The 144,179-nt window shown below is 42.4% G+C and overlaps 2 protein-coding genes and 1 pseudogene across 6 annotated transcripts; 2 read left to right on the top strand and 1 right to left on the bottom strand.

Annotated features, from left to right (window-relative positions):
- Nucleotides 1–13,094: 13,094 nt before the first annotated feature.
- LOC308437632 (small ribosomal subunit protein uS2-like) lies at nucleotides 13,095–13,981 on the top strand (annotated as a pseudogene). Its single transcript has one exon. The product of its transcript is annotated as a small ribosomal subunit protein uS2-like (transcript).
- Nucleotides 13,982–54,331: 40,350 nt separating this feature from the next.
- On the top strand, nucleotides 54,332–109,555 carry NSMAF (neutral sphingomyelinase activation associated factor). Its single transcript, XM_080938502.1, has 31 exons — nucleotides 54,332–54,582; nucleotides 66,249–66,338; nucleotides 69,941–70,019; nucleotides 70,122–70,189; nucleotides 70,269–70,305; nucleotides 74,348–74,398; nucleotides 75,890–75,961; nucleotides 77,232–77,279; nucleotides 77,373–77,425; nucleotides 80,085–80,214; nucleotides 81,886–81,957; nucleotides 82,263–82,371; nucleotides 83,569–83,745; nucleotides 86,517–86,596; nucleotides 87,436–87,526; nucleotides 87,640–87,703; nucleotides 88,260–88,311; nucleotides 88,403–88,523; nucleotides 88,919–89,050; nucleotides 89,499–89,541; nucleotides 89,996–90,159; nucleotides 91,530–91,638; nucleotides 92,927–92,985; nucleotides 96,438–96,505; nucleotides 97,223–97,290; nucleotides 97,675–97,798; nucleotides 99,485–99,568; nucleotides 107,429–107,579; nucleotides 107,926–108,028; nucleotides 108,139–108,248; nucleotides 108,933–109,555. Exons 1-31 carry the CDS (start codon nucleotides 54,524–54,526, stop codon nucleotides 109,025–109,027), a joined length of 2,763 nt encoding a protein of 920 aa, XP_080794628.1. The 5' UTR covers nucleotides 54,332–54,523; the 3' UTR covers nucleotides 109,028–109,555.
- Nucleotides 109,556–110,165: 610 nt separating this feature from the next.
- On the bottom strand, nucleotides 110,166–135,372 carry SDCBP (syndecan binding protein). Of its 4 annotated transcripts, XM_080938516.1 has the most exons (10): nucleotides 135,310–135,329; nucleotides 128,794–128,846; nucleotides 124,187–124,252; nucleotides 122,235–122,319; nucleotides 119,386–119,495; nucleotides 117,469–117,630; nucleotides 115,971–116,146; nucleotides 113,225–113,396; nucleotides 112,111–112,202; nucleotides 110,166–111,323 (listed from the first exon to the last, which is right to left on the bottom strand). In XM_080938516.1, exons 3-10 carry the CDS (start codon nucleotides 124,235–124,237, stop codon nucleotides 111,269–111,271), a joined length of 903 nt encoding a protein of 300 aa, XP_080794642.1. In that variant the 5' UTR covers nucleotides 124,238–124,252; nucleotides 128,794–128,846; nucleotides 135,310–135,329; the 3' UTR covers nucleotides 110,166–111,268. The 4 variants fall into 4 exon arrangements, with proteins under 4 accessions (XP_080794642.1, XP_080794640.1, XP_080794643.1 ...); XM_080938514.1 differs by lacking the exon at nucleotides 128,794–128,846 and having other exon boundaries at nucleotides 135,310–135,372; XM_080938517.1 differs by lacking the exon at nucleotides 128,794–128,846 and having other exon boundaries at nucleotides 117,469–117,627; nucleotides 135,310–135,372.
- Nucleotides 135,373–144,179: the final 8,807 nt, after the last annotated feature.

The raw sequence follows: 144,179 nt of genomic DNA, 5'->3' as shown, positions 1-144,179 counted from the left end.
CCTGGTGAGCATCCAGTACTGATGGTGTCACAGAAGCCTGAGACCATGAGCAAGTGGAAATGTGTGGACAGAGGGGTGTACTGTGGGGCACGCTACAGCTTCCACAGTAAGACCCTCTCATGCACAGTCCTCTATGTGCTACAAGAACAAAAGTTCCCTTACTTCTAAACTTACTGGAGAATTTTCTGAATAGCTTTTCACTAGAGATGGTGGCTGTTTGGTTTAGTTTTGAGGCACCTCATCAGATTAAGAAAGTCCCTTGCTAGGTGTTTCTTGGGAGTGTTTTTAAAATTATTGAGATGGTGAACATCTCATGTACAGTGCTGTTGGTGTATCTACCCTACTTCTCCCTTCCATTAATATAATTTTCAAAATAGTTGACATTCTAATGGGGAACCAACTTTACATTCCCAAAAGGAACTTCAGCCTGATATGATATAGTGTGGCTGTCACAAAGGGATATATGGGGATTCCATTTTCTTTTCTCAAACGTCTGCAGATATATGGAGCGATGTAGATACACTTCCTGATACTGTTTTTATGAGTTTAGATAACAAAGCTAAGTGGGAATACCAAGTGAGGCTTTCACACCTACAGCTGTCATAAATATGTGCAAACTTCCCAATATATACGTTTTAGTTGACCTGACCTCGCTAGAAGAATGAAAGATGCAGAGATTTTTCAGAAGAAAGCACAGGAAAAGAAGTCTTACAAAGATGTTACAACTTGAATTAAATTTATTCTGGAAGAGAAAAACTACAGGATGAGATGATTTCTATGGCAAATTCTAGCAAACATGTACGTGATCAATTATTCTAATCTGATACAAAAAAAAAAAAAAAAAAAAAAAAAACTGGAGAAGCCATGATTTCTGCCTAAGAAGATTTTTCCATTTCTCCCTTTACTTTAAAAAGCATGCATTTGGGATTCTATGGGATGAGTTGTCTCCTCCAAGATGTGTTGATTTATTTAACTATTGATTGGTATAAAATACCAACCTGAAAAGATAAAGTAAAATAATAACCAAATAAAGTGCCAATCTGCTGCACTCTGATTTCCTGAGGTGAGTTGGCACGCCTAAAGCTGTACATCAGTTGAGGTGGTGACAGAAAGGCGTGCATACTATGAGACAGGGTTAGTGGGGACAATCCTAAGGTTGCATGTTTGGAATTCCTAAGTAAAGCACTCATCTTATTTTTTTTAATTTGAGATTATAATATAATCAACATTTGCCTCTTATCTTTCTTCCCTCCAGATCCTTCCATATACACCTCCCCCATTTTCCTTCAAATTCGTGGCCTCCTCTTTCACTAACTGTTAATATATGCATATGTATGTCTAAGTACATACTCATTTCTATGTACAACCTCCTCAGCCTGTGTAATGTTACTGGTATGTATGTCTTCAGAGCTGACCTGAACAACCACTTAGGTGCTTTACCTGAGGAAGTCCGCCTTCTTTGGAAGGCTGAGGGCCATGGGCTTCCCCCCCACCCCCACTCACTTTTGTATGCCCATTGCTGTGAGCAAAACACATCCAAGTAAACACCTGATGGAAGGAAAGATTTCTTTTTGGCTCATGGTTTCTTAGGGATCACCCTATGGTCATATTGTCACTTGGTCCCATGATCTTAGGCAGGACATGGCTGTAGGCATGAATTGCTGAAGAGCATATTTAATTCATGGTAGACAGGACAGAGTGGGAAGGAAACAGTCAGGTGACAAGGACAAGATATCCTCCAGATACCTGCAACTCACTTCCTCTGACCAAGCCCTACCTCTTAAAGTGCCCAGAACCTCCAAACCCAGCATCGCCATCTGCAGATGAAGCGTGTGATGCCTAAACCCATGTTTTAGAAGGAAGATTTCAAGCAGAACAGTAGCAAAGACTTGATGATTGAACAAAGGTACACATGCTAGTATGTTTTACATAATTTAAGTAAAATGTGGAAGATTACAATAATCATAGCAGTAAAATTTAAGGGAGAATTTACATGAGTTCAAATTTAATTAATTTCCTCAAAGACAGGATAATGATCAAACTAATTGAAAGTTACTTTTATTATTATTATTATTAAATTATTTTATTTATTTACATTCCAAATGTTGTTCCCCTTCCTGGTCCCTCCTCCCAGAGTTCTTCACCCTACACCCCCTCCCCTTTGCCTCTAAAAGGGTGCGCACATGCACGCACACACACACACAAACACACACACAGCATCTCCCTTCCCTAGAGCATCAAGTCTCTACAGGAATAGGCACATCCTCACCCACTGAGGTCAGACAGGGCAGTCCTCTGCTACATATGTGCCAGGAGATTCAGACCAGCCCATGTATTCTCTCTGGTTGGTGGCTTAGTCTCTGAGAGCTCACAGAGGTCTAGGTGAGTTGGTCTTCCTATGGAGTTGCCATCTCCATCAGCTTCCTCAATCCTTCCCCTAACTCATCCATAGAGGTCCCCGACCTCCGTCCAATGGTTGGCTACAAGCACCTGCATCGGTCTCAGTCAGGTGCTGGTAGAGCCTCTCAGAGGACAGCCATGCTAGGCTCCTGTCTGCAAGCACAACATGGCATCAGTAGTAGTGTCAGAGTTCGGTGCCTGCACATGGGATAGATTCCATGTTGGGCCAGTCACCGGATGGCCTTTCCTTCAGTCTCATCTCCATTTTGTCCCTGCATTTCTTTTAAACAGAAACAATTCTGGGTCAAAATTTTGAAGGTGGGTGGGTGGCTCCATCCCCCCCACTGGGGCCTCTGTCTATCTATTCGAGGTGGTCTCCATCTCACTTTTTAAAGGAACTAATCCAATCCACAAGGGTTCCACCTCCTAAAGATCTCTCCACTCTCAAATCACATCAAATTTTGGAAAAGACACAAATATATGTGAAGTGAATATATAAACAGAAAAAAAATGAGTGATCTTTGATTTACATGAATTATAGACACTACATGTTTTCCTGTGATTGGAACAAGCAGTTTAAAAACCCAATAATATGAAATCACAGTAACAAAATGGTATATTAGATGAATCTGTCCTATAAGCATCTAAATTTTAACATGTGTTCCCCATAGATGTAGTTTATTTTTACTGACAGAGCAACAGTGAACAGTGTTTTTTCTTGAATTTGTAGACTTAATGGTGTGTTTGACTGAACTAACCACATTCCTTCCTCTAACAATCCTCCCAACATCATCACTTAGGAAGGAGAGGAGCCAAGTGCTTACACTCCATGAAATTAGCAAGATTTCAGCAGCTCATTCCAGGAATGACTTTCTTTTAAAAAAAAAAAGTTATTTATTTATAATGTTATGTATATGAGAATACACTGTACCCGTCTTCAGACACACCAGAAGAGGGCGTCAAATCCTATTACAAATGGTTATGAGCCAACATGTGGGAATTGAACTCAGGACCTCTGGAAGACCAGCCAGTGCTCTTAACCACTGAGCCATCTCTCCAGCCCCAGAGATGGAAGAAAACTGTGAGACTGTGAGATAAACTATTGCAATCCAACGCTGTGGTTTTCATAAATGTCCATTTAAGCTTAATGAACTTTGATATTATGGACCTTTTTAGTCACAACCTCCATCCACTTTCTGAGATGTACATTTTCCAACCAAATATGGAGGGTATATACAATAGATATAGACCTTCGTAATTAGGGTTTCGTTGCTATGATGAGACACCATGATCATTGCAACTCTGACAAATGAAGATGTAATTGGAGCTGGCTTACAGTTTCACAGGTTTAGTCTATTTATTGTCATGATGGAAATCATACAGGCAGAAATGTTGCTATAGAAAGGGCTGAGAGTTCTACATCTTGATCTGAAGGCAGCAGAAGTAGACAGTGTACCACAATGGGTATAGCTTGAGCATTGGAGACCTCAAATCCTGCCCCTATAGTAACACATTTCCTCCAACAAGGCCGCACCCACTCCAGCAAGGCCACACCTACTTCAACAAGACCACACCTCCTAATAGTGCCACTTTCCTTTTGGCCAAGCATTCAAACACAAAAGTCTATGCGGGAGAGCATTCTTATTCAACCCACCATATAGACCCTAGATGTCTCTTACTGAAACTGTTATTTATGAAATTTTTTACATAAAATTTCTTTGAAATTTTTTTTTAAAAACAAAGATTTAGCCACATTGTTTATTATTTTTGTGGTGTAAGTTAAGTGATACAAATAATTTTTAAAATATTTTTGAGACATGAATAGACCAGTGAGTGAATTAATTATAGACACATAGAAATGAGATATCTAAATGTTCTTAGTGCCCCAAACACAGTCAACTATTTAGATATTTGTTCATAGGACAGTATCTCACCATATTTCTCAGGCTATCACATATTTGAAACACTCCTCCCCAGGTCTCCTCAATGTTTAGACTGCAGGCACACACCACCAGTCCCAAGAACAGCCACCTGTATTCAGCAGTTACCCTTGTGTGTGTAGTCTTTATATTTGTGGTTTTTAAATCACGTACATTTATCATAAACATCCAAAATAAATAAATATTAAATTGTAAAAAATGTGCAGTAACTAAGATATAGTTTATAATATATCATAAGCAACAACTAATCTGTTTCATCTCCTATAAATTTCTCTGTTCTGGACACTCCATGTAAATGAAATTATAAAATATGTGGGACTTGGTGAGGGACTTCATTTATCTTTCAAGGTTAATGCATACTGTAACCTATACACACTATAATACATACACACTGTAATGCATATACACTATAATACATACATATTGTAATGAATATATACTCTGTAATGCATACACACTGTAATGCATGTATACTCTGTAATGCATACACACTGTAATGATACACACTGTAATGCATACACACTATAATATATACATACTGTAATGCATACACACTGTAATACATACACACTGTAATGCATACACACTATAATGCATATTCTAATGCATACATACTATAATATATACATATATACTGTAAGGCACATATACTGTAATGCACACACTGTAATACACACAATATGTATAAGAACTTTATTCCACTTTACAGTGAAATAACACTTCAGAATAAGCACATGCCACACTGTTTTATCCATCCTGTCATTGTATTCATCAACCTTCTCCCCTCAGGGCCCAGGAAGCTGTGTGAAAGAGAAGGTGGAAAGGTTGTAAGAGCCAGAGGGGACAGAGGAATCCCAGGAAACGGTGTCTTTCAGACACAACAGGACAGATGTACATAGTAACTCACACTGTCAGCACGCACAGGACCTCTACAAGTTCAAGCCAAATACTGTCCCAGTGCTGAGGGGAAGATGGAGCCAGGCTCTCGTCCCTAACCAAGCATTATCTCCACTTGTTTTTGTTTCAAGTTGTCAGTGGTGGCTTTTGTTTAGATTGGTTTGGTTTAGTTTTGTTTTTTGATATGGGATTTCTTTGTACAACTGTCCTGGATGTCCTGCAACTTGCGCTGTAGACCAGACTAGCTTTGAACTCACGGAGATCTGCCTATCTCTGCCTCCCAAGTGCTGGGATTAAGGGTGTGTGCAACCATACCTGGCCCAAAGCTAACTCCAACTGACATCTGCTTGCAAAAAAAGTTAATTTTCAAATGCAGTTTTACCGGTTATATTAAACACACTTGAGGGTAGTTGGCCCCATGCACATCTGGTCAACACAAAAAAAAACAAAAAACAAAAAACAAAACAAAAAAAAACCAAAAAAAACTCAGGGGTATTTTTACAAACTTTTGATCTCATTTTCTGGGGGAATTTTTTTTGTCTTACTGGTCTTTTGCTTGAATATTACAGTTTCTCGTTTCATGTTTTTATGGGGTTTGTGGCTTTGTTTGTTTAATTTGCTTTGTTTTATTTGGTTTTGTATTTTTTCAATTCTGAATTGTCTGTTGCTTTTCTGTGAGAAAGGTCATGGAGTTGGGAGAGGCAGTCTTGGAGGAGTTGTGGGAGGAAAAATCATGATCAAAATACATTATATAAAATATTTTTTTCAGTTAAAAAAGAGATCTTTCCTGTTAAAAATCTAAGAAATTTATGTTACCTTATTCGTTCAGATCTTGTCTTCTTATATTTTTGTGAGACGCACATATAAGGGTGGCTTTGAAGAAAATAGAAACATGGTTTAAATGTAAAGATCAAGCTAGAAAAATGGAGTTCATTTATAATCACTGGTGTGTTAGAATGGTGGTTCGTATCCGAACAGATCACACCAGGCCAGCACAATTCCATGGGAGAGGTTTATTGAGGGAGAAGAGGGAAAAAGAAAAAGATGAAGGGGGGCGACAAAAAGGGAGCAGAAGGAGGAGGAGAAAAAGGAAGAAGAAGAGGAGGAGGAGGAGGAAGAAGAGGAGGAAGAGGAAGAGGAAGAAGAGGAGGAGGAAGAAGAGGAGGAGGAAAGGGGATGACAGGGGAGGCTGTGCCTTTTATTTGGGCTGTGAAGTAATCACACATACACTACTGTGCACACAAGGAATGGCGGGCAGGCAAAGGCAGGTGAACACTGAGTAGGTACCAGGATTGCCATGGCAACAGACTCCCTGTAGCCTATGGGTAACATCATCACTGGATTCAGAGGCTTGCTTCCGATGCCAACAATCACAGCACTCAGGAGACTGAGGCAGGAGGTTTGCACGTCTGAGGTCAGGATGAGACAGACAAGAAAACCCTGACTTACAATAAAAACGTGTCCAACACAGAATAAAGGAGGCTGGATTCTCTGGCTCTGGCATTATACATGAGCAACAGTCAAGGCAGGAAAACAACATCATATGCTTGTCTGCTAATCGCACAGAGTATACCGGTAGCTGTGAGACCTCTCATGACAAAGCCCTCTCGTCCCGCCATTGAGCTTACTCCAATCCTATGCCTCTGTGTGCGGATGTTGCCTGGGTGTCAGGGTCTTCATTTTTTAAATTGCCTGTATTATACCTTGAAGTATTTCTCCCATTTTTATTTCTTTTATTATTTTATGTCATTTCATTTTTTGCCTAGTGCGTTTGTAATTTAACGTCTTGCTTTTAATGTCTTTGACTATTTTTTCAGTTGATTTATATAGAGAGAGTGAGTGAGAGAACTCAGCCAACTTTTTAATCTTTTCCATATGGAGACCGAGTTCTCCATAACATTTGTTGAAAATCCTATTCTTCTTCCAATGCATATTTTGGTGCCTTTGTGTCAAATGTGTGAGTTATGGTGGATGTGATTCTGGATCTCGGTTTGGTACACCGACCTTTATGCCAAAATTTAAGAACAAGTAAAAAAAGAAAAAAAAAAAAACTGCAAAAAGTTAGAGGAATACCTGTAATATATTCATCTGGCAAAAGGTTAATATAAAACATCTATGAAATATTTTAAAACTTTAGAATCTTAATAGCAAACAAAATAAATTATCCAATTAAAAAGGTAACTTACATAAGTACCAGTTGATCAAGGGAAGAAATTCAACCAGCAAAGTATTATATAAAAAAAAAAATTTCAGTATCTGTCTTAGAATATGGTTTCAGGTTGGTAAGAGACACTGGGGATATTGGATGAGGCACGCCCTCAGGTGTGGCCGTAATGATGATTTTAGAGAGGATAAACCTGAAGTGTAAGACACTCCCTGTAACAATACATTTTAAACACAAATCTCATCAGCAAATTCCTGCTACCCTTCCCAAAGGTTTATGTTCCTGAAGGAAAGACACACACACACACACACACACACAGAAACACAAAGCCTTTATATTTTGATATGCCTTAGCTCAATAGCTGGGCCACTTCCTAACTAACCTCCATGCAGTTAATCCACCTCCCACCAATAATCCAGAATTATTACTTATTAAAATCTATATTCTACCTTGGCTGGACCCAGAGGGCTGCCCAACTGGGCCACCCTCCTCCTCTCTTCAACCTCTTGTATTTTGTTGGTGATGCTTGCATCTATAACTCCTGATCTCTTTCCTAGGTTTACCACCTTGAGGGTTGCCTCCCTTTGTGATTTCTTTACTATTTGTATTTCTAGTTTTAAATCTTGGATAGTTTTGTTCAATTCCTTCACCTTTTTTTACTGTGTTTTACTGTATTTTTTAAGGGGTGTATGGATTTCCTCTTTAAGGGCTTCTATCTATTTACCTGAGTTATCCTAGATTTGTTTAAAGGAGTTATTTATGTCATCCTTAAGGTCCTCTATCATCTTTATGAGATAAGATTTTAAGTCAAAACCTTGCTTTTCAGGTGTGTTAGAGTATCCAGGGCTCACTGTAATGGGAGATCTAGATTCTGATGGTGCCAAGGTGCATTCTCTTCTGCTGCATGTGATCTTTGCACTTGCCTCTGGCCATCTGGTTATCTTAGGTGTTAACTGGCCTTGCTGTCTCTGACCGGATCCGTTTCTCCTACATAAGCCTGTGAGCCTCGCTGATAGACCTCAAGCTATCTCTGGGTATGGGAGTGCCAGCTCTGACCCAAGCTGAGTTGTGGGCTGGAAGGAAGATGTGTCTCCAGCAGGAAAGAGTGGAGAGAGAGCCTGTGTCTGCTGGGCCCCATGGGTGTATCTCACCTGTGAGCTTCGTTGTGTCAAACCTCCTGAGAGTCAATCTGTCTCTTAGGCAAGAACTTTATAAAGGAGGATGGGGGTGAAATGTTATGTTTATAGTGGTATATTTAAGTGTACGTTTGTGATGGGTAATTTAAACTGCTGGCTTGATCAGATTAACAAATACATGGGAAACTGAAGAATCTCTACTTTAGGTGTGTCTGTGACCATATCTCCAGAAAGGATTGACTAAGGTTCAAGGCATGCCCTTACTGAGTTTACACCATTGGTCTGGAGCCTTGGTCTGAATAAAAAGGGTAGTCAGAGACAGTAGCTTAGCCCCAGCACTCACCCCTCTCCATTTCCTGATGAAGGACAGTGTGTGGCCAGCTGCCTCAGCTCCTCTGTAGTGTTCTATATCCTCGTAAGTAGCAAGGCATTATAAAGTTTTCTCTGTTGCTACTCATAACAGTCATAACAACAACAACAACAAAAACCTAGTACAATACCACTAGCTACTGCAGGATACAAATCAGAGCCACAAAGTCATACTTAATGGTGAGGTTTTGGCTACTGATGGTCCACAGACTCTCCAGTGAATAAGAGAAATGAAAGAAGAAACACATGGGGTGGAAGCATCTCTCTCTCTCTCTCTATCTCTCTCTCTCTCTCTCTCTCTCTCTCTCTCTCTCTCTCTCTCTCTCTCTCTCTTGTGTGTGTGTGTGTGTGTGTGTGTGTGTCCCCTCATTTATCTTTTTTTTTTTTTTTTTTTTGGTTTTTTCTCTCTTTCTTTCTTGTATTTGAGATCAAGTATATGACCTTATGTCTGCTTGGCAAGTGCTCTATCATAGAGCTACAGCCCCAAATTCCTGTCACCTACTTAGTCAGGGTTTCTGTTCCTGCACAAAATATCAAGACCAAGAAGCAAGTTGGGGAGGAAAGGGTTTATTCAGCTTACACTTCCACACTGCTGTTCATCACCAGAGGAAGTCAGGACTGGAACTCAAACAGGTCAGGAAGCAGGAGCTGATGCAGAGGCCATGGAGGGATGTCACTTACTGGCTTGCTTCCCCTGGCTTGCTCAGCCTGCTTTCTTATAGAACCCAGGTCTACCAGCCCAGGGATGGCACCACCCACAATGGGCTGGGCCAGGGATGGCTCCACCCACAATGGGCGGGGCCCTCCCTCCTTGATCACTACTTGAGAAAATGCCTTACAGCTGGATCTCATGGAGGCATTTCCTCAACTGAGGCTCCTTTCTCTGTGATAACGCCAGCTTGTGTCAAGTTGACAAAAGAACAGTCAGTACACCTACTGTCAGAATAACAGAATATCACTTCTGCCATTGTTATTAGTCTGCTAAACCAGGTGTAGCTTTATAAGTTCAGGAACAAGCAGGGCTCTGAACACATAAGATTTACTATAGCAATTGTGGTGAACAGAACAGGATTCCTCCAAGATACCAGATCCTCATTTCTTAAACCTTCAAATGTTTCCATATGTGACAAGGTCTTTGCACATATGATTGAGTGAAGACACATTTGGGCTGATGATGTTTCTTACTGTATCACAAATGTCCCTGTTACCAGCACTCCAGAGGCATACTTCAGACATGGAATACAAGCTAATTTGACTATAGAGAACAAAGAACTTGGGGATAGAACTATGAACCAATAGAATCTAGCAAGCATTAGAAGTGGGAAGTAGCAATATACAGATAGTCCCTGATTTTTGCCTAGTAATTCTGACTTCATTCAGAATTCTGGCCTCCAGAATCCTGAGGGAATGTGTTTCAGGTATTTGAATCATGGGGTTTGTAGTGTTTCATTATCACAGCTGCAGGCAAGTAAAATAACTATCCTAAAGGCTGGCTATATCTTCTCCTTAGAGAAACTTTAAGCAACTACTGTGAAATTTCATTCCAGTCTCCAGCGTTATGCTCTGGCTGGGTCATTAGTCCCAAGCTATAGCTTGCATATGTTTTTCAGCTATTAGAGATTAAAAACTGCTTGTCAAACATGAAATGAATACTCTAGATGCCAAGCAATAAATTTAACAGCCAGCTGAATATATTTAATTTAGCCTAGCCCTCACTAATGTGGAGAAAAACATTATAGTCTTAGTTCATGAGTGACAGGACACAATCCATTCTGTGCATAGCTTTCCTTAAGAGTGGCGTGTCATAGGCTGTTTGATATATACCAAATAGCTGGCTAGGAATAAACCCGAGATGAGCAGTGTTCCCGTCCTCTCTGACAGGGTAGTGTCATTTGGGGGTCATTTTTTCTAAACGCACTGTAGTTTTTCTCTGAAGCACTTGTGTATACTGGCATTTCTCCTGGTAGTGACTTGTTATCTTTTCCAGTCTTCTACTATACTTGTTTTTTTTTTTTTTCCATTTTCTAAATGAACTAATAAGCCCATGTATTTAGGATGTATTGCTCATATATTCCTTATAGACTTTTATTTACTCTGTAAGATTATTTACATCCATTTTATTTCTGTGTACAATTTTTACCTATCTACACTCATTCATATCAACATTTTCTCCATTGTGAATTAAGTCTGCACTATAATCTCAAAAACACATTTGCAATATTAACTCACTCATACACTTCTTAAGAAATGTCTGATGTCTGGATCCAATAGGAATTTGCCTAATCTACCCCCAGATGCTATGGTGGCCTTCTTCTACAGAGCTTCTTGGGGTTTCTGTTGCTGTGAAGAGACACCATGACCACAGCAACTCTATTACAGAGAGAAGCATTTAATTGGAGCTGGCTTACAGTTTCAGAGGTTTAGAGCATTATCATTACACTAGGAATCATGGTGTCATGCAGGCAGCCATGGTGATAGAGAAGAAGCAAGAGAGTTCTGCATCTGATTGACAGGCAGCAGGAAAAGAATGTGAGCCCCTGGGCCTGAAGCTTCTGAAACCTCAAACCCACCCCCTTGTGACACACTTCCTTCAACAAGACCACACCAACTACAAGGTCACACGTCTTCTTAGTGCCACTCCCTGACTATATTAGCTAAAATAACTAGCCTGGTAGTGCAGCTATTCATGAGGTAATATAAACAATTATAGTATGAAAACTTGTAAGAAAGCATACCTATTTACTTTCTACATAATAAAATATAATAAGATAAAATGAAAACCATCATATCAAAGTTAGACAAGACAAGCCAACAGAAAAATAAAAGAGCCCCAAGAGAAGGCACAAGAAGCAGAGACACACTTGGTCTCACATTCAGGAATCCCATCAAAGTACTAACTGAAAACTATAATATATACACAGAGGACCTGGTGCAGATCCTTGTAGGCTTCATGATTGTTGCTGCCGTCTCTGAATTTATACAAGATTTGCTCAGTTGTTTTAGAGGGTTTTGTTCCCCTGGTGTTCTAGGTACCCTCTGTTTTCTTAACTGCTTCACCTCCTCTTCTGTGGAATTCCTTGAGTTCAATAACGTGCCAATCTATGGGTATAGCAGAGTATAATTACAAGTCATTTTATTGGTCTTTTTTTTTTTAGACTAGTAGTATTTGGCTTTACACTTAGTCTTTGGGCTATCTAGACTAGTTCTTGGTCGCTCAAGCAGTGTCAGGTATGGGTTCCATTTCACGGAGTGAGACTTTAGTCAAATTAGATGTTGGTTGGTTAGTCCCACAAGCTTTGTGCCGCCTTAACATATTTCACAGGCAGAAAAAATTATAGATCAAAGGTTTTGTGGTTGGGTTGGTATTTACATGTGTCTCTGATACCCTGCAGGGTACCTTTCTCTGTCAAAGACACTGGATCATGAGCTTAAGGCTCTATGTTTTAGCAACTCCTTGTTCAGTGGGTTGGATAGGTGTTCCTGTCACTTTGTAGAAAGCTACTTACAATCTTGGTGCTTAAGGACTGTTTAAGGACTTTCATGGGACGCTTTTGGCCAACAACTCACCAGTCCTAATACTGGAAATAGCATTTAATGACAAGACATGGCCAGTTCTGTTTCTGTTTCCCACATTATTTGGAGACTTCATTAGAATCACCTTTATGGTTTTCAGGAAGTTTCTACTGCACTAGGTTTTCGTAGTGCTCCTTAAATGACCTGTCTCATCCCCTCATTCCCTTCTTCAATCCCCCTTCTACCTCAAACTACGTCTTTCATACTCTCCCCTTAAATTCTATTCTTTTTGAAAAATCAGTTCTTACTGCCATAAATACCACAGACCAGAAAACCTTGAAAAAGCAGAAATTAATTTCCCTTTCTGTAGTCTAGCACTGTAAGATTAAGATGCTGTGTTTTGGCTGATTTTGTGTCAACTTGATTTAAACTAGAGTCATCAGAGAGGAAGGGTCCCCAATTCAGAAAATGCCCTCATGAGATCCAGTAGTAAGGCATTTTCTCAACCAGGAATCAATGAGGGAAGGACTCAGCCCACTTTGGATGGTGCCATCCCTGGACCGGTGGTCCTGGCTTCTATAAGAAAGCAGACTGAGGCTTTCCGCGCTACCCGGGGAAGGGTCCATACGGCGTTGTTCTTGGTTTCCATCATAACTTAAAAGGGAAACTTACACAATGTCCGGAGCCCTTGACGTCCTGCAGATGAAGGACGTCCTGCAGATGTCCTCAAATTCCTTGCTGCAGGAACCCACTTAGGTGGCACCAAACTTGACTTTCAGGTGGAGCAGTACATCTACAAAAGGAAAAGTGATGGTATCTACATCATAAATCTGAAGAGGACCCGGGAGAAGCTGTTGCTTGCAGCTCGCGCTATTGTTGCTATTGAGAACCCCGCCGATGTCAGCGTCATCTCCTCCAGGAACACTGGCCATCGAGATGTGCTGAAGTTTGCTGCTGCCACAAGAGCCACTCCAATTGCTGGCCGCTTCACACCTGGGACCTCCACTAACCAGATCCAAGCAGCCTTCAGGGAGCCACGGCTTCTAGTGGTGACGGATCCCAGGGCTGACCACCAGCCCCTCACAGAGGCCTCTTATGTCAACCTGCCCACCATTGCTCTGTGTAACAGACTCTCCCCTGCGCTCTGTGGACATTGCCATCCCGTGCAACAAGGGAGCTCACTCAGTGGGTCTCATGTGGTGGATGCTGGCCAGGAAGTACTCCGCATGTGAGGTACTATTTTCCGTGAGCACCCATGGGAGGTTATGCCTGATCTTTACTTCTACAGAGATCCAGAGGAGACTGAGAAGGAGAAACAGGCTGCTGCTGAGAAGGCTCTGACCAAGGAGGAATTCCAGGGTGAATGGACTGCACCAGCTCCTGAGTTCACTGCTGCTCAGCCTGAGGTGGCTGACTGGTCTGAGGGTGTGCAGGTGCCCTCTGTGCCCAACCAGCAGTTCCCCACAGAAGACTGAAGTGCGCAGCCAGCCACTGAGGACTGGTCAGCAGCTCCTACAGCGCAGGCCACTGAATGGGTTGGAGCCACCACTGAGTGGTCCTGAGCTGCTCAACAGACACCTGAGGAAAGGGGGAAAAGGTGGAAGGAAAATAAAGTTTCTAATTTAAAAAAAAAAAAAAAAAAAAAAAGACAGAAAGAAAGAAAAAAGAAAGCGGACTGAGCTATCCAGGAAATTAACCCCTTCATGGCCTCTGCATCATCTCCTGCCTTGTGGATTCTGCCCTGATTGAGTTCCTGTCCTGGCTTCCTTCAATAATAAACACAATATGGATGTATAAGCTAAATAAACTCTTTTCTCTCCGACCTGCTGTTTTGGTGATGGTGTTTCATTGCAACAATATAAGTTCTGACTAAGACACACTGTCAAGTCTGATTTAGCTTGAGTGCTCTTTGCTTGGCCTGAACTGTACCTGGGTATGTTTCTGTGCGCACAGACCTTATAAGAATGCCAGTCCTGTTGGATGAGAATCTCATACTATCTCTTCACTCCTTTTTAGAGTTTTCACCTATATTTGTTTAGGGATATTTAAGGTTTATCCATAACACAGCATAGTCTGGCGTAGTGATATAGTATTCTAAAAAATATCTCATAATCTTTTTACCACTCTAGAGGAGGTGGGACCTGGGGAAAATGGAGCCTATAAATGAGCAATAGAGACTTTATTGACGATGTAAAATGCCAACTACATTCAGAAGCATCAGACAATTAATACTGTGAAGGTTAAGAAAAATCACGTGAATTTGGTATTCAATCATAAGAACAAGTCATACATGGAAAACATACATGTACACACACACACACACACACGCACGCACGCACATTTCTCCATAGAGACACACGAATAACAATAGCTAAAGTAAACTCACTTCTATCTGATACACCTGGAACGAGTAGGAAAACATATTACAAGAACAGTTCTGTGTTCTGATGAAACTGAGGTCACAAGACTCCTGTTTTCTTCTCACAAGCACTCAGAAATCTCCTCACAAAACTCTATTCTTGGACCATGGTCCAACCATAATCTAAGACCTTTTGCTGAACCTCACAACTGGGGGTAATAATATACTTCCAAGTTAATTTAAACTTAACACTGCTCTCCTGCCTTGTACTCAACCTGTTTATTTAACTAGCTGTTGTTTGAATAAGAAGGACTCTCACAGGCTCTTATATTTGGATGTTTGGTCCCCAGTTGGTGGAAATTACTTTAGGAAGGATTGGGGGGTATGGTATTATTGGAGGAGGTGTTCTATTGTGGTTTTGAGGTTTCAAAAGCCCTCTTCAGACTGAGTCTCTAGCTCTGCCTCTGGTTTATGAATCAGATATCAGCTCTTAGCTCCTACTCCAGCACCCTGGCTGCTTGCCTGATGCCATATTTCCCCATTATGATGGTCATGAACGCTCTTTAAACTGTAATCAAGCCTCCAATTAAATACTTTCTTTTATAAGTTCCTTTGGCCATGGTGTAGTATCTTAGCAATAGAACAGGAACTAAGACATCTCTGCCTTTAAAAGAACAATGTGAAAATCAAACTGACTCACACTGGATATGCCACCTAATTAACTTTTATAACCTAAGCTAACAGACAGCTGTGATCACAAATTGTGCATTCTTCTATGTCTCGTGTTTTATGATAATTATTTGCTTAAAACAGCAAATATAGATCTTACAAAGAAATACCTACATAAATATTAAATATAAACAAGGATGTTAGTTGATAAAAAAATGTTTGTAATACTACTTGTTATCTGGGTCAGTTTCGATCAGAGACTTAATCCCTTGTAGAACTATGTTAAAGAGTTCTGTAAAGTAACCCGGTATCTTCCTCATTCAATGCTTTCTTTACTGTTCAATAAAAGTCAGAGAAAAGCCTTTTGTTGAGACCAGACATAGGAAGGTAGACACAGGAACAGGCAGACACACAGGGACAACCTTTAGCAACATTTATGATGTAAAAATGAAAGTGTGATTTACAAAAGAAGGGAAAGAAAAGACCCCTGTGGTTTGATTGTGTTCTCCAAACAGAAGCACACACTGAAAACCTAATCCTGGGGTGGGGTGGGGGGTACTAAAGAGAGGCTGCCAGCCCTGAGATTGGTAATTAATGCTGCTCTTTGAGGAACTGAATAAAATGGCTCTCTCTCTCTCTCTCTCTCTCTCCCTCCCTCCTTCCCTCTCCCTCCCTTCACTCTTCCTCACGTCTTGCCCCTTCCTCCTTTGCTCCCTCCTTCTTTCCTCCTAAATTCACTTCCACTTTGCTGTTCTACCAAGACATGAGCCATGTAAGAAAGACTCTCACCATGCATGACTTTTCACACTGTTGAATGGCCAAGCCTCTAAAAACAATGAACTAATGAATTTCTGTTCTTTACAAATTTTTAAGTCCCAGGTATTCTCCACACACATTATTTAGAAAAAAAAAAAAAATGTTTTTGCTTTCATCAGTTGGCCTAAAACAAGGTCTCACTATGTAGGTCAGGCTGGCCTTGAACTGACTTAAGTCTACATACTTCTGCCTCCCAATGTCATGATGTCCACCACGGACAAAGGCTTAAGTAAAAGAAAGTCTTTGTTCGCCCAACAGTAACTACACTGGGTGTTCAGGATCCCATTGTAGCTAGAACCTTTCTCAGAGTGAGGTTTTTAAACACCCAAACACACAGCCTAGGTTGACGCTCTTCAGTTAGCAAGAACAGTTAGCCAGAAGCAAAACTACAGAAGCCAAAAAGTATGCTTAGTACACTAAGAGACATTCCCAGAACTAGGATTTTGATGGATTATATCTTTGGGGTTTTGTTGTTGTTGTTTGTTTGTTTGGTTTTGATTTTCTTTTGTTTTTGGTTTTGGTTTTTTGTTTGTTTGTTTGGTTGGTTGGTTGGTTGGTTGGTTGGTTGGTTGGTTAGGGGACAGGTTATGTTACCTCCCTGGTGAATTGTATGGCCTGGATGATACTTCCATCCTGGAGTCAGTTATTCTAAGGTATAGAACCTATTAAAACCTAGGGCCTATTATACCAAGTTCTAGAATTACAGACCTGTGTCAGCATGTCAGGCTTCTGCTCATACTTATGGACTAAAGATATACTAGTTATAGGGACCATATTTCATAGAATCTCTTGCTTGTGCTGAACTTTGAGGTCAGACCCTGTCCTGTGTCTATAACAAAATGTTTGAGGATAGACATTGCAAGGGGTTGGTCTGGTGCTGCAATGTATTCAAATGCTAAATATCATACCCCAAGACCTGGCTGCCTAAAGGTGAGTGGATTCTCAGGTACACCCACTTTGGCTGTGTTAACCTTGCCCCCAAGTTAACCCTGATTAGTTTAAGAAAGATGTCTACTAAGCAAGAATTCCTGGGCTTGGGGTCTCAGGCAGGAGCCAGGAGAAGAGCAAGAAAGCTGACATGGGATAGGTAGATCTTAAGCACATGGCCATGGGGGTTGACCTGATGGAGTACGAGTGACCCAGGCAGAATATGACAAACTGTATCTCAGGGATCACCACAGGTAAGTAGACAAAATAGCGTAGAGGGTTAATATCTGCCCAGCTCTAATGCTGTCGCGCGCCCCACGTCCCGCCGGCAGGAACGACGTGTGACAACAGGATTCTTCTGTGAACAACCTTTATTGTGCAGTACTCTGAGCAGGGGACCACATGGAAGAAAAATGCACTGCTTATATATGCCCAGGAGACTCGTGTTGCTACCTGATTGGTGCGCCCTCCAGTAGCTCATTAGCATGCCCTGAGATCAGGCTGTGACGTTCGTGGTACATGCACACTATGTCTCTCGGGCTGGGCAACAGCTCTGTTTGCTGAATCATCGGCAGGAAGCCGGCGCCATCTTTGGGTGCGGCACAAACGGCTCTCAACATAATGCTTTTAAGCTTATTATAAATCTAACAGTCTCTATGTCTTTTATTCAGGAACTAAATGATCTGAAGTGGGGTAGAAATCCCAAATAGACGTTTAAAGGCAATAAGGGGGTATAACAACCCTCAACATAATACTAAGCAAAGCAAAGCATGATATCTAGAAGCAAAAGAGGATATTTATTTAGTTCACAGTCCAACATTAGTCAGCAACACTAACTGGACTTCTGGTAGTAGTTTCTGGTGGATGTCACCTCTGAAGCACAAATAAGAGAGACACAGTAAGGGGTCGACTTACTGTAATGGTTTACTCTGTAGAGAGCTACAAGACCAAAGTTAATGACTTGTTCTTAGAACAGTACCCCTAAAACCTAATTACTTTCCACTAACCCTCTTACAGTTACCATCACTTTGTACATCACCATACTGGGACCAAGAGTCCAAGAAGAGGTCTTTGTCCAAAGCACACTGTGAGGTGCCATAGTATGTTTATTAAGATCTAAATTCATTTTTCACCATTCTAGGATATGGGGTGTGGGGGGGGGCTCAATATCAAAGTACCAGGAGAATGTGGTAAGGTACTCCTCACCTCCTCATGAGCTATGCTCTTACCTGGCCTTGGGGCCTGAGTGGTCCCTCAAACCTTTCATAGGACAGTGTGAATTATTTCTGAAGGGCTTTGTCCTCAAGACCTAGATACCTCCCAGAATTGTCTCTGTGAGAGGGTCAAACAACTGAATCTGGAGAGACCATAAATTTTCAGACTACAGTGAAGTATTGAAATTCTACTTTACAGTTTGAATACATTAACAAAATGAAAGATGCGGCAGAATATTTACATACAAAGGTGCAGTGTAAATGGCACAGCCACCAAATTGTATACTTCAAAATTGTTAAGATGGTACATTTTTTTGGTATTGGCTTTGCTACCATTAGATAGATGATAGATAGATAGATAGATAGATAGATAGATAGATAGATAGAAGAGAGATAGATAATAGGCAGGTAGATGATAGATTATAGTTAGATAGATAATAGGTAAATAGATAACAGATATTTACATGATAGATATAGATGATAAATAATAGGTATGTAGATGATATAAAGGTAGGTAATAGATAGATGACAGATAGATAGATGACAGATAGATGATTGATAGAAAGATGATAGATAGATGACTGATAGATAAATAGGTAGATAAATTGATAGATGATTGATAGATAGATGATGATAGATAGATAGATGATAGATAGATACATAGATAGATAGAAACATAAATAGATGATAAATAAATAGGTGATAGATAGATAGATAGATAGATGATAGGTAGATAGATAGATAGATAGATAGATAGATTATATTCTACATCCATACACAAAGTTCTTCCTTCTAACATTTTGTCAGTAAGTACTACAAAATCTAGGAAGGAACTACTGATGTTCCTGAAAGTCACAATGTCCCTGTTTTCGAGAGCAGCCTACTATGAGCAAAACTACAACACCGAACCAACATCTCTCATCCACTTTACCTTGAATTAAAACTAGCCAAACATATCCGCAATACAAATACAAAGCTCGTCTTTCAGGCCCTCCGTAGCAGAGGCGTGAGGTCCTTTCAAGCGACATTTGAGTGACGGTCTTCGCTGTGAAGCGGAACACTATTTCGCTTCACTCTGTCGAGGCCTTGTATTGTTTTGCTTTGATGTCCAGGTCTCAGGCATCACTAGAGATGAAAAGGATGCTGCAGATGGATGTGTCATTATAGCTTTGTACCACCAGATGGAGCTCGTAAGCACACCACAGGGAATGATCAGCCCTGCTGGCAAGAGTGGAGAAAAGGATATATTGCCTACAGATGGAGAGTTTAAACCACATTAAAACTTAATAAAGAATTGCAGAGTGGCTTGGGGAATTCTAACACTAAAAAAAAATCTCCCAAACACAAAACAAATGCCTAAGGCATTCTGTGAGTGCTGTGTGTGTTTTTGCTTTTTTTTTCCTTTTTAAGAGAAAAAGTACACAGGAAATATTGATTCAATTAATTAAGCTAAACAAGTCATGAGATTTTCAATAGAATAAATTTACGTGGAGTTTCTCAGCCCTTCCATCTGCCCAAGTTCTCCCAATGGCATAGTCCTTTCGTGAGTACCAGTGTCTCCCTTCTGATCAAGCTCTGATGCCCCAAACCCTTTAAGACTTGCATTTCCCATTCAAGACTTTATTTTCCCCTAAGATTCTTGGTGCTTGTAACTAATGCTCCATTTCTGCTCCAGTGCGTAATGTCCATTATCAGCAAGATTTAGCTTAAAATGGTGAAATCCTTTAATATACATCATGATCTAACAGGAACGCTACGCGTTGAGGATTAAACTGATAATAGTTTCCAGCTACGGGCAGGGGGCCAGCTGTCTCAAGCTCCCTTTATAGCCAACAGAATATTGTACGGAGGACTCTGCCAGCACCAATTCAAATAACAAAATAACGGCCAAAACCATAAAAACAATAGTAAAGTCTGACCTAGGGCTGTTCCCATCACCACCACAAAGTAGCACAAACTCAGAGACTCAAACCACAGCAACATATTTTCACCAAATTCCAGAGTTAGAACCCAGATCCAGATTCAGCAGGCTATTTCTTCCGAGAGCTGACCTGAAATTGTAAATGGCTGTCTTCTTCCCGCTTTGTCTTTCTCTGCGCATGTGCTCTTATCACCCCGTCTTAGAAGAACACAGGTTATATGGGTGTAGGGTGTAACTAAATGGCCTCGTTTTATTAATCAATTCCCTATAGGCCCGTGATCAAATATGGTCACATTTTGTGATGCTGTGAGTGTCAGCTTCAAAATATGCATTACCAGGGGAGCAGGTAAATATGCATTATCTTTACACTCCCCTCCTTCCCAGCACAGTTCTGCGGGGCCAGAAAATGTCTAGGAGGCCGCTGGTATAGCCCAAGAAGGGGAGCATCACAGTGCCTGACTGCTCACTGAAGAGGGAAGAAGGTTAAGGAAGGAAGGAAGGAAGGAAGGAAGGAAGGAAGGAAGGAAGGAAGGAAGGAAGGAGGAAGGAAGGAAGGAAGGAGGAAGGAAGGAAGGAAGGAAGGAAGGAGGAAGGAAGGAAGGAAGGAGGAAGGAAGGAAGGAAGGAGGAAGGAAGGAAGGAAGGAGGAAGGAAGGAAGGAAGAAGGAAGGAAGGAAGGAAGGAAGGAAGGAAGGAAAGAAAGAAGGAAAGAAAGAAGGAAAGAAAGAAGGAAGGAAGGAAGGAAGGAAGGAAAGAAGGAAGGAAAGAAGGAAGGAAGGAAGGAAGGAAGGAAAAGGAGCAAGTGACTACACAAACTAAAATTAAGAACAAAATGAGAAACATTTTCTGATAATGAAGAGACTAAAAATAAAATAAAATCTATGTAAGAAGTGAAATAAAAATAAGTGTACTTAAAAAACAAAACAAAACACTATGCTAATGAGCCAAATACTGTTAATGTAGGGAGAGAGAAAGAGACACAAGGGAAATTTAAAAAAAAAAAAAATGGTAAAGCAAAAATGTTGCTCAATATATATGCAAAGTCAGTTGATTGCATGAAGAATAACAACGATTTAAATTTACACTTAAATATTACTGACATTTACATTAAAATACTACTGAAACCCTAGAAAAGGGAAGAGATCCCACGGAAAAGAAAATGAGGTGTTGGACGGTTTATTTCTGGTCCTTGAAAACTGAAAACTGCTAGTCATATGCCCAGAACTTAGGGGAAGGGGGTTGACCGGTGCGGACTTTGTCTTTCCTGATGTTTATGCTGTTGTTGGAAGTAGGTGGTCCAAGTGAAGCCAGAGCTGCCTTCACCTTGGGTAGTGAATAGGGACATCTGCTGGTCACACTTATCATTGCAGTCCCCGCCTTCTGGTCGGCTAGTGTTTCCCGGAGTGCTTTGTGGTTGTGAGGAGCCCTACAGAGCTGAGATCTGCACTTCCAAAACCTCGGGAGTACTAATCATCCTGCTAGAAGAACGCTGCCCTGGGAGTTCCGGAGTTGTCAGATGGTAGCACATGAACCCAGCAGTTGAACATCACATCTGCCAGCCTCAACCTCAGAGCTGTTATTGGGGACATAGAGGTCACTGAACTCACAGAGAAGGGTTAAGGAAAATCAAGAATACTAAACAAACAGGACCCTTTTCTTAATGGAGGAGATATAAACTACCTGGTTTCCTGCCGAGAAAGCTGGGAGTGGATTTTATTAATGACCTGGTGGTATTTTCGGCTTACCTGTGACAATAGAGGCACACCTCACCCAAATTCCCCAAAATGATCATCCCAGTCTCTCTCCTCCCAGGGGTCCCATCTTTAGGGTGGATGTCACAAGTACTTTATGGCCTGCCGATCGGTCTCTATGTAATGGATCAGAGACTGCACTGGATTCTAGACCTTTTAGCTATAGACCCCACCCTCGTGGTCACGTGTACTTTGTGCACGTGGAATTGGACCGAACGTTGCCTGAAAAGCCTCTCCCCAAATTGTACTGTTTTAACTATGCTGACCACGAACTTCCTGGCATTAGACTCCCAGGAGACTGATCCAGGTTGACGAAGTCAGTCTGCACCATATTTTTATTCTTATCTCTTCCTGGGGTTCGAGTCTCTGCCTGTATACATGCAGGGACCCCCCTCAAGCGGCCACACTGCATCTCTGCGGCTAAGAGCAGAGCTAGCCTGAGCCAGCCTTTGCCATTTACACCATTCACCTTCTCAGAGCCTACCCTCCCCCTTCTGCAACTGCCTGGCTGGACCTTCCCTCTCACATGGGGGCTCCAGCTGACCACATTGGGGCTCCCCATCCCTAGCGTGTTCTCTGATCTCCGCCCTCTGGAATAGCTCATCTTTTAGCAAGAGTCTCTCTGAAGACTGTGTTCATCGCAGAAGGTAACTCATCCTACCCGACCGTTCGTCATTCTTTCAGGGATGCTTGTCTGCCTTCAGCTACCTTGCCTGCCCATGAAGGTTGTCCAGAGAGTAGGAATACACAGCTTTCACCCTGACTACGTTCCCACAGTGCTCTCTGCCCTCCTAGGTGCCTCCATCTCTGCTTCCTCCTCCCTTTGGTCTTGAGAGACCAAAATCTTTTGGGTTCAGACTCCATCTTAGGGAAACTGAGCTAAGGCTGACCTTAACTAACAGGCCGGTACCTAGCACCAAGTTCCAGGTTATTCCCCCAACAAATCTGCATCCCCAGCTTACAAGCCCGCCCACTTCACTTCCTAACAACCACCAATCAGGAGAAAGTAGAAGTTAGGTTTATGGTTTGGTTCCCAGCACCAGCCAATTATGTTAAAGGCTACAACGGTCCCACAATCAGACGTGTACCAGGCTAGCTACCCGTTTCTTGCCTCTATAAATGCTCGACTGAAAGTAGGTTCAGAGGTCCATCTTCTTGCTGTGTGAGGATTAGTGGGAAGCCCAAGCTGGAGCTTGAATAAAGAGACCCTGATGTGAGTGTATCAGAATCAGCTCCTTTTAGGGTGTTCTTAAGGTGTTCTTTTAGGGTCGGTGAATGTTTCCTGGCACAGCGGTCTCTACGTCGTTCAAGATCCTCTCACTTAAGACATGGTGGATTCAAAGGCTCTTCCCTTTTTCACGGTGGAATACAGCGCATTCTTTGTCTTTTCACCTCATATGGTTTACTCGGGAAATGATACATTTTAGAATTATAACGTCCTGGCGTGTTACTCTTTGGACTAGATCCTGTAGGAATAGCCAACGAGAAACATGATGGAAAATTCAGGCCTCAGAACTCGTACAGCGCCTTGTGTGACCGCACGTGGACTGCCCATCTGAGGAGTTATTTTGCATTGAAAATATGTGATACTTTAAGAAAGCATTCAAAATACATACTGATGGAAACTGTGTGTGTGGACTCGCTAGTATATGTTTTTTTATTACAGTTTTGTTCCTTTGTCTAAGTGTTACGCCCACATGCACATTTGTTCAATATGTGGAGATTAAATGCCAGGTTCTGCATTTGATGGAGAACATGCAGATTGTCCCATTTGAGTGACCCCCCCCACTTGTACATTATAAATCAATTAATTTTCCTACGCATTGTGTGATTTCATTTTTTTTCTTAGAACTAAATGATATTTGACTTCACATAGGTATCAGCTTTTCATTACCCATCCATCTGTTGACAGACAGGTACTTGGATTTCATTTCCTTGCTACAGTGAACATCAGTATCTGTGAGAATACAAAGATCTCCATGATGCATCGTGGAGTTATACTAGTCAGAGCTCCCTAAAAACCAGACCCACTAATAAATACTAAAAGGAGACCTATTAGACTGACTTACAGGATGCGGTCTGGGTAGCCCAACAATGGCTAGCTCACAAAGAAACTAGCTCAAAATCCAGTAGTTACTCAGTCCATAAGGCAGGGGACTCAGCAGGCCTGGGGCATTGCTGGAGAGCTTCTAGTCTTCTGTCTAATTTAGAATCCTGCAGAAGTTATCTTAAACACCAACCTCAGCAACAGGGTAGATGAACTTGTCAGACAGAGTGAGGGCAAGCAGGCAAAAAGCTAAAGCCTTCTCCTGTGTCCTTTTATCGGTGATATTGCCAGTTGATTCCAAATGCCATCAAGTGGATAACCAAGACTGAGCATCACAGAAGTTACCTAAGTATACCCAGCCCAAGAAAGAAAGAACTGCCACCTCACCAGAACAATATCTTCAACATTCACATATATCATGACTTGGTAGAAATCTCCCCTTATCTGGGGTTTCTTTTTTTTTTTTTTTTTTTATAGTGCTACCGAAAATCTAGAATAGTTCGATTAACTCTATTAAGAAAGCATAGTGTCTTAGTTAGGATTGATTGCTATGAAAAGATACCATGACCAAGGCAACTCTTATAAAAGAAAACATTGAAATGGGGCTGGCTTACAGTTTCAGAGGGTCAGTCCATTATCATCATGGCAGGAAGCATGACATTCTGCAGGCAGACATGGTGCTGGAGGAGCCAAGAATAGTATAGTGAGGAGCAGACTCTTCTGTACTGAAAGATGCTTGAGCATAGGACCTCAAAACCCACCCTCCAGAGTGATGCACTTCCTCCAACAAGGCCACACCTCCTAATAGTAGCACTTCCCATGGGACAAGCATATTCAAGCCACCACAACACATAGACATGGAACAGTCATGCTATAATTGCCCTAATATTATGTGTAGTTGTTAACTGCTTAGTAAACCTGCTATAAATGAAGTTCGATCTTAGGTATAGTTGTATAGGAAAAACTACATTTATAGTGCTCAGTACTATCCATGGTATCCCAGGGTCCATGGAGCATCTTGGAATGCATACTCTGTAAGGGAACCTTGGAGTCAGCAACAAACTCACCCAGACACCAAGTTCACAGCACAAAGGAGATCTATTAACCCAAGAGACAAGCAGGAAGGAGCTGTCTCTGGATCAGACAAAGACAGACAGTGGAAGAAAAAAAGGAGAGATCTGTGCTAGGATCAGGTAAGTCCTAAATAGACAGGCTAGTCAGTGTAGCCAAATAATTAATTTTGATTGCATAATTCTGGTGTTTGGATAGCAGAAACTTAGAGTTTTAGGGAGGCACAAGGGAGCGGCCAAATAAGGGGGTAGACATTGGTGGTTAGCTTTAGGGATGTGATCTAACAGTTTATTGAGAGAGAGAGGAAGAGGGATGAACAAGACCTGCCTCACCACAATTGCCTTGCTTGTACCTGTTAGAGGGCCCTTTATAATCCACAGACCCTCAGAAGGTACAGCCTGGCAGAGGGGACTTAGCCCAGCTCCTTCTCTGCTTCTGCTTTCCGGCTGCAGTGAGGTCAGCAGCTTTGTTCGGTCACCGACTCCCATTGCAATGTACTGTGCTGCCAAAGGCCTGAAGCAATGACAAATCAGAGAGCATGGACCCATGTTCCTGAAACTTCTTTACACACATTTCCTCTCCCTTAACTTGCTTACTTTTGATTTTTTTTTTTTCTCACAGAAATGGAAACTTAACACATATCTGTCAATTGATGTAAAAAATAAAATAAAATAAAAGAAAGAAAGAAACCAATTTCCTGGCACTGCACTCTTACAGTTTAATTTCCACAGTAATAAGCTTGAACAAGAAGGACACAGAGTCATTTATCTCTTTCTCATGAGGACAAAAACAATCTCTGTACAAAGTGAAAATTGATGGTGACATTTGCCACAAGACAGTTTTATTCCATTACAGTTTTAGCACGCTCCATAAAAGCACCATGCACGCTACGGACAGGCCATGTATTCCACCTGACCATGACTCTCGGAAGCCTAAAAGGCCACCCAGATGAACTAGGAACTCAGCAGGATCAAAGTAACTATGTGCCCCTACTCTGCCTCAACCACTGACTACTAAAAAACATCTTAGAAGCAAAATATAGTCAATTACATAGTTCTCAATGACTCAAGCTTAGCACTGCATAAATGTAAAACTAAAAACCTAACAAAAAAGAAGGGGGGGGGGAGAAGAAAAGAGAAAAGAACATAAAAATGCCTTCTGGTAGTGGGTGGTTCATGCCTTTAATCACAGTACTTGGAGGCAGAGGAAGGTAGCTCTCCAAGTTCAAGGCCAGCCTGGTCTACAGAGTGATTTCCATACAGAGAAATCTTCTTTCAACAAAACAAAACAAATAACCTGTGATGTTACCATCATTGAAAAAAATTAGACACCCTGGTGTTTTGAGGCCCTCTGAGCTATAGTTCTCTGTGCTAGCCTAAGGAAAGACAAAGAAAATAAAAGGTTTAAGATCTGGACAATACATCCATTCAATGGATTTCTGCTGAATTCCTGTTCTATACTCTGCTCTATATACCTTGGGCAGCAATATCGATATTCTCTATTGACGTAAGCCTTCGGCACATTGGAGATGAACTGGAGGTGGGTAAGCACATCCCAAACCTACCAGAAGTTCAGTGTTCTCCTTCCCTCTCCTTCTTCCCCTCCCTCTAACCCTCCCTCTACCTCTTTGCCTCCCTCTCCCCCTCCCTCTACCTCTTTCCCTCCCTCTCCCCCTCCCTCTTCCCCCTCCCTCTTCTTTTCTCTCCTCTCCCCCTTCCCCTCCCTCTTCCCCTCCTTCTCCCCATCCCCCTTCTTCTCCCCCTTCCCGGTATCTCTCTCTCTCTCTCTCTCTCTCTCTCTCTCTCTCTCTCTCTCTCTCTCTCTCTCTCTCTCGCCTTCCTCTCCCCTGCTTCTGCTCAGGTAGCCCCAAAGGTTTCTGTAGCTAGTTCTACTTGCCTGTTGTAAATAGAATTGTTGTCTTCCCTCACCAGATTTATACATCTTCCAGGCTATGTTTGTTGTCTTGTTCTGCACCATCACCATCTCAAGAAGCCCAAATGAGACATTCTGTGTCTCCTTTCTTTCATATTCTTGTTTCCATAAAGTGTTTTGTTTTGGTGTGTGTATATATACACATGCATATATATGCATATATGTATATATATACAGATATATATGTATATACATGCATAAATATAAAATATATATAATTGTTTATATACATGACTCTCTTTTCCAATTTAACACTGTCCAAATTTATGTTAATCATAAAAATGACAGAGTACCTGCCCAGAGAATTAATGCCATTAAAAAATTCTTTTATTTATTATACTTTTCAAGAAAAGGGAGCATTCTATGCCACACAGACAAGATTCCAGTTTTGGTAGAGAAACACCTAAGAGCTGAGGCACAAGGCTCTCCTAGGACATCTTCAGCAAGGCAGCATACCCAAGCCAAGGCTGATAAGTTCGGATAATTCTGAATAACTCTAGAGTACAAGGGCTGTCCTTGGTTGCCTGGTATCTGTCCTGGATTGACTCAGGGCATGGTGAATGCTGCTACGGCATATGTGAGTTGTATAAGAAAGCCAATGGGGCCTGGCTGTGGATCTCATATGATGGTAGACTCCAAGTAAGCAGCCCAACCACCCAAAGAAATTAATCAGTTGGGTGAAGGAAGCAGTCCCTCCCCAGATTTCTAAAGCCCCTGAGAGATGTCAAAATATCTTAGGACTCAGAAAGCATAAAATTCACAATACATATAATATCTTCTCCCATTATCACCATGCATCTCCCTTTTCATTTCTGATTTTGTTAATTTGGATGCTCTTTCTGTGCCCTCTGGTTAGTCTGGCTAAGGGTTTATCTATCTTGTTGATTTTCTCAAAGAACCAGCTCCTGGTTTTGTTGATTCTTTGTATAGTTCTTTTTGTTTCTATTTGGATGATTTTAGCTCTGAGTTTGACTATTTCCTGCTTTCTTGGATGTATTTGCTTCTTTTTGTTCTAGAGCTTTCAGGTATACTATTGAGCTGCTGGTGTAGGCTTCCTCCAGTTTCTTTTCAGAGGCACTTGGAGCTATGAGGTTTCCTTGTGTCCTATAAATTTGAGTGTATTGGGCCTTCATTTTCATTAAATTGTAAAAATCATTTAATTTTTTACATTTCTTCCTTGACCAAGTTATCTTCGAGTAGAGCATTGTTCAGCTTTCATGTGTATGTGGACTTTCTGTCAATTTTTTGTTGTAATTGAAGACCAGTCTTAGTTCGTGGTAGTCTGATAGGATTCATGGGATTATTTTAATCTTCTTGTGTCTCTTGAGGTCTGTTTTGTGACTGACAATATGGTCAATTTTAGAGAAGGTGCAGAGGTTCCAAGAAGAAGATATATTCTTTTGTTTTAGGACCAAGTGTTTTATAGATGTCTGTTTCTGTTTCCATGATCTGCCCATTGATGAGAGTGGGGTGTTGAAGTCTCCCACTATTATTGTATGTGGTGCAATATATGCTTTGAGCTTTAGTAGAATTTCTTTTATGAATGTGGGTGCCCTTGTATTTGGAGCATAGATTTTTCAGGATTGAGAGTTCATCTTGATAAGATTTTTTTTCCTTTGATGAGTAAAAGATGTCCTTCCTTCCTTCCTTCCTTTCTTTCTTTCTTTCTTTCTTTCTTTTTTTTTTTTTTTTTTTTTTGATGACTTTTGGTTAAAAATCTATTTTATTCGATATTAGGATGGATACTCCGGCTTGTTTCTTGGAACCATTTGCTTAGAAAGTTCTCTCCTATCTTTTACTCTGAGGTAGTGCCTGCCTTTGTTGCTGAGATGAGTTTCTTGTATGCAGCAAATTGTTGGGTCCTGCTTATGTATCCAATCAGTTAGTCTATGTCTTTTTATTGGAGAATTGAGTCTGTTGATGTTCAGAGATATTAAGGAATAGTGATTGTTGCTTCCTGTTATTTTTGTTGTTAGAGGTAGAATTATGTTTGTGTGACTTCCTTCTTTTGGGTTTATTGAAAGATGACTTTCTTGCCTTTTCTAGGATGTAGTTTCCCTCCATGTGTTGGAATTTTTTATATATTATCCTTTATATGGCTGGATTCATGGAAAGATATTTTGTAAATTTGCTTTTCTCGTGGAATTTTTTGGTTTCTCCATCTATGGTAATTGGAAGATTTGCTGGGTATAGTAGCCTGGGCTGGTATTTGTGTTCTCTTTGGGTCTGTATAACATTTGTCCAGGACCTTCTGGCTTTTTAGAATCTGTTGAGAAGTCTGGTATAATTCTCATAGGTCTGGCTTTATATGTTACTTGACTTTTTACCTTTACTGCCTTTAATATTCTTTCATTGTTTTGTGCATTTCATGTTTTGCTTATTATGTGACAAGAGGATTTTCTCTTCTTTTCCAGTCTATTTGGAGTTCTGTAGGCTTCTTGTATGTTCATGGACATCTCTTTTTTTAGGTTAGGAAAGTTTTCTTCTAAAATTGTTGAAGACATTTACTGGTCCTATAAGTTGGGAATCTTTGCTCTCTTCTGTACATATTATTCTTAGGTTGGGTCTTCTCATTGTGTCCTGGATTTCCTGGATGTGTTGAGTTAGGAGATTTTTGCTTTTTGCATTTTTTTGCCTGTTATGTCAATGTTTTCTATGGAATCTTCTGCACCTAAGATTCTCTCTTCCATCTCTTGTTTTTTTGTTTTTTGTTTTTTGTTTTTTGTTTTTTTTTTTTTTTTTTTTTTTTTTTTTTTTTGGTGATTCTTGCATCTATAACTCCTGATCTCTTTCCTAGGTTTACCACCTTGAGGGTTGCCTCCCTTTGTGATTTCTTTATTATTTGTATTTCCCTTTTTAGTTCTTGGAAGGTTTTGTTCAATTCCTTCACATTTTTTACTGTGTTTTCTTATATTTCTTTAAGGAATGTATGAGTTTCCTCTTTAAGTGCTTCTACCTGTTTATTTATTTTCTCCTATATTTCTTTAAGAGAGTTATTTATGTTCTTCCTAAAGTCCTCTATCATCATCATGAGATGTAATTGTAAATTCAAATCTTGCTTTTCCAGTGTGATGGGGTATCCAGGATTTGCTATAGTGGGAGAACTGGGTTCTGTTGATGTCAAATAGCCTTGGTTTCTGTTGCTTATGTTCTTGTGCTTGCCTCTCACCATCTGGTTATCTCTAGTGCTACCTGCCCTTGCTGTCTCTTACTGGAGCCGTTCCTCTTGTGATCCTGGTTGTGTCAGAACTCCTCAGAGTCCAGCTGTCCATGATCCTGTGATGCTGTGATCTTGAGATCCTGGGTGTGTAAGAGCTCCTGGGAATCAAGCTGCCTCTGAGAGATTGAAATCCTAGTGTGTCAGATCCTGTTGTGTCAGAGCTCCTGGGAGTCAGGTTTTCTCTGGGTGTTGGAGGTGGGGAGCCAGAGACCTGAGTTTGCTCCGGCAGTGGTGCAAACTGAAAGGAACCTATGCCTCTGGCTGTGCAGGGGTTTGTGTTTAGCTGGTCCCTGTGTGGGTCCCAGTTACGCTGGGTGTTGGGAAAGATGTGGCCTCAACTGTGATGGTAAGAGTGTTCAGCCTCCTAGGAGTCGAACTTCCTCTGTGATCCTGGGTGTGTTAGTGTACCTGGGAGTCAGGCTTCTTCTGGGTGTGGTGAGAATGAGTGTGGAACTAGCTCACAAGGTTTGCTCAGGGCACAGTTCAGACCAGAAGAGAAGTTCTGCTTTCTTTTGGTCTGGGATTTTGTGCATAGCCAGGTTTGTAGGTTACTGGGTTCCATTGGCACCAAACTCAGTTTCCCATGGCAATCTTTGTCTTTCTTTTTTTTTACAAGAAATTTTTTTTTTCTCCTAGCAAATGGCAAAAATGTTTTTTGTAACCTCATATTGATCACATGAAAAAAAACTGTCTTTACTATTAAAGCAATACACTTACAAATCAGAGTTTCATACAATTAAAAATAAATCTAATGGGTCAGGCTGAAGAGATGGCTCAGAGGTTAAGAATACTTTCTGCATCTCTACAGGCACAGTACCCAGCACCCACATAGAGCAACACACAACAGACTATCACCCAAGCTCTAGCAAGGTCCTTTCTTCTGGCCTCTATAGGCACCCACATGCATGCCTGTGAACACACACACACATGAGCACACGGCACACATAGATACACATGGGCATGTATGCATGCACATATACATTTTAAATATCTGACCAACTGTGTATCCACAAAAGCTGATTTTAGGACAGGGATATTTTTATCTCTTCCTGAAATGAGAAATGTGTCAAAATATGGGACTTTTTCTGAATCCTTTCACCAGAAGCTTCTAGATCATAGGACTTCCTTATGGTGTTGCTTGTTTAACACTTTTCACATTTCTGAAGATCTCTTGATTTCATCATACTCTTAAAACTGACCAAGAACTTTTTCAGTTAACATTTTATGAGAAACAGTGAGAATTTTAAAAATGGTTTTTATATGGTATTAATTAAAATAAATAATATTTGTATTATGTATTTAAACATATATATCTATATATACACAAATATATGTAACAACAATTAGACATATATATGTATACATATACACACACACACATATATATAACAACAATTAAAGAAAAAAGGCCATTAATTTGAAAGAAAACAAGGGAATAAATAGAAGGCTTTACAGGAAGGAAAAAAAGAGATAAATGGTATAATTATATTATAATCTCAAAAACTAATTTAAAAATAAATACATAAAATGCTAACACTAAACACATGCTTCTAAAATAAAAGGAACCGAGAGAAGAGAATTATCAACTTACACCTCGGTTATTACTTAGTCTGGCTTAAGAGAAGAAAGCTGGATTTTCATAATTTGCTTCTGACAAAAGAGTTTTAGTTGGGGAACTAGAAGAAAATCCAATTACATATTTTAGTTAGAAAAAAGTGACGACTACTTTACAGTCTTCCCAGCTGCCTGGACATTCTTCTCTAGTCACACTTGTTCATCTGCTGGTAACTTTCAAAGAATGGTGCAGTGGGGAAGTCAAAACTCTTAAGTCTCCCCTTCTTCCCATCAAACCCGTTAGCTATACTTTAGATCCACACCTGAGTTCATAACTGCCAAACGTTGGCGAATTTGATTACAGCAATGTCAAAAATAATTTGATAAAAAGCTCATTCATCTTGCTAGCCTTCTTTTAATTGGGAGAACTGATAAGCTCATGGCAGCATATAAAGTGTTTATTTTTAATATTTCTTCAAATCTGCATGCATACCTGCCGGGGTCCAGCCTCAATACAGGATCTGAGTTCTCAGCTGGAAGCAGAGATATCTGGAAGGCACATAATAAATCTGAAGAGACAAATTTCAAGACTTGAAGTTTCTCTCTCTCTCTCTCTCTCTCTCTCTCTCTCTCTCTCTCTCTCTCTCTCTCTCTGTCTCTCTCTGTCTGTCTTCCCCCCTTTCCTGTGCACTCTGCTTTTCTTTTCTCACATTCCCACACTCCTACACACCTGTGTGCTCTACACACACACACACACACACACACACACACACACACACACACCACCTTTCTCTTCACACACTCTCAGACTCCACACTCTCTTGCCTTTCTCTTCTCCCAGTCTTTCACTGATTCTCCAAAAGCAGGTAGAGGGGGGGAAGACATTGTATAATCACTGATGAATCAAATTCAAAAGAATAATTATATCCCACAAAGAATTAAGAATTATGATTTTTCTCCAAACTTTCAAGCTTCACCTATTCCCAGGCCCGTGGCCAAAACAATAATATTCACAAACTTATCATTATTTAAACTTTAACTCTTGACATATTACACCTCAGAGCTGCATTTTCCTGTGAAGCTCTAATGATAAATGACATGGGCAAAGCTGCCAGGCAGTGGCCAGAAAGAATCAAGTTAACCCTTAACTCGGCCGTTCCTCCAACTTCTGCTTCTGCGCATTGCACACAATGACTCTAAGAGCCCCAGTGTTCTGATTTAGTTTTACTACTATAAGATTTTATGTATTCTATATTTTCTTACACATACATTTCCAAAGGAGACCAGGAACCACTCGCAAATGTTTTGCAAAACTCATTTCATAACTTCAATAGCTTTTTCCTTTCTCTGGGTCCCAATATTGGCTCTGCTTCATGTTCTAATCATTTCTTCAATCCTTCTTTGCAAGTCAAAACTTGTATTAATCCAAAACCAGCACTGTGCAGTTATTGCATTGTTTCCAAGGTGAGAGCACACAGCAGGCACCTGGGCCATTAGGGACGGTGCTGTGCCTCAATTTTTGATAGTTGTTTAAGAATCATTACACCAAGGAACATCTAGTTTCACAGAATTCTTCAGAGCAGAAGGAGAAGGGAGTAGAAAAGTCAGACGTAATAGAATAATTATGCACACCAAGGTCAACTGAAACGCAGTCGCACACCAATGAAATCTATACAGCATTGTCCATGGCTAAGGTTAGGAGAAATGGGAACTTCTTAAAAGTTCATGGCATCAGGTATACTGCACAAGAACTGTTATCATTTATAGCTTATGAATTCCAACTGGTATATAAAAAGGAAAGCATTGGCTCTGGTTCACTGAACTTCTCTTTTCTTTGCTTGATCCCTATTCTTCATGGTATCTGTAGCTGGTCCATCCAGCATCCTATTCTATGAATTCTTTGATGTTCAACCCAAATAAGAGTATACCCACCTGTCCAGGAGCACTGGACAGGTGTTAAGCACTATTAAAACATATGAAAAATTTGTTAAAATCACTATTCATGGCAATGATAAGTTTTTTTAACCTTTCACTTAGCTTAAAACTTTTAGTTTGAAATAGGTTTTTCATATATTCTGGCATCAAACTCGGTAGCATTAAATAGTAAAAAAAGGAGTGTCCTGTTCTACTATACCACACCACACTACTCCCAGCTAATTCTCTGCCCCCAGTGGTCTCTTTCTCCCCAAAGCTAGCCACCCTCTCCTGGCTGGCTCTCTGTCACAAACTCTGCTCACATCCCCAGAAACCACCCCCTGTAGTTACTGTCACACTTCCCAATAGCCAGACAAAATCAAATCTCTAGAAACATAATTTATCAATCAGATTTATATCAGCAAATCCTCACTCCACAAAACATCCACACAACAAACCCAGAGCCCATTGACATGATACAATCTGCCCACCTAGACAAGATGAATTACTCCATACTAATCCACCCCTATTAAGAAATGTATAGCTACCTGTGGCTATCCAAAGCCACGTGGAGATGGGCCATCCTCTTCCTCCTCCATCTTGGTTTCTCCCTCTCCTGGCTTCTCTCCTCCTTTCCCAAACTTTGTCCCCGCCTTACTTTTTCACTAAACAATCAGGCCTTGTCTTATTTTGTGTCTGCCCTCATATGTATATCAACCACAAAACTATGTAGCCAAGAGTGACTGACCTGACTTAGTATTTTTTTGTCAACTTGACACAAACTAGAGTCATCTTAGAGTAGGAAACGTCAATTACGAAAATTCCTCCATAATATCAGACTGTAGGCAAACTTGTAGGTTATTTTTAAATTAGTAAATAATGTGGAAGGGCCCAGATCATTGAAGGTGGTGCCATTTCTGGGCTGGTGATCCAGAGTCCTGTAAGAAAACAAGCTCAAAATCCATGATGAGCAACCCAATAAACAGCATCCTTTTATGGCCTCTGCATCAGCTATTTTGAAGATCCTGACTGCTTTTGATGATGGACTTGTTCTATTGACTATTGACGTGTGAGTGAAATAAAGACTCTCCTTTCCAGTTTGTTTGTTTGTTTGTTTGTTTTTGTTACAGTGTTTCTTCTTCTGAAACTCACACCTAACTAAACATGGCCCATCTTTCTCTCCAGGTATTCAGTGCAACCCCAATGCAATAAACAATTCTTTTGTCATTGACTAATAAAGCTTAAGCAAGCCAAATCTGTAATAGCAAGATCTTTTTCTGTGCCTAGCTGATGACAATTTGTATTTACCAAGAAACAGATCTACATCCAGGTCTTAATTCTGAGGTCTTGTTCAGCTAAACTGGTAATTAATCTAGTCGCTATTCTCATACTCATAATAGAATTGTTTGCTCTTTATTCATAAACCAGTCTTTTCACAATGCATACTGGAACCTATCACAAGATCCAGGGACTCGGATCAGACCCAACCCAGAATGAATTTCTCCTTTGATCATTAACTTGTAGCAAGCCTATTTTCCTCTTCAAAGTGCAGTTATGTGTTTGTAATGCATGAAAGCTCCCTGGACTCCTTTTCTAACCTATGCGGCCCTTGATAATCTACAAGGTAGGAGGCACATTCTCTTTTAAGATTTACTTATTTATTTTATGTATGTGAGTACACTGTCGCTGTCTTCAGACACACCAGTAGATCCCATTACAGACCATCGTGAGCCACCATGTGATTGCTGGGATTTGAACTCAGTACCTCTGGAAGAACACTCAGTGCTCTTAACCGCTGAGCCGTCTCTCCAGCCCAAGGGGGCACATTCTACTCAAGTCTAACTTTATTATGTCTTTCTGTCAAAACAACTTAAACCATTTCCCTAAACTTTCCATCAACTTCCTAAACTGTTTCCTAACTTCCTAAAACTATGTTCATCAAGTCAGAAACTGTGTGAAATCATTAGTTCATCTAAACAATATTAATTTATGAAAGTCCATCTTCACGTTGATCTGCAGGAAAGCTGCCCAATAGAGTGGGCTGTCGCCCAGGAAGTAATCAGTCAGGCTATAGGCAGTGAGTGCCCAACCATGCTGGATACATGAGAAATGCAGCAACCACAAACATGAGAAGGCACAGCAGCAACAATCCTGGGATGTAGCCCATGGGGTCCTGCCTATCCATGATACACCACGGTAGCTGTGCAAAATGGTGGCTCATCTCCTGGAAGCTCATTTGCCCACTGCAGCTCCTCCTGCAAGCTGTCTGCTGTGGTCCTTTCTAGACACCGGTTGAAAATTAATGTCTGATGGTCAGAACTCAGCCTCCACCCAGACCTAGATCCAAGGCTCTTGCTGGGGGCAGCATACCGTGACATAGGTGGCCTCTGAGACCCTGAGAGGCAGGAGACACCTCCCTCCAGGGGACCCACCATCAGAAATAAAGAACTAACCTCAGAGGCCATGTAAAAGAGTTGCTCCCATTTCTCCTAACCTTAGCCATGGACAATGCTGTATAGATTTCATTTGTGTGACTGCTTCTCAGTTGGCCTTGGTGACTTTCCTGTGGAGAGCTTTTGGGGATTCAGCAAGGATTTGATATCAGGCTGAGACAGTGAAGTAGGTTCAAGGCAAATACAGCCGAGGGATGTATTGTATTCCTGGATCATCTGGATAAACCCCTAAATATAGTAACCACGGGACTTTGTTTATTGCCTTGATTTTTGCCCTGCTTGTTCCTTGACTACATTATTTATGCTGTGCTTGTTCCTTGATTACTTTATGTCTTAAGAACTGACCATATTCTTTGTATGTACCCAGAATGATATAAGAGTAGACTAGAAAATATTAAACTTTCCCTCAGCATCAGAACCGGCTGAGGTCATGCTACAGTGTTGTCTAATTGCCTTTTTTCCTTTTAGTCTTCACTCCTGCCCTGGAGAACCTGTTGACTGACTGAGGTGGCTTGGTCACTTTCCCACTCCCGTCTCCTTCTGCTCTGGTGAATTCTGTGAAACTAGATGTTCTTTGATGTAATGATTCTTTTTTTTTTTTTTTTTTAAGATTTATTTATTATGTATACAACATTCCACCTACATGCATACCTACAGACCAGAAGAGGGCACCAGATCTCATTACAGATGGTCATGAGCCACCATGTAGTTGCTGGGAATTGAACTCAGGACCTCTGGAAGAACAAACAGTGCTTTTAACCTCTAAGCAATCTCTCCAGCCCCTGATGTAATGATTCTTAAACTATCAAAAATTGAGGCACAGCACTGCCCTAATGGCCCGGGTGCACGCTGTGCGCTCTCACCTTGGAAACAATGCAATAACTGCACAATGGTAGTTCCAGACAAATGCTTGACTTGCAAAGAAAGTTTGAAAAGAATTATGTTTAGAAATAAATTAAGAAAATGAAGCAGAGCCAATATTGGAACCCCGAGAAAGGAAAAAGCTATTGAAGTTACTAAATGAGTTTTGCAAAACATTTGAGAGTGGTTCCTTAAACATACATTTGGAAATGTATGTATAAGACAACATAAAATACATAAAATCTTATACTAGTAAAACTAAGTCAGAACACTGGGATTCTTAGGAGAGTCATTGTGTGCAATGTGCAGAAGCAGAAGCTGGAGGAATGGCTGAGTTAAGGGTTAACTTGATTCTTTCTGGCCACTGCCTGGCAGCTTTGCCCATGTCATTTATCATTAGAGCTTCACAGGAAAATTCCAGTAACTGACCTCAGAGCTCTGAAGTATAGTAAGTCAAGAGTTAAAGTTTAAATAGTGATAAGTTTGCAAATATTATTTTTGCCATGGGCCTGGGAATAGGGGAAGCTTGAAAGTTTTGGGAACAATCATAATTCTTAAATGTTTGTTTTAAATTTGATTTGGCAATGATTATACAATGTCTTTTTTTTTTCTACCTGATTTTGGAGTAATAATAAAAGACTAGGGCAAGTTAAAGACATGAAAAGAGTGTCAGAAGAGAAGTCTAGAGTATGTGTTCATGAATGGAAGGAGAGTGCATGGAGTATGAGTGTATGATGTGTGTGAGGTATGTATGTGTGAGGTGTGTGTGTGTGTGTGTGTGTGTGTGTGTGTGTGTTTATGCACCTTTCCAGATATCCCTGCTTCCAATTGAGAACCCAGATCCTGTGTTGAGACTAGACCCTAACAGGCTCTGACTTGGCCAACCCCAATACCTACCCCACCCATGAACTTCTTTAGCATGTGAAGGGGCTGGCTCTCAGAGTCCAAAGCTGTAGTATCTCCATGACACAGGCAGCAAGAGGATATCCAGGGGAGTCCCAGTGAGGAGCCAGTACTGATCTAGCAAGAGGCAGAGGCCTTTTCTCTATACTTCTTTGCTTACAAATGTTCATTGCAGCAAGTTGTTGGTCTGGCTTCCATGTGGGCAGCTTGAGGGCCAGGCCAGGTCAGCCTTTCCAAAGCAGAGTGCAAGAGAAGGGCTACGGTCAATGTACACAGGACATGCTCCGAACCCTTGACCTGCCACTGCTTGGTTCTGGAAGAGCCCAACAAAGTGCAGAGATGACAACAGTCTTTGGGACTAGAAAGCCCCACTGACTGAAATCTCTGTGTTTCCAGTCAGTGACTGAGTAGAGGCTTTATTTCCTGGGTTTCCTTATAATTTGAAAGATAAGTCACTTGACGAGAAAATCCCAAGCTCAGACTTAAGATGATCCAGCTGCTACTCGGGTTGGTGGGATGGCTCAGCAGGTAAAGGCACCCGGTTTCCATCCCTGGAACCCAGAAGGTGGAAGGAGAGAAATGACCACACTCAATCTGTGGCATAAGACAAATCCAGAAAATAATGTTTAAAAATCGATCAGCTTACTGTGAGGGCCTAGAATAGTTTAATTGATAAGTTAATCAATTATGCTAAAATGGCTTCCATTTAAGAGAAGATTAGTAAGACTTCAAAGGACATTTGAACCAGGTTTTGCCATTGAGACTCTTTATCATCCTGGAGAATTACTTTTTCAGTATCTATTTTCTTCAAAATACTATTTTTTAATTAAATTCTTTTTCATTTAATTTTTATTTTAAATATTTGATCATATTTTTTCCTCTTCAACTCTTCCCAGGTCTATCCCTACCCACCTTACCCACCCAGCTTCTTGTTCTCCCCCCCCCCACACTTTCCCAAAAAAATGAAAACAGGAAAAACAATAGAAGAGCAAAAATTATAACAGGCACAAATACATACAGACACAGACACACACACACACTCACACACACAAAGAAGGAAAAGAAAATGAACAAGGCAAAATCTACCAAGCAGACATAAAACACAGTAAGAGGTGCACAAGGAAAACATGGGGTTTGTTTTATGTGGGCTATTCCTGGCCATGGCGCCTTTCCTGGATTGTGGTTGGTATAACTAGTGACACTCCATGGAAGAAAATGGTTTTCCCTTTTCCAGAGGGCATTGTCTGTCAATGGCTTCTTGGTTAGTAGTGGGGCTTACTGCCCACTTTCCCTATTCAGTGCTGAGATTTTGCCTGGCCTGAACCTGTGGAGGTCTTGTGTGTGCCGTCACCATCTCTACGAGCTCACGTGTCGACCAGTCCTGTGCTGTCTAGGTAACAGTTTCCTTGGGCAGACGTGGAGGAGCCACAAGAATAGGAATCAAGGAGGAGCAGCGGCGGAGGAGGAGAGACAGTGACGACAGCAGAAATAATGACAACAATAGAAAATGTGGTCATGGCTGTCTTTAAGGCCAAGGGCACTAAGGACCTAAATTGAGAAGCTGAAAAACAAAAACAAAAAAACCAACAAGATAAAACCAAACAAAACAGAAACTGCCGTCAAGAGCTGTGGACTCCTAGTTCTAAGTCTGGAAGCTCCGCCAAGCAATATCAATTTCTTGAGCCCTCACAAAGAGCCTCAGCCCTTATAGAGCTAAGGATCCTAGACCTAAGGACTATGTAGGAGCTGGGATAAGGGTTCTGCCACTTGAGGCCTCCTGTTTGAGAGACAGAACAGTTCCACTTGTAGTTAACTCTGCCTGTCTGCTCCTGCTTCCTGCTACCTAAGATGAGAACAGGATGTGCTTCCCCCCAACCACACCCCGCCCCCTCCTGTCCCACTCAGAGTAGCCACCCAGGTGGAGCAACAGGACCATCACAGAATTACTAATGAGTCTCAGGTAGTAGTTCAGACTGGCTTTGAATTTACTGTTGTAGGCTCCAAAATATTAATAATCCTTCTGAAACACAGCCTCTCAAGATCTGAAATTGTAGATCATGGGAAATTCTTATGTCATAGGCCATACCACACAGCTGGCATGTTTTCTGCAAACATGGGATATCCTCCAAGCAGCAGATCCTAATGGGTGGAGAAACATACATCCTGACTGACATCTACATCAACGTGTCGAGGCAGCTTTATTCATAACGCCCAAGAACAGACTCGGCCTAGAACCATCAACTGTTGACGAGAGAAACGTGGTTCAGCTGCTCTTGGGATGGCTGAAGAAACTCCATTTTGTACCAGGTACCTTTTTAGAAGATGTTGGGCTCTAAACTAAATTCCTGAATGATGAGAGTCCGGCAACCTGTCCCCTCTCCAAAATAGAGTCACCTGTTAGTACTCTATTTTGACAACTGCTTGTCCTGGCTTCTGAAAACCCACTTATCATTGTGTGGAGAGGGAGTGAGGCAGTTTCTCAAGCAGCTGCAAATTCTGCAGAACCGAAGTAACGGTTGTCTTTACCTTTAAAAGCCCTGCCCTCACCTGCTTTTGCATGGAATGTCTGATTTGGCGTAAAGACTACAGCCCTACTAGCGGTTTTAATAAATTTGTCTTAATTATAATCTGTACTGAGTCTGGTAGTCTTTTCCCAGTAGTTTTAAACTATATCACACTCTGAGCATCATTTCCAGCGATACAAATGAACACACTTGTGTCCCATATACCAATTTTGTAAAAATCTGGAAAAACATAAACCAAAAGTGACTGAAAGCAGATCAGGGTAGTTTCTGAGAAGGGATGACAAGGATTCCTTGTTGTAAGGCACAAAAAAGATGTTTTGTGTCACAATTGTTGTAGTTATAAGACTGCACACAGCCGTCAAAACCCATGCAACTCTGTCTGAAGAGAACCAGAGACCGATTCCCAGCACCCACGTGACAACTCACAACTCTCAAACCCAGAGGGTCCAGTTACCAGACACACATAGGATGCACAGACAAAGACCCCCCATGTCCGAGACCAGCTCGAACTCCCAAGAGGTACACCCTGAACCGGTGCCAGAATTGAAAGAAAAAGACAAAAGTTAGTTAAAGCTGTAACATGACTTCGGCTGGACTTGAGGCCTAAGCCTCATGGCCAAAGTGAAACCTTTGTTTATTTGTCCTCTTTTAAGCCCTTTTAATTACATGCAAAAATGGTAACAACTGTTCAGAGACCGGGATCAAAAGAGTTAACAATCTTGGAGGTCAGGTGAAAAGGCCCGAGACAAGAATGGATACTGCTGTGCCTACATTCCAAAATCTACTCTGCATTACCAAGGATACAGCCGGGAACTTCTAATACGAATGTACTTCCCTATGCAGCATTTCTAAAAGGCCCAGCCCCAAACTCCAGATGTAAATATACTTCCTTAAAAGCCTAGTTCTTAGAACCTGCCCTAGGGCTACAGATGCAGATGTGCTTGATAATAGCCCTTACTGGGCATAGCACACAGGCCAGATTCCAGCCTTGGCTAGCCCCAAAATGTCCTGGGATAAAATTAATAATACTCTGCCATCAACTGTTCAGGGGTGCCAAAACAGCTCTCCACACCCCCAAGCACAAATAAAATTTAAAAACGGATTTGCAAATGCTAAATTATTCTAAATGGCTTGAGGAGAAGCTCAAGAAAAGGAAATGTTAAGAAAACAGACTAGCATCTGTGCTGTGCCTTCAACCTTTCTTTTTGGGCCCACTGCTTCCAAGAAGATGTTTGAAATGGTTGAGAGGGCTAGAGGGATAGCTCAGTGGTTAAGAACACTGACTGTTCTTCCAGAGGTCCTGAATTCAAATCCCAGCAACCACATGGTGGCTCACAACCATCTGTAATGGGATCTGATGTTCTCTTCTGGTGTGTATGAAGATAGCTACAGTGTACTTATATATAATAAATAAATACATCTTTTAATAAAAATGGTTGAAAAGGCTTAGACTCTTATCCACAGGTTATTGAGGCTTCCATCAAACACAAAGGCAAAGGTAGAGCATGACCCCTACCCCCAACCCCCGGATCTCACACACGCAAAGACAAAGGTAGAACACCTTTCTCTTGGAGGCACCTGCATGATTTACTCCAAGCAATATTTTCTGACTGTCATCACATTGTTTTTAATCTCAGAGTTGCTACTGCACACAGTAAGAAAATAGAACTTGGGTCAAGCAGTCATGGACCAAATAACATCACCCCCCATCACTCACTCACTGAGCCAAACTGTGCCTCTTATTAAACCCACAAAGCCCGAGTGGGTATCGTCTAATGATTCGAAATAACAGAATGATCTCACAGAGTGACCCGAAGGATTTGTCAACCAGCCAACCTTTTGCTAAGAAGCAGCAGGTGACAGACGTTTGGTTGGTTGGTGAGACTGTGGGCTTAAATGAATTTAGACAGTATGTGGCTGCTGGCAGATCAGGCACCAAGAAGGACTTTCCCATGAAGTCAGCTTCCGTTACCCCTCAATGTATTAGTTTCCTATGACAGAATGCCTGAGAAAAACAAGTTAGAGAAGTGGGGAAGTTATTTTGTAACATGGTTCATCACACCCAGGAAGGCTACAAGAGCTGGAAGCAGCTGGTCTGTTTCTTCAGGACTCCTGATGCTTAGTTTACTTTCTTCCTCCTCTTCAGTCCAGGCCCCCAGCCCACAGGCTAGTGCTGCCCACATTTAGAATATAATATATTTATATCAGTCACTCCAGTCTAGAAACTTCTTGCAGACATGCTCAGAAAGGTGTTTCTGTGGCATTCTAAATGCCATCTGTTTGACAAACAAACAACCCAGGTACATCCTCTACACCTGATCTTGTTGGGCCTGAGAAATGCCAAGGTTAAGGAGTCCCATCCTACAGAGAGGCTGCTGCCAAACTGTCCCTGTAACCTTAGGGAAGAAGTATTGTGTGCGTTACTTGGGATGCTAGCCAATGTTCCCTGGCAGGTAAAATTTTCATCTTCTACCCTAAAATACAAAGAGGGGGAGAAATGAATGCCGATGGGAGGAGGGGAGGAAGGAGAGAGGTTGAAGGAGGGGAGCAAAAGTGGGAGGAAGACAGAGAGATTCACCTGGAATATTAATGACTCTGAACAAACTGTTGATGTTCAGTTATGGGAAATCAGAGAATATTCTCCCACCAGAATCAAAGGAGGAAAAAAAGAAAATGCAAACCACTGTTATCAGTGTTTGCCAAGACGTAATTCCAGAGTAAATTCTGGTAGCACTGATGTTGGTAATTTGAAGCAGCTGCAAATAGAAGCATAGCTTTTTAAACCTTGGACCAACAATCCTTTTAAGAGGATCTTACTCTGATGATGTCGCAGAATTCTGCTGACTAAATAAACAGCAGCAGCCTCTGGGGCTCAAAGCATGGGGTACAGCCCAGATCTGGCTAATGATTATTAGCACCACTAGCAGCATGGGCTAGCATGTATTAGGGGCTACTTTCAGTGATTTGTAGGCGTTAACTCATTTCCAGTCATAACCATTCTGTATAGGGGTACTGTTCTCCCCATCACTAAGAAAACTGAATAGTGTCATATGTCTGATGAGGAAAGACTTTCAATTGGAATCAGTTGTATCTGGATCCAGAACCCAATCGCTTGCAGACTGTATTACGACCCTCCTGAAAACAGCACAGAGATGGATTGAATAGGCATGACCTTTCGCCTTCAGTCTCAGACCGTAAGAACTGCAGCACCCTTCTGCACTCTGCCTTTGATCCCAGTCCACCCAGGCAGACATTTTCATTATTTATAGTCCTTATTTGCCATATAGAGACACCGGCACACAAAGAAAACAAGGACAGCTAGATCTGGTAAGTCAAATGGAAAATTTTTGTCACTGAAAAATGCCCCCAAGTGGTCTTGAGATAGGATCTCATGTAGCTCACCCTGGCCTCACACTCTGACCTTACACTCTGATCTCATCTTCCTTCTACTTCAAACAACAGGATTATAGATGCACAAATACACACTGCCCTGCCTAGCTAAGAGCTTCAGTCCTATAACATGCCAGGGGACTCTGATGCAAGTCTTAAGACCATATTTTAAAAAAAACTGCCTTTCGGCTAGGACTAAAGCTCTGGGCCAGTGTTTGCCTAGCATCCATGAGGCCCTAGATTTGAACTCCAGCCCTGCACATAAAAATAAGACTCTCTTGCTGGGTCTCTGCTGCCTGCTGTTGAAATGGGAAGGTTCATTTGTAAGACCCAAATTGAGTCTTATCTATTTGAGGCTCCCAAGAATGAGACCTGAGATCAGGGATCGATGTAAAAGCAAGAGTTTTATTTGTCCAGTGCACTGGGGTGGCCTACATCCAGAGGAAAGGCGACCCCTAAAGGATATTACAAGCAGTTTTTATACTTTTTAGTGATATAGGTTACATCAGCAAGTTTGCAGTTTAAACTTATTGGCTAAGCATATTGGCCTTTGAACCTATTGGCTAGCAAGCATGTGACAGGCAGTGCCTATCAGTCAGTACATTCAGTTTTTCAAGAAAGTTCCTGCTCCTTCCATAAACTGTGGGTGGAGAACAGAACTTGGCCTAACCTTGACCTGAGGTGGTGGGTGTAAGGTTGGCGAACTCTGGTCTTTGCTGAACACTACTCGGGGCACAGAGCTGTTATCTTGAAGAGCACAGATGATGGTGCCTCATACAACTAACTGTACACCAGAGGCTGGAATTGACCACTCTCTCCCAAAAGTGACAGGGCCATGGGCAGGAAGGGCCAAGAGATCAAAGATTGCCATTTACCAGCCTTAGCATGGAGCAGGGTTCTGAGAGAAGGGGTGTATGGGAGCTTGAGGTGACATTCCAGACTGCTCTCTGTCTCTGTCTCCGTCTCTCTCTGTGTGTGGGGGGGGGTGTATGGTGTGTGCTCTGCTCTAGACAGCCTTTTCTTGCTACCCTAAAAACTCTCTGGTTGAGACAGCTCTCTCTTCCAGTAAAAATTCTAAAGGTTATCTAGATAACTCACCAATGCTAAGCTAGTTGGGTGAGATCCTGCCCTGAAATTACCATTTCTACCACACCTAGGCCTCACTTCGCCTAGTCCCAGGCTGACCTTGAACTCAGGAATCTGCCTGCCTTTGTAGCTTTCCGACAAGCTGGCCATTAAGGCAGCTGCCTGTGTTCCTTTAGAAACCCCTCATATAATTCATATTGCATCCTTATTTGCAACATAATCACAGAGTTGAGAAATTATATGTTTTTGAACTCCTGCATTTACAACTGTTTCCCATAGCCCCAAGGGCTGTCCAGAAGGTCCCAGCCTTTACCATTTTGCTGAGATGTTAGCCACACCTTCACTTCCTGGACTCTGTTGTCTGATTATCATGGAGTCACTAACTTTAACTAGGAGGGCATTCCTCAGAAGGAATGTGAAGTATGTATATTAATACACAAACAAGGCTTCCACCCACAGAAGCCATTGATACTCAGGGAGGCTCATGGTGTGAAACCACGTCACTCTGTCCCCTCTAAGGCCACGCTGGGCTCAGCAAAAATTCCAGTCCTTCATGATTGTGTGTGACTGCAGTCACCTCATGCCCACAGGTGCTCTGAGATATCCCCTTAGACAAAACTGTTGTCAACAAGGATATTCTTCAGAGACCTACCTCTAAAAGCTTTGGTTTTAAGTGCATTTTTGTTCTTGTTAATGATGATGATGATGATGATGATGATGATGATGATGATAATAATAATAATAAACTCTATACACACACAAAATGAACTGAACATAGTAGAACAATACTAGGATCTTAGCACTCAGGAGGCTGAGATAGAAGATTGTGAATTCTGGGCCAGCCATGGCCATAAGTCCCTATCAGAGAAAGAATAATAGTAAAGCAAACCACACCCAATTTAACACAACAATGTCTTTACCTAGTCTTGAAGAAAAGAGCTCCTCTTCAGTCCCGGCGTCAACCTAAAAGAGCTCACAGTATACTGCAAACAACACTCAGTTTACCTCCCACTGTGATATCAGTGATTCCACCCAATCTTCGGTTGGAATCCTGGCCTCCACTGCAGCCACGTTAACATGAATGGATTACACAGGGCTGGATCAGTTTCGTGCTAGTTGGTAGCTGATAGAAAAAACAGGTTTAGCATACTTCTCGTTATATTGCCAGACACTGGTGCTGTGTTCTTGAACATCTCAAGTCCCAGCCCTTGGAAGAAAAAGACGTCATGCACCAATGTGTTTTGAGAAAATCTGTAAAGAGAAGAACATGGCCAAGTTTGGAGAAACAAGCTGTAAGGGATAGGATGCGTTCTAGAAGTCACAAGACTACACGAGCCAAGCTGAACTCTCGAGACCATAGAGGGAGAAGCAGAGACACAAGCAGCTCAGAGAACTGGTTCTGAGCCAGTAGTAACTCATGTGTGAAGATTGTCTGGAATCACATTCAATGTCGGGTAACTAACTAGAGGGGAATGGGGAGAGCACATTGGATACAACCAACAATTACTATTTTTCTGAATGAATTCCTAAATTTACTCATAAATTCCTAATTCTGAAAACTATACTGTCTTTTAAAACTATGTAGAAGTATGATGAAGATAATACAAAACTCTAACCTTCCTCCTATTCAGAGATAACTATTATGAACACTTGCTATATTTTTCTTTTTAAAAAATCGATTGGTGGTATTATATAAAATAAGTGATTTTATGGTTTTTTTTTTTTTTTACACAAATAGATTGCAGTCATTTGCTTAGGTAATTAAATCTTCATTAGAAACAGACTTTCAAGTGGACCTAAAATAAATAGCCTGCTGACTAGATCATCAATAATTTACTTAACCATTGGTCTTTTCTTAATACTAGATCACTGTTTTTCATACACTGAAAATAAAATGAAATTGGATACTTTAGTTCATAAATCTCAATGATATATATGTATATATATATATATATCTTTTAGAATATATTTCTACATATTACTTTAGTGGGCATAATATTTTATATTGATTATCACCGTGACAAGATCTAACGTCATCTAAGAGGTAAATCTGTGAGCTCGTCTGGGAGATAGTTTTTAGACTATATTAATTTAAGGTGGGAGGTTACTCATGACTTCCACAGTGGAGTCCAAGAATCTAAATTGGGCCTTCAGGTCTACATGGCAAAGGTTGAACCATGTAGCTGATGTTAAATGTCTGTATTCAGAAGGAGCACCACATAGCTTTAAAACATAAATGCATTTATTTAAATGTTATTTTATAGATATTTTGCTTGCATATAAGTCTGTCCACCATGTGCATGCCTGGTTCTCATGAAAGCCGGAAGAGGGCGTTAGATCCCTGGAACTGGAGTTATAGACGGTTATGAGCTGCCACACGGGTACTGGGAATCAAACCCAGGTCTTCTCCAAGAGCAGTAACTGCTCTCAACCACTGACTCATCTTCTAGCCCCATACTATTTCATTTATAGTTTCCTTCTTATTTCTAATCTAGCATGTGCTAATGTTTGATGGGCAGTGCCCTGTTTAAAAAATATTCTGGATTTATGAAGTACTAGAATTGAAGGTCAGAAATGGAATATGAATCTAGAACATGCACCGCTGCTGATTCCTGTGAGGAAGAGAAACTGGAGATAAGAGGTAATAGGTTCCTCTGACAACCATGTGGACCTCAAGGAGTGGTAGGGCTGTTGTGAAATGGGTTTCCTGCAGTGGTTCTCCACCTTCCCAACGCTGGGACCCTCTAACATAGCTCCTCATGCTGTACTGACCCCAACCAGAAAGGGATTTTTGTTTCTACTTCACAACTGTTAATTTCCTACTGCTATGAATTGTAACGTAATTATCTGTGTTTTCCAAAGGTCTTAGGCAACTCCTGTAAGGGGTTGAAACCCACAGGTTGAAAACTGCTGGTTTACACAGTACCTAGTTGTTGTTGTTGTTGTTGTTGTTGTTGTTGTTGTTGTTGTTTTTTCCTAGCAGTTGCACATTAAAAATCAGGAATGGATGTTGGCATTTGACAGGCTGTAGGGAACACTTGAGCTCATCAGTTTGAGGTTAGCCTGGGCAACAGATCAGAACATCTCTCCACTGTCTCAAGAGAGAGACTGAGGAAAGGGAAGATCGTAGGGGCAATGAGAATGTCAGAACCAATATTAGCTGCAAGTGCAAGTTTTTAAACTTATATTATTTAAAGAAAAAAAAACCCTTGGGAATTTAAAAAATAAAATCACATACTGAAGTTAACCAGACTATAGTTCTCAATAAACTTCTATAGTTAGAAGAGCTACATTCTAAAGCTGTGACAATTCAGGTTGGATTTGATACTTTCAGTATTTATTTTATATGCTTATCCATCAACAAAGATGAAAATCCATGTGGTAGTCTGAATAGGTCTGGCCCCCATGGACCCATTAGGAGGTGTGGCCTTGTTAGAGTAGATGTAGCCCTGTTAGAGTGTGTCACTGTGGAGGCAGGGTTTGAGGTCTCCTATGCTCAAGCTCTGCCCAGTGTGGTACAGTTTCCTTCTCCTATGGACCAAGATGTAGGACTCTCAGCTCTATCTGAGGCACCATGTTGGCCTATGTGCTTCTATACTTTCTGCCATGATGATAATGGACTGAACCTCTGAAACTGTAAGCCAGCCCCAATGGAATGTCTTCCGTTATAAAAGTCTTCCATGGCCATGCTGTCTCTTTACAGCAATAAAATCCTAAGACAATTCGTGAGACAGTTAGAACTAGAAAACAGGTCGTTTAATAAACTCCTGCCTGTCGCTGCATTCAGTCCTTTCTCATCCCCTAATATTTAGCCCATTTTGCTCTCTCTTCTACATGTTATACTATACCCACATATATTTGTTTATATATATATATATATATATATATATATATATATATATATATATATATATTATTGGCAGAGTTTTGCATTTGAAGGAGAATGTTGGTAGTTTTTGTTTGAAGTAAATGTGTGATCACACTTAATATTATCTTTCTAAGTACATTCATTTTCCTGCAAATATTGTGATAGCATTGTTCTTTAGAGCTGAATAGCATATATATATTATATATATTATATATATATATATTTTTTCAACATCTACCCTCTCTTGATGGGCATCTATGTTACTTGCAGCTTTTTGCCATTGTGAATAAAGCTGCAATAATAATTGTGGAGTGCAACCATCTCTCTGGTGGTTTATGGGTATGTGCCAGGAGTGAAATAGTTATGTCATATTTTATATCCATTTTAAGTTTTTGAGAAATCTCTAAACTTATTTCTACAAGTTCTGTATTAATTTGTCAATAATTAAGCATATGTTTCTATTATATAATCCTACCAACGGTAAATAAGGATTCCATGAAGTTGTGAAATTAGGTTGTGAAAACTGATAATATGCATGATGTTTTTAAAAAGACCCAGAACTTGACCTATGGATTGAAAAAGAATACATTACTAAGAGCTCCAGATATACTCTGTAACTGTAAAACTCCCCAGAATGAACAGGAACACAGCCTCTAATTTTGAGATTAAGGAATGAGGCCTCTCCAGAGTTTACCACATTTCCAGGGGAGTGCAATAGTCGATGTTTGTGGTAGTAGAAGCTCAAAGTGTAGTTGTCTCCCATTAAAGACAAGACTCAGTTAAACCTTTGCTTAGCCTTACGGAAAGTCCAAGGGTATATCCGGAGCCCTCAGTCTCCCAGAGGACATACATTTCAAGGATACCTCTCAGTCAGACCTGAGTAAACCACTCAGTGGTCACACTTGGCTATTAGCATTGATATGTCTCCTCATGTCTGATCTGTACTGCTCAGTTCCCTTCAGACAGTTAACCATCTTGTTGCTGTTATGACCAAATACCGGAGAGAAGATCAACCTAAAGAAGACAGAGCTCCTTTGTCTTAGGGTTTCAGTTCTGTTGTTTCTCGGCCTGTTTGAAGGCACCCATGGTTAGAGGAAGAAGCCAGAGTTTAAGGATCCCTTCAAAAGCATCCCACCGTCTAGGGCCTACCATCTACTGGTTCTACCACCTCCCAATAGTGCCATCAAGCAGAGACCAAACCTTTAGAGATATTTAATTTCTTAAACAACACACCCACAAACACACACACACACACACAAATACACACACACACATACCCTAACTCTCAAATAGACTTACCCCAAATCTTTGAGATGTTTACCCTAAGACAGAACAAACAGCTCAAGATTAGCAGCAATTCTTTCCTTAAAGAACTGGTTAAGTTACCAGAGGATCAACATTATGAAATCCAGCGTGGGGGTGGGGGTGGGGGTGGGGCAGGCAAAGGGACCCAGGAGCAGGGAGTAAGGCAGGAGAGAAGCAAGGAGACCATGGGAGCTTGGAAGCAATGGGGTGAAATACTCCAGACAGAAGCAATGCTGAATGCGGTTGCAGTATGCAGAAAGTGACCAGTGAATGTGGAGATTCCACAGGGAGGCATTGTCGAGGGGGCGTAGTCATGGAAGTCCAAGACAGACTGAACAAATTGCAAAGAGAAAGAGAGAGAGAGAGAGAGAGAGAGAGAGAGAGAGAGAGAGGGAGGGAGGGAGGGAGGGAGGGAGGGAGGGAGGGAGGGAGAGAGAGAGAGAGAGAGAGAGAGAGAGAGAGAGAGAGAGAGAAAACTTACGGCATATGCAGGTAAATGTGTTAAGGAGTCCTGTCAGGAATGAGATGCTGGAAGAGAGTACAAGATAAGGAAAAGCTTGTTTCCATCTTAAATATATGTTGCTCTCCTCTCGGAGCTCAGAGAACCTCATTGAAAGGGGTACAGGAAGAAAGTAAGAACCAGAGGGGTTGTTGGAGGAGACCAGAAAAACAAGGCCTTTCTGCAATGAAAAAAAAATTAATTTGTTTTTCCTCCTAGCCCCTGCTTCAGGAATGATGAGTCTAGGACTATATTATTAAATGCATAGGCCGTAAACTTTGGCTCATTCGCTGACTAGCTCGTAACTTATTTAGCCCATTAAAACTATTCCATGTCTTCCCTATGGTTAGTTACCATTCCTTCAGTCCCAGCTTGCTTTTTCCTCTGAGGCTCCTGAGCATCTCCCTCGGTGTCTTCCCTCAAATCTCTCCCCACATCTCTTTTTAACCTATCATTATTTCTCAGAATCATTTCTTCCTGGCAGTGTCCCACCTCCTATTTCCTGCCTCAGCTCATTGGCCATCGGCTTTTTTTATTGATAGGCGTTGCTTATAAGAGGCTCCCAGAGACGGACGCACCAAGCATGTGGCTTTCATGTGTCTGCAATCTGCATCTCAGTGTATATATTGTAGTTATTACCTTGGTATTTTTTTATAGGTCTCTTTACTATAAGGACTCTTGGGACTGCTCTTGGGACTTATTTCCTCCTGCTGGGTGGTTATGTCCGACTTTGATAGGATAATTTTTGCTTCATAATTATTATATTTTATTTTGTCCTGTTTGATTGTTATCTTTTAGCATCGAGTTCTTTTCCAGGGAAAGACAGAAAGGGAGTGTGGATTGGGAGGGGAGGGGAGGTAGAGAGGAACCTGGATTAGAGGGAGGAAAAACTTTCACCAGAATATATTGTATGAAACAAATAATCTATTTTCAGTGAGATGGAAAAAAAATCAGTATTCATATGGGAAAAATTCAATAGTGAGAGAAGATAAACCGGCTGAGAGAAGGGCAGAAGAAAGTATAATTCCAGATTCTCAGTTGCTGAGAAGAAAGAAGTTAGCCTTTGATAGAAACAAGTATACCTTTAAGAAATATATAAACCAAGACAGAACACAAGAGAAAAGAAGCCAGTGAGGTGGAGATTAAGTGTCTGTCAGGAAAGTGAGAGACTGCTGGTTCTCGGCTCTCTTAAATCGTTGTCCCTAACAAATGTCGCTCTTATAGGCTAATGTTGAATAACAACAAATGCCCTTTGAAAAATATTTCTCTCTTCTTTTTGTCCAAGGAAAGTCTAAAGTAGGAAGGACCACTCGTAATCAGAAATGTGCTGTTACAATCGGTGTGTAAGTGGGGTAAATATTCATGAAGGACTCAGTGGCCCAACAGAGTTGGGAAACCGACCAACTACTAAAGGCTAGTCAATATAATCATAGTTAGGTCACTGTGTCTTCTATAATTGCCTACAATTATAGAAGTTTAGAATTTGGTCTCCCCCAACCATTACAAAAGTATGGCTCTTGGGACCTTGAAAAAGATACTTCTGAGTTGCTGGAGATACTTAGGTCGCAAAGGGACAAAGGAGTGATTAACAAATGTAAGCAATTTGAGGGTTGTTTGTTGGTACGGGTGTGGTGTAGGCCTCGAAGTATATTCATGGTTGTGTGCTCTAGGCAGTGTGCCCTTGGGAGACCAGAAGTCAAAGTAAAGGGCCTCCTTTACTGCTATCACATTTTTTAAAAATGTATATGAGTACATTGTAGCTGTCTTCAGACACAGCAGAAGAGGGCATCAGATCTCATTACAGATGGTTGTGAGCCACCATGTGGCTGCTGGGATTTGAACTCAGGACCTCTGGAAGAGCAGTCAGTGCTCTTAACCACTGAGCCATCTCTGCAGCCCCATGCTATCACATTTTTATTTTTATTTTTTTGGGGACCGGGCTTTTCACTAGACATGCTGGCTAGTTAGCTACCGTCTCAGATGCTCCAGTGTGCTGGGGTTACAGGCCCATACTTGCTTTTTTATCTTTATTTTTTTCTCACATGGATTCCCCATGTATACTCAGATCTCCCCCCACATGTGGCAGATACTTTACTAGAACAATAAGATCTCTTGGCAGCTTTGATCAGGTACTAAAAGGGACTTAGGGTCATCCGGGGGAACCCTTAGAAACGATGCCACAGCTTTAAGGAAAGGGTACAAGATGGAAGTCCACAGTTGTGTAGATCTCAAGATGTACTTAAGAGGACTCAGAAGGACCTGGATAGGATTTGGCTAAGGAGAGACTGTTTCTCAACGTACCAGGACCACATCTTTCTTCGATGTTTAATCAAAAGGAAAAGTTCTTTTCTGGTCTATTTTTTTCCCTTGCTTTATCTAGCCAAATTAATTTCTCTCCTCTGACTTTATAGCATCTACTATACTGTTTCTCATACAGAAAAAAAATTTCAGATGACGCCTTAGCCTTTCTTGTCGTCTTAACTCATTGTGCACATATACACACAAACAGCATCTGTGCAGCTCAGGGACCCAAGAGATTCTCTGACACTGGGTACGCATGCCTCAGTTCTGGCCTATCTTCCCCCCACATTCTGACATTGATGGAAGACAGCTAAGAGGCACTGATACTTGTTTTATTTTTTTCCCAACCCGGCAGAACCTGATTCTTAAGTCAACGCTAGGAGTTTCAACACACACACACACACACACACAACTTAGAGGCTTGTTATCTGAGAGTCCCTTACAGGTAAGCCACAGCCAGCTTATTCTCAGGGTATTGAGAAATCATAAGGAGTCATAGTTGCTAGGCAGGGCATAATACAATAAGTGATTAAGTATTGTTGAAGGTCGGAACCTTTCTTTCCTGCTAGTGGGAGTGAAATGGTGCAGAGACTTTGAAAGCACTGTGGCGGACTTTCAGCGCTCACAGATGGAGTTATTAAGACCTGCACTCAACAGAAATGAAAGCATGCACACACAAAAACGGGTACATGAATGCTTAGAGCTGCATTATTCTTAATAGCCAAGAGGTGGAAACACTGGCCTGCCTGGCAACTGTTGACTATATCAATGGGAATGCAGTATGAAATACAATGGCATACATACACTTCAGTGATAAAAACGAATAGAATGTTGCCTTGTGCTATACCTCAGACGGACCTTGGAAGCATTGTGTGCTAAATGAAAGAAATTAGACACAAAGGCCACACAGTGTGTGGATGTTTTTATTCCAAATTCACGGAGACGGGAAGTTTAGTAGTGCTTTTCTAGGGCAAAGAAAGGTTTGTGGAAATGCAGCTAGGAGTGCTGATTGCTAAAACGTAAAAGTTTCTTTCTGAGATGGTAAAAATATCCCAACACAGTGGTAGTAGTTCCAACCTAAGTGTGAATGTTACTAAGAACCATTGACTGCTCCACCATACATGAGCGGGGGAAAAAAAAACATATAAATAAATAAAATCCCATCGATGATTTATTTATTTCAAAGACTATTTGGGACTAAACATCCAAAAGGTGGTTATTTCAAATCTCCCGCCGCCCTACGAACCGGGGGGCTCTCCCCGGGCAGGTCTCGGCTTTCACCGCAGCAGCGCTGCAGAGGTTAGTCCGGGCAGTGTAGGACGCGGCTCCCGCGGCCTCAGGTCACGGCGCGCCCCTCCTCCGGGCCTGAGTCACCGCGTCGCCGGAGTCCCCACGCGAGGATGCTGCGGTGAGCGCGGTCCGGACGCCGCGGGCCCTGGGGGCGCAGCGTGGGGCTCTCGGCCGGCCGCCCGCTCGGGACTGCTCGGGACAGTCGGCGGCCTGCGCGCCCCGGGCCTCCATGGCGTTCACCCGGAAGAGGCAGCGCGAGCAGCAGCTGCAGCTCTACTCCAAGGAGAGGTGCGCGGGGCGGGAGGCCGGGCCAGGGCGGCAGCCGCGGGCTCTCCTGCAGGCCTCGGCCGTTTCCCGGGCCGCAGAGCCCCGCGTGGGCCCGGCGGGCGAGGGACCCCGGGGACGCGAAGGCAGGGCCAGCCCCGCGCTCGCCCGCCCGCGTCTCCGCACCGACCCTCCGCGCCCCGCAGCCGGCCTGCGGTGGGAGGCTGTTGGAGAGGCTGGTGCGTCGGGGCGGTCGCGGCCCAGCGGGGACGTGGGTAGAGAGAGCACCGGCCTCCCTCGGATCCTGTCCCCCACACGGGGAAAGCGCGCTTCCACCCCGAGTGTCCTTCCCCGGGGCGTTTTTGTGACCCACGCGCCTGCGGGTGATCCAGCTGTGGTTCCAGGGGGAACGCGGGGTACATTGGTGTTATTTATTTATGTGTTTTGGAGATACGGGGTTTGTTTGTGGGAGCTGGGATGGGACGGTCACGTTGTGGCTCAGTGGATCCAGCAAAGTAGGTTATGCCAGGAAATGCAGGTGCAGCTTTTATTTATTCAGGGTGGCTTTGCGGAGTAACCTGTAGCTGTTCCTCAACCTGCATCCGTGCATCTTTCTTTCATCGGTAGTGGGCTGGCAAGGTGGTCTGTTCTGAAAAGTCCATTTTTCCCCCCGAATTTACGTGGAATTTCTTGGTCTGGCTGGATGACTTGTTAAGATTGATGAGATCCTCATTAACATCTGAAATGCTTTAAACGCTTGGCCTATTCTGTTTTAGGACTTAAGTCATTTGTAACAATGCTATGACTTCAGTGATGTATGGCGAAATCGAGAAGGGGGTGTTTTGTCTTAGATCCTGACTTATTTTAGTCGTCTTATAATGTTCTGTGGCGATGGGGGAAACACGCTGCTCTTGTTATTTCCAACAAACGCTGTTTTGTTTACAAGTCAGGCTCACAGTACTTCAAGGTAAAGAGTTCTTCCAGCCCAAGCATTTATCAGCTGCCCTCACCAGCTATTCCCCACGTTCAGCACCAGCAGTTCAATTCTACTTCCTGACCACCCCCAGTTTTTATTTCTCTGCTTAATAGCTTTTCAGTCTTAGGGTACTGTTCAAAGATAACTGTTTGCATTGGTGGAACGTTTCTGACTGTGGGATTTGAACTTAAGCCAAGCAGATTCTTTATAAATCATAGAATCCGTTTTTAAAAAGAGGAACTTTTAAAAACTAACTTTGGAAAACCCAACCTTACCAAGACCCAAATTTACCATTTCTGACCACGTGTTTCTTGGCTTATCTATCGTTTGGCAACACTGGCCACAAATGGGCAGGATGATAAAGGTGACTGGTTTCTGCCATCTCGTTCTTTCTCAGAGCTCGAGTCTAGCTTCAGAGATAACCAGAGGCCTTTCTGTTCCGGTGCTCTGTGACTCTTCTCATACCGAGTTAGGGGTTGTAGCTTTCTACAGCTACCAGAGACCCCAGAGAAAGGGAAACTGAAGTTAGCTTGTGTTTCTCTGACTGCTGATTCAGCTGCAGTCAAAATAAGTTACATTTTCCACAGAAGTAGAAGAAGCTCCTGCCTGGGAGATTCTGCCACAAGCATGGAAGAAGAAAGAATGAAGAAAAGTCGATGTATTCTAGATGTTTAAGGAGGTGGAGGAGGGCAGCACTAGTCTTGTATATGACAATATTTATATATTGTATATTTAAGAACATATATAATATAAGAATATATATAATTTCTTGCTGGAGCAAGAAACCCAGCTAGGATTGTTAGGTACAATATGAGACTCTCAGTTAGCTATTATTTTCAGATAATGTTTTAGCATATGTCCCATGTAGATTTGGGGACATATTTATACTAAAACCACAGTACAGCTTAAACATACTGCTTATCTAAAATCCAGCTTCCATCTGGATGTCCTGTACTGTTATTTGCCGAACCGCACAGCCTTGCACTCAGACCTAGGCTTCAACCATGCACCGGTGCTGTTTCCTGAAGTTTATGGAAAAGAAAAAAAGAAAGCATTAGTGATTTTCAGGACCAGAAAGCACATAGACAACTAAATACCCCTGTGCCCCTAAGTTATGTCAGAAGTCCTGCTAACTTTTACTGGTTCTTTCAGTAAGCCACGATTAGATGCCAATAAAGGCAAATGGAAGAATTCAGGACACCGTTCCAGTATATTCTCTGAGATAGTTGAGCCTGGGGGAAGCGCTCAGTGGGAAGCAAAAGAGGATGTTGTACAACCTACCAATGAAGATATTTCCATTTATGAATATTTCTGCTTAGCTTTTGTCATCATGACAACTCTCATCTTAGCTGATACAAATGTTCAGGTAGCTGAGATGCTACGAGCCTTCAGAGAGAGAGAAAGTTGTATTCTGTTCCTGTAATGTAAGAGGATGAAGAGCTATGTGGTTTGTAAGCTGTTGGTTCAGGCACAAGCACTACTGATTCTTAATTTTCTGTTGCCTGCCCATATGTCAGAGGCATTCCAGAGACTTCCACTTTGTTCTAAATAGGCCATGGGTGTGCAGTTCCTTGGCTATGCTGATACTAAGTTTCTTTTACTCCTTGCCTGCCTGAGTTTGCACTTATACATTCCGTTTTTCCGAATCCATGTGGTTTGTTATTCTGTGTAATCTTCTATCTCTAATGTGGAGCGGTGCAGTTTTTTTATTCTCCTTTATAGGTTATGCTGGGTATTAGAGGTGGAGGTAAATTGCAGAATCAGCAGGTCAATCAGAGATGCTTGTAGATCACAAAAACTGTGCCTTTAAAGAAATTGGCTCCCCCCTCCACATATAAATCATCTAGTGAGAAAATAAATGCTGCAAATATTTGGTTAACTTAGAATTTACATTGACTTCATCAAAGCCTGTCTCCTTATTTGTAATTATCTCAAATTAACTTATTCCAAAACAAGGTCTACTTCATAGATAGAATTTGAGGCTTTTTTTTTAAGACAGTTTTTTTAAAGGTCTATTTATCTGATGTATATGAGTACATTGTAGCTGTTCTCAGACACACCAGAAGAGGGCATCAGATCTCATTACAGATGGTTGTGAGCCACCATGTGGTTGCTGGGATTTGAACTCAGGACCTCTGGAAGAGCAGTCAGTGCTCTTCACCACTAGCCATCTTGAACTTGAGGCTTCTTTGCTCTGTGATTTACATTACCTATGTCTTTTAAGTGTGATATAAATAGCAATGGCATTAAGCATTCAGTACTTAATTATAGTTTCTTTCGCACCATGTCCCCCCCACTCCTCCCCTTCATTCTTCCCTCCTTTCTTTTATGAGATAGGGTCTCATGTAGTCCATGCCAGATGTGAATTACTGATCTCCTCCTGCCTACTTCCCAAGAGCTGTGATTACAAGCATTCGTCATACCCAATATTTTTATTAACCAGGGTACAGTATTTTTTTTTTTTTTTTTTTTTTTTTTTTTTTTTTTTGCTGTAGTTGGGGATCGAACTCAGGGCCTCTTGTATGGAAAATAAACATTTTACCTCTTTGGCCTGGTTTCTTCTAAATACCACTGCAGTCTCAGTTTTTATCACCAGATTTTTAGAAATTGTCCTAACATTTTAACTCAAAAGATTTTGAAAACTGATGTTTTGTTTTGCTTCCTCCCACCCCCCCAGTGCTGGGAATTGAACACAGTGACTTTCAGATGGTAGGCACCTGTTCTAGCCAGCCCTGGTACTTAAAATTTACATTTTATGAGAAACTTTGAATTGTTATCTTTTTCTTAAGTGACTCTTTTAGGAACATATAATAACCTCACTCTTTCCAGTAATATTTTTGGTCCAATACTAATATAGCTGCTATACTGGGGGTTTTAGGTGATTTTCATTATACAACATTTTCCACTCTTTTAATTATTTCTGTAACCTTGTTTTGTATATGTTTCTTGTGAATAATGTATTATTTAAATTTAAACGGAAAACCATTGCATTTTACTCATTCATTCTGTGCATGTGTGTGCATGTGTGTTTATGTATGTGTGTGTGCACACGTGTGAGTGGAGGTCAGTTTCGGGAGTCCATGTTGTGCTTCTACCATGTAGACCCAAGAGATCAAACAGAGGGTGTCAGGCACCACAGCAAGTACTGAGCTGTTTGCCAGCCCCTCGTTGGACTTGTAAGCAGTTCATTTAGACTCTTTGTCTTAAGCAATGTTTATTTATTATTATGACAAATTTATTTCTTCTATATTCGTTGACCAACTCCCCTTCCCCAGCCCCTTTGCTTTGGATTAAGTGAAATCTCTATGTGTTCTTTCTACTTTCCTGCAGTCTATGGGGGTCTATATTCCAACTTTATCTTTGCTTATCCTTGACGTTTCACTATGTTCTTTAGTACCCGAAGCTAGTCTCTCTCCTTACCCTCCTCTCAATCAGTGCACAGGCCCTGAAATAATTACTCCTGTTGTCCCATACTAAATTATACTCCACTGTTGTTCAGTTAAATTTACACATGAGGGTCGCCTGAAGAATAATTGCAGGGTTTTATGTGCATGCTTGCCGGAAGTCTTTGATGGGTTTTCCTTCTTGCATGTCCTGTCTTCCTTATGGAAATTTTCTGTCTTAGTAATATCCTGTGAAGGTTCCTCTGAGCAGGGTCTGGTGATAGGAGGTGGCCGTAGTTTCTGCGTGCCTGAACCTACCCTTATCTTGCCCTTGCTTTGAGAGCAGTGGTGCTGGTGTGTGTCATTTCTTTAGCATTTCCAAACATAGGCAGATGGCCAGAGGATAGCCCAGGACTTGCCGGAGAAGGAATATAGGTCACGACATCAGTGGCAGAGAAGAGGCCGGTCCCTAGTGTGCTGTGCTCTCCTCTCCGCAGACAGCACTGAGTTACTCAACTTCGCCACTTAAGACAGGGAGAAACTTGAACCCTACAGAATGACCGGGGAGACCTTGCCGTGAGGGACTGGCTAAATCTGTAAGATCTGGCAGGCTTTGAGATATCCCTGTCTATAGTTGGGGAAGCATGCACACATTCCCTGGCATCCTTCCGGGGCTGGTAAGGTCCAAGCCTGTGGACAACCAGAACTGAGGGTCTTAAACACGAAGAGAAAGCTGGATTCTGGGCAGCCTCGCAGGACACCGCTTTTCCATCTGTAGCAGTGCGGTACGGCTGCTACCGAACTGTCAGCAAGTCGACTGTCTTCTCTGGAAGCTGTGGAGTCTTCCTCTCCGTGGCGTTTGACAAGGTCACGTAAGTGAGCCATGTGTGATGGTTGGTGGTGTCACCTGGAGTGCATTGGAAAGCACCTGTGAACACACCCCTGTTTCCGAGGACCTTTCCAGGGAAGGTCAACAGAGAACGAGACACATCCAGAATGTAAATATCCATGGTGGGTTGGATGAGGAAGGAAATGTGCTGGACTTTGATGGTAACTGCTGCCGACGCCTACCTGTCTGCCGGGATAGACTAAAACCCATGAAACTGAGCCACGGAGACAAAGCGAACTCACCGTGTCTGAGCACAAGCTAGCACCGAAACTAGCAGTAGTACCAACAAGCTAGCACCGAAGCTAGCAGTAGTACCGAGGTCTTGGGCCCAAGTTCAGCCTTTGGCCTACTGTAACTTGCTGATTCTGTTTTAAATGAAAGGCATGTGAACTGCTGGGCAGTACTCACTGTTATGGTCTCTGAAGCTTAAATTGAGTCTGGAGTGACAGAAGCCTAGTTTCTGTGGTATTGGAATCCTAGTCCCCCTGAGTCCCACAGGCGCATGCCCAGAGCTCGCAAGCCAGATACACATCGGACTCTGGCTTTAACATGAGCAGCTGAGAGTCAGACAGCTCATGGTACTGTCAGGCAGGCATCTAGGCTTTCTGTTTCGTTTGCTTGTTCCTTCCAACCACTTCTTTACATCTGTCCCTGAGGCTCCGTGGGCTATGGCTTTGTGCGTGTGTACTGAAGATTGTATACAGGGCCCTGAAGGGGCTGGGCTAGCTTCATCACCCAGCACACAGCTAGGAACCTGAATGAGTAAGGAAGCTGAAAGACTTCTAAGAGCATTGGCAGTGTGTTTACCTTTATCCTCACAGGTTGTGGAGACTTGGAATTCGAAGCGCCAGGCTTTGTAGGTAGTGTTAGTGGAAGGGGGTCTGTTATCTGAGCAGGGTCAGGAGGTAATTATCTCACCCGTTGAGAAAAAGAGTGTGATTTCTTAAGAGTCCGGCGAAGTGATGGAGTGGTTGACTTGCTGTGGAGGGGAAGGACTGCAAACATCAGCCCAAGTAGTGAAATTGGCGTTGCTAGGGACCCACAGCTTCTGCAGAGAAGAAGAGCCAGTAATTTGTATGAGCTGACGAGTACCTGAACTAGAAACACTCTTTAATCACTCGGACATTTCTGTGCACATTTATAGACTATGGATAACTTGACACTAACTAGAGACACCTGGGGAGAGGGAACCTCAATTGAGGAACTGCCTCCACAGATTGGCCCATGAGCAGTCTGTGGGGGCACTTTCTTGATTGCTCATTGATGGGGGAGCGCCTAGCCCAGTGCAGGCACCGGTACCCTGCACAGGTGGTTCTGGGTCACACTAGAAAGGTGGTTTTACATGAGCCTAGACATAAGCTAGGAATCCGAATTCCTCAGGGAGTGATGGAGTTCCTGCCTTCAGGTGTCTCCAGATCAGTGGTTCTCAACTTTCCTAATGCTGCTACCCTTTAATACAGTTCCTCATGTTGTGGTGACGCCCAACCGTAGAATTATTTTTTTGTTGTTACTTTGTGACTGTAATTTCGTTACTGCTATGAACCATAATATTACCGTCTGTTTTCTGATGGTCTTAGGTGACTTTTGTGCAAAGGTCATCTGGGACCCGAAGGTTGAGAACCCCTTCTCCAAATGAGCCCTGTAACCTGTAAGCGTAAATAGTCTTTTCTCCGTAGGTTGTTTTCGGCCATGGTGTTTATCCCAGCAACAGAAAGCCAATTGGAACAAGGGATGCTGTGTGTCAGTGAAGCTTGAGGAGAAGGGAGTTGAGATTAAGATTCAGTGCTGAAAAGTGTCAGCCTGCTAGAGGAGGCAGTGAGTTCTGATTATGGAGAAGAGGCACCATTCCTGAGTCTGGGATTCAGGAACAGAGTGGCTGGGGCCCCACGGTGAGGACCTTTTGGAAAGTGAACAGAGGTAGCACACTGGTTCTCATTCATGCAGGCTGCGTCAGTGGACCGGAAAAAGTGACACATGGGTACCTGGGGTAGACCAGAAAACAGGAAGTGGCAATAGTGACAAGGGCTGAGAAGCTCCTCACTTCCCCTCTGACACTTTTAATTTATCCTGATGTGGAGAACTTGGAAAGTTTACTGAATTCTGAACATTAAAGAGAAGCTAGTGAAGCGAAGAGCAGTGGAAATCTCCAGAAAAAGCAGCGAGTCAAGGGATCAAGGCTGCAGCCTTACTTTATATGTATATGTGTGTATGTGTATGTATGTATGTGTGTATGTATGTATGTATATGTATATGTATGTGTATATATATGTGTATATATGTATGTATGTGTGTATATATGTATGTATGTATATGTATATGTGTATGTATATATGTATGTGTGTATGTATGTATGTATATGTATATGTGTGTGTATGTATGTATGTGTGTATGTATATGTATATGTGTGTATATATGTATGTATATGTATGTGTGTATGTATATATGTATGTATATGTATATGTGTGTGTATATATATGTATGTATATGTATATATGTGTGTGTGTATGTATGTATGTATGTATATGTATATGTACATGTACACACACATACAAATCATATATTGTTACTGAAAAGTTTGGAAAAACCTTTTCCCTCAAGAACTATGTACATCATCAAACATATAATTCAGAATTTCTAGCCCAAGTGACCTTTCCCGAAGAGCTGAGAAAGGAAGGCAAGCACGCATTATACAGAATGGTTGAATGATAGCGTCCCTCCAAGCTCTTTTCCCGATCTGAGACCAGAAGTTAGAGCTGGTTTCAGGAAAGTTGGAGCCTCCCCTGATGACCGAAGGCTTTGAAAAACGCTGTGGGTTAAAAAAAAAAGGACAAAACCAACATTTTTTTTTTTTTTTTTGGAAGTTGTGTTTGAAATGAGGATGTATGGAGGTACTCGGAAGGACCACGTGGACTTAGGGCAAAGAAAGTAACTCTTCCCCTTTGGTAAGGTGCAGAGGCTGCAGGTGTCCGTGGACATAAAACACGCAGGGAGCCTCCCAGCACAGTTGTCCAGTGATGGAGGAACTCTGAAGTCGCTACCAGAGCGTGAATGCGCTGGCTGCTGGCAGTTCTGGATAGACGGACGGGTCACAGACCGTGGGAAAGGAAGGAGGAAGTTGTCACTATTTACCACCATGAATTACCAGTGAGGTCCCACCCTGCTTCGCTAACTCTGTTGGCGGAGTTCGGACTGGTAGGGGAAAACGAACTGTCAGCCACCTTCACTTGGGCAGAGGATAAAGCGTTTCTGGTTTGCTGTTTGTTTTTAATTTGTGTGTGTGTACAAATTAAGGGGAGACCGGTGCTCATGCAGTTAGGTGGAATGTAATCTAAGTGACTGTTGAGAGTCTTGAGAGAACTGTTGCAGACTGTGCTCTGAGCATGCTGAGTACTCTGAACTAACTTTGAGCTGTGAAGGCTTCGGAAAGTCTGACCTCCTGCCTCTATGGCCTTCTGAAGTGAGTGAGTCACGAATCCGGGACTCGCCTAAAGCCTCCTCCCTCAACCAACCACGGAAACTAGAAGGGTCGATTTCTGTTCCTCTCTTGAAGACCATCACTGTGAGGGGGCCTGACCACACCCTGGAGGCCAAGAGGACTCCGTGCAGAACTGTTGCTGGGCTCTCTCCCCTAGTAGCTCTCTTCTGGGCCTTACAGCCCTACACAGCAGTCTACTGTGGGAAGGCAGTTTCCCCTTGAAAGGCTCTCCCGTCATGCAAAACTTGGATTAAATAAACTTGTTGAGCTTTTCCCTGGTCGGGAGTGGCCATTATGAAGGACAAGGAGAGGTTTGCTTTTCTGCCTCTAGTCCTCGATTCAGACCGTTTGGGGGGTGGGGGTTGTTTCCTGCACGGGTCACCAACTGTAATCTTGCTTTGTTCGTCTATCTGTTTTCTTAATCTCTTCCTTATTTTGGAATCCAAGCAGGGTTTTTCTGTTTGATTTTTTCTTTTGAACTGCCAGTTTGTTTAACCCCCTCTCTAGTAGGAGCACAACAGGCTGGCTTATTCTGAGGGTACGTTTGTGCATTCAGGGTACGCATATGTGACAAACACTGGGCATCGGGGCTTTCCTGTGTCCTGTGCTTCTACACGCAGGTGTCAGAGCACTTTCCCCATTGAGCTCGTGCTAGATCTACACATAAAACCCAGGCACAGGCCTGAGTGGGAAGCACTGTGGACCTACTATCCGCATGGTTGGGAATGGCTGCAGTCAGCAACTGGCGTTAATCTTTGGGTTTCAGGACAATGTGTTTAATATAATGACTTGCTAAGTGAGAAAATGTATCTAGAAAACGACCACGCTCAATAGAGGTGGGTCACACAGGTCTTCTAGAGAAGGAATTCATGGTTTCCCGTAATAGGAGAGCACAAAATGGTGAAATTGCTTTAACAGTGACTTGAAGAATTTTCAAGCATTAGGTTTTTTTACCCCCATAGAATATTGTTTGGAAATTATTGTTGAAAGTTAATTGAGATTTTTTTTTCATATTTACATATAAATATTTAGAGCAGATACCAGTAAACACTTGAGAGAAAACAAACTAAACAGCTTCTTTATTGTTAATGTTATGTGTTAAGATTTGGTCAGAGCCCTTCTCTGTAGGTGGGCATTTCTTGTCAAACTTAGGTATTGATAAACGAAAAGAACTACTATTAATTTATGATAGATTCAGTGCTAAGAAGTAGATATACATATATCTTAATTACTGTGTGGAGGAACAGTTGTTTCGGAAGGGGCTCTGTGTTTGCTAGCCATATGATCATGCACGTATCTTATTGAAGAGCTCGTAGTTTGTTTTCTCCTTTCTGTGGAAAGGACTGTGCTATGGGGACAGCAGGGAACAGAAGGAAGGAGTGCACAGCAGCCCATTGGCTGCAGCAGGATTAGGAGTGGGCAGTCAGTCGTGAATAAGTTCCTGACTGGTGCCTCCCGGGACACATCACACTCCTGAATCTGGTGACTGCTGAGTTCAGGTGGACGGAGAAATATTTCAGGTCATGCTCTGGCAAGTTCAGCCTGTGATTAATTTTTTAAAAGTACACTGAAGACTCAGTCGAATTTATGACTAATTCTTGTTCAGAATTTTTTTTTTTTAACTGATCAATAAAACTTAGATGAAACTGGCTCCTGGACTCATTGATTTTATTTTAATCTCATGAGTCAATCCTTTGGGTCAGGTTGTTTCTTGAGTGAACAATCTCTGCTGTCACTCCGGACATCCTTAGAATGTTATGACCATTCAGCTAGTTCGGTTGTCACTCTGTCACTCTTGTCTTTGAAGGATATGACTTAGTCCCCTACCTTTCCTTCTGACCACAGATTGTCTCTGATCCTTGAGTTTGAGGCCTATGTTTGCTTGAGGCTTGTGCCTTCACATTAGAAGCCACCTCTCTGGAGTGACTTCTGCACAGTGCCACCTGCAGGCTCCGGATTTGGGGAAGTCCTCCTCTCCCATTGGTTCTCTGATGAGTGGTTCCATCTCAGGACCCATCGTCAATGATTTCCACATGCGGCTAATTCTTCCATCTGCTTTCTGCCTCCCACAGATTGGCCCACATCCCTCCCTGTCTTTGATCTCTCTCTAGTTTGCTCTTTGGGTTTTGTCATTCTAAAATATTTTATTCACATCTTAGAGTTGTTCCTGGGGGGAAGAACAAAATAAGCATTGTTCTGTGTGGGTCACATGTAATGTGTAATCTCCCTGCTGGACAGCAGAGCATGTAGACCCAGCTGAAGTCTGACCCTGCCTGAAAGCTTTCTTGGTGACTGGAGATACTGTCAGTGTTCTCTGCCCATACTTCCCAGCCAGAGATATGCTTCTTTTCATTTTTTTTGGCCTCAGATTTATTTCTGTGGCAGTTCAACTAAGTTACTTTTTTTTTAGTTGTGCATGCATGTGCATGCACAATGGTGCAAGTGGACAGGTCATCGGGCTTGGGTAGGGATTGCCTCCCCACTTTACATTTCTGTCCTGTTTTTCTCTTAAACTTCAAAGCACTTAAAACTCAGGGAACTATTCGGCTCGGTCCGATTGTTTTGATTCTTAAGCGCATGTGGCCTAAAACATCCGGTTATCTTCACACCTGTCTCTTAGAGCTCACGGGTTTGTGGGAGTCACAAGAACCGAAGTCAGTGTGGCACGAAGGGAACGATGTCAGAGTATGGTAGGGAGACTTGGCTTGTGGTGTCAGGGGACGCCGACCTGAAAATTTCATGGGGCTGGGGGAGAGAGCACTGTCTTCATAAACAGTTTCACACAGCTGGGGACTTGTTTAAGGAGGGCACTCTTACCTTGAGAAGGACTCCGTCTGGGGCACGGGAGAGAGGAGTGTGGGCGTCACCGAGTGAAGGATGGGGACCTAGGAGCAGGCATTCTATGCGTTAAGCCTTTATGGCTCGTGTCAACCAGATGCAACACAAGCTCTCCTCTTCTGCGCTTAGGTTTTCCCTACTGCTGCTCAACTTGGAGGAGTACTACTTTGAGCAACACACAGCCCTCCACGTCCAGCACCCGGGCAGCCATGAGGAAAGGTGAGTGAGCTCAGGTAACTCTGGGCACTAGTGGACTCTGAGGTCTGAAGTCTTTACACTAAACCCAGGGCTACACAGGGCGGGATATCCAGGGCTACCCAGGGCTGCACAGGGCGGGCCCCTCTTCTCTCTTTGTAGATATGCAATGAGGTCGGGGCACAACTTAAAATGATTCTGGCTCCCATGAAGCTGAGGAGCAGGCCTCAGGTCTAGCACATCACTCTTCTTTGTTCCTGTGTCTCCCTTGTCACACGGTGCATCCTGCTCACCGGCGATGATGGCTTGCAGCAAATTGATGCTCATAAACCAGAAAGCAGTGAGAAACGTCACCCTCTTCAAACTGAAGTCATAAATAACAATAGTAATACAGTGTGAACTGGAGGAAATCCTGCTTTTTCCATAACTCCTAATTGCTCCTGTAAAAACAGATCCAGTCGCTTTGATTCGGTTTTTGAAAGCTGTGAATCGAAGCATGTTTTTGTCTTTGAATTTTTGTTTTCGGTGTACAAGTTGTACTTCAGTGTCACTAAACTGCTGGTTAATGTGAACTTATTCTTACCTGGGAAATTCTAGCTTGTGAGTATAATGTTTGATCGCCCGTGGCTCTATGATCTATAAAGATACTTTTGTCTGGCTCTTCATAAAGACTATGCCATGATAATGGTATATCATGATCACCAAGGGCTGCTATAACCAGTAGGTGAGAGGTTACGGAGAACTTTTGTAATGAGCACGTCAAGAAGAGTCTCACCTCAAGTCCCTTGTATCTGCTGTAGGAACTGTGTGTTCCTCCCCTGAGGTATTGTTGGATTGGGGGACACAATCTGATCTGATCTCATGGATAATGTAAAGAAGGACATGGCAGAGGAAATTCACACAGAGGTACTAAGCAGCATTTATGGGGCTGGGAGGTGAGGCTGCTGCTGCCCTGGGAGGAACCTTGTCCAGAATTTTTGAGAGAATATGGGTTCTAGCCTAGTACTGCAAAAGGGACAGCAAAAATGATGATGTGAGGACATTGTTTTAGATTGGCAAATGTGCAGAGAAAGCTAGGAGTGGTGGTGTACACCTTTAATCCCAGGCAGAGGCAGGCAGACCTCTGTGAGTGTGAGGCCACCCTGCTCTATGAGCAAGTTCCCTAACAGGGTTACACAGAGAAACCCTGTCTCAAAGCAAGCAAACAAACAAACAAAACAACCATAGCCCAGACAGAAAGACATTGAAGAACTGAAGGGAACCTTAAAATTGTGACAGGGATGCTGAGGTGTAGCTCTCCAGAGTTGATGGCTTCTGACGGGGTACTGGTGGGGAAGGACTCAGTTTTCTCTAAGGCTTTGGCCACCATGTTTGGCCATTCTGCAGTTAATATATGGGCAACAGAAATTGGGCTCCCCCCCCCTTCTTATTTTGGGGAGAGGAAGTCATTGTGTAGTGGCAGTGGGCAGACCTGGGAGGACTGGGAAATGAATGTGCTTGGCATTGAATAAAAATAATATATTTAAGAGAGGGGGTGGGAGCTCTTTAAAGACTTATATGGAAGTGTCTCTGATAACAGGTCTGTATGTTGACCAGCAGGACTAAAGACGGGTTCATACAAGAAGCAAAAAAAAAAAAAAAAAAATCAAAAAAAAAAAAAACCAAAAAAAAAAACAAATCACATACTGACAAATGCTAAAATTACATGATTAGTATATCAGGGCATTTTTCTACTCTATTTGTATATACTTAGAAATTTTATGCTATTAAAAAGTTTTACTGTTGGTACGTTTGCATAGTAAACATAAATGGATGTGACAACGTGGAAAATGTAAGATTTTAAGGCCCTCTGCTGAAGCAGAGTTGGAAGCTGAACTGTGGCCTTCTGTACAGTGGCCCTGCTCATTTGCTCAGTGGTACAGTGAAGAGAACCAGAGAGCTCCAGCAAACGTCCTTCCACGAAAGAGGAGAGACTTGCTCTGGAAGTTGAGGGGACATCTTCAGACTTAGTGACTATATTTCTTAGTGGGTTTTTTTTTTTTTGTTGTTGTTTTGTTTTGTTGTTGTTATTTTGTTTTGTTTTTGACACTTTAGGTTCCGAGTTCCTTACACGTAGACACTCACAGATTTTTCTCCTTAGATCCTCACAAATACACAAGTAAGTTCTTGAGTATTTGTGTGCTCAGGTCCCTTATATAAAGTGATGTAGTATTTGCATACAACCTTCAAGCATCTTCCTGTTTCCTTAACACATCTATGATCATGTATAGCACTAAACATGACACCTACATAGCACTTCATCCCACAGCAGATGCTGGTTTTATGCTTTCTAAAAATTAAAAAAAAAAGAGTCTGATATTTTGTGTATACAGGGCCATCTGCAGTTGCCTCCGTTAAAATAGGATGATGCAGATGCCACCCAGGGCTAGAGAAGTGGTTAAAGCGCTCTTCATGCATCCATGAGGACTGAGTTCAGACCCTCAGAACTATGTAACATACCGGCTGGAAATAGCTGCTGGCTGCAATCCCAGCCTTGAAAGACAGGAGAGGGCTTCCCCGGAGCACACTGCCCAGTGAAGCTAGCCATGTTTGCTAGCTCTGGGTGCTGTTGGGAGATCCTGTCACAAACAGTAAGGTGCAAGAGCAATGGGGGATGATTCCAACATCACCCATGGCTCTCCACAGGCATGTGCACACACTTGTGTGGACATTCCCCACACATTTTTCTGCACACATGCAAACATGAGCACACACACATGCACATACACATGGAAAATGGGAGAAAAAGAATGTGACCATAAACATTGCACTTGTACAAAAGTACACATTTAGAGATTATCTTCGGATAATTTTTATAGATACATTCAGTGTTCCCTCACCTGTGTCTGACTTCATAGTAAGCTGTTGTCTTGGTTTAATCATTGCTAAGAACCAATTCATAAAAGAAAGTAAAGACAATATTGGCCCAAATTAATAGCAGCCTCTAAGACACTTGAATATTATTTTTCCCTAAAACATAGCAAAGCCATATGAATGTTTCCTAGAAAACTAAGGAAGTGGCTAGCCCCACACCCGACTATATGATAGCACATCCACAAGGTCTTTAAAATTGCTTATTTCCATGACATAGATTTTTCCCCTGAATGCCTCAGAAGCATGGTTTATGCCATCTTGTTTATAAAATTCAAACAATTTTTTTCTGTGACAAAAGATGCTTTTAGTCAACGAATTGTACTTGTTCGGTGTTGTCTGTGTTGTTCTCCAGGTTCAGAGGATGAGGTCATCACAGGGTTAGTGCGCTCACTGCTTCTGGGCCTTCCGTGGAGAGCAGTCGGAAGATTCAAAATAACAATAATGATAACGTTAATAATTAATAATAATTAATGGGGCCATGGGGTTCTGCTCAACCAGCGAAGCTGTAACTTCAGCCTTTGTATGTTTTTCCAGGCTCCTGAGAGTAGAGATGAAGAAAGGGGGTGGCTTGTCACCCACTGCTACACCCTTTCTCTCATTGTTAGCATTCTCTTTTATTTGCTGACACCTTAGCAGTCCACGTGCCAGTTAAAACAGCTTTTGAGGTTGTTCTTCGTTCATCAGATAATCTGTCTCTTCTCCTCTGGCTCCAGGAAAATCAGAGGCTCCCTAAAGATATGTTCAAAGTCAGTGATTTTTGAACCAGATGCAATATCTCAGCCCATTCTTAAGGTAAAGATGTTTTAAATCCGAGCAGAAACATTCCTAATTGTGTGTGCGTGTGTGCTTTCATCTTTACTCATTTTTATAATAATCTCTCTCAATTTTCTCCAGATTCCTTTGAGAGACTGTTTAAAAATAGGAAAACATGGAGAAAATGGAGCCAATAAGCACTTTGCAAAGTATGTCATTTTTCACTCTTAATTTTATTTCAACAAAAAAATGTTACATGTCTGATGATTTTTTTAATCTTCATTTCAGGGCAAAATCATGTGGTATTTCACTAATTTTCAGTCAGGTAAGAAGCATTTAGTAAAAATACTTAATGAAATGTTAGTATGTGTTTTTCCAAACTTGTGTGAAGTTTTTTGTGTATGAATGTGTACAGTTCTTTTCTGTGATGAAATTATTCACTTATATACATCTCAACTGAAGACACTTACAATAGATGTTTAAATGCCTTGAGAATTTAATCATTGAAAAATAAACCTTTTTAAGAAGAAGATTTTCAGTACTGGAGAGATGGCTCAGTGGTTAAGAACACTGGCTGCTCTTTTAGAGGTCCTGAGTTCAATTCCTAGCAACCACATGGTGGCTCACAACCATCTGTCAGGGGATCTGATGTCCTCTTCTGGTGTGTTTGAAGACAGCAACAGTGTACTCACATAAAATAAATAAAAAAATCATATATTCCCACAGGACCCTCTATATTTACTAGGTATAAGAATTGTACTTGTCCTTAGGAGTTCAGCATAGCAGGGTTGGAATGAAAGCACAGTAGTTCCTTCTGTGGCCTCCCAGTGTAGAAAAGGTGGAAATCCAGGGCCAGGCTGCCCAAGTGACCTCAGGCTTATGCATGACAGCCCATCATGCCTCCGGAAGGGTAGTCTCTTCTATCAGGAATGACCCAAGCTGTTCTCTTTTGTCCATTACGGATAGACGCCATATTTGCTTATACATCCAGGGTTGTGCTAGGAGCAGTATGCATCCCATGCACATTGAAGTGTAGTTTTCTGTTGGCATATCATTAGCTAGTTTGTAGATTGAAAAGAACTAAGTAAAGACAGAACAGAGGTCTTTCTTTGTTCCTTAATTGGCAACTTCACATACTTTGTCAAAGGATGTGTTCCCTGGGTTGCATTCTGTGCACTTCTAGAGTGTCCAGAGAAACACCATTCTGTGATCAAATGAGTGCAGGAAATCTGTGGGGAACATGACTGCACTTGAACACTTGGTCCAGAGATTTGCACAGCGCGGTGCCTGGAGCATCTTGGGGGAGTAGACTGGTAGTAGTAAGAGCAACCCCAGCTGCCTGAATCACTGAGCCCTCGTTCATAGAACACCATTACACACGTGTTGACATTTATCTTATGAAATCTGTTCCATTTTGGGTTAAGTAACTTTCTGTTAGTACCTTCTGGAATTCCAATTTAAAAAAAAAAAAAAGAAAGAACCGATGCATGAACTATTTTCAACTTCATATATAATGTCCCAGGTGCAAACAGGGCCTGCCATCTGGTGCTTTGTGGGGGAGCACTGCTTTTAACCCTAACTCTGGGTGCACAATTTGTATTTCTTACTACATCTTGAGCTTATTGAAGGCCTTCCATATCTTGGAAGGAACAGGCACTTTTTCTAGTTAAAAGTAACATTTCCCGATGAGAACTGCTCATCTTAATAAAGTTGAAGTAAGGTGGATTTAGAAATAAAACTCAAAACCTTTTCCTCTTAATAGTTTTGGGAAGAAATTTCAGATTACACCAATTCAAAATCAGGGACACCTAGATGCAAGCTACTCCTTCAAGGATTGTTTTAAGTTTCATATGTCCACACCTTTTACCAAGTCCCAGAAATATGTTTGGGTGCGCAATTCCGCTTTCAAGTTTTTTTTTTTATGTAGTTGCTGTTGGAATAACATGTTTATATGTGTATTAGGTGTGTTCGTATAAATATCACTTCAGTAGGGGAGATGGATGGTAAGAAATCTCTCCTGCAGTGTTAGTGATAAATGCTATGAAGGAAATGAAAGCAGACAGAAGGGGGCAGATCAGAGAATACTGCTGTGCTATTTCAGACAGAGTGTCTCGGAAAGGGTCATTGGGAAAGAGCCCCTTGACCGGAGCCAGCAAGGTGAGCCGGCAGTGATCAGGAGACGTAGGAGTTGGTCAAAGTCAGAAGATTCAGAGCACAGCAAGTACTACAGTCCAGAGTAGGAGCAGGGACACTTGCTGTGGTGACCTCTGAACCATCGGAAGGCTTTAGAGTCACAGCAAATACAAAACCCTGGGAGCTAGAAGAAAGACTCTGACCTGATTTGTATGATTTTGCAATCTTTCTGGTGAGGGTCCAGAGGGGGGCCAGGAGATCCTGAGTGCATTCAGAAATCTGGAGCTTTGTTTATATGAGCATGATAAAAGCTAGTCTGTCTGGATATATTCTGCAAAACAACCTGGCAGTGGGCTGATGACTTAGTTACAGTGCATTAAAGAGGGCAGCCCAGAAAGATTCCCAACCAGCAGGATCATGCTACCCTCCAGTGAAATAAAAGACCAGGGTTGAGGGCAGACAGGGAGAAACAGCTCATTGGGGATTTGAGGAATGGGCTGTCTATGTGCCTTCCAGAGACTTGGAGCAGGTGCCAGGGTGTTCTTGTCTAGGTTTCATGAGGCTGCAGCGAGAAAGATAAATGGAGAGCTGGAGTTTCCAATGAATTTTTAAGCCCTGGGGATCGGTAGAATTTCCCAGGGCAGACAAAGAGGCTTGAGAGTTGACCGTGAGGTTTGGTGATCTAGAAGTCTTGGAGAAGTGGCTTCAGTGTTAAGTGGCATAAAGGTGGTTAAGGGCCCAAAGAAGCCACAAATAGCTCTGGCTAAGAGTCTTGCTACACAGAGGTCAGACAGACGGCCAGAGGACGATGTGATACCCACAGCTGGCGACCTGTGGCTTGTGTGAAATGGAAGAGGATGCCCTGCGTTGTTCTCGGAGCAGCTAGTGAACACTCACAGGGACGGAGCAGCCTCTGCGTTCTGAACCCTGCTAGAACAACTGCCCTTAGAAGCAGGGACGGGAGGGAAGAGGAAGGAAATAAGTATCCAGGCAGTTGATGCACTCTGGAGATGGTGTTGTTGAGTCTGTACTGTTTTAAGATGCAGGTGGAGTGGTGGCCTCTCGCAAACCCCATGAGCCAACTCCCCTTTAAAGAGGATGCCTCTCTCTCTCTCCTTTTATTTCTTTTGTTGTTTTTATTGAATATTCTCTGTATTTACATTTCAAATGCTATCCCCTTTCCCTCCATTCCCATCCCCCTCCCCACTCCTAGCTTACATGAAGGTGCTCCCTCTCTCAACCACCCTCTCCTGCCTCAGCACCTTAACATTTCCCAACACTGAGGAAACACGCCTTCACTGGACCAAAGGCCTCTCCTCCTTTATGCCAGACACTGCTGTCCTCTACTATGTATGCAACTGGAGCCATGGGGCTCTCCATGTGTGCTCATTGGTTGGTGTTTTAGTCCCTGGGAACTCTGGAGGGTTTGGTTGTTCTTCCCATGGGCTTGCAAACCCTTTCAGCTCCTTCAGTCCTTTCTTTAGCTCCTTCACTGAGGTCCCCTTGTTCAGTCTGATGTAAGCATCTTCAACTGTATCCATATCTGCCTCCTGCCAGTAAACGCTTTTTGGCATCAGCAATAGTGCTTGGGTTTGGCAGCTGCCTATGGGGTGGATCCCCAGTTGAGGCAGTCTCTGATTGATCTTTTGTTCACTCCCTGCTCCTCTATTTGTCCCTGTATTTCCTCTCATGATTTTTTTTCTCCCTTCTAAGAAGGACTGAGGCATCCACATTCTGGCCTTCCTTCTTTTTGAGCTTCATACGGTCTGTGAATTGTTTCTTGGGTATTCAGAGCTTTCTGGGGCTAGTCTCTGCTTATCAGTGAGTGCATGCCATGTGTGTTTTATTGTGACTGGATTGATTATCTCACTCAGGATTATATTCTCTAGTTCCATCCATTTGCCTAGGAATTTCATGAAGTTGTTTCTAATAGCTGAGTAGTAGAGGAGACATCTCTTAACGTCACTGAATGTGTCATAGCTCCATGCCTTTGCTTTTCCCATTTGTTAGGAAACTGCCTCCTGGGCTGACAGCTCCCTGGCCTTATGTGATTGGCTACTTGATACAAATGATAACATTTACAAGACATCTTGTATTGATGATTTACTTTTTAATATAACATTCGTTGCTTCAATGTCAAGTAGAGGTTGTAACAACAATTTAAATATCGTATCGTTATAGGAATTCTTTCAGTGAAAACTTTTATTATTTCAGTGTTGACTTGCCTTTCTTAGGTGTATTTCATTAAGGAGCACAACATCGTGGCACCATATAAGATAGAACGGGTAAGTAACATTTCTCATGTACTACCAACATTTATTCAGAGATTTTGATCAGTAAGATTTTTATAAATTCTGTTAACATCTTTAATCAAATATGGTGATACTGAGTACTTCAAAGTTTATTCATAGTTATTGCAAAAGTACCCCTGCAATCCACAGACGTTCGCCCTAACAGCAAAAGCTTAGCGATGATATTAGAAGAGGAAAAATGGAGAGGTTAAGCCGTGGCTGCTCTTCCACAGGAGCGGGTTTGTTGCCTGCCACCTAAAAACCATCTGTAACTCCAGGTCCTGTGGGTGTCGTGCCCTCTTCTAACCACTGGAGGCACTGCACACATGGTGCATAGACACGTATGCAGGCAAAGTGTACATACTCACATTATAAAAACAAACACATCTTTCCTAAAAAAGAAACAGGAGCGTCAATGTCCAAATCTGTAAGCATATTTACTATGTGTTGTTGAAAATGTATTGCCTACCATTACTGAAAATTTATTTTTAAGAGTATTCAAGAAACACTTCTGGTTTACAGTGTACCCTGTATTTGATCACTCAGTCTTTTATTTGCAAGTCTTAACTTTGTAGGTGTTATAAGGATTTATCAAGGAAGCACAGGCACTTCTTGAACTCTCCTGTTTTTACCCTGTGCACAGCAGCAGACTATGATGATATTAGTCCTACTAAAGAATGTTATAGACAAGAAAACTTGTATGCGAAGCTAACATCCACCATGTGTGACTGTCCTTTCCTACCTGCTAAGTGTATCTCACCTTGTGACTGTTGTGTTGTTGTGACAATGCCTCTAAACTTTGACAAAAACCTGTATGGGCAATAGACTATCCTCCTTTCAAGTTGCAAGCACTCCTAGGTGCCCTTCTCTGGGTAGCTCCACTGAGACCGTCCAGAGTCCAGAGTTGTATTTCAACTGCCAGTCACATAGCTTAGTTCATGTAAGGGTTCTCTGAGAACACGGATTATCAGATTGCAATTATGTTTATATGAGCTCCTGTGTATGTGTATGTATTTTTGTGCATCCACATGTGTGCTCATGTATATCTGTGTGTATATATATATATATATATATATGATATATGTGTGTATACATATATATGTGTACACATAGTGTATGGATGTCCTTGAGATGAGGTGGACATTAGATAGTGTAAGATCACTGTGTCTGCAGAGAAGGGAAGACAGGTGTCCCAGCGTGAAGACAGTCACGAAGCGGGAGGTTTTGGTCTTTTGTTCTCCTTGGACCTTCACAGACAGGGTTCACTTACAGGGGAGAGGTCCATCTGTTTCACTCAGTCTAGTGATTCAGGTGTGAGTTCTATCCAGCTACCCCTTCCCAGACATCCACAAACAATGTTGGTGCTTTGGTGACTGACTTTACACGTCAATGCGATTGGGCCAAACACTACTGCAGAGATCAACAGTGCCGTGCAGATGCTCTTACAGCGCCAGGCTGACACGCTGCTGCTTCTGTCCTCGGCAGGGACAAATGGAGTATGTCTTCCAACTGGACATTCCTGGGAAGGTGGAAGATGTTGTGGAGACACTGCTCCAGGTAAGCCAGTCTGCACACTAGCACCCGCAGGACACAGCAGCCTGCACACTAGCACCTGCAGGACACAGCAGCCTGCACACTAGCACCTGCAGGACACAGCAGCCTGCACACTAGCACCTGCAGGACACAGCAGCCTGCACACTAGCATACACAGGACACAGCAGCCTGCACACTAATACCTCAGGACACATCAGCCTGCACACTAATACCTCAGGATACAGCAGCCTGCACACTAATACCTCAGGACACAGCAGCCTGCACACTAATACCTCAGGACACAGCAGCCTGCACACTAGGACCTCAGGACACGGCAGCCTGCACACTAGCACCTGCAGGACACAGCAGCCTGCACACTAATACCTCAGGACACAGCAGCCTGCACACTAATACCTCAGGACACAGCAGCCTGCACACTAGCACCTGCAGGACACAGCAGCCTGCACACTAATACCTCAGGACACAGCAGCCTGCACACTAGCACCTGCGGGACACAGCAGTCTGCACACTAATACCTCAGGACACAGCAGCCTGCACACTAGCACCTGCGGGACACAGCAGTCTGCACACTAATACCTCAGGACACAGCAGTCTGCACACTAGTACCTCAGGACACAGCAGCCTGCACACTAATACCTCAGGACACAGCAGCCTGCACACTAATACCTCAGGACACAGCAGCCTGCACACTAATACCTCAGGACACAGCAGCCTGCACACTAATACCTCAGGACACAGCAGTCTGCACACTAATACCTCAGGACACAGCAGCCTGCACACCAGCCTGCACACTAATACCACAGGACACAGCAGCCTGCACACTAGCACCCGCAGGACACGGCAGCCTGCACACTAGCACCCGCAGGACACAGCAGCCTGCACACCAGCCTGCACACTAGCACCCGCAGGACACGGCAGGCTGAGCCGCAAACCCTTGCTTTAGTTCTCACATTTGTTTTCTGAGGCAGGAGAGCTCGTGTGGCTGGTGCTGGTCTCCCTCCTGCCTCTCCCTTGTACTGCGATTAAAGGCATGCTCAAGAAACCGTTTTTAAACTTCGTCTTTGACATTACACAAATAGTCGTCACCTTTCCACGCATGCTGCAGATTTCCTTGAATATGTTGAATTTGAAAACTTAAGTAGGAAAAGCTAGACGTATTAGAATCTTCACTGTTGCTAAGTGACAATGTAACCAGTATTTTTCCATTGCTTATAAACAAATACTTGGAATTATCTTCAAGGAGAACTAATTGTGTGTATTTGTGACATTGTAGCTGCACAGAGCATCCTGCCTTGATAAACTTGGTGACCAAATGGCCATGGTGAGTGTCCGAGCAGTTGCTGTGTTTGATTAGGAGTTAACTTCTGTTTATCTCACTTAGACTTACGTCCCATTTTAAATGGTTTTCTCATAGATAACAGCTATTTTGCAGTCACGTTTGGCTAGGACATCATTTGACAAGAACAGGTAAGATTTCGAAATTTTGTTTTTCTGACTAGAATTCAGTAAATGGGCTGGGCCGCCTAGAACAAGTGAGGCTTTGAGTGCTGGTCCTGGCAACTCGGACAGAGCTGCTGCCTTCATCATCATCTTCTTCCGAACCTGCTCCTCTTAGGGAGTGGTCCAGCCTGAGAATGAGACATCTCAGAGCCTCCTCTGAGCTCTGCCACTATAAGCCTGTGCATCCGCACCGTGGCCATCTTTCTAGCTCGTCCACTTGTCCTCTCCACTATGATTGCCCCAGTACACCATAGCAACCCTTACACGTCTTCTCAGTGCTCGGCTTCCCTCCTTGTCACCTGTGTGCCCAATGCTGTACTAAACGTTGTCCTGTGTAAAGAGCACATGTGTCACTGTCGGGACTTATAACGTACGAGATGACCTGCTGGCGTTGGTCTCCTCCCCCATGGTGGTTCTTGCTCACTGACTACAGCTCCAGATGGACATTTGCTCTTGGGAGTTTCTGGGCTTTGACTGCTTGCAAAGGGAGCAGGTCTTGCTGGGTACATACTTCTTGTTCCCTTGTGTCCTCACATTCTCTTTTCTCTGTTCCTTCATTGTAGCCCCTTGTTTGCTCATGCTTAGAATGTGTATCTCCTCTTGCCCCTGGCTAACTGGACTTTCTCATTTTAGCTTAGCTGCCAGTTCTTCAGGAGAGTCTTTCTTTGGCCTTTCAAATTGCATTGAGTACTTTTCCATCATTCCCCACAGGACCAAGAAAGTACACTTACTGTTCTAATGGTTTTCCCATTGATTTTCTTGGCTTTATAGCATGCAGTACATTTTCTGAAAATAATGGTGCATTTTATTATCCTAGTCTCTTGTTTATTTCTAGCCTTATATTAAATAGATGTGGGCTACTTGCCTATATTTTTATGTCATATTCCTCTGTATTACTTTAAACTAACTATTAAGACCCTGTAGCACAAACTGCCTATAACTCCATTTCTAGGGGATCTGACCTCCTAGGGTACCGGGTACATATGTGGCATATAGATTCATGAACACAACATGGAATAAATAAATCCTGAGAAAATTAAAAACTGGCTCACTTTGAAAGTTTTAATTTACTTGTCCAGAACCCAAAATATTATCCTGAGGGACTTAGAGGGGAATCTTTGTATTATTAAATGGAATACTCTAGCTACGTGCATAATTTTCTTTAAAAAACGAGAGTAAGCTTGCAAACATAAGCTTTCATCATATTTTCGAAGAAATAAGACTTTATTTTCCCTACTTTTTATGTTGGAAAAGTTCAAATTCTGGCCGCCTTAAAGGGTAATCTGGTGAGCAGAGACATCCCATGACGTGTGTGTGTCAGTGTGTTTCCAGTTTCCTTTGCATCTCACCATGCTCATGGGCACATTCCTGTCGCTGCCCTACTGTGTGCATTTTATTCATGTGCTTTTTCTTCATTCCCTCAGTAGCAAAGGGGCAGCTCCTCTGTGGGTGGCATTTGGAGGGCGTTAGTTACTCTGTCATCTAGTTTCTCCAGTTCCTCATGAAAGGAGGTGGATATGGCTTGCACATAAGGAACTTAGGCACCACAGGTGTGTGAGTGAGTGTGTGTGTGAATGAGTGTATGTGCGAGTGTGTGTGTAATTGTTAGTGTGTGAGAGTGTGAATGTGTGTGTATGAGTGTGTGAGTGTGTGAGTGTATGTGTATGAGTGTGTGTGTGTGTGAGTGTGTGTGTAATTGTTTAGTGGTGTGAGTGTGAACATGTGTATGAGTGTATGTGAGTGTGTGTATGTGAGAGTGGTTGTGAGTGTGTGTGTGTGTGTGTTTGTGTGTGAGTTTGTTTTCTTTCTCCTGCCATCAAGGTCTTTTAAATGTTTGCACTCTCCAGTTTCTGGTTGGCTGTAAGGACTCACATGGACTTCGGGGAGTCTCTTCGGGTTTTCACATTTTCAGTTAGAGAAAAGTTTATGCCAGAGTCATGCCCTGGAATCGAGAGGCTTCTTCCTTTACCCACCTCGGTGCCAGGACTGAGCCAAGGCCTCCACATGATAAGCACAGGTTCTAGCCCCGAGCTGACGTCTCGGCCCTGAGATTTACTTTGAATCCAGCTACTTAACTAAGTAATCACCCTAAAATGTGTATCATTTCGTTGTTGCCACACTAATTTTAAACTCACAAATCAGAAATGGAGCTGTTTTTTTAGTTAAGCGTTTTAGGAGTAGAATTGAGTGGTTTTTGCATGGAGAAATGAAACTGACCTAAAAGCAACGGTAATCACGTGTTCTAACCCGATAAGGGGAATGTGCTAAGGGTGGGGTCTTTCTCTGTAGCCCAGGCTGCTGCTTCAGCCTCCCTACTGTTGGCGAAAGAGATACACAGCGCCACTCTCAGCTCGAAACATGGTTCTTGACCATACGAAAGTAGGAAGTCACATGGATGTAGGACGAGCTTCAGGACTGATCGTTTGGGAGAGAGTTGTTTCTATGATATGTAAGCCCTTTAATAAAAAATCCAGGCCTCCCTCCACTAGGCCGTCTGAAAGCATGCCAATGTTATTAAAGCAGCCACTTTGTAATTGTAGTGTTTAGACAGATAAGCAAGCAAACTCACATTGTGGCTGAGCCTAGACAGTAGATCTGTTCCTCACTTTCCCTACTTTTGCTACAGGTTCCAAAGTGTTTCCGAAAAGCTGCACATGGAGTGCAAAGCTGAGATGGTGACGCCTCTGGTGACAAATCCTGGGCATGTGTGCATTACAGACACCAACCTCTATTTCCAGCCTCTCAATGGGTACCCGGTACGGAGATCACGGGGCCGTGTGCACGAGTCTGCCTTTCAGCTAGATTTTCCAGGAACCTGACGTTATAATAACGCTGCCCTTACATCCTGGGGAAGGTCAAAGTCATTTGGCAACCCTGTGTGGCAGTGTGACTTCCTAGTGTCCTGTGTAGTCAGAGTTGGGTACACAATCACCTGAATTTCAGCCATTCTAAAGGACCTTGTACCTAGTAGTGTGTAAAGAAAGTCCACCCCTCCTGATTATGGATGAGTCATTGGAAACTTATCTGTCTGCTAGGAAGCACAGGGAAAGACACCAAAGAAGTGCAGTGGTGAATGAGAAATCGATCCTCTACGTGCCCTGGCCTGTGTGTAAGCATGGAGGCTGGGGGGCAGGGGAGCTGCTTGTTTCTCCTTCATTGCAGACAGCGGCTCTCTGCCTTCCTTGAGTGGTAGTATAAGGCGGAGTTGTGTGGAAATGCCACAGTCAGGAGCTGTAGGACCCCTCCCACCATCTAGGAAACCATCTTCTTCTGGAAATAGAGTACTAGACCAAAAACTGCCAGGAAGTGACCTTAAACTCAGGTCTCTACACTAACACTGGTAAAGGCCCGCTGCTCACCCAGAGATGGTCCTTTTCCATGTGGGTCATGGTAGCAGCACAAGGCCTATCCCTCTGGCCACACCTGTGCCATTTGGAAGGGCACCTTAACCACAGGGGACACTTTCTGTGGAAGAAGCGTATCCCCTAGAAACTGTCTAGGCTGCTCATTGGCTCTAAACTGCTCAGGCATGGTGTCATAACAGTTTTGTCCGCTGGGTGGTGACACATGCTGGGCAAAGCTGCCAGTGACATGGCACACGGCTGGCTGGCATGGGGTTCCGATACTGGCTACTACAGATACTATTTTTGCTCAAAAACTTGCAGAAAATGTGTGGCGCCATAGCCTCGGGGGACATAGTGCACATATGTTTATTCCCAACCCCTGGCCAGGTTTCCTCACTGCTGCATAGCCTGGCTTTCCTGTTACCCGGGAGCAGGAATGTAGAGGCTCTGCCTTTTATCTAAGCATACAATGTTTTCTATTTTCGACTCTTTTCTTACTACTGTTTAAAAGTTCCAGAGAATCAAAACATTTTTTTTCCTTTAAAGAGAAACAGTTTTAATGTTTTAATTTATGAGCTTTAATACTCTGTAATATTAAGAAAATGAAAAACATAATCTTAAAAAAAAAAAAAAATGTTAGGACAAAGCAAGCCCTAGAGAAACTCGGGGCTGGAGCAGTGGTTCAGTCGTAAAGAGCAGGTGCTGTCAGTCATCAACTAGAACCCAGGCACCCAGAGAACACATGGTGTCCCGTGCATACCACTAACCTCAGCAGAGCCAGGGGGACACAGCTCCGGGGAGAGACCCTGCCCAAAGGATAGGTGGAGAGATAGCAGAGGGCAGCAGATAATTCCTTCTGGTCTGTATATACGAGTAAAGATACGTGTCGCACTCTGTGTGTGTGTGTGTGTGTGTGTGTGTGTATTCGTGTACACTCCAAAGTACACAATCAGACAGACAGACAATGTTTTAAAAGAGCAAACTTTCTGAATAGCTATTTATGCTCCTTCCTGAATGTTCCACACCGTGCAGTAACCCTTGAGTGACAATGGTGACACTCGATACTGTCTGTATGTTTTAAAGAAACCTGTGGTCCAGATCACGCTCCAAGATGTCCGGCGCATTTACAAAAGGAGGCACGGCCTCATGCCTTTGGTGAGTTCAGGTGCTGTATGGTTGCTTGTGGGGGATTGTCAAGCCTGCAATGTAGCAGCTGATTAACTATCAGGTTCCTGCTCAGGCCCGAAGCCTGTGTGCTGTATGTGAGCATGTGAAAGCCAGAAATTGATAGAAGAGTACGCTATCTGGAATATATTATTTATTTCTGGAAATAAAGAGGTTCTGTTGAAGAAAATGTCTTTTGTTTAAAGAGCAAAAGACCAGAGGGTTCTTAAGCTTCTCACACATGAAATTTCAGGGTGAAAATGGTGCTATCTGTTTTATGTTTTCTGAATCCTTAGGGCTTGGAAGTGTTTTGCACAGAAGACGACCTGTGCTCCGACATATACCTGAAGTTCTATGAGCCTCAAGACAGAGATGACCTCTATTTTTATATTGCCACATACTTAGGTTTGCCTGTCTCTGTATGTCTGTTTATTTATGGTAGTTAAGCAGCTAAGAAGCTGGGGTAGCTAATAAGAGAACAGACTTCACCATAGCCATACTTGTGTGTTCTCTGATACAGTATCTTAAAAGCAAGAGGAGTGTGGATTTATTTTGGTAGTAGTTCACTTGTGTGTTTTTAAAGCTGTTGATGACTGTGCTTAAATATGTCCCTATTTTAATGACCTCCTGCTTGAGTGAGTTACAAAGAGTCTACTCAAGTGTTTTATGTCCGGTCATGCCATGATTTAATTTGTGGATACCAAACCCGAGGGTGTTTTAAGGTAGGACAGGATGTTTATGAGTAGGTGAACGCTGAGGTTGCCGCCAAAGCCGCTCCCTCCCTCTGTCTGAGCTCACTTCTAAGTTTGTTCAAGCTTTCCCCAAAGGGTCCAGGAGCTAAAATAAAGAAATGTTTCATTCTTAAAGCCTTTCCTGGCAGTTAATTAGAAACTTGGGTTAAAGTAAATAGGAACATAAATAGCAAACCAGCACATGAGCTAAGCTGTTCCATATATCCAGGGAAGGGTTTAGATTCGGAAAAGCAGAATTTTCTAAACAAAATGGAAAATCCATTCATTTGTGGAAAAGTTGGGTCATCCCATCCTTTCAAAATCCAAAGTTCTCATGAAGAGGCCATTTTTCCAGGGACGCCAGCCTTCCCGGTTGCTCTGGTTTGACACTTAGTCCTGCTACAAAAATCCCCCTTTTCTTTGGAGTTTTGTTTTTTCCGAGACCATAGAGAATGAGTATCTTATAAACTGGCGCTGACCCACTGCTTCAGAATCTAAAAAGTTAATTAAGCCCATAAAGTTTTGTTCCGGTTTTGTAAGACATGAAGTGTACGCAAGTGGCCACGGCTCTTAAAACTGTCAAAGCCCAGCACATTGGGTAGAGCTCTGTTACTCACTGTGGACTCGTTGCCACGTAATACTCTGTGTTCACTCCATATTCTCAGTATTTGTAAAGTTATGTAATATCAGGGAGTGGCTGGGTAGTTCAGTATACTGCGTAACCTCTTTTCCTGGATCTTTGTGAGAACAAATGAACAATTCAGAAATTCATGGAAGGGGCCACACTCGGGAGGCTTGTTCTGACACATTACGTCAAAGCTAGCCAGTGCCCTGTGAAGGGCGGTGACCACCAAGGCCCCTCTCTCCTCAGAGCACCACGTCGCAGAACACACTGCGGAGAGCTACATGCTGCAGTGGCAGCGAGGGTACCTCTCCAACTACCAGTACCTGCTCCACCTCAACAACCTGGCCGACCGCAGCTGCAATGACCTGTCCCAGTATCCTGTGTTTCCATGGATAATAAGTGACTACTCCAGCCCAGAGCTAGGTGAGCACTTCACGCATGGGCTCCAGGGAGGAGCTGCTTCCAAAGGGAAGGATGTTGTCTTAGTCAGGGTTTTACTGCTGTGAACAGACACCATGACCAAGGCAACTCTTACAAGGACAACATTTAAGTGGGGCTGGCTTACAGGTTCAGAGGTTCAGTCCATTATCATCAAGGCAGGAACATGGAAGCATCCAGACAGGCATGGTGCAGGAGTTGCTGAGAGTTCTACATCTTCATCTGAAGGCTGCTGGCAGAATAGTCACTTCCAGGCAGCTAGAATGAGGGTCTTAAAACTTATACACACACCAATACACCTACTCCAATAAAGCCACACCTCCTAATAGTGCCATTCCCTGGGCCAAACAAATACACAAATCATCACATATGTCTTACGTAGCACCATAGCTGGGCAGCTGCCTACTCTCCATGATGTTAGAATCCACCTTTCTATTCATAACCCAAGTTATTATGAAGGGAGCCACCCATGTGGTTAGGAGGAGAGCCTCAAGTCCCACCCCACAGTGACACACTTCCTCCAACCATGCCACACCTAATCCCACTCCCTGGGCTGAGCATATACAAACCATCACAGATATGATTCTTTTTATATATCATATCTCATTATAGGAAAAATTTGGATTCATTTCAGTTTTCTCACTGAAGATTGCTAGTTTCCATTTTAAAATATTGGACAAGTGTTATATAGTGTTTTATATATATTTATTCATTCTCGAAGGTCATACATAGAAAATACCTAATGAATGGGCTGATTCTTTGTTAAGGTTTATTTATTCTTGTATATGTGAGAACACTATAGCTGTCCTCAGAAACACTAGAAGAGGGCATCAGATCTCATTACAGATGGTTGTGAGCTACCATGTGGTTTCTGGGAATTGAACTCAAGACCTCTGGAAGAGCAGTCAGTGCTCTAACCACTGAGCCATCTCTCTGGCCCATGGTTTCAAAGGGCTCCATGCATTATAGCAAGGAGGCATTAAGCAGAGTCAGGAGGCATGACAGAGGGACAGGGAAGACACAGCCCAGAAGACATGTCCCTATGTGACCTCCTCACCCCCTTCTGATTGTCTCAGGAAATGCCAGTGCATTTGTAGGAACACATGTAGGAGTGTGTTCTCAGGCCACTCGAGCTGCCCCACAAGACTACCACAAGTAACACTCCGAGATTTTTATGGCATTAACACTTCTTTCTTGTTCCCTTTCAATAATGTTCCTAAAATCTGTTAATACTGTACTTGTATAACATTTTAAAATTATGCATTGTGAACAAAGAGTTCTTTAAACAGTTTAGTGAGTTGAACTTTGTCATAAGAAGTGCTGACAGATTGTTTAGGAATAGAAGATCGTATTTCTTGGTTAATTTTCAAACCTTTGATTTTCAAATGTTACTGACGGCACGAAATAATAGTCACTGCAATTCAGACATAGAACACAAACCTTAGTAAAAGAATATGAGTTTAAAACTTGTTTTTGAGTTTTATTTGAAATTAGACTTCCTTTTTTTTTTTTTTTTTTTTTGTTTTGTTTTGTTTTTAAATTGGGTTGGGTGGGTACATACACCATGGAAGACCCATGTGGAGATCTAAGGACAACTTAGTGGGAGTCTGTAGCAGTAAATATTAAAAAAAAAAAAAAAAAAACTAAACATGTAAAATTTCACCATGCCACACTACTCTCTGTCCCCATGGCTAGTCCCCAGCAGCGGAAGCCCATGTAGTTGCCATGGTGGGTCTGTGTCATGCCAGCCCCGTGCAGTGACCGCCTACCTCAGGGCTCTCTTTTGCTGCAGACTCTTTTTAGTCACATTCCCAGTAACCCAGTAAAATCAAAACTCTAGAAGCTTGTAATCTATCAATCAGATTTACATCAGTAATTTCTTTTTTTTTTAAAGATTTATTTATTTTATATGTGAGTACACTGTTGCTGTCTTCAGACACACCAGAAATGAAATTCCACTAAAGATGGTTGTAAGCTACCAAGTGGTTGCTGGGAATTGAACTCAGGACCTCGGGAAGAGCAGTTGGTGCTCTTAACCGCAGAGCCATCTCTCCAGCCCCATATCAGTAAATTCTTATTCCACAAAATGTCAACTCAGAGATAATTGATAATGATATAAACTGCCCACCTAGATAAGACAAATTGTCCTGTAATAATCCATCCCTTTTAAGATATTCATAGCTACCTGTGGCTAATTAAAGCCACACGGATCTGGGTCGTCCTTCTCTTCCTCCATCTTGGTTCTTCCTTTCTCCCATCTCTCCTATCACTACTGCCTCTCAGAAACGCTATGCCCACCCTCCTTTTCTGTTGTCCAATCACAGACCTTGCCTTATCTTGTGCCTGCCCTCACCTTCACATAGACATCAGCCCTCAGGAGTCAGTCGGCTTCTTCTGTGCGAGTCCTAGGGATTAAACTCTGCTTGTCAGCAGCATGGCAGGTATCTTTACCCACAGATTCACCTGGCCTGGTGCAAAATAATATTTATACTCCAGGTATCTCACACTACAGGTGTTACCTTTAAGTAAATGTAGTTTTTAGTTTTGTTTCAGGATTTTTTGTCTTTGTTTGGGATTATTATTATTGGTTTGATCGGGGTTCTTTTTGCTTGTTTTTGCAGCTCTATAAATAAAATAGGTACTTACTACTTATAGATTTATCTCATCAGTTTTTAGAATTACTTTGTAGAAGCAAGTGTGAACTTAGCTCATTTCAGGAGAGTAATGGTGTGATGCTGCTGTGTTTATATTCACAGATTTGACAAATCCTGCAACCTTCCGAGATCTTAGTAAGCCAGTGGGAGCCCTAAATCCAGAGCGGCTGGAGAGATTGCTGGTACTGTGTGGGGCTCTTTGCTTCTAAGCAGCATTTCAGGTCATGGCCTGTGCTTGCTCAGTAAAGGAAGCTCTGTCCCTGGACTTAGGTGCCCTGTGTCAGGACACCCTCACCCTTTTGCTGCTGTGCCCACTGTTTTTGTCTGCTTTGCTTTAATTTGGAAAGTGGGAGAATGACCTGTGTGAATTATTTTCACGCAGATATTGTTTGATAAATTGCAAAAGAGGTACTCAAATGTCTCGTGTATTTTTATGTTGTACCTGCCTTTATCTCTGGGAAGTGACTGCACTACCAGCCTCTTCCCAGCTTCCCTTGAGTCCTCAAATAAAAGACACACACACACACACACACACACACACACACACTTCCTTTTCTACTTGCTACTATCTCCCACCTGTGGCCACAGACTGCCTTTTGAGATCTCACATGGCTGCCTGGTTCTCCTCTCTCCAAGGCAAGGTGGACTCCATCTCCTTTCTGCATCCCCCTCCTGCCTCCAGGGACCCGGAAGTCCCACCTGTCCTTTCTGCCCAGCAGTTAGCACACAACTTTACTGACAGATCAAGATCCAATTGGGGAACAGGACCTTAGCATCAGAACCTCTCGCTACACAAAAAAAATTCCATCAATTTTGTTGAATGTCAGCACCATCAACACCCTAAACCTGGAAAATGAGAATCCGTAGTAGGAGTGCTGGTAGTCACAGCTGCGCTTTCTCCATGGCCCTCTGCTGTGCTAAGACAGGGAAGGGGATGTAGTGGGCCTGGCTCTCTATTAAGGGTTAACTCCTCAGGCGGTTACTGCCACAGTCAACATGGCTGTTTGCTTTTATGTTGTAGACTCGTTACCAGGAAATGCCTGAGCCGAAGTTCATGTATGGGAGCCACTACTCTTCCCCAGGTTATGTACTCTTTTACCTCGTCAGGATCGGTAAGGCGCTGGCGTCTGGCGGCTAGCCACTGAGCCATCTCTACTGCATCGTTTCACTGGATTCTCAGATAACTCTACAACGTGACTTAACCCTCGTTTCTTTTTTCCTCTAGCACCAGAGTATATGCTGTGTCTACAAAATGGAAGATTTGATAATGCAGATAGGATGTTCAACAGGTTTGTAAAAAACACTTCACCATTTTTAGAACTTTCTGATTATATATGTATAGCATGTTTGTTTCACAACTCTAGATATAAACAGAAGTAAGAAATATAAAAGTAAGAAATCGGCTCACACATTTATACGATTGACGTTTCCCTAACAGAATACAAAGAGAACCTTTGTGTCTCACCATGCCTGTGGTCTGATCTTTTCTGGAGCCACAGAGCAGCTGCAGTAGTGTTCTAGAGTGTGCACCTGCCATGGAAGTGTGCATGTGGTGGTGTGAATGGTGCCCCCTAGGGTGTGCACCTCCCATGGCAGTGTGGTGCTGTGAGATGTGGTGGGCTTGGTTCACTCTCCTGTGGTCTAGTGAAATACCACCAACCCCCTGGGCCATCCTCTTCTTTTGGGTCAAGGGGCCTCACATGGATGTTAAAACCTGCGTCAGTGAGAAAGCTAGAGCACCAGAGCCTGGAACTGTAGGGGTCGGGGGGGGGGGGGAGGACGCAGAGCTACTGCTGCTATCCCCATCGCTCGGATTAGTCAGGACAACACTTTTCTCATGTCTAGTATTGCAGAAACCTGGAAAAACTGTTTGGATGGTGCAACAGACTTTAAAGAGGTAAGTAGCCCGGGGAGCTGGTGGTTTGCGGGGCTTTGGTTTCTGAGTGCTTTAAAACATTTGCTGTATACTCCCAACCCCCTCCTTGCAGTTGATCCCAGAATTCTATGATGAAGACGCCAGCTTTTTGGTCAATAGTCTGAAGTTGGATCTGGGAAAGAGACAAGGAGGGCAGATGGTTGATGACGTGGAGCTTCCAACATGGGCCTCAAGTGAGTGCCTTCTGAGGAATGGCCTTCCAGCATGTTGCCTGCTTTCCTGGTAGTGCAGTGAGGGGATTATTCATTGTGTGGTGTTGCTTGTGAGCTTCAAGTATATGTAACTAGAATCTGCCTATCCCAGCCAGAAGTATGCAGTCTATATTGTAAGGGGATTGAGATATGTTTGACAGATATAAATGTTGTAAAAATGGTTCCTTCCACTCTTTTCAGGGGAAAAAGAAATGATGTAAGATGAAGAATAAAACTCACTAGAAATATGTATGTCTTTAAAAGGAAAACACATAAAAGCATCTCGGAGAAGTTTTATGCACAAATGGATAGGTACAAGAAATGAAGGAAAATACAGTAGAGACGGCCTACAATTCTGATGCGGTCTGCTCTTACAGGTCCCCGAGACTTTCTCCAGAAGAACAAGGACGCCTTGGAAAGCACTTACGTGTCTGAGCACCTCCATGAGTGGATCGATCTGATATTTGGCTATAGGCAAAAAGGCAGCGAGGCTGTAGGGGCCCATAATGGTATGTAATATTGGCTGACACTTCGTGTCCTGTGGGAATGTGGGCAGATAACCTCAGGAGGCTGAGGAAGGGAGAACATGAGCCCCAGACCAGTCTGGAGACCAGCTAGAGATCTCCGATAGAATAGTGACATCGATGCCCGTGGAGGTCAGTCTGCTCTCAATGAAGCAGGAAGAAGATAGCAGCAGTGTACCTCCTCGGTGCTCGCTGCCTGTTTCTCTATCAGAGCTGAAACCCACAGTGACTCAAGGGAAGCCCAGTCACTCCAGTACTGTGACTAAGGTGTCCCTAAAGAAAGTAATGCTAACCAAGGTTGAACATCAATGTCTTTTACAAATGAAGATGAATTACTTTGAGCACAATTTTAAGTTGAGTTGCTTACACTCTGAACAGAGTACATATAACTAAATGTACATGTTTTTCAATAGCGTTTGTCTCTCTCCTTCAGTGTTTCATCCTCTGACCTATGAAGGTGGTGTGGACTTGAACAGGTACGTATGTGTTGACATGGCTTGTCTGTTTCACTAGAAAACAGTTCTAGTTGAATTATTAATACATGTATTGAGACGTTAAATTGTGAAAATATTTATATCTTGCTTTCAAGTTGCTAAAACACAGAAAATGGGGCCGGAGAGATATTAACAGCATTGCCATTCGAAAGGATTTGAGTCCTTGCACCCATGTGTGACAACTCAGAGCTGTCTGGAACTCCAGCTCTGAGGACTCTGGTGCTCTTTTCTGGCCTATTCAGGCAGCCATACATGTGTGGCATTCCCTCACACACATACACAGATAATAAAGATAATAGAGAGAAGCCATTTAAGGAAAGGTGTATGAAGTTTAGTCTTTGCCTGTGGTAGCTTTCTGAGGTTTTGTGTCCCAGCTCCTCGGCATTGTTTGAACTTGCACAATGCTTTATGCCTTCCTTTGTATGTCTTCCTAAAGCATTGAGGATCCTGATGAGAAAGTAGCCATGCTGACCCAAATTTTGGAATTTGGTCAGACACCAAAACAGCTGTTTGTGACACCACATCCTCGAAGGATCATCCCCAAGTTTAAAAGTTTGTCCCAGACCTCCAGCTACAATGCATCTATGACAGACTCCCCGGGTGAGTCTTTAGACGTGTGAATGGGGAGGGGCCCTGTTGTCTGTCTTCTGGGACTATCATGTTTCTGCAGATTCTGAAGCAGAGATGAACCATGAACTCCTGAGTTGCTCAAACATGTTTGCCTTTGTTTGGCTTTGGGCTGCTCCAGGGGCAGAACCCTGCCTTAGCAGTACATGCCGGGCCTTAGGCTGAGCCCCAACACCACAAAGCAGACAGACATATTTGTTCTGCTCCCGTTTCTGTTCCAGGTTGTTTGTTGAAAGAAATTAAGTCACTTATTTATTATGACCGTGATTGCCCTGCCTCCTTCCTTTTCTGTGGTTTTAAAGCTCCGAGTCCAGGCTTAGCAATTCTGTGAGATGTATCCTCCCAGACATGCTTTAGCCGGCACCTACACCACACTTTTCTAGAAAAGACTAACCCTGGCCTTGACTCTGACAAACCTACACACAGGTCTTGAATTCAGCTCAAACTGCTTTTCTTTTTAAGTCAGTTTCCTTTTCCCTCTTTTCTTTTCTCTCTTTCCTCCTTCCTTTCTTTGAATGATTTTCTGTTAACATGTGACAAATGTGTATAAAGTATCTCTTCCATCCAGGCCACTCAGCTTCTAAGATAAACTTTAAGGAAGGATGGTGCACCTCCATCCATGTAACCACATTTCTTATGTCATAGAGCCTCCCGGGGAGCCATGTGATGGCACTCAGCCTCTCATCAGCAAAGGACTTCCTTTTCTTTCCAGTTTTGTCTCATGACACCCAGGCATGCTGAGCCTTCCAGGCATGCTGCTACAAGAGTAGCTAAACCCTCTCTCCAGCCTCTTACTGTGAGAGCTTGATAAGGCAGCCTAAAGTACCATGTGAAGACATAGAGGGTAAAGTCAGGTTACCGTCTTCTTCCTTCGTCACCAACCCTAACCACCATGTGACTACTTTACACAGGGCACACACTCAGCTTCCCTTCCTGCAGAAGTGAGAGCATCACTTCTTCTTCTCTTGAGGGACAAGTTGAGTGCTTGGTTTTTCTCCTTCTCAAAACCAAAATAAAGCATCAGTGTTCCTAGGCAACTGTTGGGTTTCCAAAAGAAAGGGCTGAGAAGGAAATGGCCACTCAGACTTTTATTTCCTGTGATGCCTAAGCAACCGGTCAAGTCGGGGGCTTTGCAAACACTAGGAAGCCTGAAGCTTTCAATGCAACGGTCTACGTATAATCTTTTTCGTAGCTAATATCGGGCTGTATGATAAGTACCTTTGGAAGCATATTTTGGTGGGTGACTTATTTTCTTCTTCGGTAACATTGATAGAGTATCCTGTGGGTCTGAAACACTTGCCATTCTGTAGTTTACTGGTTCACTTAGCGCAGGTTTCATGTAGTTTCTCCAGGGGAGGAGTCCTTTGAAGACCTGACTGAGGAAAGCAAAACTCTGGCCTGGAATAATATGACCAAGTTGCAGCTGCACGGGCAGTACAAGATCCACAAAGAGTAAGAGGACCTCATGGCTTCTAATCCAGCACAGCAGTCCCAGTCTGTGGGTCACAGCCCTTGGCGGCGGGGGGGGGGGGGGGTCGTCGCATCAATACTCTTATGGTGGGAGTCGCCACAGCTTGGTGGATTGTATTCAAGGGTCACAGCATGAGGAAAACTGAGAACCCCTAGCCTGTGTAAAAGTTGGGGGTTTGGCATGAGAGTGAACTATAAAAGACAAGTCATGTGTGAAAGTCCCTCCAGTGTTTGCTTAATTGGTTTCTAGCCTGCAAAATGTTTACGGGGATTTGTGATATGAAGACAATGTACCAAGGGAAAATCAGTTTGGGCCACCATGCTCTCCTGTACTATCATTTTTGTCATGTTGTTCTAGGGTGACATTGGGCTGCAGTCAGCCTACAGTTCTGTACCTCTACCTAAACCTTAAAAAGTGGGAAATTATGGAACAAGCATGTTTGTCATCAAGCTTTGAATTCACTGATAGTGTAGGAAAAAGTACATCTTGAACAATAATAATAACAACAAGGCCAGCAAGGCTGTGCAAGTGTCAGGGTGGAGATTTCGTCCCTAGAAGCCATGTGAAAGCCAGGCAGGTAGGGTGGCCACTGTAATGTCAGAACCCAAGAAACAGGCAGAGGCTCCCTGGGCAAGTTGCCTAGCTGAGGGTTCAAGGAGAGACCCTGCCTCAATAAACGGAGTGGAGAGCCATCAAGGGAGACATCTGACATCAACTGTGGGCCGCCACATGCACACACCCCCACGCAGACAATGCTAGCTTTTCTTCCCTTAACATTCCTCCCTCCCAAAGGCATCTAGGAAGCGACCGTGCAGTCCAAAGCAATCCAGTGAAGGTGTGACTAAACCTCTAGGGCTTATACAAGTAACAGTTAATGACTGACCTTTGATGCTCTTTAAAAGGGGCTACTAGGCCCACATGTGTACACCACCGGCAGACACTGGGGACAGTCTATGCCGAATGAAATGGAGCAAGCAGTGGTAAAAAAAGAAATAGTGCCGTCTCTTTGGGGATGGTTGGGTGAGGTGGGAGAAGCAGTTTTCACTTGCCAGAAACATGTTCAGCATTGCATGCTGCAGCTCGGAGAGCAAAGGAGGGGAACTGTTTCCTAGTATTATCTGAGCAGAGGTGGGCATTGCTTGTGGAACACTGCAGGAACGTGCAGACAACAATTCAAGTGGAGAAGCTACGATGAAGGAAGCGTAGTAAAAGTTAAACATGTCTTCACACACAGCTAATGGTAATTTATAAAACTTTGGCTTTCCACAGGGCGGTTACAGGGATAGCAGTGTCTTGCAACGGGTCTTCAGTCTTTACCACCTCACAAGGTAGGCCATCCTGCCTGAAAAGCTGTTTCGCTACAAGCACAGAGTCTGAGCTTAACTGGCGTGTGCTGCCTCCACAGAAAACAGACTTTAGGAAAAGTTTGTTGTAGTTTGCCAAAAAAGGCAAAGCTCTTTGAAGCCGACGCAGTTTCCTGGATGAGGTCACGGGGCAGGAGCTGTCTCTGAGCCGTGGCCTTGCTTACTCGGGCTCTCGAACTGCAAGGGATCCCAGGTCTGCTGCACGACCTGCGGAACTCAGAGTGGCAGCCCGGCTGCGGCAGCCCTGGGCTCTTTGATGCTTGTGAGCCTGTGGAGAGCAGATTTGCTGCTAGTCTTGCCTTGACATTCAGCATGGAACTCTAATTGTTCTGTAGGATATGACATTGAATTCATATATTGATCATTTACCAGCGCCTTATTGATAAGACTGAAAACTGCATCTTAATGATGCATTAGGCACTGGATATCCTGAACTAAAAAAACATTAGCAGTATTGATCTCTTCGAGCCCGTGTGCCTTCCTGGAGGTGTGTATAACATCGGTGATTGAAGTGTGCCCCAGTGCAAGGGGAACACGTTGCTCAGCTTAAGCATCACGACGGCCAGTTCTGACCGAGCTAGTGATTGCTCCCCGTGAAGCCACTCTTCTCAGTCCTGGATTACCACAGGAAATTAGTTTCCATACGTGGTGTTTAGAAGTGATACTCTGCAGACAACCACACCCATGTGGATGAGTCTCTGCTGCCACACTCTGTTACTGTGATGTGTTTCTGTGGCACCTTATTCCTTTCTCTTCACATACCACCCAGGATTCTGTAGAGTAGAACTGTGCACAAAGTACACGCTGAACACATCAAGGTACCTACAGTGCTGCTGCGGCCGGAGTCGGACATCTGTGTTTTGAAGGGTTAAGTAGCCAGCAGACACTTGTGTCCTTTAACAAAGGCTTTAGGGAAGTGGTTCTCAACCCCTTTGGGGTCAAATGATCTTTCCACAGGGGTCATATATTGGATAGCCTGCATATCAGGTATTTAAATTACAAGTCATAACAGTAGTAAAATTATAGTTATGAAGTGCAATGAAAATAATTTGGTGGTTGGGGTCATCACAAATAAGGAACTGCATTAAAGGGTCACAGCATTAGGAAGGTTGGGAACCAGTGGCTAGCAGGGTTTTTCCCGACATGGTTTGTCAAATCTTTCAAATTTTTGTACTCCCGTAACCTTTTAAGCCATGAGCTTCGTGTTTATGACCATAGGCCTTCAGCTCTCCCCTGGCTTACTAAGAACTGTGTGAGTCTGCCAGGTAAAAAGGCTGCATTTTTGTTAAAGTCAAATAATTGTACTTTTGTTTCAATTTCTGAAGTTTGAATTTTCAGGATGTATATAACTGGCTTATATGTTTACTGATAATCAAGGTTAACATTTCTTCCTAAGATGCACAGCATACTTAGGGTTTGTGAATGTTCATGGGACACATCTTTAACCTGGCAACTTCTAAGCAGAACATCTTTGGTTTGAGAAAAGTGTCCTGGCTGCTTTTTGGTTCTGTAAGATGGGTCAAATTGTCTTCAGTAGACCTGCCTAAAAGAATCAAACGCAAATTGGGAGAGTGTCCCAAGATTAACTCCACCCCTCAAGAAAAAGTCACACGGGGCTCCAGGTTTTTATACATTTTCATAAATTCAGTTGCAAAGATTAGAATGAAAGGTGAAGTTTTAGTGTTGCAGAAGAAATGTATTTAAAGTTCATCCTGAAAGTGTACCTACCATGTTGGATATCCAGGAAGTAGGTTATATATGATGGAATATCTGTAGCAACATTGAAGTAAGTTGTAAGTCCTGGCTTTGTGTGCAGTACTGAAGCTGGTCTCTGAGACTTTTGCCCCATGGAAGGAAACTGCTCTGCCACTAAGCCGGACTTCTGGGTTCATAAGAGTTTGTGTTAGTGAATTTTCACAGTATCTCTTAGTCAAGGACATTAAACATTTGGGTATCTTAATTCCTGCGTTATAATTCTTTTATAAGTTAGTGGTTCTCCCAGCCAATATATGCACTTGATTGGCATCTGATCTACCGCAGGGACTAAAAGCATTTGACAGGCACATTTCTGGGTCTCGAGTCTGCACCCCTGCGCCTTTCCAGCTTAATCTTCAACCCCGCCTTTCTCTTCAACTGCAACTCTGTCTGGTAGCTTTATAAAACAGGAGCGTGTTGGGCTGAGCTCAGGATTTTCAGTGCCTGCCTTAGACACTATTCCTTATACAACAAAACATTTTCTTCCTCAGTGGAAAGGAATCATAAATAAAAATAAAATTACTTCTCATCTATAAGTAGTTCAGAATAAAATTTGTCACTCTATAATTAGGCCATTTATTTTTAAAAATTACTCCTATTGCCAAAATCTTTGCTTTCTTAAAATAAAAATCGGGCCTACAGAGATGGCTCAGTGGTTTAAAATGCTCGCTACTCTTTAGAATGTTGCCGTTGAGTATTAAAAAAGGACCCGCAGCTCGTGGTTCCCACACTTCCTCACTCTGCACGTGTCCACGTGGAGCTGGACCACTGAGCCAGAGCCGCTTGCCCCGGCTGCTTCTCCGCCCTGCGGTCCAAGAGCCACAAGCCAGGAACTTTGCTCATATTCCCCACAACCTGGTAAAATCATGACTCAGTAATCAACAATTTATTAATCAGATTTATATGTTAAATTCTCAATCCACAATACATTTGCGCAGTAAACTTACAACCACTTGACAAAGATATAAACCACCCACCTAGATAAGACAAATTGACCTACAGAAACCTTTAAAAATATTCAATACTACATATCACCAGTTTAGACACCTGGATCTAGATCCTCCTTCTCTGGCACCATCTTGATTCTCCTCCTTCCTCCTCTCTCCCACCTACAAAAAAACCTTATCCCCGCCCCACTCTCTACTGTCCAATCATGTATCGCCTTGATATCAACCTACATTAGAGAACGAGGGCTTGGTTCCTAGCACACACATGTTAATCCAAAACCATCTAGAACTCCAGTTCTAGGGAATCCAATACTCTTTTGGCCTTCACAGGCAGAGGGCACACATGTAGTTTACACATGCATCCATGCATGCAAAAAACAAAACAAACAAACACAAACTCACACCTCTGTATCTGTAACTTTGATATTAAGATTTCTGTCTCTGTAACTTTGTACTTATGTGTGGGGTTTCACTGTGTATGAAGGTTTTTGGAAATGTCATGGTATACCATGCCTGTACCTTGATTGTGGGTTTCCAGCTGATCATGAAGTTCTAGCACCTAGAATCTTGATGTTGGCAAGATCTCAGACTACTCAGTCTATATGTACTTAGTTCTCTGTGAAATGGCACTGACGTTCCCCTCTTACACTTAATAAGGGCAGCTGTCCTTTGGCTTCTTAGGAAGTCTTTCTTTCATGTCTGTGTTCTACTTAGATTCTACTTTGAAGATGTTTTCTAAGGAATCCAAAATGCTACAAAGAAGTATATCATTTTCAAATATGGTAAGTTCATGTATCAGTGTTATGGTAGAAGTTCATTGAGGATCTGGGCATCTGTCTAGCGTGTGCAAGGATGCAGAAGGAGGGATAGCAGAAGGTAGGGAGGGCTAGTTTCTACTTGCTTCTTTCTAATACTAGTATGACTTCATTTTTAATCAGAAATCTTGAATATCCAGTAGAATTCTCCTTAATGAGTCTAATTTTTTTTTTAGCTATCAGAAAAGAAATATTTCTGTACTACTTAAATAATTTAGGCACTTCTGATTACTCAGCTATAAAACAAGTTATTTAAAAATGTGCCTTATTTTTAATGTCAATCCTCCAGGAGATTTTGAAATTTCATTAGGAACCTTGTATAATTCTCATAGTCAATCACTATTCACATGGCTGCCAAAAGGAGAGGGGCCTTTTGTTCTTAAGAATTATCTTCTAACCAGGATGTATTCTAGATTAGCCATGTTCCTCCAGTCATGATATATTCCAGATTAGCCATGTTCCTCCAGCCCTGTTGAAACACTAGAGGCATCAAGATGGGCCAGTGAATTTCTGGCAAATTTGAGCATTTTGGAGAAAGCCCTACATCTAGACGTAGCCAGCTCTGAGCCGTGGGGAGTTATGAGCAAAGCCACTATAGAAAGACTCTTGACATCAATCTTATCATACCAATGAAGGATCTACTAATTATTGCAAATGATTGATATCAAATCTTTTATATTCCAGGCTCTATCATCTTGTTTACTTTTGCCAGGAGACACCACTGTCATAAGTTCTTCTTGGGATAACAATGTGTATGTATCCATGCCTGCTTCTTTATAATGAATTCTGCATACGTAGTAGCTGTCTTTCATGTGGATGTGAGGGATCAACGGCCTTGCGCTAGAAGATGCACACTAGAGATAAGGACAGTGGTGCTGGATTCAAATTTCTCCAGTTAAAATCTATTTTTCTAACTATTAAACTCAGGTGAAATGTAACTAAGACAGTTGGGAAATAATCTGATTTCACTTTTAAACATTGAATACTTTTCACTTAATAATACAAGATCAAGAAATGTGTAGCTTCAGCAAGCCTTAGTTTAGAATTTAAGAAACAATACTTGTTTCCTAAATGCATGTTTAAGAATCTTAAAATTAAGCTTGGATATTATTTTAATAGTTGTTGTTATCTTTTAGCTATTTTTATTCCATAGCATTTGGAAGACGCCAAGACACACTGCTGGGACATGATGACGCCGTCAGTAAGATCTGCTGGCACAGTGACAGGCTGTTCTCTGCATCTTGGGACTCTACCGTGAAGGTTCATAGACACTCTTTAACTGAAAATGTTTGATCATGAAATACTGCGAGCCATTCAGCCTCCTATCGATATATTCAATCACTTCACTTTTCCAGAAAGTATATTCATGATATATAAAGATATGCTATCAATTGCCTTTTCTTAAGCCTTTATTTTTTTTTTTGATAGTTTTGTAAATGCATAAAATATATCTTGATCATATCCAACACAAATCTCCCCTTTTTACCCTGGACTCTCCCAGAACTTCCCCTCCTAACTTCAACTCCCCCTCCTGTTCCTTTAAACCCAGACTCCAATTAGTGTTGCAAGCATGGAAAATGGATCTAGGCCCTCCACAAGAGCCTGAGTAACTCAGCAGATGGCTCACCCTTGGAGGAAAATGGTACCCCCACCAAACAAGTTGCCAATAGTTTCTTAGCTAGGGATAGAGCCTCATGACTCCCTCCTATTCATGGTGGAATACTGTGGAAGTCTCATGCAGGTGACCACACTGTTCATGAGTTCATGAGAGCCACAGCAGCCTTGTCATATTCAGAGGACATTTGATATCATTCCTGCCCACTCCACGGACTGTTAGGACCTGCTTTATGCTTCAGGAAGCAGCTTCTCTGACCAAGGTTGAGGCAGCACCTACCTGTGGGTCTACACATAGGTATTTAGAAGACATATTGGCAGTTTGGCTCTTCAGCAAAGCAGCAATAATAGGCTTTCACTTAAGGCCCTGGACTTCCCCAGCTGTGGGCTTTTGACCAGGTTTATAAGACTGAATTCCTCCCTCTAGAGTTAGCCTCAAATCCAGTTGGAAAGCTGTTGTACAGAGTAGGCACACTTTGCTGGCAGGTCACTCTAATAGCAAACAGGGTCCACTGTTGAATAAACCTAGTTACCTCAGTGACTGACACTGAAAGGTAGCCAGCAGGGAAGGAAATCCTTAGGTCATTTCTAACTTGATTTCTTACGTCCTTCAGTGTAAGTGTGTTGTGTCTTCAATAACAGTTTCACTGCGTTTCTGTTCAGTGTGTTCCCCTCGGGGTTGACAGGCCTGTTGTTCAAGCAAGAATTGGAGCTTTTCTTGCTTGATGACTGGAATTACAGTTGATCAGTTGATCCTAACAGTGCCACTTAAGTGGAGGAATCATCAAAAGACCAGTGTGTTTTGGTGTGAGGCAGGCTTCCATGTCCTCATTCACCATTTCTGAACTGCAGGAAGCCACAGGCCTGTTCTTCAGACTGTGTGGCTTTCATACCAGACACTCCCGTGCTCCTTACCTTAGGCTTCCAGTGTGATTCTGTGCACAAGAAAAAGAGAGAGAGAAACAAAAACGATTATGATCTTTGCAGCGTTGGTCAGAATTTTTTCTCCAACCTTATGGATATGTTTCCTGTACATAATTTTAATGCTTTGGGGGTTCCGGTTGCTTACTTCTTGAAACATTAGCAGACCCTACCACACTTCTGCATTCACAATCCCTTTATTCACACAGTGCTTCAACTGCACAGAACACAACATTCAGGGGACAACTGGGGACAGAGGCGGGTGTGTACAGGTGGGGAAGAAGCCTACAAGGAAAGCTGGACCTGTCTCAGCATCCCTTGGCAGGCAGGCGGGATGGGGTTTTTTTTCAGTTGTGCTGAGAATTTGGTATTAAGGTTTAAAAATACCTTCTGCAATGTGCTCTGTTCTAGGTGTGGTCCGGTGTTCCGGCAGAAATGCCAGGCACAAAAAGACACCAGTTTGACTTGCTGGCTGAGCTGGAGCATGACGTCAGTGTGAGTCCAACAGTGAGCTCTGGGTCCAGAGGGTGGGTGGGGAGTAAGTACTTGGTTTGCGTACGGTTTTCCCCCTCGTTTCCTTGTGCATATTCTGGACCGTAGGCAAGCTCTCTGGATAACCCTCTGCCTTCCTTTCCCCCTCTAATTTGTTCCTTTGTACATTTCCCTGAGAATTCGGTTTCCAGTTAATTTTCAAATGTCAGTTCTAAGGTGGGACCTAGTATCTTCGTGCTTTCTGAACTAAAAGGTGAAGACCATCTGTTCAGGAGATACCGATCCCAAAGCTGAGAACAGTGACAAGCTGTCTGCTGTGCCCAAGAGCGCACAGCCTTGTAGCAGAGCCAAAGTAAAGCTTGTTCCCGGTATTAGAGTCATGGTGCTGTGTTCTGGGACATGGTTTACGGTAGCTTTTGTCCACTGTGAACTGGTGCTGAGTCCTCAGTCCTCTGACTATGATTAAAGATACTTAGTATCAAATAGAGAGATTGATCCCTCATTCCAAAAAGCCTTCAAACAATCATGGATCAGCCCTGCTTCAAGCAGTTATATTTATTAGTCATGATAAATAAAAAATAGTCAAACCTTCGTGTGCTTTATTAGTCAGAGTTAACTTTTTAAAATGCTTTTCATTGAAAGAGAATCACTGCTGTTAAAAGATGACATCCCGGGTTTCAGCACCAATGTTAGGAAGGATGAAGAGAGTGGGGGGCATATGACCCATGGAGGTGCGGCGAGGCCTGGGGGCAAGGGAGATGCCTGGGGGGGGTGGTCCATGTTGGGAATCCCTTCCCCCTGAGGGACCAGCCACACAACGGTATAGTACAGTACAGAATAGAGTTTATTCAGGTCATGGCAGAGTTAAGAGGGTAGTAGAGGCAGAGAGAGAGAGAGAGAGAGAGAGAGAGAGAGAGAGAGAGAGAGAGAGAGAGAGAGAGAAGTAGAGGAGTAGAGGCGGGCCATGAGCACGTGGGAGAGAGGGGGGAAGGGAAAGGGAAGAGGAGAGGTAGGTGTGGGAGAGCAAGGCTGTAAGAGCAAGAGAGACAGGAGGGGTCAAGCAGCTCCTTTTATAGTGTCAGGTCACTGGGGCGGAGCATACCTGGCTGTTGCTAGGTAACTAAGGGGTGGGGTTTATAGAATCCCAACAATCACATCATTTTCTACCTTCCCTTCCTCCCTTTAATCCCTCTCACCTAACCTTGCCTAAGTTCCCACCAGGCCCCACTTTCAAGCTGATAATCTCTTTATAAAATATTGTTACATGCACACATGCATATGTATATGTGTAGGCACAAACTATAAATACAGTCTGTTGAGTCTGTTTTGTTGGTGCTGTGTAGATGGTTTCAAGGCTGATGGCTCTGCATTGAACAACCATAAGGAGGCTCATCTCCCTGCAGTCATCAGTCGCCCGGAGTTCTGCCTCGTGGTGATCCCTATATCATTTTCCCCTTTCCACACTAACATGTCCATTGCTGCTGCCACTCTTCCAGCCTTGTTTCCGTAGCCATTCCTAAGAGAAACGGCTTCACCGACAACTTCCTGCTATCTTGGCTCTTATGTTCTCTCTTTCCTGTCGTCCTTGATGCTCCATGAGCCATAGATGTAGGAGCTAGAATACGACTGTATCCACTGGGGCGTGGTTCCTTACAGGTTGTTTGCTGTGAGGTTGTTTGTTGTCTCCATGTGCTGTAAAGAGCGGCTTCTTTAATGGGGGGTGGAAACTGTGCTTATCTATGGGTATTAAGGTGAGTTTAGAATGTAGTAACACATTACTAGCAAAGTGGTACTAATAGATTCTTTTCTAAAGTCATGACCTCATTGGTCCCCGAGTTCAGGAATGTCCCGGGAATGCTTTCCCTCCTGTTAAGGTCACCTTAAGTCTAACGAGATAGCTGTTGGTTGCCTCTCATGTGTGAATGCCACTTACTGGGCTCTCATGCATAGCTTACCTTACCCACTATCGCCTTGGTTCCTAGGTGTTGCAGCTGGGTAGGACTATTCAGTGGCTTCTTTCCCTTGGCAGCTGGCATAGTACTTTCTGGAACTGTGGAAGCAGGACCACAGCAAAGAAGCATTCAGATCAGACCCAACTCAAGTCATTTGAGTTATGTCAAGAGCTATGTCAGTAATCCTTATTGTTTGCAGAGTCACTTGGACTACCGTGACCATTTGAAGGACAATTTCTCATGTCTGGTACTGGAGTACTTGTTAGTCTATGATTCTTCCGGGAAGCACTGTCAGTCCAAGTGGCTTAATTTCATGTGTGTGTGTGTGTGTGTGTGTGTGTGTGTACCCGCACATACATTTTCATATTGTGTATAACATTGTGTATAATTTTATGCCAACATGAGCTATTTGTCCCTCATCTCTTCGGTATTTACCTCCCTGAGCTGGTGCCCCTTGATTATTCTATTTCCCATTCCTCCCACACACCTATGGTTCATTTCAACTTCCCTGGTTTTTGTGTTACATACTTGCCTCTGAAGATTTCAAACTAGGAACGGCAGATAAGAACACGCAGCATCTGTCTTTCTGGATTTTGCTTTACTCACTCAATATAATCTTTGCTAGGTTCATTGATTTACCTGCAAATTTTATTTTTCTTTACGGCCAGACAGAATTCCATTACTTAAGTACCACATTTTCATTACCAGTTATCTATTGGAGGACATTTAGATTGTTTACATTTCCTAGCTATGGTGAATAGGGCACTAATGCATATGTCTGAGCATTATCTGTGGCCCAGGATGCTAGAGTTCTTTGGGAATATGCCAAAGAACTTGGTCAGATAGATTCATTTTCAGATTCTTGAGGATTTCCCACACTGATTCTCGGAGTGGCTGCACCAGTCAGCATTCCCACCAACCATGTATTCAATTCTGTCAGGTGCTTTGTTGTCTTGGCCATTCAGATCATGGTGAGATGAAATCTCAAAGCTGTGTTAATTTTCACTTTTCTAATTGCTAAAGATTGTGCACACTTTCTGAAGTATTTTTAGCCATCTTTATTTCTTCTTTCTCTGTTTAGATCCTTAGCCTGTTGTTCAATTGAGCCATTTGTTTCATTGGCTCTGTTTCCTTTTATATTCTGAATATCAACCCAATTATTAATCTGAATATTAATTTATCCAGTTGACTGTTTCCTTAGCTGTATGGAAGCTTTTTAATTTTACGTATTCCTGCTTTTCAATTGCTGGCCTCAATCCCTTGGCTAATAGAGTCATGTTGAAAAAGTTCTGACACCTGTATCTTCTAGGATATTTGCCTATGTTTTCTAGAAGTCTTAGCATTTTGCCAGCAACACTTATAGAAGATGCTGTCTTTCTACAGGGTATGTTTTCTTGACTTCCGATAAGTGATCAGATGATAGTAGTTATGGATATTAATATTTTTGTATCTTCTCTTTTATCCCTTTGGCTTGCATGTCTGTTTTTGTATGAGTACCAAGCTTTATTACAAGTCTAGAATACAGTCTCCCCTTATTATTCTTTTTGTTGAGGATTGTTTTGGCTATTTGGAGTCTTTTCTGGTTCCTTTTGAATTTTAGGGTTTTTGTTTTACATTGTTTTTGTTTTGTTTTTTCTGTGAAAGATATTGTGGATATTTTGATTGGAGTTAAATTGAATATGGAAATTGCTTTGGTAAAATGGCCATTTTCATAATACTGATAATGATACATGATCATAGAACATGTCTTTCTATTTTCTAATGTCTTTCTCAAATTCCCTTCAGAGATTTAATGTGTTCATTGTAGAGGCCTTTTACCTCCTGGTTTGGGTTTATTCAAAGATATTTTATTATGTTTGATGCTACTGTAAGTCAAAGTACCCATGATCTCTCTCGGTGTTTGTTGGTGTGTGGGAAGGCTGCTGATGTGTGTAGGCTGATTGTGCACCCTGCCACTTCCCTAAAATTGTTTTTTCCACGTTTTGCAGCAGAAACTCTGAGATCTTATGTACAATATCAACCCATCTGCAAATATGGATAGTTGAACATCCTTTCCTATTTGTATCCTTCCCTTTTTTTTTTTTTTCTTACCTTATTGCTTCAGCACCTGCTTCTAGCATTATATTGAAAAGGACTGGGAGTAGTGGACAGCCCTATCTTGTTCCCAATAGGAGACTGCTTTAATTTTTTCTCCATTTAGGATAATGTTGGTTATAAACTGGTCACATATAGCCTTTATATGTTGAGGTATGTTCCCTCCAGCCTACTATGCTAGGACTTTTATCCTGAAAGCATGTAGGATTTTGACAAAAGATTTTTCTGTGGCCATTGAGATGATGTGTTTTGTGTCTTTAAGCCCATTTATATAACTTAATATGTTTATTTACTCAAGTGTGTTGAGCTAACTGCATTTTCAGGATCCAACACCAATTCGACCTCTTGGCTATGTGCTTTTATTTAGTTCACCAGTATGATGCTGACGATTTTTAATTTTATAGTCAAAGGGGATATTGGTATGTAGTTTTTTGGTTTTTTTTTTTTTTTTTTTGGTTTTGGTTTTGGTTTTGGTTTTGGTTTTTTTGTGGTGTCTGGTTTGGGTAGGATAGTAATACTGGTTTCACAGAAAAGAGTTTGGAAGTGATCCTTTATTTTTATGAAGAATTTAAGAAGGATTGGTGTGGCTCTTCGAAAATCTGGTAGTTCTGTGAATCCATCTGAGCCTAGACATTTTTAGTCAGAACAATGGCTTTTTATTGCTTCAATTTATACCTATTTATATGTCTGTTTAGGTTGTTGGCCTCCTCTTGGTTTAACTTTGATAGTTTAGATGAGTCAAGAAATTCACCCATTTCTTTTAGATTTTCCAGCTTAATGGAGAACGGGTTTTTTAATTATTGCCTTATAATGTTCTGTATTTTGACTGTCGGTTATAATTTTTCCTTCATGTTCTTGAGTCTGTTAATTTGGCTCATTTGTTTTGGTTAATTGAGCCAAGGGCCTGTCAATCTTCTCAAAGAACCAGCTTTTAGAGTCATTGATTCTTTGTATTGTTTTATTTCTGTGTCATTCATTTCTGTTTTGTTTTTACTTCTTACGAGCTACTTGCTTTGGTTTTGTTTTTTAATCTTTTGAATTGAATCAATAAGTTATTTATCTATGATTTCTGACTTTTTGGTTTTTGTTTTTTAAGACAGAGTTTCTCTGTGTAGCCTTGACTGTCCTAGAACTTACTCTGTAGACCAGACTCGCAGAGCTCTACCTTCCTGTGTCTCCAGAGTACTGGGATTGAAGGTGTGCACCTGCCCAGCTGCCTTCTGACTTTTTGAATATAGACACTGTAAATATAAACGTCGCTCGTAGGACTCCTCAGTGTCCCATGGGCTGTGTTTTCATTCTCACTTATTCTTGGGAACGTTTGTTATGATTTCTTCTTTCATCATTGAATATGAGTTGTTAAATCTCCATGAGTTTATGCACTTCGTTTTCTTTGCTGTTGACTTTATTACATACTGGTTACATAGGGTTCACTAGATTAGTTCAAAGGTTTGCTTTGTGTGCCAGCATGTTGTCTATTTTGGAGACGCTCCTATGTGCTGCTGAGAGGATGTATATTATTGGTATTTTGGTAGAATATTCCATAGGTATGTTAGGACCATGTAAGAAAACTTTCTGAAGTTTCTCTGTTTTTTTTTTTTTGGTCTTGTTTGTCCAGATGACTTATCTATTGGAGAAGGTGGGCTGTTAAAATTCTCTACTATGATTGTGACTGTGTTCATCTGTCTTTAATTCCACTAGTATGTTTGTAACTAAATGGGTACACCAGAGTTTGGTGTATATATGTCTGGTATTATGATATTTTTCTGACAATACCTTGATTAGAAATGAAGTACCCTTCATAGTTTCTCAGGTTTGAAATCTTTCTTTTTTCCTTATATTAGAATGGCAAGCCTTTTTGCTTCTTTATCCCATTTACTTGGAATAGTTTCCCCATTCTTTCAAGGTGGTACCTGTCTTTAAAGCTGAGATATTTTTGTAGACAACATACCATGGATTTTTGGTTTTTAATCCATTAATACTTAAATATTATCAAAAGGTGTGGATAGACTGCAGTCAGTTTAGTTTTGTTTTTCTGGCTTGTGTTTAATTGCTTGGTTTTTATTAAATTAGGCTTCATTTCTTTTCTTTCTAGAGAGACTTGGCTGAGCTTAGTCCTCTGCTTCTAGTGTTCTGTGTGGTGTTTCTGTGTACTTTAACTTGGACATGGTTTGTTTTCCCCAGGCTGTTTCGACCATAGAAACCTGTTCTTTCTCCTTCAACTATGGCAGACACTTTGGCTGGATACAAAACGTTTACAAAGTTGGCATTTGGTTGTGGACTGCATTGTTCCAAGTTCTTGAAGCTTTCAGTTTCCATTGCATAATTAGGAATTGTTCTGCTGTGTTTTCCTTTGCTGGTGACTTTGTTTTTCCTCTTGCGGTTGTATTTTCTCTGTACATTTAATGCTTTGACTGTGATACACTGTGAGGTGATTCCTGTTGGGTCCGGCCTAGGTGAGGTTCTGTGTTTTCTGTGCCCGTCCTTGTATGGGCAGATCCTCCTTAGTCTGAGGGAGCTTCCTTCTATAATCCGCTCTGTTCTTCTCTCCTGGGACTCTTCTCCTTCATGTATGTCTATAATTTGAAGAGTTGGTCTTCTAATGATGTTCCATATTTCCTGTAAATTCCTTTCATGTATATATATTTTTTAATGTTTAATTTTCTTTGCTTATTTAATCTAGGTCCTCTATCTTCAAGTCCTGATGTTCTTTCTGTCTTCTGCTTGCTAGGTTTTCCCCTGAATTTTCTCCTTGAGTTATTGAGTTTTTCAATTCATCTTGGCTTATGGTTTTCTTCAGTTTCCATCTCTTTATTAAATTCAGTTTTGAAATCTTAAATTATCTTTACTGAAGTTTCTTGGATGTCTCTTAGGTGTTTGTTATGCTCGTGGACTTAATATCTTCATTAAATTCCTAAATGAATTATGTGATACAAATGTGATTGTCCTTTGAAATTGTATCCTACGGTTCACCTAGGGAGTTGTGAGTGGAGAACACTTTTCTAGGACTAGTGAGCGAGGAGACATGCTGCTGGTCTTTGTTTATTTTGCGGTTGGACGTGGGCATGTGGACTTTTTGGTTGTGTCTCGTGTGTTAGTCTGGCCTTCCTTAGACTGGGCCAGTGCAGGAGGTGCACCACCTGAGCCAGGGCACGGAAAGCTGAAGGAGCTGTTTAACTGGACCAAGGAAAGAATGCTTCCAAACCGCAGTTCTAGATGTAGGTCAGGGAAAGGGATGCACAGATGAGTTTATCGCTGCAAGTCTACAATTAGGGTGGTGAGTCTGCAGATAGCAGGTTGGAGGGAAGAAGCTAACTTTTTAGAGGGAGGGAGGGAGGGAGGGAGGGAGGGAGGGAGGGAGGGAGGGAGGGAGGACGCACACCTGAGTGCAAGTATTCCTGTAAGACAGTAGGGTGTTAGATCTGCTGGTGATGGAGCTACAGCCTGTTGTGAACCACTTCATCTGAGTGCTCAGAACCTAACTGGTTCTAGTCCAAGAGCAGTGCATGTTATTAACCACAGAGCCATCTCTACATTCCCACATACTTAATTCTTTAGACTATTTTAGGCTATTAGCACTAAAACTCCCTAAATTATTTCACATACTTGTATTTTTTTTCTGGCATCCTTGGAACTTCATTTTAAAATAAATGGCCATTTGATAAAATGCTACTAAAATATAATACGAACACATTAGCTGCACCAGCTTATTGCACAACAGTTTAATGTTTATCATTGTGGGTGTAGAGTTTTATGAGCCTAAGACACACATAGTTAATGAGTGATCTAACAAAATTATTTCTCACATTTCTTCTAGGTCAATACTATCAATTTAAATGCTGTAAGCACATTGTTAGTCTCTGGCACCAAAGAAGGCATGGTGAATATTTGGGACCTCACTACAGCCACATTATTACACCAGATTTCATGCCATTCAGGGACAGTATGTGATGCTGCTTTTAGCCCAGGTAGGTGTTATCCTTTTCAGTACAAATGACAGTTTATTTGAACTCTGAAATGAAAAGTTCAATAGATGATGAGAGGTTTTGCCTATAGGGTGGTTCATGTCTGGATACATACATACTTTGACACTGGTAATTTATAAATTGGAGACTTCTTCTAATTCTTCATCTGGAGAGATCAGCCTGGATGATGGAAATGAACTCATCAAAGGGTCATCTCACTATGGGGTCTAAGAAACTGAAAACCAAACAAACCATTTCAAGAATCCAAGGAGCTCAAGGAAAATGAAACAGGGAGTAGATTCAGAAATAAAGCCACTTTCTGAAGTAGCTCCATGTGTCTTTATGGCAGACAGTCGCCACGTCCTCAGCACAGGAGCCGACGGCTGCCTGAATGTGATTGACGTGCAGACGGGCATGCTCATCTCCTCCATGGCCTCAGAGGAGCCGCAGAGGTACAGCTGCCAAGTGGCGGTGGTAACATTTGTGATCATTCCGTTTGGTCATGCTTGACCCGGGCCACATCCTTCTTTTATGACGGACTGTCTCCTGATCATGCTTGCAGGTGCTTTGTCTGGGATGGAAATTCTGTCTTATCTGGAAGTCAATCTGGTGACCTGCTCGTTTGGGACCTCCTTGGAGCAAAAGTCAGTGAGCGGATACAGGGCCACACAGGTGAGTCCGGCTCTCTTCATCTGCCGATGAGCCCTTTGACGCAAGCCCTCATTTCTCAGGCAGACACCACCCCATGTGTTCTATGAGCTAACATTTCCCTCGCACAGGCCAGTGGTTATATCTTTTAGTTTCCTTATTTTGGCCTCTTACCCACGGGTGTCAGGCTGCCAGTCTTGAGGGGAGATTTGGCCGTGAATCCCATTTGGATCTTACTGAAAGCATTGTGCGGCTAGAACTGCGCATGCGCAGTATCATGGCGCGCTCTCCGCTCCCTTTCCCTTCTCTCCCGCTCATTCCCGGAGATCCAGTGTAGTGTGCTTACACTGCATGCTTCCTAGTCATCTGGAGGACTGTATTAACTGTGACACGTAACTGCCTACCTTAACTCTCTCTTCCTGTACAATTTTCATTTTTCCTAAAATTGTGTAGCTGTGCTTTCCTTTCAGTTTGGTAGGTTTTTTAACAGCTACCATTTTTATGTGACTCTGTCAATGGAAAATCACCAGGCTGGATACAGACTGCCCACTTCCCTTTCCATAAATTTCTCCATGTTTCTTGTGTGTGTTCCCAACAATTGTTTCGCTTTTAGATTCATAGTTACTTCCTGTGTCAGGGCTCAGAAGTGAGCATGGCAGGCCCTGTGTCTGCCTTTGGTTGCTCCTCTCTCACTGCAATGTCTTTCAGGTGCCGTGACATGCATCTGGATGAATGAACAGTGTAGCAGCGTCATCACAGGAGGGGAAGACAGACAAATTATGTTCTGGAAATTGCAGTATTAAGTGCCTTTTCCTATCTATCGAGTTCAATTCTATTTAATGGATTTTTAAACCACACTTTTAACTGGTCAATGTGCAATGATAGTACTTAGAGAAGTTTTACCACATGAAGAATGTGTGGTTTCAACTTCTTAAATCACAGTGACTTCATTCAAAGCCATTTGTTGTCATCCATTAAGCAGATAAAACATGGCCATGTTAGGGAAAAGCACATTCTAAGACAGGGGACCGTCATATATGACAACAGTTACAAGATTGCTGGGTGGTTCCGGGCAAGGAAAATACCCAGGTGGACTGAGGGCCATTGAACAGCACTGGTCAGCTCAGTCCCCAAGGAGCCTCTGACCCAAGCTGCCCAGCTTCTGACGGTAACACAGTTCTTTGGTGTGTTTTCATGGACTGGTTACTTTCTGCAGTGTTGTGTGCCCAGATTCTAAGAATCTGGGGGAGGAATAGCTGTTCTTATAAACAGTAAGTCTATTACTGTGTATAGCAATGGTTTATATTTCATTATGCTACTAAATGTTCATCTTTTCTACATTAAAAATATTTTTCTGTAATGAAAGCGCTTTTCCCTTGTCTAATTTAATCACAAGTATTAATCCTTCTACAAAACCGTACCTAATTACACAAATACAATCTCATATCTTTTGGACCTGCATTCAGTACAAGTCCAGAAAGCAAGGTGGATATCAAACTGGGAATTATAAATTTCTAGTAGGGTAGCCTATATAGACACTGCAAAGGTTTTCTTCCACATTCAGTCTCTCAACAGCAACTCCAGGATTACAGATTTTCTGTGCTACCAGAAGCATAGTTACAGCGAAAAGGAAAATTTTTTAACCTGACTAAAATAGAATCCTGAGTTAGTTTTAAGTATCACTAATACATGTGGATAATCTCTGGTTTCCCTAGAGACGCAGCAGCCTTCCCGGGTTCCTTTGTCACTGATGTCAAGTGCGCCACAGGCTGGGCATCTAGGCCTCCCAGCTAGTATGGTTCCAGGACATCAAGAGCACAGGGCGAAGGGACCACTGCCTGGCCAGTACGGGCTCCTAGCTAGCGTATTTCCAGGCAGGCAGTCTTAGAGACCCTGGGTGTCAGCCTCACAATAAGAGGACTTTTGCAATCACAGACAGACTAAAATGTAACATTTTTATTCATTTAATAGGATAATATCACACAATAGGATAGGCACAAACTAAGAAGGAAAAAAAAAATCAGAATAAAGTGTCATTGCCATTTTTGTTTACAGGACGGAGTCAGAAAATGGAACTATTTAAGACGACTAGGGAAACATTCTAAAACCACCCCAACCTAGCTAACGTTCCATAACGTTAGGACTAAAATTCCAAGTTAGATAGTACCCACTTAATCTACAAGTGAAAAAGAGACTCCAAAATTTATTCTATTTAGTATAACAACTTTTACATGAAATATATAGCAATTTGTTTCTGAGAAAGCAACACGGCAACTCTTAGGCGTTTCCTGTATGCAGTGACTAGAAAACCTTGATACAACTAGGCAGCTCTGCTTTATCAGTAGCTGCTCAGGGCTAGCATAGAACAGCTTAGAGAACTAACATCTCAGGTTTCAGAAGGCAGCAATAATCTGTTTTGGCTTTTATTCTAAATGCTTATGTAGTTAAGGCGACAACTGAAGCACATTCAGTGAAGGTAGTTGAAATTTAGTGACAATCATTACAGGGTCTTGCAACCTACATACAATGTATAATGCTTTTGTGGAATGAAAACAGTGTTGATAATTGGAATTTTACACACTCACACAGAGAAAACTTAAAAATCACTATCAAAGGCAATCATCCTAAATGTACTATGCTGATGTACTAAGATCTGAGGATGCCACAGAACTGAAGCACATGACTAGCTCTGTGCTTTGTTCTAGGAGAAAGCTGACCAGTTCTCAGACACAGCTAAGCCTACACCAGTCATCCTAATCACAATGGCTTATATGAAAACATCAGGTTCTCAGCAAAGAACCAAGTCCAGGAGAGTCGCTCAATCTTTTGAGAGTTTCACATCTGTAAACCCAGGATAAGGCTACACCTGTCTTAAGATCTGAAGATGGTATCAGACAGAGTGAGGTTCCCAGCGAGGATGGACGATAGGAAGGTCTCCATGCAGCATATTCTCCCTGGCTCCGGGAAAGCTTCATGTGCGAAAACAGAGAAGTCGCCGAAGAGGAAAGCTAGAAGCATCCTGCTGTGGTGCACTGTACAGGTGTTTACACTTCGGGGATGGTGTGATCCATCAGGCTTTTCATGATGCTGGGAGCCATCCTGCAAGACAGCCACTCATTATGTAACTGATGCCTTATTTTCAAATTACCATGTGAATCCAAGACAGCCCCAATTCCAGTTTAGCACCGGTTCTCATGAATGACTTTGAGGGGGAAGGGAAGGTCTTTAAATGAGCTCAGATCTAAGGGACTGGGAACTGAGTTGTCAGAAACTGTCCAGGAAAAATAGATATTTACATCAGGGATAGACATGTGAGAGAAGGTGTGAGAGTCCATTACACTAAGGCTGGCTGCTTAACTGAAACAGCAAGGCTGTGATGAGTCAGAAAAAAAGAGGGGACTAAGGAACCTACCAGGAGTTAAAAAGGAAAGAAAGATTGTAAAACAATCAACTCTTTCTTGCTCGGAGGGTAGCTAGCTGCATTCTACCCAAAACCCAAAAACATAAATTCATTCCAAAGGTTGTGTTTATGAGTATTCCAAATCTCACTCTCATGTGCTATATCAGGGCTGTGGGAGAAGTGTTTCCACGATGCTGTGAAGGAGCACAGGGGTTGAAAAGCTCGGGATAGAATGGCCCTTGCTGGCCTCCGTCAGCGCTCATGGCCTCTACACTCAATTCCCAAGGCTGAAGCGCGAGCACCCTGCACCTCTCTGCGTCCTGAACATGGGAAATAATAGCAACAGCCACTCTTAACACCTCACAGGCAAGCAACCCACCATGAACCACCATGACTACATTTCCAATGCAGAAGACCTGCAAGCTGAAAGTAGTGCCCACATTTACACCAGGTGCTGGCAAGCATGGAGTTGAGCTGTCGACTTACCGTTTGATAATATGTTCGAAGATGAAAGCAGGCATGATTGTGATGGTAACCACAGTCCCAGCCGTTGACAGTATATCTGCAATCTGAGCATCCTAACCAAACACAATTACATTTCACTAAGGCTTTATCTAATAAACACACAACTGTTATTGTTAGCTAAGGAACACACTGTATTTTGATGTTGTCTTGCTGATATCTCTGGAGTCCCAGTTCCCAGTATGTCTGAATCTTATTTAATCTTACAGATATAATTTTCTTAAGACAGTAACAAAGTAAAGGTACTGAACAAAACTCTTTACTTGAAAATAGTATGCCCCATACACAGTCAACTGTATTCTAGAATTTATGGATTAAAGTCAATCAAAATCTATAAAAACAAAAGTATTGCTATATGCCAAGACTTATTCATTTTCTATATTTCTAGACTGAAAAACTTGGCTATGCATCCATTCAGAATGTCTAAATATTTCCCTGCCTGTGTCTCCACAGAATTCTGGCTTAAGGGAAAGCAGGAATCACAGTTTAGCTGCCTTGGCATGGGAAAGAATTCAAATAACGACCCAAAGTTATTTCTGTGATGGCCTAAGCCAGAGCCAGAGCCCAGCTCCTGCATTTATCTCCCACCAAGTGCCAATGTTTAGGGGGCATCACAAAAGCCCTACTACCTAAATAATGTGTGCTGGCTTATTTTGTGTCAACTTGACATAGCTGGGATTATCAAAGAGAAAGAAGCCTCAATTGAGGAAATGACTCCTTGAGATCCAACTGTAAGGCATTTTCTCAACTAGTGATCAAGGGGGAAGGACCCAGTTCATTGTGGGTGATGCCATCCCTGGGCTGGTAACCTGGTTTCCATAAGAAAGCAGGCTGAGCAAGCCAGGGGAAGTAAGTTAGTGAGTAACATCCCTCCATGGCCTCTACATCTGCTCCTGCTTCCTGACCTGCTTGAGTTCCAGTCCTGACTTCCTCTGGTGATGAACAGTGATATGGAAGTGTAAGCTGAATAAACCCTTTCCTCCCCAACTTGCTTCTTGGTCATAATGTTTGTGCAGGAATAGAAACCCCGACTAAAAAAAAAAAAGACACTGAAACCAGGGTCATGTGAGTCCTTTACCTTCAAGCCAATGACGTTCTGTCCGTTGATCTCACAGATGTGGTGTTCAGTGAGAAGGCCGTTTCTGGCAGCAGAACTATCTTTCACGATGGATGTGATTTTCCCACTTTTAAAGATAAAGCCAACATGCCCGCTGCTGTCCTTATGCATAGTGACTGTCCGTTCAAAGGGCCTGAAGCATAAGGGTTGGGTTAGACTGAAACTTCAACCTCACATTCCAGCAGACATAGCATACCTACAAACTCTGCCACACGGGATGATTTGTCACAGTAAGTGCTAAGTGTTCCTAATAATTTAGTATGGCTGACACTGTATATATGGAACACCTTAGCAGCCGTTTGCAGTCACATCATTTGATTGACTCACTCCCAAGCACAGTGCGTTGTGGAGTCATCAATATGCATGCCTTCCCTCCGCAGCCCAGCACATGTCAGTAACAGCGAGCGGGATGGCTTCCCACTAAACCACTCAGTCCCTTCAGCACTTCTGGGAGCCAGCTGATCTCAGGACATTTAAATCTTAAAACTTCACTGTAGTTTTCACAACTCAATTTTCAAACTTTTAAAGCATTTCCATCTGTTTCATTCATTTCTTTTGTGTGCACATGCATAAAGCTGCCGGAGTAAGCTCTCTCCACCACGTGAGCCTAGGCACCCAACCCAGGTTGCTGCGATCACAGGCAAATCTTTGCTCTAATCTGAAAGACCTTCCCGAGCAGCAGTGGGAAGGGTTCCTCAGCCTGTCTGAACAGGAAGGAACACTAGTTAAAAGGCCTCGAGTGTCTGCCTCAGACACCGTCAAGCCTCTTAACACTCTTGACTTTCTGAAACCCTGCCATGATGGTTGGTACTGCAGGATTTTAACCTGCTTTACTGACAACATGGAAGTCTCCAGCTGGGCCTTCCTATTGGTCCAATAACTTCTAAATTACTTAAGAATATATCTAGCTGAAGATGTGAAGACCTTTCTGCAGTGACGGACTCTCCTGATGCACATGATACTGAAACGGGAAATCACGGAAGACAGTTGATGATGGAAAGTCCATGCAACTGGGTTGGCAGAATTATTATAAAAATACCTATACTACAACAAAATTCATTTACAAACTTAATGCACCACCTATCAAAATTCTAATATTGTACATTACAGATTTAGAAAAAAAAAAAAAAACCCAAGAATTCCTTTGGAACCTTAAAAGACCACAAGCAGCCAAAGCAACGCCAAGGAGCGTCACTGCCGGGCTTCACAGTACTCAGCAGCAGAGCATCCACTGCTGTCCTGAAGAAAGCCGGTGCTGCCAATAAAGGCAAACAAGGCCCCTGCCACCCAGCAGAGCGCCCATCAAGATGGCAATGCCATGGCCACGGGATTTTCACCATCAAAGCAAATCATATAATGGGGAAAAAAACAATTCACTCTGCTTTATCACTATAGCAACGAGCTGGAGTTAAACTTGATATATATGCATACTATTCATCTCTAAAGAAAAATTACATTCATAAAGTTTGCACAAAAATAATGGAGGACCAAGGACTACTCAAAGTCACAAAATCTTAGGAAATAAGCACGTTCTCCATATTGAGAACCTAGTCAATAGTGCATGCATGCATATAAACAAAGGTGCACAGGATACATGGAAAAGAATAAGGAAGGGTAAACATTAGGGCAAAAGGAAGGACTAAATGCAGGTACTGAGCATGAGTTATAAAAGAAGTTAAAATGATTCCATTTTCTTTTTCTCTCATGAATTTCCTTACAGTGGTGAATAACTCAAAAAATATATTCTATAGTGAAAATATAAAGATTTACTGAGATGACGTGTTTGGATCTGGTTAATTTTAACATGTGATGTCTTTGTATTTGCACCATTACTGGTTTGTCTGTTTGTTTGTTTTAAAGAAAATGACACAGGTGGGTCTGTGCAGGTGCCTTTGAAGAAAGGAACAGATATTGGGGCCCTGGAAGTGGGATTACAGGCAGCTGTGACGAACCCTACTTGGATGTGGGAACCAAACTTGGGTCATCTGGAATACTGTGTACTCTTAATGAAAGACATCTTGCCAGACCTGGTCCAATTTTTATGAAATACTACTTTACACATTAAAAATATTTATAGACTTTCCCATTTTTTATTGTATTTAGGAATTTAATAAACATTTTTTGATCAATGTCATTTTTCTTTCAAGAAACTCCCCCTCCCCAGGTTTACTCTCAGTGTGATATTTGTCTTAACACTTGTGGGAGCTGGGAAAGAGGCACATCATTTTTGTACTAAGTATCCAAGTTAAAGATAGACCACCTACCATGCAGAATGACTCCTCCTCTTTTACTCAACTGCACAAACACCTCAGAGACCAGTATTTGGTTTCAAAACTGAGTCCTTAGGAACTCTGCGACATTCAGTCCTCATGACAAGGGCCCTGGCACTGGATGCTTAAGCTGTCTGGGGCAGGGAGCCACAGCTGCCTTACTACATCACTTCTCCAGCATATACAACCTTTCCAGAGAGACAGACAGGAAAGCCCTGGCTGAGAGGACAGATTCCCACAGAGTGTTAAAATGTATATGCAAAAGTAGAACTCTATGAAAAAAATCTACATATGAAAAACACATAACTGCAAGATGTAATAAATCTACATTTTCCTTAAAACATACAAAGTAGAAAACTGTATTTACAGAACCCTGAAGGAGCAGAAAACTGAAGTATAGGCTTGTGTCTCAGTGTCCCTGGTGGGTAGCAGCTCACCTGTCACGAATGGTCATGGTAATCTTCTCTCCAAATGCCTGTTTGAGCACCTTGTGTGCCTTGTCAGAGCTCCAGCCCGCACAGTTCTCACCATTGATCTGGAGCACCTGGTCCCCAAATCTCAGCCCAACCAAGGAGGCTGGGGAATTAGCCTGGACCAGTTGAACAAATATGCCCTAGAGAACAAGAAAACAATTTATCACTGCTATGTGTAACTCCAGTTCTGGGGAACCTGGCAAAAGTTTCTGACCTCTAAGGCATTTATGTGATGCACATATGCATAAATATATATATATATATGCTGGCCAACGTGCAACAAAAACAATTAAATGAATTATAAAAACAGTTAAATGATAGCTCAGGATAACAATTCCATAGTTTTTAGCTCTAAGACCACTTTATTCATCTCTTAAAATAATCAATAAAACGGGTTAAACAACTACAAAAAGTACCTCTAACAATAAACTCACAGGATATTCATATTTATACAAATTCAATCAGATTTTGAATCAAGCACAAATACCGAAGAGGAAGGACAGGGAAACCTTTCCTACAGTCTCCCATGGACCAGTCATGAGATCTGCCATGAAGCCCTATGACCAGGCAGCACCCCACTGACTTTTGCCAAGCAGGTAAACTAGAATGATGCTAAAGGGCCCCAGGACATCTCTGCTGAACTGTACCACACTCAAGCTTCAGTGAGGCCAGGACTTTATAATGAGCACACCAATGTGTCTTAAACATGTATAGGGCACATAATCATGCCCTCAGCCTGTGGAGCGGAAAGGTAGGTGGTGCTGGCTTTCCCTGCTGCTGTCAGCCCAGTCAGTCAAATAGTGTGACACACTTTTATTCTATGTGGAAAGCTGGACTCGCTGAAGCTAAGGAACAGTCAGACTGAAACAGAATCCAGAAAGATAATGGTGAAGAAGGAAGCCAAGGAGGAGAAGGAAGAGGAGAAAGAGAAAGAGAAAAGAAAACAGTAAATGGAGCTAAGGGCCCACTATGTCTTTTACATTTTAAAATGTATCTGAGGAACTGGTTTCATGTCTTTAGTGTGACAAGGGATTTGTGGACTCAATTACAAAGGACTGTTTACAATTTAAGTTCAAATTTTATAAACAGAAATAACAAATTTGCAGAACCATCTCATAAATAATTAACACTCAGCTTAAAAATGCATGCCCAGTTCTCACTGTCCATCGCTCCTTTACTTTCACACGTGCTGACCTATGTGAATCCCAGAACTCTACCACACACACGCTTTCCTATGGTTCTGTAAGCCAGTGACATCATCCACTTCTGGAAAGTGTATCAAAAGAAAAGCTCAGGACGTGCTTGCAAGTTCCAGCATGGCTTCTTTAAGCAGGTGTCTCCAAGTCAAAAGTCTGGACACATAATATTCCCCATTGCAGATGGGTTATTACAGCTAGCCAAGCTATTTTCATTTCAATATTCTGTGACCTATTTAGATAAGTTCAAAAATATAAATACTCACATTATCTATTGACTTAAGTCTGAGCCCAATCTTCCCGTCCTGGTCCTTACACAGAATGACCTCCCGAATCCCTTGTTTAATCTCTGCTCTCCGAATCCCAGCATCGTTGCCTGTCACAGGGGCTACCATATAGTTCACACTGGATGGTCTAGTTACCAACTGCTAAGAAAATGACAAAATTTGACAGGATTTAGAAGCACAGCATTGAACTGGAACACACTCAGTTATAGTTCTTATAAACATTGCTCCATTGATAAACTCCCCCAGGTGAAGTCGGATTTACACTCTAATGACAGTGGTTTTATTTCCTCGTTCGTCTGCTGATTTACTCCCCATAATCCTTGGGTGGATAAGACTCAGTGACTTATTCCCTCAGTCAACCGGCACCCCTGTGTATGGATCATCACCTGCTGCTGAACAGCTCAGCTAAAGACCACGTAAGTGACAACAGCTGTCTCAAAAGGTCACGTGATCGACCTCAGACGGAAAGCAATGCATGAATCATTTCCCAGAAGATACTCCGTTGCCAACAAATACACTGGGGTTTGCCTTTATTTCAAACATATTTTCCTAGAACTTAAACATCACAACATTTTGCAATATTCATTTTCCAGAGATTTTCTGTGGTATAATCATAAAATTACCAATTTAAAAATAAGTTCAATATGAACAAGGCCTTAAGTCAGAAATGAAATAAAGAGACAACATAAAAGCATGTGACACCACTCTTGGCAAATCTGCACATGTGCACAATGGGATTAGGAAGACAGAGGTGCCAGGAGCAGGGCAGTGGGACTGTGGCTGATCTTACACTGAAGGCAAGTCAGCTCCAAATGAACTCCAAAGCCGTAACGGTGGAGATCTGCTGAAAACATCAAACTAGGAGAGAACACAACATGGATCTCTTTGCTGCTGATCTGAGCAATGATTTTTTTAAATCTTCACTCCAGAAGCAGAAGTCGGTAAGTGGAGCTACATCAAACTTAAAGTTTCTTCACAGCTAGGGTGGGGCATGATGGTGCAGACCCAGAGGAAGGTGGGTCAAGTCTGAAGCCAGCCTCAAAACCTATCTCAAAACAAACAAAAAAGTTCTTCACAACAAAAGAAGCATTCAACAAATTGAGAGCAACCACAGAATGGGAGAAGTTATTTGAAAATCATCAAGTAGTAAGGGGCAAATATCCAAATACATGAATAACTCAAAACTCAACAGCAAAAAAAACAACAACAAAAAAGAAAAAAAACAAAAAAACAAACTCAATTTAAAAATGAGCAAAATACAACCTTTTCCCAAAGATAACAAATGGGTGTGTGACAGATCATTTATCATTAAAAAGAAAATCGAAGCCAGAAAAATGACATCACCACCTCATGTGTCATTATGCTGGGAACAAGCAAAAGAGACTTACTCTAAGTACTACCACTGAGTTTTCAGACCCCATCTAGTCTGGCCCAGGCCCTAGGGGAGCTAGGGACTTCCCTTGAGCTGGCCAGCTTCTGCTGTAGGGAAACAGCTGAAGGAGTCCAGACAGCTCAAGGACAACTGCTCCATCTCGATGGCAGGTCAAATTGAGTTCATGTTCCCAGACCCAGGAACCTCCTTCAACTGGCCAACACTCCCTTGCTAAACCCCTTATGTCAAAATATGATTGTAAAATGGTACCACCCACCCTACTCCCCCTTGCTTTATGGTTTCACCCTGTACAACACCCTTTCAGGGTCATAGTTCAGCTCTGGAGCCTATTCGATCAGACCTAATAAATTCAACAGTGGATGATAATGTTCAGAAATCTAGAAAGAATTTTATAATCTTAGGAGAGTTCAGCCCTAAAGTTAGGAATATGTGCTTACTACAAATAAGAGTTTACACTATATATAAAGTACATTTTATAGTATTTAAGATTACACTGTACATACCCCTTGAGTTGGCACTCCAGAGACCATGGGCATGTTTCCACATATTTCAGCTTCATTTAGAGACAGTCCCATGTATTGAGAGAGCTCTGGATACAGTTTAGGATAGAGATCTAATGTAAACAAAGAAAAAGGCATTGGCAGAATACTCAAAATAACAACTCAGTATAACTTACTGTGTTTTATTCTTAAAAAAATTAAGGTACAAAGATTTTGACGCACAAGATGGAAGGACATCTTCCCATCCCTGCCACAGTTAGAATGAAAAGATCGTGACCACTGCACTGCCTAGTCCTCACACGTAACGACATCTGAGACAGTCTTAGCTCTCTAGCCCAGGGAGCCATCCATCTGTGGCCATGCGGCACTTGAGCACCACATAACAGTCCGCACGTGTTCGAGTCCCTCATTTAAAATGGTCTAATGCTCGCCATGGTGCCAAGAGCTCCACTAGTGAGGCAGAAGCAGGAGGAGTGCCACGAATCTGAGACCAGCCAGGGCTACATAACACCGCCTTAAAAGCTGGAGGTTGTCTAGCAATCAGCAGACCTGTGTCGTCATCCTGTCTGCTTCTGACCTCTGCTAGAGACTCATCACACACATACACCCAACACTGATAGCCGCTGCATTTCTCTTAAGAAAAAATTGTAGATCTTCACAGTACAAATATAAAACCGAGAGAAATAAAAGACCCAGAAGGTTAACTATTCGAAGGTGAAAGTAATTTCCCAAATAAAGGACCTTGCCCTTCTGCGTTTTTAGCATAACCCTAATGCATTCGACATGTGGGGATTATGGCACAGACTCTTTAGTTCAGAATACCCGAAGAGTTTACAGTCTCCGCTGCTTAACTCACTCCATAAATAGCAATGGGATTTGATGTTTCCTCTCAGGTAAAAGGAGGTAATTTATTCTGTCCTACCACTTTAAGAATGACAGGCGGCCTGGCCCATCTGCCACCCGGAACGGCGGCTCGTAGAGGCTGAGCAACTGGTGGGTGGGAGACCTGGGCTGCCAGGGAGCAAAGAGATCTCTGCGGAGTGCACACGGAAAGTGCACCCCCTGCCTTGCCCTGCCCCGCCCTGTCTGATCCAGCGATGAGGAATAGAACTTTGGAACTTCTGTTCCCACCAGGCGACTCTGAGGCATAAAACAGAGCTCGACCCATCTACCACTTGGACCAGTGGAGATCCAGGGACACAGACCAGATACAAGGGAAAGGCAAGAACATATCACTGACAACAAAATGGCAAGAGGAAAGCGAAAGAGTATATCCCAAGGAAACCAAGACAACCTGGCAACACCAGAACCCAGCTCTCCCATAACAGCAAACATCGGAATTCCAAACACTCCAGAAAAGGAAGACACAGACCTGAAATCATACCTCAAGATGCTGATAGAGATACGTAAACAAGAACGGGAGGAAAAGCAAAAAGATTCAGAAGCTTTTAAAGAGGAAACAAGAAAAACACTCAAAGAACTCAAAGAACTAGAGGAAAACAGAATCAAAGAGATGAAGGAATGGAAGAGGGAATTTAAAACGGAAATTGACACAATAAAGAAAACACAAAAAGAGATAACCCTAGAGACAGAACACCTAAAAAGGAAATCAGGAATCACAGAAGCAAGCATTTCCAATAGATTACAAGAGATGGAAAAGAGAATCTCGGGGGCAGAAGACAACATTGTAAACATAGACAAAACAGCCAGAGAAGATGCAAAAAACAAAAAGCTCCTAACCCAAAATGTCCAGGAAATCCAGGACACAATGAGAAGACCGAACCTAAGGATAATAGGAATAGAAGAGGGAGAAGAGTATCAACTAAGAGGCACAGTAAATATCTTCAACAAAATCGTAGAAGAAAACTTCCCTACCCTCAAGAATGAGATGACCACGAGCATAAAAGAAGCCTTCAGAACTCCAAATAGGTTGGACCAGAAAAGAAATACCTCCCGACACATAATAGTAAAAACATCAAGTGCCCAAAGCAAAGAAAGAAGACTAAAAGCAGTAAGGGAAAAAGGTCAGGTAACATATAAAGGCAGGCCAATCAGACTCACACCCGATTTCTCAACAGAGACTATGAAAGCTAGAAGAGCCTGGACAGACATCATGCACACCCTAAGAGAGCACAAGTGCCAGCCCAAGCTGCTATACCCAGCAAAACTATCAATCACCATCGATGGAGAGATGAAGATATTTCAAGACAAATCAAAATTTACACAATATCTGACCACAAGAATGACAGGCATATTTCAATAAAATGAGACAAACAGAATCTTTAAACATTAGCAATAGTTAACTTTTTTTTAAAGTGAGCTACTTCTAATCTTTCTTCTATGATCTATTTTAACTTCAGAGTAGATTCATTACAAAGAATAAAGTTAAGAGAAGGCAACTCAGAAGATGAAAAGCTAGGGAATCTTAAGTTAATGATTTACTTTGTATCTTTAGATATTTCAGAGAGGCTTGATCCTGAAGCCCTGATTCAGGATGGAAGGGAGACAGAAAATGGTTTATGGAGTCTGAACAGCAGCTCTTAGTTCTGAAGAAAATCCCAAAAAGAACTTCCTGAGCTCCCTGGCAAAGAGGCAGTTCAGGATGCGCGAGAGCACGGCAGCTGGAAAAACTGTAGTGTTTCTCACTAATGAATAGACTATGTTAAAAATTATGAGTCAAACTAAGAATTTTATTATGCCCTAAAATTCATCTTCATACTCAGAGATCACTCTTGACTAAACAAGTTAGTTCTTTAATAAACCATAACATGTCAAAACAAGATCCTAGATTAGAAGAAAGCCTTTTTATGTATTCCTGTCCAAAAAAAAAAGAGTCCAAAGTATAAACCTACTTCCATCTGGAGAGTAAGCAGCAGCAGAGGCATCCACCAAAACAAATGCTTGGTTGGCAGGACTGGCAGAATAGGCAGTTTGAGCCTGGGAAAAAAAAGAAAAAAAAATTCTAGCAAATTACAAAAATACGTGCATCTTTCTCATACTATTACATGTTAAATCTAGTACAAACTAACTGAAGTTTTACTCAAAGTTTCACTTGAAACCCTTCAAGCAATCATTTTCCCCAAAAGAAGCCTATAAAATTAAAAATTTTAGGAGTACCTTAAAAATTGAAAGACACCACGTTCCACGCCTTATGGTCAGTGCCTAACAGTACACCTGCAGACACATCAGGTGCACGTTCTTCCTCAAACTCATCGCTTAGCTGCCTTACCATTAACTCCTGATGCCCTTGTCTCACCTCCCACAGGCCGGGATGAGAGGCGTGCACAACTGTGTTCAGTCTACTCAATGCTGGGGATGGGCTGAAGACAAGGCTTCAGACACTCCAGACAAGCACAGGCTGCTAAGAGCTTGGAACTGAAATTAGTTCTACAATTACGTGGTTGGTTGGTGCTGGACACAACGGCATAATGGCTACTGTAAAGTCATTTACAAGGTATGAACTCCCGGTCTGCTGCTGTGGTGAAAAGGGCCACACCAAGAAGAAATGCTACACTCCTCTGTGACTGCTTGCCCAGGGCATCTCATCAAAACCATCTGTGTTGTCCATCCTAGGAGACGAGGCACAACAACCAGCCTGAGGACTAGGAATATCTTTAATCTGGCAGGAAAGGAAGAGCCACCCCACTTCCTACCCCCCCATCCCACCCCCCAGCAGCTAGCTCTGCTGGAACATCAAGGGTCCTGTAAGGGAAATCTGCCTCTTAGAGAGGTCAGCTGACAGAAGCTGAAGCTGGTTCCTTTCCAGTCTCCCCTTGAACTTTCCTGCTCTAAAAGCAGCAATTGCCTCACTGTTTCTGTACATTTTATCCTCAGAGAGGAGGCGTGTCGGTTCTAGGACTCCTCATACCCAAAGGCCTCAAAAAAAAAAAAAAAAAAAAAAAAAGTTCCAACAAAACTACCACTATCTAAAGTAAAGGGCTGGCGTGCATATTAGACAATTCAACATAAATATGTCTTATGTAATTTATGTAAACTGTACTAAGAAAATTAAGCTATCTTTGAAGACTGTAAAACAAATCTAAAGAAATACTATCTGGGGCTGAAGAGATGGCTTAATGGTTAGGAGTACTGACTATTCTCTTCCAGAGGACTCAGGTTCAATTCCCAGTACCCACAAAGCAGCTCACAACAGTCATCCTACAAGATCTGACACTCTCACACAGACATACATGCAGGCAAAACAACAACTTGAGAGGAAAGGGGAGGAAAGAAAAGGAAAGAAGAGGAGGGGAAGGGAGGGGAGGGAAGAGGAAGGAAGGGGAAGAGAGAGGAAGGGAGGGGAGGGAAGAGGAAGAAAGGGGAAGAGAGAGGAAGGGAGGGGAGGGGAAGGGAGGGGAAGGGAGGGGAGGGGAGGGGAGGGGAGAGGAAAAAAAAACAACAACAACAAAAACTACTTGGGGAAGAGGTGGATCAGTTAGGATGAAGACAGTGGAGTGCTCTTGAGCAGACCCAAAATCAGTTCCCAGCACTGGAGCTGAGCAGCTCACAACCATGTGTAACTCCAACTCCACCACAACAGATCTAATGCCCTGACTTCCAAGAAGACTTCTACTCGGGTGCAAGTACACACACACACACACACACACACACACTGTTGTTTAGCTAATAAAGAAATTCTATCCCAGTGCTAATAGATATAGAGAAATAAAAACAAATTTCTAGTCAATGTTTTAATAATCTACAAGAGACCGAAACAGATTTAGAAATATATCCATAAATATATACTATTTCATTTAACAAATGAAAACATTATAAAATATTTTTTATTTTAAAGCAAACATACCTGAATTACTTTGTCTACCTTCAAATCTTCAAGAGATGGATAAAGCGACATTTTTGCAGGTGTTTTCTAATTAAAAAAAAAAAGTATAGTTTTTAAATGTCATAGAAATGTATCATAGTATGTAGAGCCAACAATGTGCATATGAACACTTAACAACTGTTTAACTCAGTAAACAAGCTCAAAAAACAAAAAAATAACCAAAAATCAAAAAACAAAACAACAGGACTATTTAAGGCATATCATAGTTAAGACATTAACGATTGTTACCAAACTTGTCTCTCTGTTCCCATAGCTACCAAAGTATATTCACCTTGGATATTAAACATCAAGAAAAGCTCCCTTTATTTTACAATTTACAAAAATCAAAGAAGAAAGGCATGTGGGTTACCCTTATCTGACACAGTGCCCCTCAGCTACACCAGAGTCAGTAGATGAGCTTTCATAAGACACTATTATATGGCACAGATATGTGGATATATTACCTTCTAACAAGAGCCAAGAGCAAATAGAATTCATGCAAACATGTAAAACAGCACTGAGGAGATACCCATAGCCTATGGAAAAACTTAACATATGCCATCAATATTTTTTAGCAAGTTTTATCTAGAGGAAAGGAATGTAAGAAGGAAATTATTGCTTTTCATTGCTAACATTTCTATACAGTTCAATGTTTGTTAAGCTACCATAAATTGCTTTTTGCAACAATTTAAATAACTAAAATTATCTGAACTATTACAGACATGTATTTTACATTTTGTTTAGCTATTCTGAGATAAATACCTGAGACTTCCACTTTGCCATATAAAACAATGTATCCTATTGCTAATAGGTTTGGCACATTACTGAGCAACCTCCATCAACCTCCCACTTCCACATCCATTCTTTATTTCCTGCTCTCCAAAGCCAGAGCTGAACCTCTTAAATACTGGCTGCTGACAGGAAGAGGGTGCTGAGCACCCAGTAGGGGCAGCCAGTGGTGCTGAAGAGCCCACCTCTCTCCGCCATGCTGGAGCTAGTACACCCTCCAACCAGGTCCTGCTTCTCTAGCAGTTTCTACCACAGGGAGAAATCCAACAAGTTGAGCCCAGCTATACTGAGCAGAAAAGCAGGAGAAAGCCATCAAGCTCTTTCTGAAGGAACAGTTCACCCAGAAACCCTTTCATATGGAGCTGTAGTAAATTCTAAAATGTGACACACTAAAGTAAAAACACACTGGAAGTTCGACCATGTCTACCAAGGAGCATCTCATAAGACCTAGAACAGAACTATCAGCAGGCAATTTGTCCCTGTTGTGTTCGTTCTCAGTCCTAGTAGTGGTTACTCACTAAAACAAAACCCCAATAAGGACATGAGAAGCCCTCTGAGTTATTGGCCAGGACTGTCGTAAGAGACACAAAACACACACCCTATGGCTACTGCCTCAGAGATGGAAGGTGAAGACACCATGCATTTCATAAGCTTAGCTAACTAGTCAGTGCTAGTGAAGTTGTGGATACTGGAAGAGAACCTACAACTACAACTTTACTAAGCCAGCATAACCCTTAACTACATTTTAAATATGTCCTTAGAAAGTGTAGTTTCACCCCCAACAAGACTTCTTTTTGCAACAGACAGAGAACAAACAATACAGAAAACCACAGCCAATCAAAATGCAGTGTTGAGAGGCTCAGTCCCAATGGATAGATATAGCCACAAAACACTCCTGCACCTAAGGCTCATGGAACACTGGAAAAGATGGGGTGAAAAAGCTGTAGGCATCAGAAACTAGGGAGTTGCTGCAAGACCATGTATCCTAGTAATGTTGAAGTCACCAACATGACTGCCTATTCATGAATAAGACAATAACACACTTACCAATGCAGACAGGGAAAGATCACAAGGCCTCAAACCTACTCAAAGAAATATAATTAAAAATGCTGGGAGCAGAGGAAAGTTTTCCCCACGGAAGAACATACTAATTGGCTATTCAATTTCAAATGGTCAGCCGTGGAAAGCATACATACAAGTAACATACAGACTGTGAAGAGTATATGTCAGAATAAAAAGGTAAATACATGTACAAACATGCACATGATAAAAATGAAAAGAGACGCCATGAATTTGAAAGACAGCATAGAGGGTGTATCAGGGGTTTGGAGGGAGAAATGCTGTAATTACGTTATAATCTCAAAAACAAAAAGCTGGATGTGGTGGTGCATGCCTTTACTACCAGCACTTGAGAAGCAAAGAAAAGCAGATCTCTGAGCTCTACACCACCCGTATCTACACAGCAAGTTCCAGGACTACCCAGAGAAAACCTGTTTCGAATAACGTAAGTAAAATAAAACTCTACTCTCACTAGATTCTCCACAGGATTCCTTCCTTCTCACTAACCAGCCACCTTTTATTCTATCATGCTATAGGTACTAATTCTTTACATTAAACTTTATTTTTACTACCTTTCTCACACAGAAGACCTCAAATCCTTTTGAGGAATTTATTTTTCATATCAGCATGAGCTGGCCTGTCATTCCCCTTCTTATACTGGATACTACTGTGCGCTCAAATGACACCTCCCCTTCCTGCCATCCACGCCCCAGCTTCAGGCAATAACAGGGAGACCTCCTGCCTCTGGATTTCCCTACTGTGGGCATTTTAACTGGGATTCATGGATTTTATGGCCTTTTGTTGGCTTCCTTTCTACCATCTGGTTTCATCCATGTAGTGGCCTCTGTCTTTCAGTACTTTTAACTTTTAAAGCTGAATAATTAATTGCTTACACGCCACTTCATGTTTGCCCATTCTCCTCTGTACCTTGGGGCCATAATGAATATTACTGGTAAATAATATACATGCTTCAGAAATACTTTTGATATATGGCTAAGAACATCACTTCTAAATCAATGCATTTAACTGTTTTGTAAACGAGCAAACCGTTTCTAAAACGATTACACTATTTTCATATTCTCGGAATTCTAATTTCTCCATTTCCTTACTGCTTCAGTCTGTGGCTCTGGTGACAGCCATGGTAGAAGTGAAGTAGCATCTCAATGTGGAAAGGGTTGTACTTTCCTAACAAACAATGACACTGTCATTCTCCTGTGTGTGGAAAGGGTTGTACTTTCCTAACAAACAATGACACTGTCATTCTCCCGTGTGCAGGGCCACCTGCCGACCTTACTGCACCGACATCTCCTATCTATGAAGAAAATGCTACTTAAAACCACTGCCTGTTTATTTAACTGGATTTGTTTTTGATGGTAATAGTTCTGCTTAAATTCTAGGTATCAGGTTCTAAATTCATTCAGGTTTCAAAACCAATGGAACTGGCTAGCTTATTAATACAAACATATTTCTCAAAGTTCTGTGCACTAGAAAGTCCAAGAACAGGAGAAGGGTCACGCCCTGTGCCACAGACAGCAACTTTTCATTGTGAATTCACAAGGCAGTTCTGTGGTGTCTCTGCTGTAAGAATACTAGCTCCAGTTCTAAGAGCAAAGCCCTTCAAATCTCACGCCCCACACCCACCTTCACCATCGTGCAGAACCTAAACAATGAATTTTGAAGGAGGTTATGTGTTCACACACATCACATACTCCTATCAGACAGATTTTCAGACACTTTCCTTTCATTCTTTACACTGCCTTTCATTTCGAGTGGTTTTCGTAGCATGAAAGGTTTTTGTTTGATAAAGTTAAATGTGGTTCCCCTGGCTAGTTGCATACTAAAGACAACAATAACTCATGGTCATTAAAACACTGCTTTGGTCTATGGATTTTACACATTGGCTATTACGCTTGGATCTCTGATCTAGTTTGAATTGTTTGAAGCACTGACGGAATTTAATTCTTTCTACCTACATATCAAGATACTGTTTCTAGCACTGTCCTTTGAAAAGAATAGCCTTGGGAAGGAATAAAATTCTACTTTGAAAAGAATTACTTCGGCAGCCTAGTTGAGAATCAGGTAATGGTTAAGTGTCACCACTCTTGGCCTCCAGTACCCTGGCTTCCTCCTTACCAGGCCCACACCTCTCTATTTTTTAGTGTGAACTTTAGAATCTAGTTATTCTCCCCTCTCCTGATCTTTAACAAATTTCAAGTACAAAACTGGCGCTTATAAGCATATGCTGAGGCCTGGGGGCTGGAGAGCGACAGCTGGGTAAAGAGCACACACTGCTCCTGTGGAGAATCCATTAAGTTCAGTGCCCAGCACCAAGGTTAAATACATCCTAGTTTGTTTTGTCTCTGATACTTTCTAGTTTTCCCTTCAATTCCTTCCTTTACCCTACAAAAGTGATCAAGAGTGCATTCTGATTTCTACTTTTACTGTGCTCAAAAAGATGCTCCGTTATTTCCGGTTTTTTTAATTGTTAAGATGGAATGACCTGTGTGCACAGGTGAGAAGAAAATGTCTTCTGAGACGTGATGGAGTGTCCTGTTGATGGCTTTAGGTCCCTTTGGTCTACAGTACTGCTCACGTCCAGCTGCTTGCTAATGCTCCGTTTCCATATCCCGCCGCTGCCAGCGCTCTGATAAGGAAATCTATGCTCTCATCTGTGTCTCCTTGCCCTAATTTAGTCTATGTATTTTAAGGATCTGAGGTTATATGTGCACATAACTGTTTACCTACTGAGTGGGTGCCCCGACCCGCAGGACAGTCAACGGGAACCTGGGATCACCTAGGAGAGAATGAAGGAACAAGAGGTGTGAAGAAAGCCAGCAAGTCAAGTGTCTGATCAAGCTGACAAATTTCTAATTTTTCACATGCTAGTTTTATACAGGTGGTAGAAGGAAATAAGGCATGGAAAAGTAAGGTATGGAACTAAGGGAACTTTCCGGTTAAGGGATTTCTCACAATACCCTTTGTGAAGAATTTCTTGAGGAGGGGGATGACCCAGGTGCAGGTGGGAAGGTTCTGCCAAGCAGGACCCGTTGTCTGGGTGACCGTTCTACTCGGCTAGCTACCTGACCAAAGTGAGATCACCCATTTTCTGGGAAAAAGCCTTTACTGTGGGAAACAGAAACCTAAGCTGAGATCTGTGAAAAATGGCATTACTCAAGCTAAGGGAATTTCATAATTCTGTCAGCTCCCGGCAAGTGGGTGCTTTTAGCATTACAGCACCACACCCTTTAGTGTCCTAAGCCATCGGTTGTCAACCTTCCAAATGCTGTGACCCTTTTATTCAGTTCCTCATGTGGTGACCCCTCCAAACCACAAAATTATTTTCATTGCTACTTCATAACTGTAATTTTCCTACCGTTGTGAATCATAATGTAAATATCTGTGTTTTTCAATGGTCTTAGGCGACCCTTGTGAAAGAGCTATTCAACTCTCAAAAGGGCAAAGACCCACAGGTTTAGAACCCCTGGTCCTATGCTTACCACAGGAAGCATGCCCAGCCCATCACATGATGATGATTTAATAAACTGGGAAGGATTAGTGGTGTTTTGCAGAAGTTTAAGTACTTCTTTCAAACTACTGAACTTAGAGGAAGAGGTCAGGAGGAAGGGCTATACATGGTGCATACAGAGAGCAGACAGAAGGGCAAAGCAGTGGTTCTCAACCTGTATGCCACGACCCCATCCCCTGGGGTTGCATAACCCTTTCAGAGGGTCACACATCAGATATCCTGCATATGAAACATTTACATTATGATCTATAAAACAAAAGTGCCTCTAACGGTAAGCTCCATTTGCCCAAGGACAGCTAACTTCCTGGAATGCTGGAGGTGGTTGTTCATAGGATAACAAGCCAAGTGTTCTCACTTTTGTAAACAAGGTTGGTTGTGCCAACTGCACAGGATACACTTGATCACACACAAGCAGGAAGTATATCAGGATGTATGCCTGCCCTCACTGGATGAAGGTGGGAAGTACATAGCCTTTTGGGTTTTGCCTTTATAAGAACCTCACTGATGTAACTCACAGCCATTCTCTAGGATGTTGGCTACAAATCAAGTGCTTCAATAATTTGACAGAACTACTCAAATCTCAGTAAAACACGACTTATTTTCGGTGTAATATAGAGCATACAAATGGAATAGAAATTCGGCAAACAGGAGCAAAAGTGTCTAGCTGATCTCACAAGCAGCAATGAGAAAGACTCTCCCGTCCCCGTGTTTTTCCCATTACTGCAAACCTCTACATCAGGACCAGGTACTCTCTTGTTTTAGGGCAATCACTGCCTCCAGTTGTGTTTTGTTTCTTTTTTCCATATAAACAATTAACTAAAAGTTTTCTTCTCCCTGAACAAAAGTTTTCTCAACTCTTGCTAGCACTATTCCTTCCCTCAAACCTCTCAACGTTGTTCTACTTTTCAGCTTTAGCCCTTCTTTCTGCCCCCTTCCTTCCCTCTAAGAACTGGCTGGGTTCTCTGAAGAGGATTTGAGTCTGCCACACTCCCTCCTGATGATCCCCCTGCTGTTCTCACCTTTCTCCTCTCCAGCCAGTCCTTTTGGCCTAGACCAAATGAGATGTCACAGATCTCATGCATAGCAACTGCTCCAGCAATTTTCCTTTAGAATACAGTCAGTCACCTTTAAACTTGACAGTCTAGAGGAGAGCTACTAACACCCCTTCTTCCCTCAGCAATCCTAGCCTTCTACACATGCACCTATGTACCCTCCCCAAGCTCCTCATAAAAGTCCTCCCAGGCTCCTGGAGAAAACTGGGCCTTCAACGACCTCCTTCTGCCTCTCTGCACCCCTTGTTTTTTTACTTCTGCCTAAGAAACAGTGCTCCAAATCTCTAACAAAAGCACTGGAGCTCAGTGTTTATCCTTATAAAGGGATGAAATCATAGGCCTTTATCTTCCATACAGAAACTGGAAAAACAAATAGAGCCTTTTCAAGTTGAAGTGAGTCATTTAGTTACTATTCCCACAGCAGCTGAGTTTGACTCTGGTGTTCACACTGAGATACACTGCAGTTACCTTTGCCATAAACTGTTGTCTGGTTTCCCACTATCCCCAGCACAGGACTGAGGGCAAGCCCCTGCACTATGTCTCTGATCTGATTCCAAGTGTCAAAAGTATTTAGTTCTTTTGGCAGAACCATGACTACCCTTGACTGGAACTCTTTACAATGACCAATGTGAATTACGAGATTACATCAGTGAAGAGCTCTCGTTTGAATCCTTTACAACTCCTAGTAAACCACAGAATTCTGCTTCTAGCTGATAAATCACCCAAAGCTCCTGAAATTAAACCAGCACAGGAGGTCCTCACCATCTGTGGGGAATCTGCCTGCAACCTTCTGCTCTGTACTGGTCTTATTCCTCGGGAAGACCCAATCCTTCCAACAACCAGCCCCTCAGGCATGTGTGGTCTACACCATACTGGTTGAACCCATAATACTATCATATCTTATAAAGAGCCCCAAACCCATGGTATCAGTGGGCTTTAGAAAATAACTTCCCAAAGAGTTTCTGTTAAGATTTTTTTCTAATGATTTGAGGAATACCAGAGTCTCCTCAAAACATGACAACAAAAAATGACTACACAAAAAAGAGAAAGTTATCTCCAGACATGGTGCCTTCTAAATGGATGGGTACTTTTGGTAGGATAACTAAAAGTGATGCTTTATCACTATCAACTGTCCTGCCCTTGTTCAGAGCAGGCCTATTATTCCTGTAGACATATTAGTAAGAATTCTCTATCTGTCCCTCAACACCCACACACAACTCAATAAGGAAAGCGATATCTTGGAAGAACTAGAATTTGGTTGTTGCTGCTGCTGAGTCTAATAAGAAAGTCAGAGTTCTGCTCTTTCAGCTACAGCTGAAGAGAAGAAAATTAAGGAGAAAGGGCATGCATGTGAGAGCAGTTGGTGAATTCTAGGTTTAACATCAAGAGCCTGATCATATACACTGAGAGGTTTAAGACAAAATCCTTCTAAACAAAAGTTTCTAAACAAAACCTGAGAATCAATGAGTACACAATACATTCCTATTTAGTTGGAGAAACAAAATCCCTTAGTCAACAGAAAGAACTTTGTACTGCAGTATTTTTAGAAAAGCCCCGTCCGTCCTCTCTCACTAAGAAGACGGTACAGTTTTGAATAACTCTTATTTGTATTCTAAATTTACTGTGAACGGTTTGTAGAGGCCAACTGCAGATAAATAAAAACGATGACCAGAAGGAACGAGTAATGTAGGCACATCCAAAAAAAAAAAAAAAAAAAAATCACAATTATTCTATTTAATGTTTAGAAGCATAAATGGAAATTCTCTTTAAAGAATGAATACCCTCATTATAATCCTAAGCCATTCAAGTTATTAAAGATACTATATTTGGCCATGGAAATAAAAAATTAACAAGCGGTACTGATATAAGTCAATGATCATTAAGACCTAGAATTAGTGTTGTGTTTTGATGACCCAAATTCAAGAAAAACCAAAAGCAATGACGTGCCTGAACAAAGATGAGTTGAAATCTTCACAATGGTTAAAAGACAGGGTCACACATTCTAACTAGTGAAATTTAGCTCAAGTCAAATACACGGCCCGTTTCAACCATGTATAGTCAGACCCAGATACTTTGGAATGGTTTAGCTTTCTTTTGTTGAAATCACTCCTAAAATTTCTGATAACATTCCACTGTGGAACTTTTTACTTTGGACAACTAAACATAAATAATTTAAAAGTATAAATAAGAAAAAGTGCTGTGTTGAACTCAAACAATAAGGACCTTGGTTGTCCTGAGAGACAAAAGACATTCCTTGTATTCATATAATTTGTCAAAGAACATACCTGAATCAGTCCTAACATTCTATAACCATATGGGATACACACACACACACACACACACACACATACACACACACACATACACGGGTAGGGGGTGGGGAGGGAGGGAGGGAAAGAGGAAGGAAGGAAGGGAGGGAGGGAGGGAGAGGGAGGGAGGGAGGGAGGGAAGGAGGGAGGGAGGGAGGGAGGGAGGAAGGGGGAGAATACCAGAGAACACAGCTAGGTCAGTAGGTCAGGTCCTAAGAGAAGTATTTGACTTTTGCTAATCTTCAGATAAAAACTACCCGAGGTACGAAAAAAAAAAGTTCCCAGGAGTGGGGGCAATTATTTTGGACTATATGAAAATAAAAGTAATAATAGTTCCCAAGTTCCCTTGATTGATAAAGTTCATGAGAAGACTTGAGAACTGTTCTCTTAAACAGATATCATAGGGGATTCTGATAATCAGCCATTGACAGCTACGCTCATATGTGTCAAAGATTAATGAAAGATATTATAGGGTTACAGAAGGGAAGCTGCAGTAAGTTACCCTTCATAACGGCCACAAGGACAGCTGGTGCTGTTGTGATGTGACAGGAGGCTTGAAGGGGAGAAATCTTTCAGCAGGAAACATTAAAAAAAAAGGTTCTGCTTATTCTCATTTAGGAGTGGGGTCAGAAAGATTCAGACCACGTACACTAGCAGAAGATACTAAGAAGGTAATAAAAGCTAATAAAGTGGAGTTGTCCTGAGGCTGGGCACCACCGAGTTTGCTGGCAGTTCTGTGTAAGGAGCTCCAAGGAGTATGTGCTGTTCAGTTCCCAGCACACTAACTCCAACTCCACAGGGATCTGCTGACTCTGGCCTCTACCCACCCTCACCTCCCCACCCTCACCTCCATACACATACCCACTTGCAAACACATTTTTTTTTAAGCTAGCAAAAGGAAAAAAAAAAACTGTCACTGTTTTTAATATACTTGTTCAGAGCCTTTTACAGCTTTGAGAAAGTCAAGTATAATAGCAATAACTCATACAATATCTGCTCCAACTATAAATCCAGACGTGGGTGCTTCATGTCTTCGGTTCACTGTGACACTGACTGACAAACAGCCGAACTTAACCATAAAAGTTATAATCCAAAATATTATCACTCAATGGAGAAACAGACGCATACAGCAGAAAATCATGCCATCCCCCTGTTAAACTGAAGAAAACATATTTACATGTCTGTCCATAGAGATACTACCTGAATGAGTCCTAGGCCCTTAAAAGAACTGGCTTGCCAGAGGAAATATGAGCCATATGTTTACTAATTACATTCTTAAACACTAAAATTTTCAAGAAATGTCGCAACATTTGGCAATTAATAAATACAAAGAGAACTGTTACTAAATGTATTTTAAAGTGTGTGGGTGTCTTTTACAGTCTCTTGATGTTTACTACTTAAGAGAAAGTGGCAAAAAACGGGGGAAAATTGGTGAGTCATGCTCAGTTTTAATGGGCTGCTTAATTAAAAAGTGCATCAAAATGTTAACCGGCCCCTTCTTGTTCATAATTCTTAAGTCTTCTTTAATAGTTCCAGCCCAGCTAAAAACCTGCTTCCAAAGTTAAGTAACTTCGGCTATAATGGAGCGATTGTTCACTAAACTTTTTAGACATTTCACTTCCTTATTTCCTGGCGCAAATCATCTGGTCAGTAGTTCACACGTACCACGTAAGACCTACAAGTTTAAGGAACTGAACTAAGTTGTTAACAGGATGGGAAGGCACATTTTTAGTTTGTCCTCATCCTTAGACCAGGGAAAATGAGAGCACGAAGCTGCTTAACATGTTATCACCTTGACATTTAAAAAGCAAGACGACTGACCAGGGCAGCAGCCGTTTTCAATGTAACTTCCGTTCTTAAACGTCTGTTCTCGGCGTAAGGCGTGCGTGTTGAGAATTTCAAGCCCTACACTTTCTAAGTGATTTACCTAATGGAGAAAAACGAAACAAAACGGGGGGGGGGGGGGGGGAAGCTATGTGAAGAGAAGACGAACGCAACAGACGATCCCACACGCTCCACGGCTCCATAGCTGCACTTCCGAAACTGGAAACTTTCCACGTCCCCCTCTGCCTCCCTCCGCCCAGTATTAGAAGGAAATCCTCAAAGGACTTCTGAGTCACCAGATCTCCGGGGACCGTTCCTTGAGCTCACACCCCACTGCAAGCCCTGGCCCTCCCCGCCCCCTCCGAGCGCAGCGGCTCGGCCGCTAACCGTTGTCACCTCCGGTCCGTCCGCGCCCAGCCGTCCTGACGCCGCCGAGGACGCCACCGAGTGCGGGTGAGGACCCGGCCAGACCCACCCGGTCCCGGGACAGAGCGCCCGACCAGCGATCGAGACCTGCCGGGGCCCGGAACCCCCACGGCCGCTCACCTGCCCGGGAGACCGCGCCACTCCTGCCGCCCGCTCCGGCTCCACACAACCGAACCTCAGGGCCCGCCCTACGCGTCATCACCGCCCCCGCCTTCCGCCGCGCAGGCGCAGGCGCCGTCCCCATGACAACGCCCCAGCGACCTCCCGCCCAGCCTCCCTCTAGGAAATCTGCCCGAGACCCCGCTCCAGCCTCGTTTCCCTGGCAGCCCCCACGGCCTTTTACTACCCTTTGTTCCCGGAGCGAATGCTCATTGGCTGCTGACGGTTACTCTCGATATCGAACACACAAAGAATAAATAAAATGAAAGCCACGTTCTAACCTTAAAAACAGACTACGCTTTCTGAGAGTTGGTGATGCTGATAGGAGAACTCAGATGTTTTGGGGTCTACATTCATATGCGAAACTGACTGTCTAAAACATTCCAGAGCTGAGGCCATTACCAGACCGTTTCCTAGTAACAGAATATGACATCATTGGCATGCAAGCCATTGTCTACCTAGATTATTCCCCATTACAGTAACTTAAAATTTCATCTCTGGTAACTCTATGTAAAACAATAACCATTACATAACAAGTAGAATGAAAATTTGATGCTCCGGGGAGCTTATGGCTTAACTGATGAAAAGCTTGTCAAACGAGTTACAAGACTGAAAAGAAGAAAGACAGTTCTATTTACAAACGACATGATTATCTATGTAAACAAAGACAAAATAAACGCCAGGAAGCAGCTACAGCACGGTTGCTGGGATACAAGGTTAATACACATGGAGTCGATTACTTCCCTATCTGCTCAAAATAAGCCTTTGGAACTGAATATTAAAAATATATCAAGATAAACCACTTAGCTACAAGCATAGCTGAGTGTATATCTGGGGGAAGGAAACCTCCTGATTAGAATTTCATACTGTGGAAATAGGGTGGGATGTTGCAAATCCTGAGGAAGAGAACCTTATCTCAGGCTAATTACTGGCCCTCCAGGACAGCCATTCCTTGCCCCCTCTGCATCAAAACTAACATCTGTGACAATAGCTAAAAAGGTCTTTACAAGCTATTGAATTATCTAGAATGTCATCAGAAAACACCTTGGGTCTTACAGAAAGGTTCCCTGAACCTCAACCCCAGCTCCATGTACCTGCCTCTCTGACGTACATACCCACATATTGTAAAGATGAGAGCTTCGGTTTCTTTGTATTTGGGGGGGGGGGGTCTAAAAAAGAATTAAAGATCTAAGTAAAGTCGGAAGAATCATTTTTGTGGAGATGTCAGTTCTCAGTTCTCTCCCCATCTATAGATTTCATCATCTCAGGCACCGTCCTATCAAGTCCTAGAGACCAACAAGCTCATTCCACAGTCTATGAGAAAAACAAAAGACCAAGGCTGGCAAGATGGCTTAGTGAGGTAAAAGCATTTGCTGAAAACAAAGCAAAACAAAACGACAAAGCAAAAACAAAAACTGTCAACCTGGAAAGAGAGAGCCAACTCCAGATGCTGTCCTCTGACTTCACACTCTGCTCTGTGGGCATAAGAACTGCACACACACACACACACACACACACACACACACGATTAATGAATCTTAAAGTATACTGAAGAAGACAAAATATGTAGCTCGAAGGTGTTTTACTGTGGCTACAAGAACAAATTACCAAAGGCTAGATGACTGGAGCAACACAAAACTTCTCCCTCCCAACTGTGGGAACAAGGAATGCCTGTTAAGTCTTGGGTCTGAACAAAGAGCTTGGATCTAACAAGGACCCAGCTCCCAGTTTGTAGAAGCCATCTTCTCATTGCATCTGAAAGATGGGAAGGGAAACCAGGGGTGATGAGGAAAGAAATTCAGGGGGGTGGGGGTTGGGAGAAGGGAGAGTTCATGAATCACAGGACAGAGTGGCCTCCCATGCAGGAATTGGGAATCAGAGACACAAACATTCTGTTCATGGCAGTGCTCAACACAAAACTCCTTTGATGCTGTAGTCATCAAGAGAGAGTAGATTTGGCAGGCAAAAGAAGCAGAGAAATAGAATCAACAAACACACTGAATAGATCTTTGACAGGGAAGCAAAGAGCGTCTGCTTCAGAAGCACACAGCTCTGAGTCTGACCTCCAGTATCATGAAAGAAAAGTTGAAGAAGGAAACCTGACAGCAGCCATCTTACTTGGTTATGGGCAACCAGTGGGTGTGGGAGGGGAGATAAGAACAGGAGGAGAGAGAAGGAGGTGGAGGATGGGTAAGTACTCAACAAGTGGATGTCCTCAGGTAAGAACAAAACTAGATATGGATTTTAGACTTTTATAATAATCATTTTCAGCCTGGCGGTGGCAGTACATGCCCTTAATCCCAGCACTCAGGAGGCAGAGGCAGGAGGATTTGGGAGTTCAAGGCCAGCCTGGTCTACAAGCAAGATCCTAGGCAGCCAAAAGTTACATAGAGAAAGAGAAAAACCTGTCTGAAAATAAATAAAAATTGGGCAAAAGGTCTGAAAGGAGAGCAATTTGAAGAGAAATCCAGACTCCTGTAAAACTAGGAGACTTCAAATTTAAAAATGAGACCACAATACACATCCATCAGAAAGCTATCATCTAAAGCATGATAAGATATTCATGAGCCCAGCCACTGGACAGCAATCTAGAACATCCTTACAAACCTGACTTTGTCATCTGAATCACGATTAAGAAGAATTAGCCATGCTTCTGGGCACTTAGCTGAAAAGTTATGTCCGCAAAACAACTGCCCATGAATATTTACACCAGAGTTATTTATCATTACCAAATCTGCTCACAAGATGTTCTTCAGGAGGTAGAGAAACAAGGAAGCCATCAGTAAAGTGCTGCTTTGTAAGCACAAAGACCTGAGCCTCCGCCTCAGAATTCGCATAAAAGAAACTTGGGGTGATGGTGAGAACTTGTCATCTCAACACTAAGGAGGCAGAGACAGTTGGGTTCTTGAGGTTCATTGGCCAGTTGCCTTAGCCTAGTTGGTGAGTTGCAGACATTAAGAGATGTTATCTCCAGGAACAGGGTGGACAGTTACCAGGGCTGTGTGTCTGGCTCACTGCTAGGGTCCCAGGAGTGCTGTCCGCGTGCTGCTCAAGGTAAGCAGATACAGTCTGTAATGGAGATCCTTGGTTCATGTTTTTCCCCAATGGGGAATAGCAGAGTCTGGGTCAATTGCTGTGGTTCCCAGTCTCCTCTGAAGCCGAGGCACAAAGGCATACTGCTGGGAGTCCCTGTCCACGTTTTCCCTCAGGGGGTTCATGTGCCAGGCAGGAAGGGAAGGCAGAGAGCCTTGTTGGGGGCTGGAAAAGAGAAGGCCTTCTCCCTTCTCTGAGAGACGTATGCACAGCCCCTTACTAGGAAGTCCTTCTACCCTGCAACTCTTGATGAAGAGATAGTCCTGAAGGCCGATGTGAATTCATGCATCTTACTCAGGAAGAGCCAGAGGTTAAATACCTTTCATGGGAGGAATGTTGAGGAATGCTCATTGGCTGAACACCGAGGGCCCATCTTTATACCTCATTAGCATGGTTTTTATGCTATGTAACTTTCCTCAAGTAGAGGCCAATGTGGGGGACAAGACCAGAAAAGGAGAAAACTGCTAACAAGGGAGTCTTTCATTTTTCACCAAGCTCAGAGACAAATCATGGTGGACTTCGAACTTAATTAGCAGAGTTTTCCCACAAACAGTGTCTGAGGAAGGATATGATACCCATGGTTGATCTTTGAGCTTCCCATGCATGGATACAAATGTATATGTACAAATGCACTCGAGTGTGCAAACACACACACACACACACACACACACACACACACACTTGTGTCTAATGAGTTATAAAGCCACACAGACATGAGAAAGGTCACTGTGGCAGTATGTGGCTTGAATGTCCCACTAAGAATAAAAGGATAGGAGAACTCTAAGTTGGAGGCCAGACTAGCCTACCTAATAAGTTCTTATTTGAAAGAAAGCTATTTAAATGAATTTTAGAAATTAACCTAAAGTGACTACAGGGCTGTATGATTCCAACAATATTTAATTCCAGAGAAACAGTTAAGTATGTGAATTACAGAGATGTGTAGACATTTTATGTAATACCATAACCGTAGATACATGATATTAAGCATCTGTCAAAGAACATAGGACAGAATATTATTTTATATGTGTGTGCATGTATTTGTACTGTTTATTTATATGATATATATATATATGTTTATGTAGGTATCTGTGTGGTTTATTGTCCCCAGCTATCACAAATCTTCCAAAACCCTTAAACTTTAGCTTTCTGAGTGACAGGGGTCTTTGTGAATCAAATGAGATGGTTTCTGGCTGGGCTGACATGAAGGGCTCTAAAGAGTTTCAGGTTGGAGGGTGTCACAGAAAGGCCAAGCACATGGTTAGGGCTGAAGTTTTCAGCCACAACCACTGACATCCAAAGAGGAGAGATCTGATGTCAGAGTTCATTCACATGACTGAACCATGAAATCCCAAATAAAACATCTCTGCACGACGGCTCCTGGAGCCTTTGGTGGGTAGGAAGTGCTGCACTCTGGCCAGTTCTGAGAGTAAGGAAGGGCCTTTGCTAGTTTGACCTCCAGACCTTAGCTTTTGTGCTTTTTCATCTGTTCAGCTGTATCCTCTATAATAAAACTACTCTCCCAAGTACAGTCCTCTAGGTGACTTGGGTGAGTCATCCTAGCTAATCATTGAGCCTGGGGCTGGGGAAGGCGAGTACTTTCAAATGCATGCCCTGGTTAGAGAAGATGAGGAAGATAGAGCAATTTTGTTGGAGATCTCTGCCTAGCTGGAGTCTGTTATGAACTGGAAACACGCTGAAAATTGGATCGAATACTGGAACAGTCAGTGTCTGAGAATTGTCGGCAGAACAGAACATATACTGCGTAACACACAGAGGGCTCTGATGAAAACTGTGGTTTTCAGTTAATATTATACCCATCTTGACTCATATGTTACTGCATAAATGTACGTCTAGTATGGACAGCTGTGTTCAGAATAGAGGGACTGAGTATATATGAACTCTCCATACTCTTAGGGTCAATTTCCCTGTAAACACAAAAAAAACTATTGGTTGGTTGGTTGGTTGGTTAGTTGATTGGTTGATTGGTTGGTTGGTTGTTGGTTGGTTGGTTAGTTGGTTCATTGGTTGGTTGGTTGGTTGGTTGGTTAGTTGGTGGTTGGTTAGTTGGTTGGTTGATTAGTTGGTTGTCTTCTTGAAGCAGGCTTTTTCTGTATATACCTCGTTGTCCTATAACTCACTCTGTAGACCAGGCTCGCCTCAAATAGATCAAACTGGCATCAAACTCAGAAATCCATCTGTCTCTGCCTCCTGAGTACTGGGATTAAAGGTGTGCACCCCTATATCCCCCTCAAAGCACTGCTTTAAAGAATAAAAGTGATATGGAACTAAAAGGACTTTACAAAGCTCTCGGACATTTGATGAAAAAAACCTCAGGTACTACAAAGTGATATTACAGGGGAATTGATATTAGCGTAGGAGTTCACTAATGCCTTCTTTGAGATGTAGCTTTTACCCGGAAGGATAGGAATTAGCCAAATGGCTAATGGAAGAAAAGTGTCCCAAGCAAAGGGGAAAGAATGTGGAAAAGCTTTGCAGTTGATGAACAGAACCTTGATGCACTTGGAGGCTGAAAGGCCACTGTGCTTAGAACACCAGGATAAAAGACAAATGGCTAAGATAAGGCTGGGCAGTAGGAAATGCTTCCTGAACAGAGAGAGCGTGATCAGATCACATTGAAAGCACTGCTCCCTCTGCTGCGGGGGTGGGGACAGATTACAGGCAAGGACAAGTCTACATTACAACTTTTGTGTGGAAGTCTGACTTCCAAAGGCTTATTGCTGATCAATAATATGGTAGGATTAAGAAGTATTTGGAACCTATAAGATGGAGCCTAGTTAAAGGTGATAGATCATCCACCAGTGGCATTCTCCTGGAAAGAAATTCATACCTGGATTGTGGACTTAGTTAGCTGACATAAAAGACCAAACCTTGTAATCATGCTCTGGCTTCCTGTTTACCCATATGGTGGTCTTCTTTTTCTTCTTCTTCTTCCTCCTCCTCCTATTCTTCTTCTTAAGTTGGTGACTTCTTTATATTTAGGCTAAGTTGTGACATAGCCAAGTAGATTCTCACCAGAACCTAAACAGATGGGACCATCTGCTATCTTGGACTTTCAGCCTCCAAAGCTATGAGCTCAATAAAGTTCTAAATGCCCGGCTTTAGGTATTTTTGACAAAGCAACTGAAATGTGAACTGGTACAGGAGACCTCTACAGCAGTATTTATGTCTCAATTACTGAGGGTAGAGAAGTAGAAACTCTGAAATTTAAATAACTTTAAGAAAAGGAGTTAGAAAGACTTCATGACTGGTCAGATTTGGATTAATTACAGGGAGGTAAGCTATGTGACAGTGTTTTGACATAAGCGGCTGCTGATAGCGACAGACTGAGGTAGAGGACACTGAAATGTACACATAAAGGAGGCAAGACTAGGGGCAGTTTGTAGGATTGATCAGATCTGAAGGAGCATGTGCATTAACAGTTGTGAGTTTACTAATGGTGCCTTGAGAGATGTCTGGAAACATGGCTCAGAGGTTAAGAGTATTTACTACATGTGACTCTTGTGTTTAAATAATCTTTATGCAAACAGACTAAGATTAAAGTATTCTTACTTTAGGTCCAGACATGATCACGTCAGAGTACCAGTGGAGAACCATCAATGGAACACTCTTTTGGTCAAGAGACTAGAGTCTTTGGCCGGGGTGGAGGGTCAGTCACCTAGGCAAGAGCACCACTTAGGAAGGTAGACTTCCCTAAGAAAGTAGGTTTGTCTTAAGCCACACTAAAGAGACAAGCAAAATCATTCTTCCTTAATGGGCTAATACATTTTTAATTTCCACAGTTTCTGCCCCCAGCACAACTCTCCCAGAGCATAGCCATGCTGTTTAAATCTACCTGCTTTTCTAAATTATTCAGAAAAGTGTAGGTTTTCCATTTCTTCCTTCTATCCCAAGCACTGTTCAGACTTCCCTTACTCCAAAACACCCCATCTCTATCATGGGTCTTCCTGTTCCATATCGCTGACACCGTGCAGACTAAGAAGCTTAGCAATTTCCTTCCCTCTTCTACTCCCCTTGTCTGAATAGCTTTTGAGGTTTATAGCTTTCTGACTAAATGGGGGGGGGGGAGGTGGAATAAAGAAGAAACTGACTGTCCCCATGTATGGTGGAGGAGAAAGTTTATGATAGACATGTGGGAGACAATAGCCAGAGGCAGGGACATCTGGGAGAGCCCAGAATCGACATGATCCTGAGCCAGGTAAGGAGAAGAGAAAGAGGAAGGAAGAGAGGTGCAGCAACCATAAGTCCCCAAAAGAGGAATGGTATCCGAAATGGCTGGATTATATAGGGAAGAATAGCTGTGGTGGGGCGGGGGAGATGCTGGGTCTCTTGTGCTGGAGAAGTTTAGGGTAAGGTAGTCAGCCAGGAGGGTCCTGTGACAGGATGGTCCTGAGGGTGCAAGGAGAAGCTAATGACCAGGTTTGCTCTGATGTGCTAAGTAGGCAGGATTTGTGGAACTACTATCCTGTGCTATTTTCTTTTAAATTCTAATAAAATTATCTCAAGCTTCTGTTTGATTCCATTTTAAAATTCTTTTTCCTGTTTTATTCGTTCTTACTATTTTGTGTGCATTCTGGTGTTTTGCCTGCGTGTTTGTTTGAGTGTGCCAGATCAGATGGAACTGGAGTTACAAACAGTTGTGTTTGTGAGCTGCTATGTGGGTGCTGAGAATTGTACTCAGATTCTCTGGAAGAGTCGTCAGTTCTCTTAACCACTGGACCATGCCTGTAGCCTCCTAAATTATTTTATTAATGGGATTAAGAGGTGGCCGTAGTTTTCTTGGTATCATCTAGTGACCCTATACGCCCCACCCCCCAAATCCAGTATCAACCCCAGTTTGGTTACAGAGGGATTTTCAGGAACTTGATGTAAAAATAAATCTGTAGATGTGTACACCCTCTAGCAATTATTCTGGTAGCGCATGATCAACCAAGCACATAGCTGCTTGTAAAAGTCACCTTGGTGTCTCCTGCTATGCCTACAGTACTACCTCCTTAGCATCTCATTCTGTAACTACAGTGAGTGCAGTGGTATTTATGTGAAGGGAGCAAAACTGCAAGTAATTATCAGAGAAGTCAGTCTTCACAACTACGAAGTTCCTTCCTTCAAGCTACCTGGAGCTACTAAAATTAGCCTTGCTACTCTCTAAAGGATTCCTTTTACCAGAAAGCACAGAGGAGTTGCTCACCGATCACGTGTTCTGCTGAGTGATGTAACTTCCTCTTGCAAAAGTCTCAGACACATGACAAAGCAGCTTCCTGAAAGTCCTTAGGTCAACCTTTGTTCTAGAACCTGCCCCCTCCTAGGACTTGTTATTGTAGCAAGATTGTAAACATTTTGTTAAACAATAGACCACCTAAAACACTCCAGACTGCCTTTGGGGGGGGGGGATCTCTGCTGGTTTTTTACATATTTTTTTTATTTGTTCTGTGACAATTTCATATATGCATACCCTGTGTTTTGGTTATAAACTCCTTTCAGATTCCTCCCACCCACCTCCCTGCTAACTTCACGTCCTTTTCTGCTTTTTTTAATAACCCAATGAGCCCAATTAGAGCTTCCAGGGCTACCCACCTGAGCAAGGACAACTTATGAGGGCCACATCCTTCAAGAACATTAAGCCCCCCCTTCCCCAGTAGTCATTAACTGCCAATAGTTAGCAAAGAGGGGGTGGAGCCTCCCCCCCTTCATCCTGGAATTATGACTGAGTAGATCTTGTA

Source organism: Micromys minutus, assembly GCF_963924665.1.
Source record: "Micromys minutus genome assembly, chromosome: 26".
Classification (NCBI taxonomy): domain Eukaryota; kingdom Metazoa; phylum Chordata; class Mammalia; order Rodentia; family Muridae; genus Micromys; species Micromys minutus.
The sequence above is the reverse complement of the archived record's forward strand: the minus strand, read 5'-3'. Positions and strand labels throughout refer to the sequence as shown.

Excerpts from the sequence above, each read along its gene's own strand:
- SDCBP (XM_080938514.1), bottom strand. The coding sequence starts at position 124,237 with ATGTCGCTTTATCCATCTCTTGAAGATTTGAAGGTAGACAAAGTAATT. Across the intron at positions 116,147-117,468 it reads GACTTAAGTCAATAGATAAT|GGCATATTTGTTCAACTGGT; the intron begins GTGAGTATTTAT and ends CTTGTTCTCTAG. Across the intron at positions 113,397-115,970 it reads ACCATGACCATTCGTGACAG|GCCCTTTGAACGGACAGTCA; the intron begins GTGAGCTGCTAC and ends CTTATGCTTCAG.
- NSMAF (XM_080938502.1), top strand. The coding sequence starts at position 54,524 with ATGGCGTTCACCCGGAAGAGGCAGCGCGAGCAGCAGCTGCAGCTCTAC. Across the intron at positions 70,020-70,121 it reads TATCTCAGCCCATTCTTAAG|ATTCCTTTGAGAGACTGTTT; the intron begins GTAAAGATGTTT and ends AATTTTCTCCAG. Across the intron at positions 82,372-83,568 it reads TTATATTGCCACATACTTAG|AGCACCACGTCGCAGAACAC; the intron begins GTTTGCCTGTCT and ends CTCTCTCCTCAG.